The sequence below is a fragment of the Bufo bufo genome, chromosome 1 (genome assembly GCF_905171765.1).
Source record: "Bufo bufo chromosome 1, aBufBuf1.1, whole genome shotgun sequence".
Taxonomy (NCBI): Eukaryota; Metazoa; Chordata; class Amphibia; order Anura; family Bufonidae; genus Bufo; species Bufo bufo.
The window spans coordinates 825,253,851-825,398,029 of NC_053389.1; positions in this window are offsets into that span (position 1 = coordinate 825,253,851).

Here is a 144,179-nt window from a genome sequence, read left to right on the forward strand (position 1 = left end):
TGAATGAAAGGATGTGGCGCGCATTAATTACTGAAGAATTTATTAAATTGTATTCCCTGTCACCTCTGCAGAGCAGGTGTTTATTCACGTCTAAAATTGTATAATGTCAACCCAAGAATGTAACAGAAAAATTATTGAAATTTATTAAGCTGTCTACTAGGTATAGGAGGGGTACATCACACCCAAAAATTGGTGAATTTCACCAAAATATATAACTGACAATTTTTTTTTTTTTTTTTTTTTTTTTTTTTTTACCGTTCCACTAGGTATAGCAGTGGTACTTTACACACCAAAATTGGTGAATTTCACCCTAAAATGTAAATGACAATTATTATTTTTTTAACCTGTCTACTAGGTATAGCAGTGGTACTATACACCAAAAAATTTGTTAATTTCACCATAAAATGTAACTGACAATTTTTTTTTTTATTATTATTATTTTTACCGGTCCACTAGGTATAGCAGTGGTACTTTACACACCAAAATTTGTGAATTTCACCCTAAAATGTAAATAACAATTTATTTATTTTTTAACCGGCCTACTAGGTATAGCAGTGGTACTATACACCCAAAAATTTGTTAATTTCACCCGAAAAAGTAAATGACAATTTTTTTGTTTTCTTTAACCTGTCTACTAGGTATAGCAGTGGTACTATACACCCCAGAATTTGTTAATTTCACCATAAAATGTAACTGACAATTTTTTATTTTTTTTTACCGGTCCACTAGGTTTTTGGTTTTAATTTAATTTTGTAAAATTAAGGTACACTCCAAAAGAGTGTAAAATATCCAAAATACAAACATGAGCAATTGCTCTGCAGTATAACAATGGCTGCTTAGTGCCGGTGTACATGTCTATTCTGCACAAGGTATGGACAAGTCCTGTCGGATCCATGCCTGGTTCATTTTAATGAACGTGAGCTTGTCCACATTAGCTGTGGACAGGCGGCTGCGCTTGTCTGTGATGACGCCCCGTGCCGTGCTAAACACACGTTCAGATAATACACTGGCTGCAGGGCAGGCCAGCACCTCCAAGGCGTAAAGGGCAAGCTCAGGCCATGTGCCAAATTTGGAGACCCAGAAGTTGAAAGGGCAGACCCATCATTCAGTACGTGTAGGCGTGTGCACACATACTGCTCCACTATGCTGGTGAAATGCTGCCTCCTGCTAAGACGTTCCATATCAGCTGGTGGTGCTGGTTGTTGTGGCGTGCTGACAAAGCTTTTCCACATGTCGGCCATGCTAACCCTGCCTTCTGAGGTGCTGGCGGTGCCCCAGCTCGTCCTCTGCCTTCGCCTTGTGCTTCCACTGTGCCCCTGCTGTCATGTGGGAATGCCACCAGCAGCGCGTCTACTAGCGTGCTCTTGTACTCGCACATCTTACGATCACGCTCCAGTGACGGAATTAAGACGGTTCGTTGTCCTTGTAACGGGGATTCAGCAGCGTGGCCACCCAGTAATCATCACAAGTTAGAATGTGGGCAACTCGGTGGTCGTTGCGGAGACACTGCAGCATGTAATCGCTCATGTGTGCCAGACTGCCCAGAGGCAACGAAAAGCTGTCCTCTGTGGGAGGTGTATCGTCTGTGTCCTCTGTATCCCCCCATCCGCGCACCAGTGATGGCCATGAGCTGATCTGGGTGCCACCCTGCTGTGAACATGGTACCTCCTCCTCCATCTCCTCCTCCTCATCCTCCACCTCGTCATCCTCCTGAACTGTGCCCTGGCTGGACAATTGTGTACCTTGGGTTTGTGGGTGCAGGAACCCACCCTCGGAGCCACTTGGGAATGACTGGCCGGAAACCCTACAAAATGATCCCTCTTCCTCCTCCTCCTCCTGTGCCACATCCTCTTCCATCATCGCCAGGAGCGTTTTTTTCAAGGAGGCAAAGAAGTGGGATAGTAACGCTGAGAACGGCATTATCGGCACTGGCCATGTTGGTGGAGTACTCGAAACAGCGCAACAAGGAACACAGGTCTCGCATGGAGGACCAGTCATTGGTGGTGAAGTGGTGCTGTTCCGTCGAGCGACTCACCTGTGCGTGCTGCAGCTGAAACTCCACTATCGCCTGCTGCTGCTCGCACAGTCTGGCCAGCATGTGCAAGGTGGAGTTCCACCTTGTGGGCACGTCGCATATGAGGCGGTGAGCCGGAAGGCCGAAGTTACGCTGCAGCACTGACAGGCGAGCAGCAGCAGGGTGAGAACGCCGAAAGCGCGCACAGACGGCCCACACTTTATGCAGCAGCTCTGACATATCGGGGTAATTTTTAAGGAATCTCTGCACCACCAAATTCAGTGCATGCGCCAGGCAAGGGATGTGCATCAAACTGGCTAGTCCCAGAGCTGCTACAAGATTTCGCCCATTATCGCACACCACCAGGCCGGGCTTGAGGCTGACTGGCACAAACCACTCATCGGTCTGTTGTTCAATGCTCGTCCACAGCTCCTGCGCGGTGTGTGGTTTGTCCCCCAAACAGATACGTTTTTAAACTGCCTGCTGTAGTTTACCCCTGGCTGTGCTGAAGTTGGTGGTGAAGGTGTTACGCTGACCGGATGAGGAGCTGGTAGAGGATGAGGAAGCAGAGTAGGAGGAGGAAGCAACAGGAGGCAAACTGAAGCGCCCTGCAATCCTCGGTGGTAGAAGGACATGCACCAAACTGCTATCCGCCTCAGGCCCAGCCGCCACTGCATTTACCCAGTGTGCTGTTATGGAGATATAACGGCCCTGACCGTGCTTACTGGTCCACGTATCCGTAGTCAGGTGCACCTTGCCACAGATGGCGTTGCGCAGTGCACACCTGATTTTGCCCTCTTCTTGGTTGTAAAGGGAAGGGATGGCTAGCCTTGAAAAATAGTGGCGGCTGGGCACGACGTACTGTGGGACAGCCACCGCCATAAGGCCTTTAAAACTATCCGTCTTATCCAGACGGAATGACAGCATTTCAAAGGCAAGTAATTTAGAAATGCTGGCATTCAGGGCTAGGGATCGCGGGTGGGTAGGGGGGTACTTCCTCTTCCTCTCCAGCGTTTGGGATATAGAGAGCTGAACGCTTCCGTGGGACATTGTGGAGATGCTTGGTGACCCAGGTGTTGGTGTTGCTGGTAGATCCTCTGTTTGTGGGGTGCCAGGTGGCACTGTCACTCCAGAGGCCGATGAAGAGGCCGCGACTGCAGCAGAAGAGGAAGCAGGAGGAGCCAGAGACCTTTCTTGGTTTTTGAGGTGTCTACTCCACTGCAGCTCTTGCTTTGCACTTAAATGCCTGGTAATGCAGGTTGTGCTCAGGTTGAGAACGTTTATGCCTCGCTTGAGGCTCTGATTGCACAGAACTGCCACGCCAGGGAACTCCTTGGAGCTGGCTTTGGTGTGCTCGGTCTCTTGGTGCGGTGGGCAGTAGTAGGCGTACTGTCTAGAGGATGGCCGCTCCGCTTTTGCACCCTGCTCCCTCTTCTGCTGTGCTGGTGGCTCTGTGCGACCACCGCTTCTTCCTCCGAACTACATAGGTCATTCGCATGACCTTGATTCCATGTGGGGTCGAGGACCTCATCGTCCTCCACATCATCTTCCACCCAGTCTTCACCCCTGCCTTCCTTGTCAGTCTGTACACTTTCGAAAGCCCCAGCAGTTGGCACCTGTGTTTCGTCATCATCCGAGACGTGCTGCGATGGTCCTCCCATGTACTCATCTTGACAGATAAGTGGTTGGGCATCGGTGCACTCAATCTCTTCCACTTCTGGGGCAGGGCTAGGTGGATGGCCCTGGGAAACCCTGCTAACAGAGTCATCAAAAAGCAGAAGAGACATTGCATGGACTTGGGGCTCAGACTGCTTGGCTGATTTGCAAGGGGGTGAGGTGAAAGACTGATGGACATCGGCTGCAGGTGCCAACTGTGGTCTTTCAGCAGGAGACTGGGTGGGAGACAATGTAAAGGAACTGGATCCACTGTCAGCAACCCAATCTACTATCGCCTGTACTTGTTCAGGCCTCACCATTCGTAGAGCAGCATTAGGTCCGACCAAATACCGCTGCAGGTTTTATCGCCTACTCGCACCTGAGGAAGGGGTTTCACTTGTGCGTGTAGCTGGCACAGGTCGACCACAACCTCTCCCTGCAACAGGAGCTCCACCAGCAGCACCACGACCTGGGCCACGTCCCTTATTTGACGCTCTCCTCATATTTTTCAAATTTAGTATCTTGCCTTAAATGGGTGTTAAATTAATAGTAGAATAGAAGGACAGTATGTAAAGGGTGTATCTCACACGGTCTGAACCAGTGTAGGCCTAAATTAAATATTTCTTTGACTAAAATGGCTGTATTTCAAATGGCTGTATTTCAAATCCCTGAATCAAACCCCTGTATGTAGAGGGGGTATCTCACACGGTCTGAACCAGTGTAGGCCTGAAGTAAATATATCTTTGCACATAATGGCTGTATTTCAAATGACTGTATTTCAAATCCCTGAATCAAACCCCTGTATGTAGAGGGAGTATCTCACAGGGCCTGAACCAGTGTAGGTCTAAATGTTTTAGTGTAACAGTTTTAAGGTTTCGTTTGTTAGGGAGGGATTATTGTCTGTGTCTTTTGTCTGTGAAAAAAAAAAATGCCTTTGCCTGTGTTTTAGTGTTATTGTTTTAGTTTTTTTTTTTTTCTTATTTTTGCCCCATTGTCCCTAAACCAATAAAGTTTGCCCAATTCCCTCATTATATTCTTTCTATATTTTTTTCTGTTGTTTAAAAACATTGTGGTCATTTACTCCTTTGGTGAAATAATAAGTGGCCGTGGTCGTGCCGGCAGCCGTAGTCGTGGTAGGGGAGTTGGTGCCAGTGCTGGACCGCTGCAAGCACGGGGCCGCTCCTCTACCCACGGAGGGTCAATCGCCGTTGGCAGGGGCGTTCGCCTGCTCCGTGATTTTTTTGGGCGTGGCAACCGCCCCATTTCATTGCAGGACGCCAAGGCAGTGGTGTCATTCCTGACTTAAGCCAGTGGCACGGAGTCCTCTTCCCCGGCTTTGAGCAGCAGCAGCTCTCCACCTCATGCAGGACAAGCCCCCAAGAATCGACCCTGATGCTGTTTGACAGCGACAGTGTAAGGGACATCTTGGGTGTGGTAATGCAGGAAAGTGGGCTAGAGCTTGATCCGGATGGACAGGACCTTTTGGTAGGGATAGAGGAGGAGGGGGTACTTCCCGTCAGTACGCCAGTGACATCCCTTCCAACTGGTGCGGGTGGTTTCAGCCACAGAACCCCCTCACCTAGTCAGACCCAGGGGTCAGCGAGGGGACAGCGGAGCCAGGTCAGGGACTCCACGTCTCCTGTTCCCCTCAGTCAACCACTGGTCAACCTTGGGTCTGACATTACAGGCGATAAAGAGGAGGGTGATTTTTTGAATGGGTGTCACCTCCATTGTCAGGTAACAGCAGCACTGATGAGGAATGTAGGCACCCAAGGCAAGCCAGGTCACCAGGGAGCCCAGTGGCAGGGGCTCAACTGGTAATGGCAGCAGGAGGCGGCAGCAGCAGGTGCCGGCTCCACCTGTGCGCACCGAGCCCGAACAGGCGCAAGCCAGCACCACCCCATCTGACAAGAGGTTGGTGCGTAAGTCGCCTGTTTGGGCTTACTTTACCCTGGCAGCAGACGATGTGACAATTGCCATATGTCAGCTATGCCATGCCAGCGTGAGGAGAGGGAGGTCTGTTGCTCGGCTGGGTACCACTGCCCTTACTCAGCACCTGAGAGTCAACCATTGGCGGGAGTAAGAACAGATTCAGGGTGGTTGTAGCAGCGCCAGCAGAAGTGCGCAGGGGACAGCAGCTCCTGCCACTGTCCTTCAGCCACCCCAACCCCTTCCAACAATGCACTCCCCCACTCCCTCTCCTAGAGGTACTGGTATTGGCAGCCAGACCTCTGCCTCCTCTATCGCCTCCACTGCCGTCTGGCGCCAGCCATCAGTTGCCGACGCATTTGAACGCACTGTGCCCTACGCCCCTGGGGACCGACGCATGCATTCACTCAATGGGCTCCTTGCAAGGGTTATCGCCCAACATCTGCTGCACTTCAAAATTTTGGACAGCAATCCATTCTGGCAGATGTTGGAGCAGGCCCAACCCAGATGGCGTGTCCCCAGCCGCCATTTCTTTGCCAGGACCGGCGTCCCTGCCCTACACCAGCACATTGTGCAGAATGTATCCCTGTTGCTGGATCATGATGTCAGAGACAGGGTGCATCTGATGCATGGACCAGCAGACAAGGGCAGGGACGATACATCAGCTTTACTGCCAATTGGGTGTCCCTGCGAGGCGACGAGGAGGGATCATTACATGTGATGGAATCTGAATTTGTGGTGCCGCCCCGGGGTGTACAGGAGAGAAATGCTGCTCTCACTCAAGCAACTGTCTCCACTGCTGCGGAGCCCCCCAGCAAGTGTCCCCGTAGCTACACAAGTGTGGGGCACGTCTGCTGCCAGGCCATGTTCCAGCTTGTGAGCTTAAGGGAATGGAGACACACTGGACCTGATGTTCTGGCCGCACTATAGGCTCAGGTCCAGAAGTGGCTGACACCCTGAAGGCTAGAGGCAGGTATGGTTGTCTGTGACAACGGCAGCAACCTACTCGCCGCCCTCCATGCTGGCAGTCTCACACACGTGCCCTGCATGGCACATGTCCTCAACCTTGTGGTACAGAAGTTACTACGCACATACCCAAGGTTGAGTGACATTGTGCAAAGGGTACGGAGGATTGCCAGCCACTTCCGACACTCCCCAACTGCCACCGCGTCCCCGTCCAAACTGCAGCTGGACAACAGCCTGCCTCCTCACCGACTGATTGTGGACAGCGTGACGCGGTGGAACTCCACCCTCCACATGCTGGAGAGGTTGTGGGAGCAGTGACGGCAGTAAAGGAATACCTGCTGGACCAAGGCACTTCAGGGCCATCACACCCACTCCCCTACATCACCAATGCGGAATGAGGGCAGATATACCAGGTCTGTCACGTGTTGGCCCCATTCGAGCAGGCAACAAAGATGGTCAGCGGGGAGCATGTCGGCATCAATGACATGCTCCCCATAGTGTTTCTGCTGGACAGGACACTAGATCGCCTGCTCGAGGCTGGGTAGAGTGCCTTGGTGGAGCAAGAAGAGCCAACAATGCTCCACCAAGACCAGGCCCAGGACGAGGAGGAGGAATATTTTTTGGAGGATGATGTGGACGTCCAGGAGTCTGGGCCTGGTCAGGAGGGAGAGCCGTTGCTGGGAGCACTGTTAGTCCGGGGGTGGGGCGACTCCCACAGGGAGCAGCAGCAGGAGGACCAAGAAGTCCTGGTCCCGGGCAGCCAAGAATAGTCACAGCAGGCCGTCCTCTACCCCATGGCTGCCCACATGCTGCAATGCCTCAGGAGGGACCCCCGGATCAAGAAAATGAAGGAGAGGGATGATATTTGGTTGGCCACCCTTTTAGACCCTCGATGCAAGGGGAAACTGGAGCAGTTCATCCCAGCCAGCCAGAGGGATGCCCGTATGAATAACCCGCTGGCCTGTCTGATCCTCCGGCTGGAGCAGGCAGACCCTCAGCCTCACACCAGTTCTCCACACCCATCTCACCCAGCAGGTGGCTGGCATCAGCAGCACCAGCCGAGCAGGTGACCTTATGGGTGACATGAGGTTGTTCTACCAGCAGCAGCAGCAGCAGTCACCACCAGCGGCTGGCCCGCAGGGTAGCTGACTACATGGGGTCCGTCGGTGCTTCCGACAGCATGAGCACCAACGACCCCATGGAGTACTGGGTTGCAGGCTGGACAACTGCTGTGAGCTCGTTCAGTATGCGCTGGAGTTACTGTCTTGCCCCCCCTCCAGCATACTATCTGAGCGGACATTCTGCGCAGCAGGTGGGGTGGTTGCGACAAACGGACCGACTCCGTGGAAAGACCAACGCTCATTAAAATGAATGAGTCCTGGATCGGCCCCTACTTCTTGGTCCCCGCAGTCAGTTCAGGGCGCTGAAGGGTCCCTTGTCCATCCCTCTCCTTTTCTCTCTCTCCAAAACTACGTTGTTTTTTAATCTTTTTATGTATTTAATCATGTACATATTTATTTATTTATTTATTAATTTATTTATTTATTTACTACTTTATTGATATATTTATATGTTGATTACCTTTTTTAACACGTTAAGGACCCAATACGAGAATGCTTGTCCTATAAGGCCTGTACTTAGTGCCCCAGGACGAGCATTCTCGTCATGCGGTCCTTCCCCCCACCAGCGTGCGGTGCCGCGATCAGCGGCACAGATCCGGGTGTTACTGACAGCCGGATCCCTGCTGCATCCACCAGCATCGGTGATGATGCCGGTGCCAGTGGATTAACCCCTCATAGGGCGCGTCAGCGCTGACCACGGCATATGGGAGGTTTGCGCTCCCTCACCTCATCCATCGGATCTCCGCGCTGCTGTGGCGGGGACTCGATGGTTGCCATGGCAGCCCCAAGCCTTTTCAAGACCCTGTAATGTTGAAGTCCCAAAGTGGGACAAATAATAAAGTGAAAAAAAAAAGTTAATAAAATTTTAGTTTTACAAAAAAAATTAAAGTTTCAAGTAAAAAAAATTAAAAAGCGGCCGTTTCCCAAAATAAAGTAAACAAAAATTTTAAAAAATGCACTATAAATATATCTCCTTGTCAAAAGAGAAATACTTGTTGGGTGAGGATGAATTTGGTCAGTTGTAGTACAGACTCTGAGACCATCCCATTCGACTCCAGGTATACTCGGCAAGCAGTTAATCCATCATCGTGTGGGATATTCCAATACAAGGATTCCACATCCATGGTTGCCAAGATTGTGCCTTTAGGGAGGGGAACTATGGTTGACAGTTTGTTCAATAAGTTAGTGGTGTCCTGTAGATAACTTGTGTTCCTAACTAATGGTTTGAGGATGCCCTCTATCCAACCTGAGATTTTTTCAGTGAGGGTTCCATTCATTCCCCCATGTCTCTGTTTATTGTCTTATTGTATATATATTGCTGTTTCTTCATAGATTCTTGTAGTATCCCTGATGAAGGGACTGGTGATGTCTCGAAAGCTCGCTATATAACATCATTACTTCTATTTTTGTTAGCCATTAAAAGGTATCAAACCTGCAATCTAAACTAGTTTTCGATTGGCTAAAAACAGTGCCAGACTTTTACCTTTTATTTTAATAGTCCTTACACTGGGTGCCCTTTTAATTTAATGACTGGACTCATTCAATTTTCTGCTTATTCTGATATCTCATTGCTCCCCTCTTATAATCCACTCAGTTGTTATAGGGCCTGTAGACAGGTTGTGGATTGGATCTGTAATGTAACTTCCTCTAGAAGACTTCTGCACAGCTCTCACTCTACTGAGTGGAGCAGGAAACTTGACACCTGGCTTTCTCCAGCTAGGTTTGTAGACACTGCTACTGCTTCTATTTCCATATCCAGAAATGACATGTGCATTCGGGACCGCAATTTGCACCTTCTTTGTGTGTTGCATGTTACTATGGCACCAAAGACATTTTTTTGTTTTATTATTCTCACCAGTAGACATATTTTGTCATTACCACCTAGTGAGTGCTGGCCTTTCCAGTTCACCCTTGGTGGACCATCACGCTACCCATCTGTCAAGCAAGACTTGGGGTGGAAGAACTGTGCAAACAATTAGTAATTGGAGCTATCCAATCACCAACAGAAGCAGAGGAACACAGGCATGACATTACTTTTTGTTCACATATTGTTTTTTTTCTTGGCCACTGAAGTCTATGGAGTGGCCCAACATAAGCAAGAAAATCTAGCAATCAAAAAATGTTGTTTCTTAAGGAATGGGGTGAATGTTTGTGTTTACTAGGTTTGCAATTGTTGCTTGTCCCACCTTTTAGAGGAATTTGGTTTGATACAGGATAATGGAGTTCTCTGGGGATTTCTATAAAAAGGTAATATCTGGAAAAACACCCTCTGAAACATTATGTTGAAACAGCGCTTCTCATTGTAGTTGTAAAAATATGTTTTCTAAATTGTCTAAATCCTGTCATTAAATGCAAACTTTAAGTAATACTCATTTTATTTTTGGACTGTTACGTATAATTAAATGGCTTTTGTGGCCTTCATTTTTATCTACCAAAGCTAGATACAATCAGAACAGAAGTACCCACTTTTGGAAATTCTTGACCTTAGCCATCTATTCCTCTGGATAGTAAACAGATTTTCAGGATCCATTACCAGCTGGGACTATTTTATACAAAATCAGAACAGGTTACAAATATTTCTGAATAGTTTCCTGTATGGCTTTCTTAATATCTTTATTTCTAAAGCTATATATGATAGGATTGACCAAGGGAGTAAATACAGTATAGAGCAACGACGTGATTTTATTAACATCTGATGTTTGTTCTCTTGTTGGAAGAATATAAACACTGAAGATTGTCCAGTAAAATATGGAGACCACAGTGAGGTGGGAGCTACAGGTGGAGAAGGCTTTCTGTCTACTGATATTTGTTGGGATCCCTAAGATGGCACGGACAATGTTCACATAAGAGACGACAATTATTATGCTGGGAATAATAACAAATGGAATACTTAGTAAATACAATTGCAATTTTAGAGGAAATGTATCAGAGCAGGAAATTTCCTGCAAAGGAACAGGATCGCAAAGCAAATGGTCAATGATATTCGACCCACAGAACTTTAGCCTTGATACCGCTAAGGTGTCAAGAAATGCTGTGCACAAACTGGATAACCAGGAACTGATGGTCAATCTCATACAAAGTCCATTTGTGATCAGAGAATTATAATGAAGAGGATTACAGATGGCCACATATCTGTCATAAGACATCACAGTGAGAAGAAGACATTCAACTATTTCTGCAGTACAGAAAAAATATAACTGAGTGATGCAGCCAATAAAAGTTATTATCCTCCCATTATGCAGTAGGATGTGGAGCATATTGGGGGTAATGCTTGAAGTTAACAAGATGTCACTGATGGACAATTGAGAGATGAACAAGTACATTGGAGTGTGGAGGTTCTTGCTGGTGGACACCAGGGTGATGATCAGAAGATTTCCACACACCGTGACACAAAATACTACAAAAAACAGATAAAAGAGTGAAAGTCTTAGTTGTGGGCTTCCTTGAAAACCCAAGAGAATGAACTCCTTGATCTCAGTCAGATTTTGAACCTGTATTTTGGAAACAATTTTAAAACTTTTCAATGACATAGGCTATGAAATAAAATTTGGAAGATATTTTGGATGACATACAGTTTTTGGACTGGGGTGCCTAGGGGGCTACTTGGGGGTTACTTGGGGGCCCACCGTACGGATACATTCAAATATTTCCTGCTCACACAGCAGCAAGATGCTACCAGATGATTGAATATGGGGGTCCCTGCAGCAACTTTGAGAAGGTAGGTCCTGGGGAAAAGAGGATATTGGCAGCTTTCCTCTATACCTAGAAGTCATCTCAGCTCTGATCGTGTCTATGATAATGAACTGGGGAGCATAGGCTGGTGGAGGTGCTGTACATGGAATATATGCATGTAGTGCAGTAAGTCTACTGTGTTATGTGCCACTTGTGCAGGGGGTGGGAGACTAGGGGCCCACCTTACTCAGGGGCCCACCGGGGGATTCACTGTACCCCTGTGGGCCAGTCTGACCCTGATGACATAGTATGATGATATGTTGTATGCATTGTTCTGCACTTCTAATCAATACAAATTAACTTTTTTATACGTTATTTCTATGTTTGGTTTTGATTTATATTGTATTATTCATTTACTCAGGTGATGTTGCAAGGTTCCTTTTTACAACCTGCATTGCTTATTGTTTTTGAATGTATTTAACCCTTAAGGATGACTACACTGTGCCTGTTCAGTAGATGTCGAAGGTTGAAACATAAAGCCCATCCAGAATTTGATTGCGCACCACGGCCGCAGGGTTTTACTAGTTGGACTAGTCTTCTTACATAAACCCAACTAATCACCTCTCATCACTGGTTTTAATTCTAATTTTAAATACATTTCATAGATTAGTGAACAAATTTTGAAAATGTCAGCGTAATTTTCCTCCCAAATATCATAGAGATGAGAATATTATTTTTCCTCTGGGTCATGGATTTCTGTGGGTACTTACATCAGGTATTTCCATATTATTTTATGTTCAATCCTGAGTTTAGAAGAATTGTATCACCGCCTAGAAAAGTCTTTGTAAGATAAAGTAACATTAACATTTGCCCACAGAACAAAAACTATAACACAACATCCTAGACATGTATATATCCTGTGCTACTTACTCCACGGGGATGTTGTGTCGTTGCCTCATAGGTCCCCGAGGTTCAGTCCAAAGAGAAATTTAGAATTAACTCATAGGTTGTCTCTGAGTTCACACAAACAATGTATCTCATTAAAAAGGAATAAAGAATCTAATAAAATATAGTAAATTCGCTTGTGCTTGTAAATTCTAGATTCTTGACCATCAACCTTTTACAGGACTTAAATCATTATTACAAGATTGGACTCATGTAATCTTATTTCTGCCAAGACTGTGTGTAACATGTCACAACGTTAAGCATTTGCGGTGTCTACGAAGTAAGGGCAATATCTTGATATCATATTAAAGCCTGAGATTAGTTTTGGGCGAATTGAAGTTCAGGAAGTGGAATTCGATCCGAATTTCAGGGAAAATTCGATTTGCTGCGAGGCCGAATTTCCTCGTGCTTCGTTGTAACGAATCAACTTCCCTTAAAATAGTGGTAAAAAAAATTCATACTCAACTCTTTGCGAGCAAAGAGTCTGCTGTGGCCATCTTTATTTAAGATCCCGCCCAAAATCTCGTGTGCGGTGCCGTATGACGTCACCACGCCGGACAGTGTGATGATGTCACCATGCACTGCAAGAGATTTCAAGCAGGATCTACATTCAAGATGGCCATGGCAGACTCTTCACAATCGAATGTATAATGTGAATATTTTTATTATTCGTTTTTTAACAGATTAACTCCTGTAAGCCCTCAATGGTTATCTGAGATGCTGTGATCAGTGATGAGCACGCCATCTGAGGGATTTAATGATAGGGTAGGGGGGGCGGCGCAATCGCCATTCCCCGTCATTGCGTCCACTACTCACAAAGAAATGCTCTTCGTGACGAAGTAATTTGTCACAAAGCAAATTTCTTTGTGAAATTCATGTCCTGGTTCTCTTCTGGCTCTTTGTTTACCTGCAGTAACAACAATCTCTGAGGTTTGCCTCGTGAATATTTGTTCCACTTCTCCTGCTCTGCAAAGGGAGTGAATACAAGTGCTGCCCTGAGTGACATATCTACCTGATGGGAGACTCAGCAGCATGCTGTATGTGTAGAACTACAAGTCCCAGATGTATAATGACACTGCAGATAAGCACAGGATCTTCCCCCTAACTGTTCTTGTGCCATGCTCTGCTGAACTCCTCCAGTCTGTCAGCTCTGTGTCTGCAGGATAAGAAGGGGAAAGCCTGTGTCTCTTTACTGCCTGAAGCTGCTCAGCAAAGCCTCCAGCCCTGAGTCTGTGCTGTTGATGGTAGAAAAGGCTAAACTTTCCTGAAGAATCCAGTGGGGGTGAGACACAGTGCAGACAGGAGCAGCTCCAACCAGTGCAGGGGGCCTGGCCAGCACAGTGACATCTGGTGCACAGATACAGACCTGCACCTGAGGCTTGTGCATGAAACATCATCAGAGCAGGGAGAGAGGCTGATATTTCAGGTCATGTGACCCTCTGTGAAATCTGAGAAGGGAGCCACTACAGATGAAGGAAGTGCGTTGAATACCCCTTACATTTGATTAGTTAGAAACATACAAAGTGCAAAAAAAATAACTCAGACAACCCTTTTAATACAAGGCACTTACTAATGTATTATGATTGCCCATATTGCTTCCTTTACTGGTTGGATTCATTTTTCCATCACATTATGCACTGCTTGTTTCCATGGTTACTACCACCCTGCAATCCATCAGTGATGGTTATACTTGCACACAATAAGAAAAAGCACTGGCCTCTTTGGTGGCCAGGACTGTGGGAGCTCACATAGGATGGAGCATTTTACTATAGTGTGCAAGTACAACCACCACTAATCCATTGCAGGCTGGTCATAACTAGTGTTGAGTGTGAATATTCAATTAGCGAATTTTAATCTCGAATATCAGCACTTTGATAATTTGCGAATATTTAGAATATAGTGCTATATATTCGCTAATTCGAATATTCTTTATTTTTTTTTTTTTTAAGTTGTTCCCACTTCCCAAAAGCAGTTCTTCTTACATGTCCGGGAAACTCTGTGCTCCTTGCCCGCCCCAGTCAATGCCCGTTGGCACGTCTGCCGAGTGCCGACTTCCCGTGCGCATGGAGCGTCTCCATTACCATGGGAACGCCTCCATGCTAGAATGTACTGTCGGATGTGAGAATCACGCATAAGATAAACTATATTGAAATAGTCTAAATGAGTACTGAATGTTTTTTTAGGCGTCATAGATGTGAATTCTCACATTGGCCCACAGACAAAAAGCGGCCCGATTAATGGAACATAACTTGTGGCCTTTGTAACCTCTATCTATCAGACTTCTATCTGCACGGTAGCGTGTGTCTTAGGTTTTTCTGAATGACACTATCAATACCTTCAATGTAAGATATCCTTTTTGGGATAGATTTCAAGTAGGCCTCAAATACCAGAAACTAGTTATTTTGAGAATGGCAAATTTGGGAATAGTTTTTCAACCCAGAAAAAAAAAGGGCTTTTACGGTCGCTACAAATAACTTGACCAGCTAAATCAGTACAGATTTGGTTGAATAGAAATGTCAGGTCTATTTTTTAGGCGCTGGGTGAGAGGCTCAACTTGCCCCTGATGTAGTATATGGCCAAAAAATAACCACACTGTTGATGGTTAAATGCACTTGGGTGACACAGGCTCAGCCTGCAGCTGATGTAGTATATGGCCAAAAAATAATCAGACTGTTGATGGTTAAATGCACTTGGGTGACACAGGCTCAGCCTGTAGCTGATGTAGTATATGGCCAAAAAATAATCAGACTGTTGATGGTTAAATGCACTTCGGTGACACAGGCTCAGCCTGCAGCTGATGTAGTATATGGCCAAAAAATAACCAGACTGTTGATGGTTAAATGCACTTCGGTGACACAGGCTCAGCCTGCAGCTGATGTAGGATATAGCACAAAATAACCACACTATTGATGGTTAAATACACTTGGTGGTAGCTTGTGCTGGCGCACCACAAGTCACAAAATGGCCGCCGATCACCCCAGAAAAAAGTGATCTAAAAACGCTCTGGGCAGCCTCAAAAAAGTGAGCAAGTCAATAATAGCACTTCAATGATCCACAGCTGCAGATTGATCACAGAATGAAGTCTTTTGGAGGAGTTAATCTGCCTAATCTCGCCCTAAAGTCGCAGCTGCAACCTCTCCCTATACTGATCATAGCAGAGTGACGTGCGGCGCTACGTGACTCCAGCTTATATAGAGGCTGGGTCACATGCTGCACTGGCCAATCACAGCCATGCCAATAGTAGGCAAGGCTGTGATGGCCTCTTGGGGCAAGTAGTATGACGCTTGTTGATTGGCTGCTTTGCAGCCTTTCAAAAAGCGCCAAGAAAGCGCCGAACACCGAACCCGAACACAGACTTTTACGAAAATGTTCGGGTCCGTGTCACGGACACCCCAGTTCGGGTTCGCTCATCCCTACTGGCATTACATTGATTGGCTGGCCAGAACATGGCATCAGGTGCTATATAGCACCCGATGACACATGTTTGGCTCATTGTTAGTCAGGGAGAGATGTGCTGTAGAAGGGAAAGATAGTGTAGGGAGTAAAATTTTCTTTTTTTCATTAGAAAAACTTGTCAGAGACCCAAAAGTCCTTTTAAGGACTATTGTTGTGTGTGGCAGCAACAATATATATTTTTAGCGCATCCTGCGCTAAATAGCGTGCAATAGTTAGGCCGCTGCAGACAGCGTCATTATCTGTGCTACATCTCCTGTGTAATGTGTGCGTATCCCTAAATAACAATGTAAAGCCTGGGAAATAGGAGCTATTCTATTACACCTTGCTGCACTAAGGCCTCTTTCACACTGGCGAGTTTTCCACGCGGGTGCAATGCGTGAGGTGAACGCATTGCACCCTCACTGAATCTGGACCTATTCATTTTTTATGGGGCTGTGCACATAAGCGGTAATTTTCACGCATCACTTGTGCGTTGCGTGAAAATCGCAGCATGCTCTAAATTGTGCATTTTTCACGCAACGCAGGCCCCATAGAAGTGAATGGGACTGCGTGAAAATCGCAAGCATCCGCAAGCAAGTACGGATGCGGTGCGATTTTCACGCATTGTTGCTAGGAGATGATCGGGATGGGGAACCGATCTTTATTATCTTCCCTTATAACATGGTTATAAGGGAAAATAATAGCATTCTTAATATAGAATGCTAAGTAAATTAGGGATGGAAAGGGTTAAAAAAAATATATAAATTATCCACTTGTTCGCACTGCCCGGCTTCTCTTCTTTCTTCTTCTTTGATGACCTGGGAGAAAAGGACCTTTGGTGATGTCAATGTGCACATCACATGGTCCATCACATGATCCATCACCATGGTGATGGATTATGTGATGGACCATGTGATGTGCGCAGTGACATCACCAAATGTCCTTTTCTCCCAGGTCATCAAAGAAGAAGAAAGAAGAGAAGCCGGGCTGCGCAAACAAGTGGATAAGGTGAGTTTAATAATTTATTTAAATTTTTTTAACCCCTCCATCCCTAGTTTACTATGCATTCTGTATTAAGAATGCTATTATTTTCCCTTATAACCAGGTTATGAGGGAAAATAGAAAAAATTTACACAACACCTATCTCAAACCTGAACTTCTGTGAAGAAGTCCGGGTTCAGGTCTGGGTACCAAATATGCTGATTTTTCTCACGCGCGTGCAAAACACATTCAAACGCTTTGCACTCGCGTGGAAAAATTGCACATTTTCCTGTGACACACCCGCTTCCTATCCGGCCCTCACACGCGACGCCCGTGTGAAAGAGGCCTAACTAAGGTTCTAATGTGATTTAACATGTGATCTACTGATTTTAGGTTGTTTGCATTCTTTTATACATAAGTATTTCCAGTAATAACAGTAATCTGTTATTGGGGTTAAACTGTGGTCTAATACCACAGAATTTAGGGTGTTCACAGGGTTTTATATATCATTTAATCCATTAAACCTCAATTGTGTATTTGGAGTGAAATTGCGGCCTGATACTACAGATTTTAGGGTGCTCAAGTTCTATCATACATAAGTATAAACGTTAGTCCCTATTTGTGTAATTGGGGTGAAATTGCAGCCTGATACTACAGATTTTAGGGTATTTCCATTGTTTTATACATAAGTATATCTGGTAATCCCTATTTTTGCAATTGGGGTGAAATTGTGGCCTAATACTACAGCTTTTTTACCTTTACAGTTACTGTTACAGTATAGTATGTCTGACAGACAGGTGACATGCCCTTCTAAGGGAACCAGCAGTGTCCAAAATGTTTCTGGAGCTGGAAGAAGTAGTAGCAGAAGAAGGGGGGATTGTAGCAGCAGTCTTAGAGACAGGCCAGAGCTGCCAGTGTCACCAAACGGTCGTGTTTTGACCCACAACCCAGCTGTCCTTGAATGGTTGACTCGGTCCTCAACTTTATCCTAAGTAACATCAGACATCGCAAGCCAGAAGATGGTGGGTTCCTTCTGACTTCATGCTTAGTTGGCATGGCCCAGGAACAAGCTCTAAGACCCCACCTGTCTGGAACCTACTTTCATTTTCTGTTCCTTTTGCTTGAGAAGTTTTGTATGTAGTGATGGATGAACATCGGCCGGGACGGTTCACTTTAAAGGCAAGCTAACCTGGAATACCTTCAGGTCATATTTGCAGCCACCAAATTATTACTAGAAGTTCACAAATAGTCCCACAACATGGACAGTGACATACCAGATGTATTATTCAAATTTGTGATCTCCATTCATTATTCTTTTCAATGCAAAATATCGGCAATGTAATTTTCGCCTATGCGCATGCGCAAAATAGGAGCGGCCTACTACAGCAACTGGGTTTCCACCAGACGGAAGTTAAATGCGATCAGAAAAGATGGTTGGCAACAATTCTCGCGACGTTGAGGAAGAATTTTTGATCACTGTAAGTAATTTGACATTAAAGCAGTGTATTTGATTTCATTTCACATGCATGTTATAACAATCGCTGTATATGCAGATCGAGTGTTTAAAAAAAGCGTCATTGTGAAAATCCCTAATTATGCAATTAAATTTTTGCGGTACACACAACTTCACATTTTATAAGATCTCATGAGATATTAGTGATTGGTGCACTAAGTATTGTTATGAGAACTTGCCAGTACAGGCCCCAGAAATTTGCCAATAGGCATTCAACTGACAGCAAAGAACTTTGTAGGTTTCTGTGGCTGGAGGGACATTAGGCGGTCACAGGATAAATATGTAACTGTAGGCCAGTACCGGCTCCAAAAATTAGCCAATAGGTGTTCACCTGACAGCAAAGAACTTTGGATTCTGTGGCTGGAGGTACATTAGGCGGTAACAGGATAAATATGTAACTGTAGGTCAGTGCAGGCTCCAAAAATTAGCCAATAGGCATTCACCATTCACGGTAGTACGGGGAAGGAAAGACAACCAAAGGGAACAACAACAAAAGAACTACAGACTAGGCCCCAAGCCTAGGGAATAAAGAGGTCACCTCCTAGCAAACCCTGACTCTCTCCCTAAGCTGCTAACCACATGTGCAAGTCTCAAAGGTATAAATACACATGCACGGGAACCTAAGACTGCAGACACACTGCACCAAACCCTCAGCTTAGGGAACAGGGAAAGAGGCAACCAGCTCCTTCCAACCTGAAGGAGCCAGTGTCTCCCTGAGGCCTAGTCAGGACAGACACAACAAGAAAAGGTAAAGGACTTAGCTTGAGAAGCAACTGGAACAGGAGAATCACCACACAAGCAGAGCGCTCCTCAGAAGAACTGTTAGCCGCAGGGAAACCAGTGAAATGCGGAACATATAAAGGGGCCACCAAACTGATAATGAGCAACACCTGCGAAGGGGTGGAAATCTGTCAGCAACAATGAAAACAATAGAGATCTGTCAGATCAACTCCTGAGTCTTCTGTCTATCTGAACTTCTAAGATCTCTCCCAGAGTCGGCGGTGATAGTACCCCCCCTTCTACGGGTGACCCCCGGGCACCCAGGACCAACTTTATCAGGGTGGGCTCTGTGAAAAGCCCTCAGCAGCCGACTGGCATTCACATTAGTCGCCGTGACCCACATTCTCTCCTCCGGACCGTAACCCTTCCAATGAACGAGTTATTGAAGGGAACTCCGAAGGACACAAGAGTCAATAATTTTGGAAATTTGAAAACTCCAGATTCCCCTCAACCATGACAGGTGGAGGTGGCAAGGAAGATGGTACAGCAGGTTCCACATAACTCTTTAACAAAGATTTATGGAAGACATTATGGATCTTCCAAGCCTGCGGAAGTTCAAGGCAAAAAGAAACCAGATTAATAATGGCAGAGATCTTGTATGGACCAATAAATCTTGGACCTAACTTCCAGGATGGCACCTTCAACTTAATGTTCTTAGTGGACAACCACACCAAATCACCCACATTCCGGTCCAGACCAGACACAGGTTTCTTGTCAGCCGTACGTTTATACCTATCGCCCATCTTTTTTTAATTGATTTGAATTTTCCGCCAGATAGATGACAAGGAAGAAGCAAATCTCCCCTCATCAGGAATACCAGAGGAATTATTCTCAGAGAACATACCAAACTGAGGGTGAAACCCATATGCACCAAAACATGGTGACTTCTCAGTGGACTCCTGACGACGGTTATTCAAAACAAATTCAGCCAACGACAAAAACGAGGACCACTCCTCCTGGTTCTCAAAACACCTCAAATATGTCCTCCTGGAGCGACAAAACACCTCAAATATGTCTCCAGATTCTGGTTAGTGCATTCAGTTTGTCCGTTCGACTGAGGGTGAAAAGCCGAAGAGAAGGACAAACGAATCCCCAGGCGAGTACAGAAAGCCTTCCAGAATCTGGAAACAAATTGAGTCCCTCTATAAGACACCACATCAGAGGGAATGCCGTGTAATTTCACAATGTTATCAACAAATGTCCGAGACAAAGTTTTGGGTAAACCAGAAAATGGAATAAAGTGTGCCACCACCAAAATCAGCGTCATCCCAGAAGAACTGGGCAAATCGGTGATAAAGTCAATGGACAAGTGCGTCCAGGGACGGGATGGGATGGACAAAGGAAGAAGAGATCCTGAGGGCCGAGTATGAGTCACCTTGGCACGTGCAAAGGTCTCACAAGCTGCCACATAGCCCTCAACACTCTTAAAGTTAAAGGTAAACCCAGCCACCAGAATATCTGAGAAATAAGATCAACAGTGGATCTGCTCCCAGGGTGTCCAGCAAGGACAATACCATGATGTTCCTTAAACACCTTTTGACAAAGCTCAGAAGGAACAAACAACTTCCCTGGGGGACAGGAATCAGGTGCCTCTCCTTGAACTTCTAACACCTCCCTCTCCAGTTCAGGATATAGGGTGGATACAACCACCCCATCAGCCAAAATCGGACCAGGATCCTCAGTATTACCCCTCCCAGAGAATCTACATGACAAGGCATCCGCCTTGACATTCTTGACCCCAGGGCGAAAAGTGACAATGAAATTAAATCTAGTAAAAAAAAAAGACCATCTGGCCTGCCTTGGGTTCAAACGTTTAGCCGACTCCAGGTAGGCCAGATTTTTAGGATCAGTAAATACAGTAATGGAATGAATCGCTCCTTCTAACCAATGATGCCATTATTCAAAGGCCAACATAATGGCCAGCAGATCTCTATAGCCAACATCATAATTTCTCTCGGCAGAAGAGAGTTCTTTTTTAGAAAAATAAAGCACATGGGCGCCATTTGCCAGGAGAAGGACCCTGCGACATCTATCTGAACTTCTAAGATCTCTCCCAGAGTCGGCAGTGACAACCTGAAAGCAAAGAATTTGGGATTCTGTGGCTGGAGGTACATTAGGCGGTCACAGGATAAATATGTAACTGTCGGCCAGTACAGGCCCCAAAAATTAGCCAATAGGCGTTCACCTGACAGCAAAGAACTTTGGATTCTCTGGCTGGAGGTACATTAGGCGGTCACAGGATAAATATGCACTTGTAAAGGAACCACAGCACTCTCCAGTCTTCAATTTCCAAAGGTTTATTCACCAACACAATGCGACGTTTCGACCTGTGTGGTCTTTTTCAAGCAACTGACAATGTGAACAAAGCCAAATACAGGTCCTTCTCAAAAAATTAGCATATTGTGATAAAGTTCATTATTTTCTGTAATGTACTGATAAACATTAGACTTTCATATATTTTAGATTCATTACACACAACTGAAGTAGTTCAAGCCTTTTCTTGTTTTAATATTGATGATTTTGGCATACAGTTCATAAAAACCCAAAATTCCTATCTCAAAAAATTAGCATATCATGAAAAGGTTTTCTAAACGAGCTATTAACCTAATCATCTGAATCAACTAATTAACTCTAAACACCTGCAAAAGATTCCTGAGGCTTTTAAAAACTCCCAGCCTGGTTCATTACTCAAAACCGCAATCATGGGTAAGACTGCCGACCTGACTGCTGTCCAGAAGGCCATAATTGACACCCTCAAGCAAGAGGGTAAGACACAGAAAGAAATTTCTGAACGAATAGGCTGTTCCCAGAGTGCTGTATCAAGGCACCTCAGTGGGAAGTCTGTGGGAAGGAAAAAGTGTGGCAGAAAACGCTGCACAACGAGAAGAGGTGACCGGACCCTGAGGAAGATTGTGGAGAAGGACCGATTCCAGACCTTGGGGGACCTGCGGAAGCAGTGGACTGAGTCTGGAGTAGAAACATCCAGAGCCACCGTGTACAGGCGTGTGCAGGAAATGGGCTACAGGTGCCGCATTCCCCAGGTCAAGCCACTTTTGAACCAGAAACAGCGGCAGAAGCGCCTGACCTGGGCTACAGAGAAGCAGCACTGGACTGTTGCTCAGTGGTCCAAAGTACTTTTTTCGGATGAAAGATCAGAGTCTGGAGGAAGACTGGGGAGAGGGAAATGCCAAAATGCCTGAAGTCCAGTGTCAAGTACCCACAGTCAGTGATGGTCTGGGGTGCCATGTCAGCTGCTGGTGTTGGTCCACTGTGTTTTATCAAGGGCAGGGTCAATGCAGCTAGCTATCAGGAGATTTTGGAGCACTTCATGCCTCCATCTGCTGAAAAGCTTTATGGAGATGAAGATTTCATTTTTCAGCACGACCTGGCACCTGCTCACAGTGCCAAAACCACTGGTAAATGGTTTACTGATCATGGTATTACTGTGCTCAATTGGCCTGCCAACTCTCCTGACCTGAACCCCATAGAGAATCTGTGGGATATTGGGAAGAGAAAGTTGAGAGACGCAAGACCCAACACTCTGGATGAGCTTAAGGCCGCTATCGAAGCATCCTGGGCCTCCATAACACCTCAGCAGTGCCACAGGCTGATTGCCTCCATGCCACGCCGCATTGAAGCAGTCATTTCTGCAAAAGGATTCCCGACCAAGTATTGAGTGCATAACTGAACTTAATTATTTGAAGGTTGACTTTTTTTGTATTAAAAACACTTTTCTTTTATTGGTCGGATGAAATATGCTAATTTTTTGAGATAGGAATTTGGGGTTTTCATGAGCTGTATGCCAAAATCATCAATATTAAAACAAGAAAAGGCTTGAACTACTTCAGTTGTGTGTAATGAATCTAAAATATATGAAAGTCTAATGTTTATCAGTACATTACAGAAAATAATGAACTTTATCACAATATGCAAATTTTTTGAGAAGGACCTGTACATATACCCTCTCAGATAGGTCACATGACCCAATTAAGTATGTTAATTAACAATTACATATTCAAAATTCGCGCCACCTCTTTCTGTGTTTCTCACCTATGGGAACTATTAATCACCTAGTGCCAAACATAATACTATACAGGGAGTGCAGAATTATTAGGCAAGTTGTATTTTTGAGGATTAATTTTATTATTGAACAACAACCATGTTCTCAATGAACCCAAAAAACTCATTAATATCAAAGCTGAATATTTTTGGAAGTAGTTTTTAGTTTGTTTTTAGTTTTAGCTATTTTAGGGGGATTTCTGTGTGTGCAGGTAACTATTACTGTGCATAATTATTAGGCAACTTAACAAAAAACAAATATATACCCATTTCAATTATTTATTTTTACCAGTGAAACCAATATAACATCTTAACATTCACAAATATACATTTCTGACATTCAAAAACAAAACAAAAACAAATCAGTGACCAATATAGCCACCTTTCTTTGCAAGGACACTCAAAAGCCTGCCATCCATGGATTCTGTCAGTGTTTTTATCTATTCACCATCAACATTGCGTGCAGCAGCAACCACAGCCTCCCAGACACTGTTCAGAGAGGTGTACTGTTTTCCCTCCTTGTAAATCTCACATTTGATGATGGACCACAGGTTCTCAATGGGGTTCAGATCAGGTGAACAAGGAGGCCATGTCATTAGATTTTCTTCTTTTATACCCTTTCTTGCCAATCGCTGTGGAGTACTTGGACGCGTGTGATGGAGCATTGTCCTGCATGAAAATCATGTTTTTCTTGAAGGATGTAGACTTCTTCCTGTACCACTGCTTGAAGAAGGTGTCTTCCAGAAACTGGCAGTAGGACTGGGAGTTGAGCTTGACTCCATCCTCAACCCGAAAAGGCCCCACAAGCTCATCTTTGATGATACCAGCCCAAACCAGTACTCCACCTCCAGTCGGACTGGAGCTCTCTGCCCTTTACAAATCCAGCCACGGGCCCATCCATCTGGCCCATCAAGACTCACTCTCATTTCATCAGTCCATAAAACCTTAGAAAAATCAGTCTTGAGATATTTCTTGGCCCAGTCTTGACGTTTCAGCTTGTGTGTCTTGTTCAGTGGTGGTCGTCTTTCAGCCTTTCTTACCTTGGCCATGTCTCTGAGTATTGCCCACCTTGTGCTTTTGGGCACTCCAGTGATGTTGCAGCTCTGAAATATGGCCAAACTGGTGGCAAGTGGCATCTTGGCAGCTGCACGCTTGACTTTTCTCAGTTCATGGGCAGTTATTTTGCGCCTTGGTTTTTCCACACGCTTCTTGCGACCCTGTTGACTATTTTGAATGAAACGCTTGATTGTTCGATGATCACGCTTCAGAAGCTTTGCAATTTTAAGAGTGCTGCATCCCTCTGCAAGATATCTCACTATTTTTGACTTTTCTGAGCCTGTCAAGTCCTTCTTTTGACCCATTTTGCCAAAGGAAAGGAAGTTGCCTAATAATTATGCACACCTAATATAGGGTGTTGATGTCATTAGACCACACCCCTTCTCATTACAGAGATGCACATCACCAAATATGCTTAATTGGTAGTAGGCTTTCGAGCCTATACAGCTTGGAGTAAGACAACATGCATAAAGAGGATGATGTGGTCAAAATACTCATTTGCGTAATAATTCTGCACGCAGTGTATAATACATTAAGAATGTACTTACTGCAATACTTGACGAGGACCTGGGGAACACATCGCTAAGGAGACCATTCACTTAGTGTATTTCCAACGGAGGTACATGCTCCGCTTGGCGTTTCTCTATACCTAGTGCGCATGCGTGCCATTGTCCATAGGGTGTGATGCTATCTCATGGCGCCTGCATAGGGCACACCCAGCAGGTGTCATGGGAACCGGACGCCATGCAACCCTGTGTCTCCATGCGTACTCTGCGCCTGCGCGCCTGACACACGAAACCACCGGATCTGACGTCAGGCTCCCTGTTCCTGCACAGTGCGCCCCCAGCCGGCGCCATGGCAACGCAATAAACAGCCCTGATATCGCTCTCCTTATAGTGTATCGCTGCAACATTTCTTTTGGTCTAATCAGTGCGGCATTCATATTTTTTTTTTAAATAGCACGTTCTATTATGTTTTATGTAAAACCCTCAGTTGGTTATATCATTGTTAGTGGCCATTCCAATTTATCACCCACATTGACAAGGGCAACCCCGCCTATCGCCCACAGGATCCATGGGGGCCAATTGGAAAAATCCCAAAATTAGGAGTCCGCTACTTATCCATGATACAAGGGTAGAGTACCTAGTCCCATTTTAATAAGATTAGCTTCATGGTTAGACAGTAGTAGAGGGCTCATATGTTCATTCTATAGGGGGGAGTGTCCCACCAAGTATGGGTCATTAACCACCCTTAATCAAGAGTGGGTCATTACCCTCCCTCATAGAAACACTCCAAATGGGTGGCACATCTCCCCACATCAGACATATGGGGTGGACGTACCCACCACGGGCACATAATAAACAGTTCCATTTGGTAAGAGATACGCACCTCTCTAATCCAACCACAGCTGACCTGCCTAGTCGGGTGGTAGGGTTACCCATCCCCGGGTTACCCCCTTAACCCCAGCCAGGCTGTCCCATTCAAACCAGCCCTTTTTAAAAACCATATAGGTAATGGGCTAAAATAGTGTAACTCAAATTCCCAATCATGGCACAAACTGCAGAATCCATATAATAAGAAACATTTGATTCTTAATTATCTCTAGGCCCCAATAGAACCAAAATGTCGCCAGACCATATGTTTGCCCTTCCAATGGGGTGAATGGATAAAACAAACCGAGGTATTTTAGATCTCTTTCACCGTATAGACTTCCTGTGTCCGGGTCTCTTCTCAGTATATGTCCCCAGGTTCCATCAGTAACGCAGATTTCTGTAAAAGATAAAAGTATTATTAATACTAAATCATTAATAATCAATCACAGCCTTTAGGTTAGGTACAAAACTTAATTAAAAAAATAAATCCAATCAATGGATGGGGTACAGTATTCATAAACCAGTGAGGTAAGGACAAGAGCCCGTATGGCTCAGTAGAGTGGACCGAACTTGAACTCCCTGTTGAGGCCTCTGGGTTCGAAGATCCACCTCAACTCCAACCTCTTTAATAATTTTTCCTTGTCACCTCCTCTCCTTTGGGGAGGGACTCCATCAATCACACGGAACCGGAGTTGTGAGATATTATGTTTGTGTTTCAAGAAATGCTCGGGTACAGGTAGTTCAGTCCTTGAAGTGTCAGTCTCTCTTTCTCCTGAGAGTAATTTCCGTATGTGATAACGGTGCTGATTTAGTCTGTTTCTGAATTCCTGGGTTGTTTCTCCCACATAAAAAGTCCACATGGACATTGAAGCACATAAATCACAAATTCTGATCTACATGTGTAGTAATTCCGAATTTGGTATCTCTTCCCTGTCCTCCCCTTTAATATTCCATTACAATTACAACAGCCCAGGCAGGGAAAGCAGCCCTTCCTCTGGACCTTAGGCATAGTAAGATGTTTAGTGTTTGTATGTATTAGCCTATCTCCCAAATTACGTGGCCTTCTATAAAACATGAGGGGAGTGGTATGAAATGCCTCAATGTCTGGAAATGATTGTGCAAGAATGTGCCCGTTACATTTGAGGATATGTGCTATTTGCTTGCTACATGCTGTGTAAGTTGAGACAAATGGGACCCTCTGGTTCTCCTCTCACAGTTTTTTACTTTTTAATAGTTCTTCTCTTCTCAGCTCATTAACCCTCTGCTCATGCCTCTGTACCATGGCTCTTGGGTAACCTCTATCATATAATCTATTACACATCTCCCTCAATCTAATGTCAAATCTCTCTGTGTCCGTTACTATCCGTTTCACCCTGAGTAATTAACTATAGGATAATGATTCTTTCATGAATTTGGTGTGGTCACTCTTAAACAGTAGCATGTTGTTTCTATCAGTGGGTTTTACAAACAGATCTGTCCGCAACATCCCCTCAACACACTGCACTGTCGTATCCAAAAACTGCAGACTTGTCTGTGAGCACACCGCCGTGAACTGTAGTTCTGCATGGATTGAATTAATGTGTTTTTGGAACTCAAGTAGATCTTCCAAAGATCCTGTCCAGATAAAGAATATGTTGTCTATATACCTCATCCAGCCCCTCACAAAGGTAAAGAGGCTGGATGGGTATATAAAGGACTCCTCAAATCTACTTATGTAAATATTTGCGTACGTTGGGGCCACATTGGACCCCATTGCAGTCCCACACTGCTGTATATAGTAAGTATCCTCAAATAGAAAATAATTACAGGTGAGTACTATCTCTAGTAGGGAGAGGATAAATCTTGTAATGTCTGGTTTGATCCTATTCGTAGAGAGGGCCCATTCAACTGAATCTAGTCCCTTGGTGTGGTCAATACTCGTATAGAGACTGAACACATCAAAAGAGACCAGATATTGTCCCTCTTCAATATGTAATGTTTGTAATTTCTTCAATAAGACCTTGCGGACATGGCGTAATTTCTAAAATATTTATCAAGAAAAGTGGCTGCGGGTGAAAAAATGGAATCAATCCCAGAGACTATGGGACGCCCTGGTGGATTAATCAAACTTTTGTGTATTTTTGGCAGTATATACAGTAGTGGTGTTACCAGTCTTTCTACAAGCAGATATTCATTTAACTTATCGTCTATCAAGTCGGAGGCATAGGCATCATCAATTAACAGTTTCAACCTCCTCTTAATAGTTTCAGGTGCTGCACATCTCGTATCTTCACAGCATAGACAATTGCCTTCAGATGACCCCAAAGATAAAAGTCTAAGGGGGTCAGATCGGGAGAACTTGGGGGCCATTCAACTGTCCCACGATGACCAATCCACTTTCCAGGAAACTGTTCATCTAGGAATGCTCGGACCTGACACCCATAATGTGGTGGTGGGTGCACCATCTTGCTGGAAAAACTGAGGGAACGTGCCAGCTTCAGTGCATAAAGAGGGAAACACATCATCATGTAGCAATTTCGCATATCCAGTGACCCCCTTAGACTTTTATCTTTGGGGTCATCTGAAGGCAATTGTCTATGCTGTGAAGATACGAGATGTGCAGCACCTGAAACTACGGATACTGGAAGCCTGTGCTAGCATTTCTCCTGCGGTGTTGCTATCAGTGTGTGAAGAGTGGGAGAAGAGGGTTGCATTGACAATCCAACACAATGGGCAGCACATTGAACACATTTTATAAGTGGTCAGAAACTTGTAAATAACTCATGAAAGAATAAAGTTACGTTAAAACCAAGCACACCATTGTTTTTCTTGTGAAATTCCCAATAAGTTTGATGTGTCACATGACCCTCTTCCTATTGAAAAAACAAAAGTTGGATTCAAAATGGCCGACTTCAAAATGGCCACCATGGTCACCACCCATCTTGAAAAGTTTCCCCCCTCACATATACTAATGTGCCACAAACAGGAAGCTAATATCACCAACTATTCCCATTTTATTAAGGTGTATCCATATAAATGGCCCACCCTGTATATCAGATGTCGGACAAAAAGACAGCCCTTTTCTAATAAAGATATTTCATCATTAGATAAGTCAATGGATGATATATTTACCACTAGATTGTTTTCTTCCTTTTCTAGTTCTATTGTCCTTATTTCGCTAGTTGTTTCAGGGTAGTCTGTCCATGTCTGTAGTCCAGTGGCGGCTTTCTTGAGCGAGTCATCTTTGTCATGTCGCTTCCTCCGCCTGTGGTGTTTACGTCCCCCTCTTCTTGTTGGTTTTTGCCGGTTTGTGTCGTTTTCTGCTCTAAAAAACGCTGGTCCTCACTTATTTCCCCAGAAGATTCTGTGTCCGTGTTATGGATCTTCCTTGTCTGTCGTCTCATAAATCTTTGTCTCCCCTGAGTTTTCTTTCTTTGTCCACCTTCAGTGGGATTTTTTTTTTATATATATATCACCCTACAGATAATCTTCCTGGTCTCAGAACCACTTTTGTCTTTTTGAGGTCTCAATATTAGCCCTGTATGCCTGGAGGTCTTTATCTGATTGTTCTTTCATTATTGTATAGTCCTGAATTGTCATCATAGATTTTAATTGCAATTCCAATCCCTTTATCCTTTTCTTATTTTCTATCAATTCTTTTTGTAGGTACTCCATATTTAATAGCATTTTGTCCATGGAATAGCGGTTTGAAATCTGCATGAACTTAGTGCAAAAATCTGTATTTTTTGGTAACAGGATTGGCCTCAGGTGCGTTCTCAATCCTCGTGGAATCCGCTCCGCAACATAATATTCTTTCAAAGTGGAAAGATGCAGTTAATAATTAATATATTGTTTATATCTCCGACTCCCATTTCCTTTTGATCAGGTCATTGGTTGGTTTATTCAAAATAGAGCCATCTCCCACCGTGCCATCCAAAATTCGTGTCACCTCATCACTGGAAAAAACTGATTTGCTTGGTGAATCTATTGTAGACTACCACATAAAACCACAAATGTAAAATATTGTTGATATGTGGTACCGTGTGCACGCTACCAGACTGCTGCTACACTTTGTTTTTTCATGTCACGGGATAAATATGTAACTGTCGGCCAGTACAGGCCCCAAAAAGTAGCCAATAGGCATTCACCTTACAGCAAACAACTTTGTAGGATTCTGTGGCTGGAGGTACATTAGGCGGTCACAGGATAAAAATGTAACTGTCGGCCAGTACAGGCCCCAAAAATTTGCCAATAGGCGTTCACCTGACAGCAAAGAACTTTGGATTCTGTGGCTGGAGGTACATTAGGCGGTCACAGGATAAATATGTAACTGTCGGCCAGTACAGGTCCCAAAAATTAGACATTCAACGGACATAAAAGGCCTTTTATGCCGCTGTATTTATCTAAGACGGACCATGATTTGTTCTGGGTGGTGGCGGATATTTGTGGGCGGAAATTTTATCAAACATGGTCGACTTGTCACATGTGTTGAATTCCTCCGAGATCCATGCCTCATTAATTTTTAGAATTGTGAGGTAGTCCACACTGTCATGAGCTAGGCGAGTGCGCTTATCGGTCACAATCCCCCCTGCTGCGCTGAACGTCCTTTCGAACAGGACACTGGACGAGGGGCAAGCCAAGAGTTCCATGGCAAATTGTGCCAGCTCTGGCCACAGGTCAAGCCTGCACACCCAGTAGTTCAGTGGTTCATCGCGTCTCAGAGCGTCCACATCGGCCGTTAACCCGATGTAGTCGGACATAGTGATGGACGAACATCTGCCGCAAGTTCGCGGCGGGTCCCATTCATTTTAATGGCAGGCGAACCTGAAAAATCTTCAGCTCATATTTGTAGCCAAGAAAAAATTACTAGAAGTGCACAAATAGTCCCACAACATGGACAGTGACATACCAGATGGATTATTCGAATTTGCGATCTCCATTCATTATTTTTTCAATGCAAAATATCGGCAATATAATTTTCACGTACCCACATGCGCAAATGCACTATACAGTACCCAAATGCACTATAAAGAAAGTATATTGGTATATAACACCCCGCTTCAATCAGTTTTTTTTGTGGACGACTGGTATATCACACCAGTAGAAATGATTTGTTCCAATAACGCTTGTCCCTCTATATACCTGCAGTATAGCAGCAGAACCGCACACGACTGCCGCACAATACAAATGCACTATAATATACTGTCTGACATAGAAAGTATATTATAACATTGTACAAGGAAGGCAATCCATTAGAATATACATATGCAAAAAAAGGGGGTTAGTCAGCACCTCCCAGTCCGCAGGTGCACGCTGCCATGGCAAAGACCTAGAGGGAAAAAAGAGACAATGCAGCAGCACTCTGCAAATCAGACAAAGTACAACAATGCTTACACAAATTATGGTGCTAATACTACGCTTATTTATAAAAGCGAGATGCTTGGACAATGCATTTTGTACAAAACCATCTAAAAGGCAGAGTGGATCCAACACTCCCTGAATTTTATTTCAGTCATTATGGCGCATAACAGGTAGTATTTAGTGTTATGACCCGTCTAACAGAGATCGCCTTGACGTTCGTACAAAATGCATTGTCCAAGCATCTCGCTTTTATAAATAAGCGTAGTATTAGCACTATAATTTGTGTAAGCATTGTTGTACTTTGTCTGATTTGCAGAGTGCTGCTGCATTGTCTCTTTTTTTCCTTTAGAATATACCTAAAGATAAAACGTAACCTTTAATAATGTTACTATGAGGGTCCATTCACACGTCCATAAGTTCGCAATGTGCATTCCGCAATTTGCGGACCGCACATCGCCGGCACTATAATAGAAAATGCCTTATCTTGTCTGCAATTGCGGACAAAAATAGGACATGTTCTATATTTTTGCGGAAACGGAAGCACAGATGCGGAAGTGTGGATCCGCGGATGCGGACAGCATATTCCGGCCCCATTGAAAATGAATGGGTCTGCACCTGTTCCGCAAAATTGCGGAACGGATGCAGACCCATTTTGCGGACGTGTGAATGGAAAAGATATCCCTCAAAATGAAAATAAATGAAATTATTAAAGTTAACCAAAAAGCATAGATGTGGTCGGCAATAACAAGTACTCGGCGGCACTAAATCAGAAACCATATGTCCTACCACAATCCGGGGGGTTCCAGTGCACATCCATGAATCCCGGAGGGAAAGCAAAAAACATCTATCCTTGGGCTAGATGATGATGTGGTATTGAAGGACAGGGTGGGCAAAGAACTGTCCCTGATATTGCCCTACAGGGGGTGCTATTCTGGCCCTGATAGCCTAACCAGAGACCACCCGCCCTGATAAGAGCGACCCCGTCTGAAACCTCACCCTATATAAAAATGGCCCTAGTAAGCCCCTAGCCCCTAGGCCCCTGACTTCCAGGTGATCACTATATAGATCTATGTGTTTTTGACTCATTATAAAAGTATATTATAGGTATATCGCACCCCTCTGTGTATCACACCTATCAATAGCACACCTATACTGGTCCTTAAAATGACTTTTGTGGCCCTATTAGCTAGCGTTTGGTGTCCTATACAGTCTGTCCCTGCTCCACACAGCAACCTCTCCTTACACTGGCAAAACACTGAATGTAAAATGGCGGCCAGATCAGGTTTATTTATAAGGTAGGGGGTATGTTCATGTGCTGAAATGTCTCAATTGGCTGTCCTGTACCACCTGATGGATGTGTCATGGGTCAAAGTTCTTCACAATGTAAAAGAATATGGCGGGCGCGAATATCTCCATAAGTTTGCATGTTCGGCGGATCGCGAACAAGCAAAGTTTGCCGCGAAACGACCGCCGGGTGAACCGCAAAGCCATCTCTAGTCGGACACCTGTCGGTCTAAACGTTCCCTGAGGCTGGGTCCGGAGGACGGCTGTCGATGGGTTGCCTGCAAGAATGATCTCATATTCGAAGTGACCAACACATCTTCTTCCATGCGCTGTTGGATTGGTACCCGCAACCTTTCTCGAAGAAAGGCCTGGAATTGCTGCATTCTGACAGCCCTCTGTGATGGTGTTAACATTTCCGCTATTTTGTGTTTGTATCGGGGGTTTAACTACGTTGCCAACCAGTACTGGTCCTTGCCCTTTATGCTTTTTATACGGGCAGTCCCTCTTCAAACACCTTCCATTGCGGTGTTCCAATGGCCACAAATTTTCTAAAGGCCTCCGAGTCCACCAGTTTATATAGCAGTAGCTGGCGGGCTAGCAGTTCTGACAAGCCAGCAAAATAGCCGTTGGGCAAGAGGGTTATCCGGCGTCATCATCTTTTTTCGCTGGAACATTTGAGGCAAGGAAGCCTGCCTTTTGCCAGATGAACGCGACCACGGCACAGTGGAAGGTGGAGTGGAGGATAACTGGGAGGAGAGAGGAGAAGGAGAAGAGACAGGACGTGGAATGCCGGGAGTGTGGCTTTTTGAGTTCTGACGGTGTTGCTCCCACTGGGCTCAGTGATGGGAGGCCAGGTGCCTTCTTAAGGCGGTCGTCCCTAGGTGAGTGATGGGCTTATCGTGACTTATGCGTTGGCAGCACAGACTGCAAATGGCAACACTATTGTCAGCAACGGACACATTAAAAAAAGCCCACACTGCGGAGCCATGTGCCGGCATCCTGGGAGCGCCAGATGTGACCGTGCATGGTGGATGTTTCGTTCCAGATACACTAGCAGTCTGCTTTTTGCCTCCTGTGCACTGTAAGTTCTGCCTGCTTCTCCTTCTTCTCCTCCCTATCTGCTGCTCCATCTCTCCCTCTGAACTCCCCTCCTCTTCCTCTCTTGTGGGCACCCACGTGACGTCCATCGACACATTATCATCGGATTCGTCACCTTCACCACCACTGACATTAGAGATCTCGGAGTAGGCAGCAACAGTGGGGACCAACCTCCTTGGGCTGATCTGGGTACTATCGTCAGACTGCTGGGTGGCGACTATTGATACCTCCTCTTCCTGATCCAATGCCAATAATGGCTGCGCATCGGTATGGTCTTGTAATTGATAGGAAAATAATTCCTCTGACTCGAGCAGAGGGGATATGGTGGTGGTGGTGGTGGTGTCTTTGGGGGTGGACACAGCAGAGAGTGAAGAGGGTGCAGATAGAGACGATTGTCAGTATGGGATCTGCATCTCCACTGCAGGGTGGCAGATCGCTGTCTACACATTGCAGCACTATGGGTCCCAGTACTGGCTTACCTTATAGGAGACGCAGGTGCCCGCCAGCATACCGCCGCATCCGTCCTCTTTGCCAGGTGTCATCAGATGCGCTATAGCACGCGCACGTGCACCTCTCCCTTTCTTATAGGAGTAGGCTGCTGGTTCCTGATTACCATCCCCACCCGGAGGCGGGACTATTTTGTATTTAAGGCAGCTTCACTCATCATGAAGTGCCCAAGCGTGGTTGTTGTACCTCTTGACTCCCGCTGAAGCATTCCACTGTGTCTGTTTATTGGATTTCCTGGATTCTGACCTCTGCTTCGTTTGACTACGCATCTGCCTGCTGTCTGTTTATTGGATCACCTGGATTATAGACCTCTGCACTGTCTGACTACGCATCTGCCCATCTCCTCCTGTAAGTCTGCCTGGATCCAGACCCTGCACTGCCTATGAGACTGCTTATATCTGCACTGCCTGACTACGCATCTGCCCATCTCCTCCTGTAAGTCTGCCTGGATCCAGACCCTGCACTGCCTGACAACGAGACCGCTTATATCTGAACTGCCTGACTACACGTCTGCCCATCTCCTCCTGTAAGTCTGCCTGGATCTGCACTGCCTGACAACGAGACCGCTTATATCTGCACTGCCTGACTACGCGTCTGCCCATCTCCTCCTGTAAGTCTGCCTGGATCTAGACCCTGTGCTGCCTATGAGACTGCTTATATCTGCATGCTATATTGCTCTGAACTTTGTGTTGCCTGTATCTGTCAAGTGACTTTTGAATACTGTCTGCCAGTAAAGACCATCTGTTCCTTTATTCTGCCTTTGTTGGACTCTGTTCACACTACTGCAGGTAGCTGCATTCAAGGTAACAAGTGCAGACACCAGGGTCCTGTCTCTGAGAGTCAGCAGTCAGCAGTATTGGACTAATTCCCAGTCCTCTATCAGCTGACACAGAGGATCCACATCCTCTGGTCGTAACAACGATAAGGAGGGTGCAGAAGCGGAAGGCTGAGTGAGCCACTCAACCAAGTCTGTTGCGTCCTTTGACGTAATCGCACGCACCTTCTCCAACTTCCAGCTTAGGCTCTGGCCTGGAGCACCTGCCCGACCCCTACCACCCCTGCGGAATTGCCTGCCTCTTCCTCTGCCTGTCATTTTCAAAATGACCCTGTGACAAAAGTCCTTATAGAAGAGCAGTATTTGTGGAAGAAGGCATATCACACCCCTGCCTCAATCAGCTTTTTTTGGGGGGCAACAAGTATATCACACCAGTAGAAATTATTTTTTCAAATAGTGTTGGTCACTCTGTGTAGATGCAGTAACACAGCAAAACCGCAAACAAATGCTGCACTACCTAAATGCACTATATAGAAAGTATATTATTGGTATATAACACCCCTGCCTCAATCAGGTTTTTTTGGGGGAAACTGGTAAATCACACCAGTAGAAATGATTAGTTTCAATAGCGTTTGGCACTCTGTGTAGCTGCGGTATCGCAGCAAAACCGCACACAACTGCTGCACAATACAATTGCACTATAACATGCTTTCTATGTTATAAAGTATATTATAAGTATATTACACCCCTCAGTATGTCACACCTATCGATAGCACATCTATACCAGTCCTTAACCACCTCAGCCCCCAGTGCTTAAACACCCTGAAAGACCAGGCCACTTTTTACACTTCTGACCTACACTACTTTCACCGTTTATTGCTCGGTCATGCAACTTACCACCCAAATGAATTTTACCTCCTTTTCTTCTCACTAATAGAGCTTTCATTTGGTGGTATTTCATTGCTGCTGACATTTTTACTTTTTTTGTTATTAATCGAAATTTAACGATTTTTTTGCAAAAAAATGACATTTTTCACTTTCAGTTGTAAAATTTTGCAAAAAAAAACGACATCCATATAGAAATTTTGCTCTAAATTTATAGTTCTACATGTCTTTGATAAAAAAAAAATGTTTGGGTAGAAAAAAAATGGTTTGGGTAAAAGTTATAGCGTTTACAAACTATGGTACAAAAATGTGAATTTCCGCTTTTTGAAGCAGCTCTGACTTTCTGAGCACCTGTCATGTTTCCTGAGGTTCTACAATGCCCAGACAGTACAAACACCCCACAAATGACCCCATTTCTGAAAGTACACACCCTAAGGTATTCGCTGATGGGCATAGTGAGTTCATAGAACTTTTTATTTTTTGTCACAAGTTAGCGGAAAATGATGATTTTTTTTTTTTTTTTTTTTTTTTCTTACAAAGTCTCATATTCCACTAACTTGTGACAAAAAATAAAAAGTTCTATGAACTCACTATGCCCATCACGAAATACCTTGGGGTCTCTTCTTTCCAAAATGGGGTCACTTGTGGGGTAGTTATACTGCCCTGGCATTCTAGGGGCCCAAATGTGTGGTAAGGAGTTTGAAATCAAATTCAGTAAAAAATGACCTGTGAAATCCGAAAGGTGCTCTTTGGAATATGGGCCCCTTTGCCCACCTAGGCTGCAAAAAAGTGTCACACATCTGGTATTGCCGTACTCAGGAGAAGTTGAGGAATGTGTTTTGGGGTGTCTTTTTACATATACCCATGCTGGGTGAGATAAATATCTTGGTCAAATGACAACTTTGTATAAAAAAATGGGAAAAGTTGTCTTTTGCCAAGATATTTCTCTCACCCAGCATGGGTATATATAAAATGACACCCCAAAACACATTCCCCACCTTCTCCTGAGTACGGAGATACCAGATGTGTGACACTTTTTTGCAGCCTAGGTGGGCAAAGGGGCCCATATTCCAAAGAGCACCTTTCGGATTTCACTCGTCATTTTTTACTGAATTTGATTTCAAACTCCTTACCACACATTTGGGCCCCTAGAATGCCAGGGCAGTATAACTACCCCACAAGTGACCCCATTTTGGAAAGAAGACCCCCCAAGGTATTCCGTAAGGGGCATGGCGAGTTCCTAGAATTTTTTATTTTTTGTCACAAGTTAGTGGAAAATGATGATTTTTTTTTTTTTTTTTTTTTTTCATACAAAGTCTCATATTCCACTAACTTGTGACAAAAAATAAAAACTTCCATGAACTCACTATGCCCATCAGCGAATACCTTGGGGTCTCTTCTTTCCAAAATGGGGTCACTTGTGGGGTAGTTATACTGCCCTGGCATTCTAGGGGCCCAAATGTGTGGTAAGGAGTTTGAAATCAAATTCTGTAAAAATTGACCTGTGAAATCCGAAAGGTGCTCTTTGGAATATGGGCCCCTTTGCCCACCTAGGCTGCAAAAAAGTGTCACACATCTGGTATCTCCGTATTCAGTAGAAGTTGGGGAATGTGTTTTGGGGTGTCTTTTTACATATACCCATGCTGGGTGAGAGAAATATCTTGGTCAAATGCCAACTTTGTATAAAAAAATGGGGAAAAGTTGTCTTTTGCCAAGATATTTCTCTCACCCAGCATGGGTATATGTAAAATGACACCCCAAAACACATTCCCCACCTTCTCCTGAGTACGGAGATACCAGATGTGTGACACTTTTTTGCAGCCTAGGTGGGCAAAGGGGCCCATATTCCAAAGAGCACCTTTCGGATTTCACAGGTCATTTATTACAGAATTTGATTTCAAACTCCTTACCACACATTTGGGCCACTAGAATGCCAGGGCAGTATAACTACCCCACAAGTGACCCCATTTTGGAAAGAAGACACCCCAAGGTATTCGCTGATGGACATAGTGAGTTCATGGAAGTTTTTATTTTTTGTCACAAGTTAGTGGAATATGAGACTTTGTATAAAAAAAAAAAAAAAAAAAAAAAAATCAGCATTTTCCACTAACTTGTGACAAAAAATAAAAAATTCTAGGAACTCGCCATGCCCCTCACGGAATACCTTGGGGTGTCTTCTTTCCAAAATGGGGTCACTTGTGGGGTAGTTATACTGCCCTGGCATTTTCCAGGGGCCCTAATGTGTGGTAAGTAGGTAAATGACCTGTGAAATCCTAAAGGTGCTCTTTGGAATATGGGCCCCTTTGCCCACCTAGGCTGCAAAAAAGTGTCACACATGTGGTATCGCCGTATTCAGGAGAAGTTGGGGAATGTGTTTTGGGGTGTCATTTTACATATACCCTTGCTGGGTGAGAGAAATATCTTGGCAAAAGACAACTTTTCCCATTTTTTTATACAAAGTTGGCATTTGACCAAGATATTTCTCTCACCCAGCATGGGTATATGTAAAATGACACCCCAAAACACATTCCCCAACTTCTCCTGAGTACGGCGATACCAGATGTGTGACACTTTTTTGCAGCCTAGATGCGCAAAGGTGCCCAAATTCCTTTTAGGAGGGCATTTTTAGACATTTGGATACCAGACTTCTTCTCACGCTTTGGGGCCCCTAGAATGCCAGGGCAGTATAAATACCCCACATGTGACCCCATTTTGGAAAGAAGACACCCCAAGGTATTCAATGAGGGGCATGGCGAGTTCATAGAAAAAAAAAATTTTTGGCACAAGTTAGCGGAAATTGATATTTTTAATTTTTTTCTCACAAAGTCTCCCGTTCCGCTAACTTGGGACAAAAATTTCAATCTTTCATGGACTCAATATGCCCCTCACGGAATACCTGGGGGTGTCTTCTTTCCGAAATGGGGTCACATGTGGGGTATTTATACTGCCCTGGCATTCTAGGGGCCCTAAAGCGTGAGAAGAAGTCTGGAATATAAATGTCTAAAAAATTTTACGCATTTGGATTCCGTGAGGGGTATGATGAGTTCATGTGAGATTTTATTTTTTGACACAAGTTAGTGGAATATGAGACTTTGTAAGAAAAAAAAAAAATAATTCCGCTAACTTGGGCCAAAAAAATGTCTGAATGGAGCCTTACAGAGGGGTGATCAATGACAGGGGGGTGATCAATGACAGGGGGGGTGATCAATGACAGGGGGGGTGATCAATGACAGGGGGGGTGATCAATGACAGGGGGGGTGATCAATGACAGGGGGGGTGATCAATGACAGGGGGGTGATCAATGACAGGGGGGGTGATCAATGACAGGGGGGGTGATCAATGACAGGGGGGGTGATCAATGACAGGGGGGGTGATCAATGACAGGGGGGGTGATCAATGACAGGGGGGTGATCAGGGAGTCTATATGGGGTGATCACCACAGTCATTGATCATGCCCCTGTAAGGCTTCATTCAGACGTCCGGATGCGTTTTGCGGATCCGATCCATCTATCAGTGGATCCGTAAAAATCATGCGGACGTCTGAATGGAGCTTTACAGGGGTGTAATCAATGACAGGGGGGTGATCAGGGAGTCTATATGGGGTGATCACCACAGTCATTGATCACGCCCCTGTAAGGCTTCATTCAGACGTCCGGATGCGTTTTGCGGATCGGATCCATCTATTAGTGCATCCGTAAAAATCATGCGGACATCTGAATGGAGCTTTACAGGGGGGTGATCAGGGAGTCTATATGGGGTGATCACCACAGTCATTGATCATGCCCCTGTAAGGCTTCATTCAGACGTCCGGATGCGTTTTGCGGATCGGATCCATCTATCAGTGCATCCGTAAAAATCATGCGGACATCTGAATGGAGCTTTACAGGGGGGTGATCAGGGAGTCTATATGGGGTGATCACCACAGTCATTGATCATGCCCCTGTAAGGCTTCATTCAGACGTCCGGATGCGTTTTGCGGATCCGATCCATCTATCAGTGCATCCGTAAAAATCATGCGGACGTCTGAATGGAGCTTTACAGGGGGGTGATCAATGACAGGGGTGTGATCAATGACAGGGGGGTGATCAGGGAGTCTATATGGGGTGATAACCACAGTCATTGATCACGCCCCTGTAAGGCTTCATTCAGACGTCCGGATGCGTTTTGCGGATCCGATCCATCTATCAGTGGATCCGTAAAAATCATGCGGACGTCTGAATGGAGCTTTACAGGGGGGAAATCAATGACAGGGGTGTAATCAATGACAGGGGGGTGATCAGGGAGTCTATATGGGGTGATAACCACAGTCATTGATCACGCCCCTGTAAGGCTTCATTCAGACGTCCGGATGCGTTTTGCGGATCCGATCCATCTATCAGTGGATCCGTAAAAATCATGCGGACGTCTGAATGGAGCTTTACAGGGGGTTGATCAATGACAGGGGGGTAATCAATGACAGGGGGGTGATCAGGGAGTCTATATGGGGTGATCAGGTGCTAATAAGGGGTTAATAAGTGACGGGGGGGGGTGTAGTGTAGTGTAGTGGTGCTTGGTGCTACTTTACTGAGCTACCTGTGTCCTCTGGTGGTCGATCCAAACAAAGGGGACCACCAGAGGACCAGGTAGCAGGTATATTAGACGCTGTTATCAAAACAGCGTCTAATATACCTGTTAGGGGTTAAAAAAATCACATCTCCAGCCTGCCAGCGAACGATCGCCGCTGGCAGGCTGGAGATCAACTCTCTTACCTTCCGTTCCTGTGAGCGCGCGCGCCTGTGTGCGCGCGTTCACAGGAAATCTCGCGTCTCGCGAGATGACGCACGGATGCGTCCAGGAGGAATGAATCAACCACCTTCCGGACGCATCCGTGCGTTAGGCGGTCGGGAGGTGGTTAAAGGGACTTTTGTTGCCCTAATAGCTAGCGATTTGTGTCCCTAACAGTTTGTCCCTGCTCCACACAGCAACCTCTCCCTACACTGACAAAAGATTGAATGTAAAATGGCGGCCAGATCAGGTTTATTTGTAAGGTAGGGGGTATGTCCATGTGCTGAAACGTCTCAATTGGCTGTCCTGTACCACCGGATGGATGTGTCATGGGTCAAAGTTCTTCACAATGTAAAAGAATATGGCGGGCGCGAATATCGCCATATGTTCGCATGTTCAAAACAACCGCCAGGCGAACCGCAAGACCATCTCTAATTGTATGCCATCGGCTCGGCTCCACTTTTCAGAGAGGTTGAGCTTCTTGAGAACAGTCAGCATCCACTGCCCAGCCAAGATGTGGAGGAGAGATCTGCTGTTTCTTCCGGTAGGCAGGCAAGTAGCGATGATTAGAGTCACTACGGAGCTGGTATTGCAAGCAGAATTTTTCATCAAACCACCAGTGGAAGCCAGTGTGGCCTTTTTTTTAAAACTGTGGGCAGTAGGCGAACCGTAGCCTGGGTGCCAATGTTGGCACCACGTTTCTGCATCAACACATGCAGCGTCACCATAGGGTGGCCTGTGAAAACCGTGGTGTTAATGCTCCAGCAGTCAATGCTCTACCACCTCAGCAGAAGGAAGCTGAATTTCCTTCCCATCATCTACTGGTCCTGATGCTCCTGATCCTCCTCCTCCTTCAACTCTTTGTCACTTGTTTTGTCAGCAATCACCGAGGCGATTGCAAAAATAAAATTGTATGCGTGAACTCATCCAATGGCGCAGAAGCTGAACGTGCTCCTGGCCAGGTTGCTGGTACTACAGTGCCTCCCTTTCCATTTGGTGCACTCTGCACCTTTCAGAGAACTGATGGCTTCTGCTTAGCCAAGGTGGAGAATACCAAGCCAACATGTCTTCTCCAAAAAGGCTGTACCAGCCCAGCACATGTATGTTGAACAGAAGGTGGGCCAGTCCTTGAACCTGTTGGTGTCTGCTAAAGTTCACGGCAGCGCCGATGTGTGGAGCTATAACTACAGTCAAGGATAAGATATGTCCTTTACGGCTCAATGGGTAAATGTGGTTCCTGCCCAGCCACATCAGCAACTTTGCCACGTGACGGCACTGCCGCCTCCACGTTCTCAAGCTTTGGGTCCTGCACCAATGTCATCCTCCACCTTTTCCTCAGCCTTCACTGAAGTAACAATTCGGAGTGCTACTCCAGCAAACCACCTGTGCAGAGCACGGCGGTATCACAGTGTTCTGCAGCAGGAAGAAACTGCTCCATGTCCTTCAAGAGGAAATCAAATCCTGGCTCTCTACTCGCCAACTAATAACCATAACCATGGTCACCAACAATGGGAAAAACATTGTGTCGGCGATGCGTCAAGGAGGGCTGAGCCATGTGCGCTGCATGGCGCATGTCTTTAATCTGGTTGTAAAGAAGTTCCTGAAGATTTCCACCCAACTGCAAGACATTTTAAAAATGGCCAGAATACTGTGCATGCATTTCAACCACTCTTATCCTGCAAAACATGCCCTCTTTGAGCTGCAAAGGCAGAATAGTGTTCCCTAACATCGCCTGATATGCAACGTATACACCCATTGGAAATTCACCCTCCACATGTTGGACCAACTATATGAGGAAGGCCGTAAATGATCTCTTGATTATGCAGGAGGACAGGAGTACTCTCCTGTATGACTTAGACATTAGCCAGTAGCAGCTTATGCGTGACACCTGCCATTTGCTCAGGCCCTTTAAGGAGGCCACTTTATTTGTCAGTCGCCAGGACTATGGGATGAACAGCATCATTCCACTCCTTCACGTCCTGGAGCAGATGCTGCTAAATCTGTTTGGCCAGGAGACATTCACGCACAAGCAATGTATACAGAAATGGGTGTTTTTTCTGAAAAAGTGAGGAGCAGGAGGAGCTAGATGGAAATAAAAAAGATGATGCAGATGACCCCGAAAACACAGTGGCAGTATGCAGTGGAGATGGAGGCAGGTATTCCCTCAGAGTCCCTTGTGCAAATGGCACAATGCATGCTCGTTTGCTTGTGTAGTGACAGCAGAATTGTCAGAATTTCACAGAGGGATGACTACTAGTTCTTCACCATGTTAGACCCTCGCTACTGCTCCAAAATCGGGGCCTTTTTACACCCACTACCTATGACATTGCCCATTCTCATAAAGTTCTGACCAGGGGGCCCACTGCATTCACATTCCACTGTCATGGCTGCTGGGGGTGGGGGGGTGCAGGAGCAGTACCATATCCATGAGAAGCAACCTAAGTCTAGAGTCTCTGATGAGCAGTTTTCTTCACCCGCCTAGTCTAGAAACCACCCACCAGCAGCAGCAGCTAGACCTGGAGCAGGACCTGAATCAGCAGGTGGTGGCATACTTGGACTGCACCCTGCCATCCCACATGAAAGATCTCCTGGACTACTGGGCAGCCAAACTTGATTTGTCGCCGCAACTGGCCGAGTTTGACCTGGACAAGCTTTACTGCCCGGCCAGTAGTGTGGCATCAGAGCGGGTGTTTAGTGCGGCTGTGGGCATAGTTACCACAAGGAAAACTCTTCTTTCCACCCAAAATGTGGAGAGAATGACCTTTGTGAAGATGAATCAGGCGTGGATCAGCAGGATTTCCACACACCAGTGCCTGGTGCATCAGACTAGATAATCCATGGTGCCACACTAACACTTTGTTAAAAGAGATCTGTTTCTTCTGGCCACCTGCTTCAGTCACTATTCGGATGTTGCCACCTGCCTGATGCTACATACTTGCTGCCATGTTCTCCTACTGACACCAGCCATCTTGTGCTGTTACTGCCACTGTATTTTCCCCCCATCTCACCACTCTGTGACAGGGCCACTGTGTCGAGTCCTCATGCTGTTGCCACCTCACCACTCTGGGCACTGGGTACTATGTTGACTCCTCGTGCTGTTTCAACCCTCACCACTATGTGACTGACCACTATTTTAACTCTTCATGCGGTTGCCATTCTCAATACTTTGTCTTCTTGGCAAATACATTTTGTACAAGATTATTTGGGCCCGTCTGCCAAACGTCAAGGTGATCTCTATAAGACGGAATTTAACACTAAATACTACCTGTTATGTGCCATAATGGCCACTATAAAATTCAGGGAGTGCAGGATCCACATGCATGCTGGATCCACTCTGTCTTTTACTATTTTTGGTGCCATAATGGCCTCCATCAAATCCAGGGAATTCAGGTACCAACATGCATGCCGAGCCCACTCTATACCTCTCCTGGTGGGCTCAGCATGCATGTTAGTACCTGCATTAGCTGTTGCATTGAGTGTTTTTTTTTTTTTTTATGTTTCTAGCCATGGCGGCGTGCACCTGCACATTGGGATCTGCTGACTGACCCCCTTTTTTTCAGTTACCCTCACCACTCTGTGATTGAACACTGTGTTAACTCCTCATGCTGTTGCCACCTCACCGTTTTTTTGTAACTGCTCAAATAAGTGATTCTAAGAGCGACTCCTGTAATCTGCATGTCATACAGCAGACTCCCTGTGCATGTTACTGCAAGGCACAGTGTTCTACACCACTATACAGGCTCTCTGCAACCTGGAAATAGCCTTTTTTAAACACAAATCATCTGAATACAATTTTTGAAAAATTCACCCATCTCTAATTGTGAGCCAAAACCAGGTGTGGGTCAAAAATTCTGAAGAGGTGCAAATCATTCCGTTATACCTTATCTATGTGGAGACTTCACTATTGTTTTTGGCTCACAATAACTGATGGAAATAACTGACCAAATAACTGAAGTGTAAACTGGGCCTAACTTTTTTTCCACCTGGCTCATGTTACACATAGCTATGTCAACCAAACTTTGCCATGCACAGCCTTCTATGGCTCGTTGCAGCTTTTAGTACGTGTTGGAAATGGAAAAATATGTAATACTGTCTTTTTTGGGTCTCACTTTTAGGGCTCGTTCACACGAACGTTTTTTGCGTTCCGTATACATGCCATTTATTGCGTTCCGTATACGGGCCATATACAGAACCAGTCATTTCAATGGGTCCGCAAAATAAAACGGAATGTACTCCGTGAGCATTCCGTTTCCGTATGTCCGCAATTCCGTTCTGCTAGATTTTGAGTCTTGTCCTCATTCTTGTCCGCAAATCACGGTCCGTGGCTCCATTCAAGTCAATGGATCCGCAAAAAAAAAAGAAATGCATCCGTATGTCTTCCGTATCCGTTCCGTTTTTTGCGGAACCATCTATTGAAAATGTTATGCCCAGCCCAATTTTTTCTATGTAATTACTGTATACTGTATAGGCCATACGGAGAAACATAATGGAAAAACGGAATCGAAACGGAAACACAACGGAAACGAAAAACGGAACAACGCTTCTGGAAAAAACGGCCCGCAAATCACTGAAAAAGCCATACGGTCGTGTAAAAGAGGCCTTACTTTGTTCGCTGTGCAATAAAATGACGTGTGAATTTTATTCAGTAAATCATTATGATTACAGACATATCACATTTATATTGTTCTTTGTTATGTTCAATATAATAATTCAACTTAAAAAAACAACAAAAAACAAAACATAAAACATATCTTTCTACTGACAGCCGTGGGACGTTTGAGAAAGCTGTAGTTTTGTTTATACCATTTTGGTTCGCAGGTGATTTTTCGATAACTTTATATTAATATTTTGCAGGAGGCGAGGTGACCAAAAAAAACCCAAAGAATTCTGCAATAGTTTTAATATTTGGGATATTTTTGGATGCAGTGATTCCAATTTTTTTTTTTAAGTTATTTTTTATTTCCTGTGTGAGAAATGGGAACAAGTTTTATTTTTGTTTTTTCATTTTTATTTTCTAACTCTTTTAAAAACTTTATTCAGCTGATTTTATTGTCATTTGACCACACGTTTTATTCACAGCAACACTTCTGTAATGGTATGAGCAGCAACTTAATCAGCATCCTGTTAAACCCTTCATAGGCTACCCGGCTGCTATAGCATCTGAGCATGTTGTGGCGATGCCGAGGGGAGGGCAGAGAGAATGCATTCTCTGGGGAAGACTTATCAAAACTGGTGTAAAGTAGAACCGGCTTAGTTGCCCATATCAACCAATTAGATTCCTCCTTTGATTTTCCAAAATGTAAGTTGGAATCGGATTAGTTGCTATGGGCCACCAAGCCAGTTTTCCCTTGCCACAGTTTTGATAAATCTCCCCCTCTGTCGTACTGCACTATAGTGACCTGCCGGATCTGAGGGTTTAAAGTGTCAGAATTGAATCGGGATGAGTTTGTGAGCTGGTTTCAACGCACTTTTCCCCATCTTGATTGGTGGTCTTGATTGCAGGGATCAGTGCATGAACAGTACCGTCCTGAAGCTTGTTGGACGGCAGAAATCTTTTCTGCACATGTGTCGATGACGTCGCTGTGCACTCACAGGAATTGAACTTCATCTGCAGTACTGTCACGAGGGTATCAAGAGCCACGTCTGACTCCGTTATACCCGGGGTCAGGAAGTCGCAGCGGGTGGCTGCGCGCTCTATATCTAAAGATCACGGTGTTTCTTTATGATTGCTTTCTGTGTTTGCCTTGCTATCCTTTTTGTCTCTCTCAGGGATCCGTAGCTTCTCCTCCTCAGCTGTTTCTTGTCTGCCACTCCCTACCTCCTTATATTCTCCCCTCACACTTCTCTAGTTGCCAGTTATAGAGCTTCCTGCCTGGACATCTATACTGACCCACTGGAGTGGTTAATCCTGGTTGTCGTTCCTGTGTGCTACCCTCCGGATCCCTGTTTGGCTTATTGTTGTCTCCTGTTGTCACCCACCTGGGAATATATGTTGAGTCTGTGTTGTCTGTCCTCCCCTTGGTGTTTTCCCTTAGAGTTAGTGGTGCGGACTAGTGTTCCCATCGCCCTGTTCACTACCTAGGGCTCAGCTCAGGGAAAGCCAGGGCTTTAGGCACGTGATCGGCGTACGGGTGAGGAACCCGTCTAGGGACATCAGGGCAGCCAGGTGCCAGCCGCCAGGTGAGTCAGGGGTCACCATCTTCCCTCTCACTTGGGCAGGGCCTTCCTCGTTCCCTCCCTCTGTGTCACGTATGTGATAGCCGCGCCGACCGTGATATTATAACTGGCCCTTACTTTTTGATTTCTCTCTCTCTACTTAGAATCCAATATGGATCCTATTGATGCCTTGGCAGAACAGCTTCAAAGCCTGTCTTTGGAGGTGGCAGGATTGAAGGCGTCTGTTCTCCAACAACAGCAGCAAATGCAGCAGACCGCACCCCCAGCGGTTGCTATGGGTAACCAGGTTGTCACTGAACCCAAGGTTGCTCTTCCCGACAGATTTTCTGGGGGAAGGGACAAATTTGCGACGTTCCGTGAGGCCTGCAAATTATATTTTAAGTTGCGCCCTTACTCCTCAGGTCATGAAGAACAGCGGGTAGGGATTGTCATTTCCCTGCTTCAGTTACCCCCTGGTTCTCAGGCTCTTCGGTCAGTGGAGGGATTTTTTGGGGCTTTGGGTCTCATATATGATGACCCTGACCGAGTCGCCCTGGCTGAGTCGAAGTTACGGAGACTCCTACAGGGAGATCGGTCAGCAGAGGAATATTGCTCAGAGTTCCGTAGGTGGGCTACGGATACTCAGTGGAACGACCCGGCTCTCAGGAGTCAGTTCTGCTCTGGGTTATCTGAAAGGGTTAAGGATGCACTGGCGCTGTATGAGACCCCCCTTTCCCTTGATGCTGTTATGTCCCTCTCTATCAGAATAGATAGACGTCTTAGGGAGAGATCGAAAATTCCGGAGCAATTGGTTACCTCTCCCAAGCAACAGTCAGCCTGTACTGACTTAGATGAGCCTATGCAGCTAGGCAGAACTTCTCGTCAGGTCCGTCCTCCCAAGGTTCGCCGTAGGGGGGGGGCTTGTTTTTTCTGTGGGGGGAGGGGTCATTTCATTAATGTCTGTCCCTCCTTTCTCAAAAACAAAAGACCGTCAGAAAACTACTAACCCCGGGCTGTGCGGAGGATGTCAGCCGGGGGGTATACGTTTCCTCCATACGAACATCTCAATTTGTGTTACCAGCGGTCATTGTTTTTGGTGTTAAGACGGAGTCTATTTCTGTTTTTCTAGACAGTGGAGCAGGGGTAAACTTGATTGATGCCCATTTTGCCCGCACTATGGGTTTGTCTCTCTGTACGCTGCAGAGACCTATTCCCGTATTCGCTATAGATTCTGCTCCTCTGTCTCAGAGAAACCTCACCCACATTGTTCGTAATTTACACCTTCGGGTAGGGGACCACCATAATGAGTGTCTTTCATGTTACGTTCTGGAGGGCCTTCCCTCTCCGGTGGTATTGGGTCTTCCCTGGTTGGTTGCGCACAATCCAGTGGTGGATTGGCAGGCCAGGGAGATATTGGAGTGGAGTGAGCATTGCAGAGAGAATTGCTTAAATAACAATTGCTTAATCGCCTCCATAGCTTCCCTACCTACATTTATTTCAGACTTTGAGGACGTTTTTTCTGAAAAGGGTTGTCAGAAACTACCACCTCATCGTCCTTATGATTGCCCGGTTAACCTGATTCCCGGGGCAAAATTACCCAAGTCCAGGTTGTATAATCTTTCGGGTCCCGAGAGACAAGCCATGAAAGATTATATCTCCGAGAGTCTGGCTAAGGGACACATCAGACACTCTTCTTCACCCGTGGATGCAGGGTTTTTCTTTGTTAAAAAGAAAGATGGGGGCCTGCGTCCTTGCTTAGATTTCCGTGAGTTAAACCAGATAACCATCCGTGACTCATACCCTCTTCCTCTTATTCCTGACCTTTTTAATCAGATTGCGGGTGCTAAGTGGTTCTCCAAACTTGATCTTAGGGGGGCCTACAATCTGATTCGTATCAGGGAAGGGGATGAGTGGAAGACAGCTTTTAACACCCCTGAGGGGCATTATGAAAATCTAGTTATGCCTTTCGGTCTGACCAATGCCCCTGCTGTCTTCCAACATTTCGTTAATGATATTTTTAGTCATCTCATCGGCAGGTTTGTAGTCATATACCTAGATGATATCTTAATTTATTCGGCTGATCTGAAAACACATGAGGTGCATGTCAGGCAAGTACTGCAAGTCCTACGGACGAATAAATTATATGCGAAAATTGAAAAATGTGTCTTCGCTGTTCAGGAATTACAGTTCCTGGGATATCTATTATCTGCTTCAGGTTTCCGCATGGATCCTGGGAAGGTCCAGGCAATTTTAGATTGGGATCTTCCTGAGAACCTTAAAGCCCTACAACGGTTTTTGGGTTTCGCTAATTTCTATAGAAAGTTCATTAAAAATTATTCAGTGATCGTTAAACCCCTTACCGACATGACTAGGAAGGGGACGGATTTTTCCAAATGGTCTGACGCCGCTAAAGATGCATTTTCCTCTCTAAAGGAGAGGTTTACCTCGGCACCTGTTCTAATTCAACCTGATGTCTCCCAGCCTTTTATTGTCGAGGTAGATGCGTCAGAGGTGGGAGTGGGAGCTGTATTGTCTCAGGGTCCGTCTCCTGGCAAATGGCGCCCTTGCACTTTCTTTTCCAAAAAATTATCTTCTGCAGAGAAGAACTATGATGTTGGAAATAGGGAACTGTTGGCGATTAAACTGGCGCTTGAAGAGTGGCGTCACTTCTTAGAGGGAGCAATCCACCCCGTCACGGTGATTACGGATCACAAGAACCTTCTGTACCTAGAATCGGCTAAGCGTCTCACCCCTAGACAAGCTAGGTGGTCGCTATTCTTTACCAGATTTAACTTTGTAATCACCTATCGTCCTGGGGCAAAAAATACCAAGGCAGACGCATTATCTCGTAGTTTCCCTGGAGGGGGTAATGTTTGTGATCCGGTATCTATTTTACAAAGAGGAGTGGTTGTCTCTGCTGTACACTCTGTTCTAGAGGGAAAGGTGTTAGAGGCTCAGGGGGACGCCCCGGCCTCTTGCCCCTCAGAGAAATTGTTTGTACCGTTAAACCTGCGTCTTGAATTATTAAAAGAACATCATAATTCGGCACTTGCTGGACACCCGGGTAGTAAAGCAACCTTGGAGCTTTTATCTCGTCATTTTTGGTGGCCAAGGTTGCGTCAGGATGTAATGGATTTCGTGTCTACTTGTTCTACTTGTGCACGCGCGAAAGTCTCTCATACACGTCCAGCAGGGTCTTTATTGCCACTTTTCATCCCCAATAGGCCATGGACACATCTGTCAATGGATTTCATCACTGACTTACCGTTGTCGGCGGGTAAAACAGTTATCTTGGTAGTAGTAGACAGGTTTAGCAAAATGGTACACTTTATTGCGCTACCCGCACTTCCTAATGCTAAAACTCTCGCTCAGGTGTTTATCAGTGAAATCGTGAAGCTTCACGGGGTCCCTTCCGATGTGGTTTCGGATCGGGGAACCCAGTTTATTTCTAAGTTTTGGAAAGCTTTTTGTTCCCGTTTGGGGGTTCACTTGTCCTTTTCCTCAGCTTTCCATCCTCAGTCGAATGGACAGACTGAGCGTACCAACCAAAACCTAGAAACATATTTAAGGTGTTTTGTGTCTGAAAACCAAGAGTTGTGGTCGTCATATTTACCGTTAGCTGAGTTTGCCATAAATAATCATTATCAGGAGTCCACTGGCAAGTCACCATTCCTTGGTGCATACGGTTTTCATCCCCAATTTTGTACTTTCAAAGAGGGGGGGTCTTCTGGGGTTCCCGAAGAGGAAAGTTTTTCTTCATCTCTTTCATCGGTATGGCAGAAGGTGCAAGTTAACTTGAAAAAGATGAGTGGTAAATATAAATGCATGGCCGATAAGAAACGGTCGCCAGGTCCGGACCTAGGAGTGAATGACTATGTGTGGTTTTCTACTAGGAATATTAAGTTGAAGGTTCCTTCTTGGAAACTGGGTCCTAGGTTCATTGGTCCCTATAAAATAGTAGCCGTCATTAACCCTGTGGCTTTTCGCCTGAAGCTACCTCAGACTTTTAAGATCCATAACGTCTTCCATAAATCGTTACTCAAGAAGTATGTTCCACCTCTAGAACCATCGCCGCTGCCACCTCCTCCGGTTATTGTGGATGGTAATCTGGAGTTTCAAATAGCCAGAATTGTTGATTCTCGTCGGGTCCGCCGCTCTCTTCAGTATCTGGTGCATTGGAGGGGTTACGGTCCCGAGGAAAGAATGTGGGTTCCAGCGTCAGAGGTAAACGCCAACAGGCTAATTCAGACTTTCCATGCCTCTCATCCGGAGAGACCTGGTCCTGAGTGTCCGGAGGCCCCTCGTGAAAGGGGGGGTACTGTCACGAGGGTATCAAGAGCCACGTCTAACTCTGTTATACCCGGGGTCAGGAAGTCGCAGCGGGTGGCTGCGCACTCTATATCTAAAGATCACGGTGTTTCTTTATGATTGTTTTCTGTGTTTGCCTTGCTATCCTTTTTGTCTCTCTCAGGGATCCGTAGCTTCTCCTCCTCAGCTGTTTCTTGTCTGCCACTCCCTACCTCCTTATATTCTCCCCTCACACTTCTCTAGTTGCCAGTTATAGAGCTTCCTGCCTGGACATCTATACTGACCCACTGGAGTGGTTAATCCTGGTTGTCGTTCCAGTGTGCTACCCTCCGGATCCCTGTTTGGCTTATTGTTGTCTCCTGTTGTCGCCCACCTGGGAATATATGTTGAGTCCGTGTTGTCTGTCCTCCCCTTGGTGTTTTCCCTTAGAGTTAGTGGTGCGGACTAGTGTTCCCATCGCCCTGTTCACTACCTAGGGCTCAGCTCAGGGAAAGCCAGGGCTTTAGGCACGTGATCGGCGTACGGGTGAGGAACCCGTCTAGGGACGTCAGGGCAGCCAGGTGCCAGCCGCCAGGTGAGTCAGGGGTCACCATCTTCCCTCTCACTTGGGCAGGGCCTTCCTCGTTCCCTCCCTCTGTGTCACGTATGTGATAGCCGCGCCGACCGTGATAAGTACATATTCCTTCTGCCTGGCCAGGTTCAGGCTTGTACTGTGTGTGCAATGATCCCGAAGGTGAATGGACAGGCTTCAGAGTTCATGGCAAGGTGTGATTAAAGGGTATTCTGGTTGCTTAACCTTTTGACGTCATGGCATTAGGCTCCTATCAATAACCCGACATATAAAGATGCCCGTGCCACTGCAAATAGCAGTGACCGTGCTGTGATTAGACAACTGCGGTCACAGGGAGAACTCCCGAAGTCAGCAGGAGTAGTCAGGCTGTGATAGATCCTTGCAGCGCCCTGCTACAAGGATCTATCACAGAGTTAGGGTGGGTTCACACTAGCGTTATGGATTCTGTTACGGCTTTCCGTTATAACATGGTTATAACGGAATCCATAGGTCGGACGTCAAAACGGAAGCATTTAAGAGACATTCCTTTTTGATCCGTCATAATACAAGTCTATGGGAATCATAACGGATCCGTCTGGTTCCCGTTATGCAAGTCAACAGGACTTTGTTTTCTGTCTTGCATAATGGGAACCAGACGCATCCGTTATGATTCCCATAGACTTCTATTATGACGGAAAGCAAAACGGAATGCCTTATAAAGGCTTCCGTTTTGCATTTCGTCATAATGCAAGTCTATGGGCAGCAGAACGGATCCGTCCTGGTTTCTGTTATGCAGGACTGGACTCCTGCATAATGGAAACCAGGACGGATCCGTTCTGCTGCCCATAGACTTGCAGTATGAAGGATGAAAAAGGAATGCCTCTTAACGGCTTCCATTTTCACGTCCGTCTTATGGATTCTGTTATTTATAACGGAAAGTCATAACGGAATCCATAACGCAGATGTGAACCCACCCTTAAATGTAAAAACCGGCAGGGAGCACTTATCCTTATGTACGAGCGCTGCCTGCTGGCTGAAAATTAACTGTCAGCCTGCAGGCTGTGAATTAACCACTTCCAGCCCTGACTGTAGCAGGAAGGGGTTAATTCACTTAAAATAAATAAATAAAAAGTAAAAATAAATAATTAATAAAAAAGAATAAAAAGAGAAATACAGAAAAAAAAATATATATATATATATATTTTTAGCAATAGTTTCTAGTATTAGCAGTAGTATAGCAGACTATGTGCATACCCATAAAAACTCCCCCGCCCTTTTTCGTTCATAAAAATAAAATAAAAAAATTATTAATTTTAGCAATAGCATAGTGGAATTTATGTGTGTATAATATACAAACACACATTTTTTTTTTACTTTAAAAATCTAGGCATTTGTTTTAGCTATATTTTGTATAGCAGGGCTTTTTTTTCTACGTAAAATATACAAGCGGACGCATATTTTTTTCATTTATAAAAGTAAAAAAAAAAAATAATAATTACCTTCAAATGTCCAAATTTCCCTAGGAGTAATACTAGTGATGAGCGAGCATGCTCGGCCGAGTACCACATGTGCTTGAGCACCATGCTCGAGTCTCCTCCCCACACGTTTGGCGCCAGGGAGTTACATAGAATATTATTCAAATGAACCACGCAGGCGCCAAATATATCTTTAAGCGCCTGCGCATATATTTGCGTTCCGCCTGCGTTTCACCGCTGTAAATCTGCATACGCATTTCCGCTGGACGCACTTCCAGACGCAGATCTCTGACATCAGTGCGTTCCACGGTGGATACCAACGGATGTGCCGGGTGACAAGTTTCCGGCTCCGCTTCATGGAGGTGGAACGCACGCTATGGACGAATGTAATTCGGTAAGCAGGCTTGATTTGTACTGTAATTAAAAAGATGTGCGCACCATAGGGTAATTCTGCAAGAACCAGAGGGTAGGAATATAAATTGCAAGGCTCACCTTGTAGGGATGTTCTAATATTAGGCACAACTCTAATGTATGCTCATCAGAAGGAACCTGAAAACCTGGAAAATGGCGGTCTGCAGCCACGGGATCAGAGAGAGTCTTCTTATAGGAGATGCCTGGCATCCCCAAGAAGGTAAGTAGTTAGCAGAAACAAAACGTCCCACGGCGCAAAAACCGTCCACAGGTCACCAGGATCAGGAGTACAGTATTTTATTGCAGCAATACAACGTGTTTCGGGGGAATCACTCCCCTTCATCAGGTACAAGAGGCTGCACATATATTGTATATGTGCAGCCTCTTGTACCTGATGAAGGGGAGTGATTCCCGAAACGTGTTGTATTGCTGCAATAAAATACTGTACTCCTGATCCTGTTGACCTGTGGACGGTTTTTGCGCCGTGGGATGTTTTGTTTCTGCTATGGACGAATGTAAGTTACACACATGTATTAACTTTATTTGATTATAATGGGTATATTAGGGAGCAGGTTCCAGACATCGCCCTGGACTGCACTCCACCAGTCGGAGCATCAGCTAGAGCTATCCAGCTAACAGCCATCAAGCTGTATTTTCATCTTTTTATCCCCTGATGAATTTGCCAATGCAAATTGACAGAGGAAACGCGTCGGGACTATACTAGACAAAGTATCTGGAATACAGGCACTGGGAGTTATCATTATAGGGCAAGAATTACCAGGGTCAGCCACCGATAAGTGGGGTCGCTCTCTAGGGGGTGATTCTTCCGCATTTAGGCGGGAGACCTCTCCGCTTTCAGGCAGGGCCTAAAAGAACTAATAGGCACATATCTCCCATCCCCCTCTTCCTATTTTCTTCTTAGAAAAGGGGTAAAAATATTGCTTAAACCTTTGGATCCTATTTACAGCAGACAAATCTATAACTAAGGTCCACGGATCCAAAAGGAATCTTCATCAAACACGGCCTAAGACCCAGATCCACCACATCAGCCTGAAGGAAACGTACAGTCCTGATAAAAAGTTTAAGACCACTTGAAAAATGGAAAAAAATCATATTTTACATTGCTGGATCTTAACAAGGTTCCAAGTAGAGCATTAACATGCAACAAGAAGAAATGAGGGTGAGACAAAACATTTTTTGAGCATTCAATCTAATGAAAACAACAAATAAACTGAAACAGGCTGTTTTTCAGCTGATCAAAAGTTTTGGACCACATGCTTTTAAAAGGCCAAATCTGTGCAAAGATGTGGATTCATTGTCATTTTCTGTCAGGTAGTCACACATTGTGATGGCAAAGGCAAAAAACTCTCCGTTTTTGAACGTGGTCGGGTTGTTGAACTGCATAAGCAGGGTCTCTCACAGCGCGCCATCGCTGCTGAGGTGGGACGCAGTAAGAATTTCTTAAATTCTTAAATGATCCTGAGGGTTATGGAACAAAAAAGTCAAGAGGAAGACCCAAAAAAAATTTCATCAGCACTGAGCCGGAGGATCCAATTGGCTGTCCGTCAAGACACTGGACGATCCTCGATCCAAATTAAGGCCCTTACTGGTGCTGACTGCAGCCCCATAACCATCAAACGGCATCTGAGACTGAAGGGCTTCAAAAACAAAAAATGTCTTCAAAGACCTTGTCTCCTTGAATGCCACAAAACTGCTCATTTGGACTTTGCAAGAGAGCACCAAACATGGGACATTCAAAGGTGGAAGAAAGTTTTATTCTCTGATGAGAAAAAATTTAACCTTGATGGTCCTGATGGTTTCCCACATTACTGGCATGACAAGCAGATCCCACCTGAGATGTTTTCTACGCGCCACAATGGAGGGGGCGCCATAATGGTCTGGGGTGCTTTTTCCTTCAGTGGAACAATAGAGCTTCAGGAAGTGCAGGGGCGTCAAACGGCCGCTGGCTATGTCCAGATGTTGCAGAGAGCATTCCTCATGACGGATGGCCCTCGTCTGTGTGGTAACGACTGGTAACAGTACACAATGCCCGCTGGACAAGGGACTTCTGCAAGGAGAATAACATCACTCTTTTGGCCCATCCAGCGTGTTCGCCTGATCTAAATCAAATTGGAAACCTTTGGCGATGGATGGCAAGGGAAGTTTACAAAAATGGACAACAGTTCCAGACAGTAGATGGCCTTCGTGAGGCCGTCTTCACCACTTGGAGAAATGTTCCTACTCACCTCATGGAAACGCTTGTATCAAGCATGCCGAAATTTTTTTTTGAAGTGATAAACAATAACTGCGGAGCTACTCATTACTGAGTTCATGTTTGGAAGTTGGATTTCTGTTTTGGGGGAGTTTAGAGGTTTTTTGGAGGTGTGGTCCTAAACTTTTGATCAGCTGAAAAACAGCCTGTTTCAGTTTATTCGTTGTTTTCATTAAATTGAATGCTCAAAAAATGTTTTGTCTCCCTTCCATTTCTTCTTGTTGCATGTAGAAGCTCTACTTGGAACCTTGTTAAGATCCAGCCATGCTAAATATGTTTTTTTGCCATTTTTCAAGTGGTCTTAAAATTTTGATCAGGACTGTACATCAAACCGTGAGTGGTTACAAAAATTCTGTATTGAAAGATACATTATTATATGGTGAATGTGGTGCTATGTACCTATAAATGCCTGTTTATTTGCCAGATAATTAATTGCAGTCATCTACAACATTTATCTATTTGTAGGACGTATTTTAGAAAATACCAAATTTTCCAGTGATAATAAGTATTGCCATCACTGTAATGCCATTAGCCATGTTTTCTACTGGCATTACAGTTATTGGCTGGCCGGAACACATCATCAGGTGCTATATAGCACCCGGTCACGCGGATTCGGCTCATTGCGAGTCAGGGAGAGCTGTTGTTAGGAAGGGACAGAGAGTGTAGGGAGATTGCGATCACAAATTACTACTTTTAAAGACGTTTCAAAGACCCAAAAGTCCTTTTAAGGACTACTGTGTGTGTTGGCAGCAATTTAAAGTGCAGATTTGCACTTTTTTTTTATTTTATTGCTGTTTAACCCATTAATCTCAGTGCTCTGCATTAGAATATCGTCTGTGCACTTCAGGGCCAAATATTGTGATATAGTGAAAATCAATATACTGTATATACAAATTTCGCTGAATCTGCACACAGTTTTGTTGTCTGCGGTAGAAACCGTTTATCGCAGAGCATTGCATTTCTATATCGTCTGAGTGTTCAATCCCATATATTGGGAATAATATAGTCATAAATAAAAACAACATCATAAAACAGTGTCTGTACTGCAGATTACAATAATCTGTGGCTAAAATACTGTCCAAAATCTGTGCTTTTCTGTGTACTGTCCTCTACCTGAAAACTGTATTTTGTGGACAGTAAAAAAAACAGCGTCACAACCAGTAAAAAATCCATAAATATGAAGAAGGCCAGCACTAAGGGACGGGGAAGTGGGCGTTATGCTGATGGTTCAGGCAGAGGTCGTGGCACTGGGCGCAATGAAACTGTGCCTGCTGCCAGTGCACCAAAAAAAAAAGTAATAAAACCGAACCCAGCTTCATGTCCAATTTAGCTAGGCGGCGCACAACAACACTGTCCAAGTCAGACCAGTGCAAACAGTTGGTCAGTTGGCTTGCTGACGATAATGCTTCTAGTCGGCTAAGCACCACCCTCTCTTCCACCAAGTCCAGTCTCTGTAGCCAAGAGTCTAGTTAACCAACTCCTCGCTCAGATCATCCTTTCTCCCACCATGGAGAGGCCTGCCAAACGAGTGATCCCACACTCGAATATTCCCAGGAGCTCTTTTCAGCTCCACTATTAGATTTGGCCCTCGCGGCCAGCATGCTTGAAGAGGGACCTGAGATATTGTGCCCTGATTCCCAACCTCTTGAGCCTTCACAGTCTCAAGAAGATGATGGTGGTGAACGTCAATCATCAGCTCACGAGGTGGATAACGATGAGACACAGTTGTCAATCACTGATGTTGTGGTTAGGTCAAGACAGGAGGATGATCATAGTGAGGAAGTGGAAGAGGAGGTGGTGGACGATGAGGTCATTGACCCAACATGGGAAGGTGAAAAGCCGAGCGAGGATAGCAGTACAGAGGAGGAGGGATCCGCAGCACCACAACAGGCTGGAAGAGGCAGTGGGGTTGCAAAAAGGGAGAAGTCGGCCCACACCAAACAGGCCCGCAACCATTACACCGATCACCCCCATGCGTAAATCAACCTTAGCAAGGAGTAGGTGTTCTGCAGTATGGCGCTTTTTTGAGGAAAGTGCAGAGGACAAAAGAGTGGTAGTTTGCAATCTGTGCGGTACCAAAATGAGCCAAGGCATGAACACTAGCAACCTCACCACCACCAGCATGATCCGCCACATGGCATCCAAACACCCTACTAAGTGGGCCGATTGCCTGGGTCCACACTCTGGGTCTGCGAGTCACACCACTGCCTCCTCTTCCCTTGTGTTACGTGCTGTCCAATCCTCTGTCCAAGACGCACGCCTGAATGCCTCTCTCCCTGCACCTGGACCTTCGAATGAACCAGCAGCAACAACATCCAATTCCCTGTCCCAGTGAAGCATCCAAATGTCCATACCACAGTCATTTGAACGCAAGCGCAAATACCCACCCACAGGCCATAGCACTTAATTGCCAACTTTCAAAATTACTGACCCTTGAAATGTTGCCATATAGGCTTGTGGACACTGAGGCCTTCCGCAGCCTGATGTCGGCCGCAGTCCCTCGGTACACAGTCCCCAGCCGCCACTAATTTTCACGGTGTGCCGTGCCCGCCTTACACTAACGCAGTTACTGGGAAGGTCCACTTAACCACGGACACATGGACACATGGACAAGTGCTGGTGGCCAGGGATGCTACATTTATCACACCGCACACTGGGTGGAGGCCGGGAGTGAGTCATACCCTGGGATGGCACAGGTGCTATCCACGCCCAGGATTGCGGGCCCTACATCCATCAGGGTCTCCACAAGCAGCTATGTTACTGGCTCCAACCCCCACTTCTCCTCCTCTTCTCCCTAATCCTCCTCCACTTCCACCTCCAGCAGCCATCAGCCATCAGTCGCTAGCTGGAAGCAGTGTAGCACTGCTGTGGGTAAGCGTTAACAGGCTGTGCTGAAGCTGATCTGCTTAGGGGACAAACAGCACACCGCCGCAGAGCTTTGGCAGGGTATAAGGGACCATACCGAGCTGTGGCTCTCTCTACTCAACCTACAACCAGGCATAGTTGTGTCTGACAATGGCCGTAACTTGGTGGCGGCTTTGGAGCTCGGCAACCTGACACACATCCCATGCCTAGCCCACGTCTTAAACTTAGTGGTTCAGCGGTTTATCAAAACATACCCCAATTTGCCAGAGCTACTAGTGAAGGCGTGCCGCGTGTGTGCCCATTTCCGCAAGTCATCCACAGCTTCAGCCAGCCTGTCAACGCTGCAGCAGCGCTTGCGGCTTCCAGCTCACCGACTGTTGTGCGACGTGAGCACGCGCAGGAACTCTACGTTTCTATATGTTGGCAAGGCTTTGTGAGCAGCAGAGGGCAGTTGTGGAATAACAGCTGCAACATGGTCATTGCCTTTCAAGTCATCTGCCACTATTCACAAGCGAGGAGTGGGCATTGATGTCAAAGCATGTGTGAGGTTTTAAAAAACTTTGAAGAATCCACACGGATGGTTAGTGGCGATAACGCTATTATCAGCGTAACCATTCCACTGCTGTGTCTACTCAAACGATCGCTGTTCACAATTAAGGACGACGCTATGAATGTGGCAGACGAGATACTGGGGGAGGACATCTCACAGGGTGACAGCCAGCCCACCCTCAGTTCATCTTCTCAGCACGAATTGGACCGTGAAGAGAAGGAGGAGGAGATGGAGACTGTTGCCTCTGCTACTGAGGCTAGTACCCATGGAACTTTAATTCCATCTGTTCAACGTGGATGGGCCGAAAAGGAGGAGGAGGAGGAGGAAGAGGAGATGGAGAGTCATCATGATGTCGACCTCTTGCCTGTTGGTACTCTGGCACACATGGCTGAATTCATGTTAGGCTGCCTTACCCGCGACCCTTGCGTTATACGCATTTTAGATAACACGGATTACTGGTTGTTCACCCTTCTCTACCCCCGCTACAAAGAAAACCTCTCATCTCTCATTCCTGTGGTGGAGAGGACGAGTAAAATGGTGCAATAACAGAAGGTACTTGTTGAGAGATTGCTCCCGAATTTTCCATCTGACAAAGCTGGCGGCAGAGTCCGTACTTCCTTAGGCAATCGGGGAAGGGAGACAATGGGAACATACAGCAGTTCCAACAAAGGCAGGGCAACACTCTCCAAGGCATGGGACACTTTCATGACACCCCGCCAGCAACCTCACCCTGAAGCACGGCCTAGTGGTACAAGGAGGGAAAGGTTTTGGAAAATGGTGAAGGAATACATAGCAGACCGTGTCAGCGTCCTAAATGATCCCTCAGTGCCTTACAACAACTGGGTGTCCAAGCACGAACTTGCGCTCTACGCCTTGGAGGTGTTGGCCTGCCCTGCCGCCAGCGTTTTGTCTGAGCGTGTATTTAGTGCTGCTGATGACATCATAACAGATAAGCGTATCTGCTTGTCCACTGGCAATGCTGACAGGTTGACTCAGATAAAAATGAACAAGGCCTGGATTGCCCCTGACTACTCCACTTCACCAGAGGAATGCTGATCTAATGACGAACAAACACGCAATTTAAATGTATGCTTTACAATGTACTCAAACCACAAGATTCAGATGCACCCTTTTCACCTCCAAAAAAGGGTATATGTTTGAATCTTGTTTACTCATCCTCATCCTCCTCCTGTTCCATACAGTATATATGCCTCAGTACAATGTTTCATACGGTCTGCTCAGCTGTAGCCCTCACTACAATGTTTTATGGGGTTTGCTCACCATAAGGCCCTCACTACAATGTTTTATGGGGTTCGCTCACCTGTAGGCCCTCACCTCCAATGTTTCATATGGTCTGCTCAGCTGTAGGCCCTAACTACAATGTTTTATGGGGTTTGCTCACTATAAGGCCCTCACTACAATGTTTTATGGGGTTTGCTCAACTGTAGGCCCTCGCTACAATGTTTCATACTGTCTGCTCAGCTGTAGGCCCTCACTACAATGTTTTATGGGTGTTTCTCACCATAAGGCCCTCACTACAATGTTTTATGGGGTTATCTCACCTGTAGGTCCTCACCTCCAATGTTTCATACGGTTTGCTCAGCTGTAGCCCTCACTACAATGTTTTATGGTGTTTGCTCACCATAAGGCCCTCACTACAATGTTTTATGGGGTTCGCTCACCTTCAGGCCCTCACCTTCAATGTTTCATACGGTCTGCTCAGCTGTAGGCCCTCACTACAATGTTTTATGGGGTTTGCTCACCTTCAGGCCCTCACCACCAATGTTTCATCATGACACAAAGATTTGTAACAGGGTTGATGTTCCTGGAGGGATACACCAAATGGAAAAGGATTTAGGAAAACTAGAGGAATGGTCAAAAATCTGGCAACTAAAATTTTATGTTGATCAGTACAAGATAATGCACCTGAAGCGTAAAAACCCAAGAGCAGAATATTAAATCAGTGACACAGTCCTAACCTCAGTATCTGAGGAAAGGGATTTAGGGGTCATTATTTCAGAAGACTTAAAGGTAGGCAGACAATGTCATAGAGCAGCAGGAAATGCTAGCAGAATGCTTGGGTGTATAGGGAGAGGCATTACCAGTAGAAAGAGGGAGGTGCTCATACCGCTCTACAGAGCACTAGTGAGACCTCATTTGGAGTATTGTGCTCAGTACTGGAGACTATATCTCCAGAAGGATATTGATACTTTGGAGAGAGTTCAGAGAAGAGCTACTAAACTAGTACATGGATTGCAGGATAAAACTTACCAGGAAAGATTAAAGGACCTTAACATGTATAGCTTGGAAGAAAGACGAGACAGAGGGGATATGATAGAAACTTTTAAATACATAAAGGGAATCAACAAGGTAAAAGAGGAGAGAATATTTAAAAGAAGAAAAACTGCTACAAGAGGACATAGTTTTAAATTAGAGGGGCAAAGGTTTAAAAGTAATATCAGGAAGTATTACTTTACTGAGAGAGTAGTGGATGCATGGAATAGCCTTCCTGCAGAAGTGGTAGCTGCAAATACAGTGGAGGAGTTTAAGCATGCATGGGATAGGTATAAGGCCATCCTTCATATAAGATAGGGCCAGGGGCTATCCATAGTATTCAGTATATTGGGCAGACTAGATGGGCCAAATGGTTCTTATCTGCCGACACATTCTATGTTTCTATGTTTCTATCACTAATGAATACCTTAGGGGAACAACTTAAAAACGCTTGTAGCATTTTGGTCCTGTACAAGATTTTTCTGGCAGCAACTGGTGCCATAGAACCAGCAATAGAAAAATATGCCGCCAAAAACCAAAATACGCTCCAGTCTTTTAAAGTCTTGCGGCGAGCCCAGCCAGTAGATAAATTACATAAATACCCTCCATCTTCAAGGTACAAGCGTACGGTAATGGTTTTAGAAATGTTTTGTCTTTCGTAACAGTTAGAAAAAAATGTGTATCCATCATCTAATAGCAAAAGAGAAAGGTCTAAGGTGTCCAGTGAAAATTAATATCAAATACATGTAGGTGACTCAGAAGTTAATCAGTTATTTGCAGTTAGATAGACCCATTGCTACAACTGAAAAATGGCCTGGAAAGGAAGGGGGATAAACACTCTGGTAATGAAGTGGTTAAAGTTATCCTCTATCCACAGGATAAGGATAACTATCAGATCCGTGGAAGTCCTGCTGCTGGAACCCCAAAGGTCACAAGAACGGGGACCTGCAGCCCGTACCCCCTGCAGCTCCCCTGAAATGACCAGAGTGGCCGGTCGAACATGCGCGTGGCTGCTCCATTAATTTCTATGGGACTCCAGGAGAGAGCCGAGCGCTGTACTCACATGTGCAACCGATCACTCCTTTATTTTCAGCAGAGCTGAAGGGTGTATGGGGCCCCCGTTCTCTTGATCAGTGAAGGTCCCTGCAGTAGGACCCCCAAAACCAGAATACCATTTTAATCACACCTGAACTCTCAAGACTGGGGGGAAAGGTGCGTCTAGCATAAGTGAGCTCGAAGTGCAACAGCGATGCCCTCATTGCACCAAGGAACTAATTTGCATAATATAAAAGAATTTATATCTTTGCAATAGAGCCACAGGTCAAGATGGGGCAACATATGTTGAAATCAGCTGGTAAGTGCATACCTAAAAACTAAAGTTATTTGGATTGATACGCTTTAATTTGGTAATCAAAGGGCAAAAAGAGGACCTGTTAACAGTCATGTCTCATTTTATTAATTCTTGATAATTGGAGTTATTTATCACACCTTCTACATTTTGAATGTTTAACTTAATAAAGAGGCTTCTGTGGCCTTTATTTTCAGCTAGAAAACCTACGGTCAATCGGACCAGATGTACACAGCTTTGGAAATGTTGAAGTGATGGATACTAAACCAATTTTCATGGTTCACTTATAGATGAGCAGCACAGGTTATAGATATCTCTGGATAGTCCCCTGTAGGGCCTTCTTAATTTCCTTATTTCTCAAACTGTATATTATGGGATTGACCAATGGGGTAAACACAGTATATAGTAAAGATTCAATCTTATTAACATCTGATGATTGTCCTCTTGTTGGAAGAATATAAACAATGAACAGAGTTGAGTAGAATATGGAGACCACAATGAGGTGGGAGCTACAGGTGGAAAAAGCTTTCTGTCTACTGATATTAGCTGGAATACGTAAGATGGCACGGACAATGTTCACATAAGAAGTAAAAATTATTATGCTGGGAATAATCAGTAAAGGAATGCTTAGTAAAGACATATAGAGTTTTATAGTAAATGTATCTGAGCAGGCAATATCTTCTAAGGGGACAAGATCACAGAACAAATGGTCGATGATATTTGCTCCACAGAACTTTAGGTTTAATATTGATAAGCTGTCAGTGAACACTACACAAAAACTGAGCAACCAAGAGCTGACGGACAATACCAAACAATGTCCATTTGTCATTAGAGAAGCATAATGGAGGGGATTACAGATGGCCACATATCTGTCATAAGACATCACTGTGAGAAGAAGACATTCAAATGATTCTGCAAAACAGAAGAAACAAAACTGTGTCATGCAGCCAATAAAAGTTAATTTCCCTCCATCATTTAGTATAATGTTGAGCATGTTGGGGGTAACATCTGTGGACAACAAAATGTCACTCATGGACAATTGTAAGATAAAGAAGTACATTGGAGTGTGGAGGTTCTTGCTGGTGGACACCAGAGTGATGATCAGGAGGTTCCCACAAATTGTCCCAAAGTAAACCACAAGGAAAAGATAGAAGAGGAACATTCTTAGCTGTGGGCTGAATTTAAAACCCAAAAGAATTAACTCCTTGATCTCAGTCAGATTTTGAAACTTCTTTTCGTAAAAGAATTAAAAAAATACAATTAATTTGATTAATTTAGTATAGTACATGTCCCAAAAACCAAATGAATAGCATTTGTTTATAATAGGAAGCAGATTGGTGTTATCCCAGTGTCTGGAAGCATACTGCTCGAATAATACATGCTACCGTTCACTAACATACTATTTCCACGTATGCACTTTAAGTAAAGGTGTAGTTTTCCTAAGGACTTGTAACGTAACGTGAATTCAAAAGTTTTGATAATGAATAAGGCTAAGTGTAAATTAACATTTGATTAAATATAAAATAAAACTGAGAAATCACATGCAGAATAGTAATAAGTAAATAATCATCACTGGCCATGCAATACGGGGTGGCATTCTGGTCTCCCTGTTGTAGCACATGGATGACACCCCAGAGTGCACAAGAGATAGAGCAAATCAATACTTACATCCTACCTAGATTGAAGTCTTCATTGGAGTGCCCTGAACATATGTGTATCACAGAGCTTAAACCTGCTAGCCCCAGTTTGCAGCACGCATGTCTCTGAGATCACTCAAGAATGTGGTATTATCAGCGCAATGGTGCATAAGGCACATCATAACACAGAATGGATATAATAAATGAGAACAGAATTAAAAGGACCAAACTAATCAGTCCTTAAAAAATACCCTTAGGACTAATATGTTATGCATCATGATATACAGTACAGACCAAAAGTTTGGACACACCTTCTCATTCAAAGAGTTTTCTTTATTTTCATGACTATGAAAATTGTAGATTCACACTGAAGGCATCAAAACTATGAATTAACACATGTGGAGTTATATACATAACAAACAAGTGTGAAACAACTGAAAATATGTCATATTCTAGGTTCTTCAAAGTAGCCACCTTTTGCTTTGATTACTGCTTTGCACACTCTTGGCATTCTCTTGATGAGCTTCAAGAGGTAGTCCCCTGAAATGGTTTTCACTTCACAGGTGTGCCCTGTCAGGTTTAATAAGTGGGATTTCTTGCCTTATAAATGGGGTTGGGACCATCTGTTGCGTTGAGGAGAAGTCAGGTGGATACACAGCTGATAGTCCTACTGAATAGACTGTTAGAATTTGTATTATTACAATAAAAAAGCAGCTAAGTAAATAAAAACGAGTGGCCATCATTACTTTAAGAAATAAAGGTCAGTCAGTCAGCCAAAAAATTGGGAAAACTTTGAAAGTAAGGGCTATTTGACCATGAAGGAGAGTGATGGGGTGCTGCGCCAGATGACCTGGCCTCCACAGTCACCGGACCTGAACCCAATCGAGATGGTTTGGGGTGAGCTGGACTGCAGAGTGAAGGCAAAAGGGCCAACAAGTGCTAAGCATCTCTGGGAACTCCTTCAAGACTGTTGGAAGACCATTTCAGGGGACTACCTCTTGAAGCTCATCAAGAGAATGCCAAGAGTGTGCAAAGCAGTAATCAAAGCAAAAGGTGGCTACTTTGAAGAACCTAGAATATTACATATTTTCAGTTGTTTCACACTTGTTTGTTATGTATATAATTCCACATGTGTTAATTCATAGTTTTGATGCCTTCATAGTCATGAAAATAAAGAAAACTCTTTGAATGAGAAGGTGTGTCCAAACTTTTGGTCTGTATTGTACAATTCCTAGTATTAATAGTGACAGTATACATAAATGGTGAACTGAAGTGCCCTGCACTGTATATATTTGTCAGGCGAATATTATTGTTGATTAGTCTCTATATGTGTAAAATATGACTTTATGGAAGCTCTTTGAACTACTGAATTTCTATTGCAGGACATGGAGCTTGAGCTGGAGCCGAAGGACAAGGAGGGGCGTGAATTTTGACAAATGGGTCTGGTTTGTACAGCTAAAAAAATATGGCAAAATGGAAATATATCTACACTAGCACCCCTCACCCAATGCAGGTAGATGAACTAATACAAAATTAATCTTATTAAAATTTTCCCCTTATTTATTTGCTGCCTGGTCACTGACAAGGGATCTGAATAATAATCCAGAAGGGAAGCCCTGAAACCTGAGACAAGAGCTGAAAGTATAAAACATGGGCTTCACTATATGAACACTTTTACACATGTGAGGGTCACCCAAGATCTGAGTGTGTGCCCTTAATTTCCTCCTACCCCCAAGGGATCAGAAGGACTATGGGGCACATTTATTAATATCAACATTTTAGACACCGGTCTTAATAATACCCAAAGCTGGAGATGTACCTGCCAGAGTTATGAAGAGACGCAGGCCTCTCCATAACTTCGGCATATCCAGCACCGGTTCTAAATATAAGACAGCTTCCTAGCTGTCTTACATTTAGACCATTTTCTACGCCTAAAACAGGTGTAGAAAAATGATGAATGAGACAGACCTGCCGCCCAATCCCCTTCCCCACCCACAGCACGCCTACATTTTTAGACCTGGCGTGAGCTGAGAAAACTCACAGATAGTTCAGCCGCCATCTGCGCCTGAAATACGCCTCATTTAGGTGTATTTCAGATTAATAAATTACCACCTATAACTGTACGTTATTATCTTTTTGGTATTTTATCACATTCATTTTTTGTATGTGAGTGTATGTTTTGGGGTACCCGTTAGCCTGGAATTCAGTAGGTGGTGGAAGCGTGTATCTGGGGTATATGGACTGTATTGTGGTTTATTTTTTGCTCAGTTTTTTGTCTGTATAAAAGGTGAGTCAAGTAAATTAACCCCTTGCAGTCACATCCACGTAAAGTGCTCGAACGGTACATACGTGAAAAATTATCTCCCTGCTCCAAGGGCTACAGCTCATATTCCCCATTCAGCTATTAAAAATCCCCTGAGCAGTTCAAAGAGTTTTTATGATGCACATTTTACAAATAGAGACAAATCAACAATAAAAATTTCCCTGACAAATACATAGTTATCGTTGGGTCCTTCTTCCTTGCAGTCATATTCAGGTCACATGCTAGAACAGTACATATTGTATGAGACATATGGGTACTGAAATGTAACAAATTAAAGGCTATGTACACCTTCGGAGGCAATTTTTGTTTATGGTTGCATTTTACTCATTTTTTTGATAAAAATCATATATTCAATGGGCCTTTATTAAAAATATTGAGCCGTTCTGTCAAAAATGGTTAACTGTTTTTCTAGCTGTGTGACTGGTACTTTCACTATGCGCTGTAAATCTAATAAACCTTATCTCTAAACTATGAAGAGGTCATAAATAGGGTTGGGCGAACTCAAACTGTAAAGGTCGGGTTCGTACCCAACTTTAGGATTTTTGGTCCCCGGACCCGAAACTGAACATTTCAGTAAAAGTTTGGGTTTGGGTTTAATGTTCGGCGATATCTTAGAGCTTTTAACTGAGTGACCTTAGAAGCCATCACAGCCATGCCTACTAATGGCATGGCTGTGATTGGCCAGTGCAGCATGTGACCCAGCCTCTATATAAGCTGGAGTCCACATAGCGCTGCACGTCACTCTGCTGTTACTAGTGTAGGGAGAGGATGCTGCTGGTAATTTGATACTGTGGTTCTATTCAGTTATTAAACAAACACCCATTTTGGGCAAAAAACTTTAATTGTGGCCTAGTCTGGATCAGGGTGTGTGAGATACACCCTTTACATACTGTGGTTCTATTCAGTTATTAAACAAACACCCATTTTGGGCACAAATCTTTAATTGCGGCCTAGTCTGGATCAGAGCGTGTGAGATACACCCTTTACATACTGTGGTTCTTTTCAGTTATTAAACAAACACCCATTTTAGGCAAAATTTTTTAATTGCGGCCTAGTCTGGATGAGGGCGTGTGAGATACACTCTTTACATACTGTGGTTCTATTCAGTTATTAAACAAACACCCATTTTGGGCAAAAAACTTTAATTGCGGACTATTCTGCATCTTTACTTGTGAGATCCAACCATTATATACAGTCGTTCTATTCTGCTATTAATTAAACACCCATTTAGGGCAAGATCCTAAATTTGAAAAATATGAGTTAAGCGTCAAATAAGGGACGTGGCCCAGGTCGTGTTGCTGCTGGTGGAGCTCCTGTTGCAGGGAGAGGACGTGGTCGATCTGTGCCAGCTACACGCACAAGTGAAACCCCTTCCTCAGGTGCGAGTAGGCGACAGAACCTGCAGCGGTATTTGGTCGGGCCTAATGCGGCTCTACAAATGGTGAGGCCTGAACAAGTACAGGCAATAGTAGATTGGGTTGCTGACAGTGGATCCAGTTCCTTCACATTGTCTCCCACCCAGTCTCCTGCTGTAAGATCAGAGTTGGCAGCTGCAGCCGATGTCCATCAGTCTTTCACCTCACCCCCTAGCAAATCAGCCAAGCAGTCTGAGCCCCAAGTCATGCAGCAGTCTCTTCTGCTTTTTTAAGACTCTGTTAGCAGAGTTTCCCAGGGCCATCCACCTATCCCAGCCCCAGAAGTGGAAGAGATTGAGTGCACCGATGCCTAACCACTTATCTTTCAAGATGAGTACATGGGAGGACCATCACAGCACATCTCAGATGATGATGAAACACAGGTGCCAACTGCTGGGGCTTTCGAAAGTGTGCAGGCAGACAAGGAGGGCAGGGGTGAAGACTGGGTGGAAGATGATGTGGAGGACGATGAGGTCCTCGACCCCACATGGAATCAAGGTTATGCAAGTGACCTATGTAGTTCAGAGGAAGAGGCGGTGGTCGCAGAGAGCCACCAGCACAGCAGAAGAGGAATAGGGTGCAAAAGTGGAGCGGCCGTCCCCTAGACAGTACGCCTGCTACTGCCCACCGCAGCAAGAGACCGAGCACACCAAAGCCAGCTCCAAGGAGTTCCCTGGCGTGGCAGTTCTTCAGACAATGTGCTTACGACAAGACAAGAGTGGTTTGCACGCTGTGCAATCAGAGCGTGAAGCGAGGCATAAACGTTCTCAACCTGAGCACAACCTGCTTGACCAGGCATTTAAGTGCTAAGCACGGGCTGCAGTGGAGTAGACACCTCAAAAACCAAGAAAGGTCTCTGGCTCCTCCTGCTTCCTCTTCTGCTGCAGTCCCGGACTCTTCATCCACCTCTGGAGTGACAGTGCCACCTGCAACCTCTCAAACAGAGGATCTGCCAGCAACACCACCACCTGGGTCACCAAGCATCTCCACAATGTCCCACAGAAGCGTTCAGCTCTCAATCTCCCAAACACTGGAGAGGAAGAGGAAGTACCCCCCTAACCACCCGCGATCCCTAGACCTGAATGCCAGCATTTCTAAATTACTGGCCTTTGAAATGCTGTCATTCCGTCTGGTGGAGACGGATAGTTTTAAAGGCCTTATGGCGGTGACTGTCCCACAGTACGTCATGCCAGCTCTGGGACTAGCCGGTTTGACGCACATCCCTTGCCTGGCGCATGTGCTGAATTTGGAGGTGCAGAGATTCCTTAAAAATTACCCCGATATGTCAGAGCTGCTGCATAAAGTGCGGGCCGTCTCTGCGCGCTTTCGGCGTTCTCACCCTGCTGCTGCTCGCCTGTCAGCGCTGCAGCGTAACTTCGGCCTTCCCGCTCACCGCCTCATATGTGACGTGCCCACAAGGTGGAACTCCACCTTGCACATGCTGGCCAGACTGTACGAGCAGCAGCAGGCGATAGTGGAGTTTCAGCTGCAGCATGCATGGGTGAGTCGCTCTGCAGAACAGCACCACTTCACCACCAATGACTGGGCCTCCATGAGAGACCTGTGTTCCTTGTTGCGCTGTTTTGAGTTCTCCACCAACATGGCCAATGCCAATAACGCCGTTCTCAGCGTAACTATCTGACTTCTATGCCTCCCTGAAAAAACGCTGCTGGCGATGATGGAAGAGAATGTGGCACAGGAGGAGAAGTCATTCACAAGTGGCTCCAGGGTGGGTTCCTGCACCCACAAACGCCAGGTACACAATTGTCCAGCCAGGGCACAAGTCTGGAGGATGAGGAGGTGGAGGATGAGGAGGAGGAGATGGAGGAAGAGGAACCATGTTCACAGCAGGGTGGCACCCAAACCAGCTCATGGCCATCACTGGAGCGTGGCTTGGGGGATATAGAAGACACAGACGATACACCTATCACAGAGGACAGATTTTCGTTGCCTCTGGGCAGCCTTGCACACATGAGCGATTACATGCTGCAGTGTCTCCGCAACGACCGCCGAGTTGCCCACATTCTAACTTGTGCTGATTACTGGGTGGCCACGCTGCTGGATCCCCGTTACAAGGACAACGTGCCGTCCTTAACTCCCTCACTGGAGCGTGATCGTAAGATGCGCGAGTACAAGCGCACGCTGGTAGACGCGCTGCTGGTGGCATTCCCACCTGACAGTGGGGGCACAGTGGAAGCACAAGGTGAAGGCACAGGAAGAGGAAGAGGAGGCCAACGCAGCTGGGGCGCCCACAGCACCTCAGAAGGCAGGGTTAGCATGGCCGAAATGTGGAAAAGCTTTGTCAGCACGCCACAACAACCAGCACCACCAGCTGATATGGAACGTCTTAGTAGGAGGCAGCATTTCACCAACATGGTGGAGCAGTATGTGTGCACACACCTACACGTACTGAATGACGGGTCTGCCCCCTTCAACTTCTGGGTCTCCAAATTGGGCACATGGCCTGAGCTTGCCCTTAACGCCTTGGAGGTGCTGGCCTGCCCTGCAGCCAGTGTATTATCTAACGTGTGTTTAGCATGGCAGGGGGCGTCATCACAGACAAGCACAGCCTCCTGTCCACAGCCAATGTGGACAAGCTCACGTTCATTAAAATGAACCAGGCATGGATCCCATAGGACTTCCACCTACACCGCTACGTCCACCGCCTCCTCAAACTCTTACTCCATATGGAACTCCACCTCATAAATCAAATTTTTTTTTTATTTGTACAAAGTTTATTTTATTTTATGTCATTTCACTACTTTTTCTGTTACATTTTTGGGTGAAATTCACCAATTTTTGGGTGTGATGTACCACTGCTATACCTAGTAGACAGGTTAAAAAATATATAAATTTGTCTGTTACATTTTTGGGTAAAATTCACCAATTTGTGGGTGTGATGTACCACTGCTATTCCTAGTAGACAGGTAAAAAAAATAATAATAATTGGTCTGTTATATTTTCGGGTGAAATTCACCAATTTTTGGGTGTGATGTACCACTGCTATACCTAGTAGACAGGTTTAAAAATAAATAAAAAAATTGTCTGTTACATTTTCGGGTGAAATTCACCATTTTTTGGGTGTGATGTACCACTGCTATACCTAGTAGACAAATAAAAAAAATAACAAATTTGTCTGTTACATTTTCAGGTGAAGTTCACAAATTTTTGGGTGTAATATACTACTCCTCTACCTAGTTGACAGCTTAATAAATTTCAATAATTTTTCTTTTACATTTTCGGGTGACAATAAACAATTGTTTTCTGTCATAGACCCCTTCTCTACCAAGTCGACAGGTTAATAAATTTCTGTAATTTTTCTGTTACATTCTTGCCGATGACACCCAACTTTACCTACGCATTACCAACAAAAAAAAACAATACCATGCCCTGGAAATCTGTCTCTCATTGATCGACGACTGAATGACTGAGAGCTCTCTCAAACTCAATGGTTCCAAAACAGATCTCCTCTTCCTCCATGCAAACCGAAACAAAAACCCTAGCATGACATGCACGTCACTCACCATCCTTGGACAAACCATCACTCCCAGCACCAAAGCCAAAAGTCTTGGAGTCATCTTTGACTCAGACATGACAATGGATGCACAAATAGGATCAGTAGTCAGTGGATCCCACCATCTCCTTCGCCTGCTGCGTAGACTTATCCCCTTCATCCCTGAAGGAGATGCAGCAGCAGTAGTTGGAACAACCATCAATTCCCGACTTGACTACGCAAACTCCCTCTATCTAGGACTTCCCAAATACCAAATTTCACGTTTACAAGTTGTCCAGAACACAGCCGCCAGACTGATAACTGGAAAAAAAAAACTGGGAATCTATTACCCCATCCCTGAGGACCTTCCATTGAATACCCGTGAAGGATCGGATCACATTCAAGACCCTCTGCCTCACACACAAATGTACACAAGGGAAAGCACCCCAATACCTCTGTGACAAAATAAAGCACTACACCCCAGGTCGCCTCCTTCGGTCAGCTAACCAGAATCTCCTCCATATCCCCAAGACACGCTACAAATCAAAAGGCGAACGAAGGTTCGCTGTCCTAGGACCCCGGCTATGGAACACTCTACCAGCGGAGATCCGCTCAGAAGAAAACCATCTGGCCTTCAGGAAGAAGCTCAAGACCCACCTCTTCTGAAGGCATAGGCGGTCAATGGCTGCAAAAAAGCGCCTTGAGGCGATTTAGTTCGCAATTGTTGCGCTATACAAGTTATTCATTCATTCACATTATACAATTTTAGATGTGAATAAACCCCTGCTCTGCATAGGTGACAGGGAATAAAATTTCAGAAATTCTTCTTTAATTGATGCGCGCCACCTCCTTTCATTCAATGCTTAAACTTTAACAAGTTGTACCTCATTTGCGCTTCAATAATTTGTCCCACATTTGCGCTTTAATAATTTGTCCCACATTTGCGATTAAATAATTTGTTCAACATTTGCGCTTTAACAGCTTTTTCCACATTTCCACTTGATCCCAATTTTTTTTTATCCATTTATCTCCCTTGGATGTGGTCTCTCTTTCTTACGCTCCCTCTCCGGCATGGAACCCTGATTCGCCGCTAACCGTGATCAACATGGTAGGCTCAGAAAATAACATCGAAAGTTGATAGAGAAGATATCCAAATGGATGGTGGAAGTCACGGGGGCACCTGTGGATTGGTGACAGGAACATAAATTAAAAAATATCGTCTGTTACATTTTTAGGTGACATTTTTCAAATTTTGACGGATAGACATCCCTGCTCTGCATAGGTGACAGGGAATAAAATTTCAGAAATTCTTCTTTAATTGATGCATGCCACCTCCTTTCATTCAATGCTTAAACTTTAACAAGTTGTCCCACATTTGCGCTTCAATAACTTTTCCCACATTTGCGCTTCAGTAATTTGTCCCACATTTGCGCCCCAATAACTTTTCCCATATTTCCGCTCGATCCCAAAAAAATTTAATCCATTTATCTCCCTTGGATGTGGTCTCTCTTTCTCATGCTCCCTCTCCGGCGTGGAACCCTGATTCGCCGCTAACCGTGATCAACATGGTAGGCTCAGAAAAGAACATCGAAAGTTGATAGAGAAGATATCCAAATGGATGGTGTACGTCACCGGGGCACCTGCGGATTGGTGACAGGAACATAAATTTAAAAAAATCGTCTGTTACATTGTCAGGTGACATTTTTCAAATTTTGCCGGATAGAAACCCCTGCTCTGCATAGTTGACAGGGAATAAAATTTAAGAAATTCTTCATTAATTGATGCGCGCCACATCCTTTCATTCAATGCTTAAACTTTAAAAAGTTGTCCTACATTTACGCTTTAATACTTTGTCCCATATTTCCACTCTATCATTTTTAATTTGAAACAATTAACCTCCCTTGGATGTGGTCTCTCTTTCTCACGCTCCTACTCCGGCGTGGAACCCTGATTCGCCGATAACCGTGATCAACATGGTAGGCTCAGAAAAGAACATCGAAAGTTGATAGAGAAGATATCCAAATGGAAGGTGGACGTCACAGGGACGTGCGATCAGGCAGAAGTTAGCTAGCGTCAACAAAGCGGCAGCAGGGCTTCTCCTGGCTAACGTTTACAAATCAAAAATCCCACAGTGACATTCCCTATAATTTTTTATTAATCATTCCAATAACAGGGCATCTTAAGAGTCCTGTATTGTTATTTATCATCACTACCTCCCCGAGTTGGGAGTGGGAAATTGCTGCGCGCCCCCTCCTTAACTTGGAAGCTTATGTTTCAATAATTTGTCCCACATTTCCACTCGATTACATTTCATTTCATCTATTGACCTCCCTTGCATGTGGTATCCTTTTCTCAGTCTCCCTCTCAGCCCTGGAACCCCGATTCCCCGCCACCCGTGATCCCAATGGTAGGCGCATAAAAGAACATCGAAAGTTGATAGAGCAGATATCAAATTGGATCGTGAACATCACGGGGACGTGCGACATGGTGGGGCAGTAAGTGTGCACACGCCTACACGAACTGACTGACAGGGGTCAGCCCCTGCAACTTCTGGGTCTCCAAATTTTGCACATGGCCTGAGCTTGCTCTTTACCCCTTGGAGGTGCTGGCCTGCCCTGCAGCCAGTGTATTGTCTGAACGTGTGTTTAGCACGACTGGAGAGGGTTATCATAGGTTATATTTCCCAATGTTTTGGGGTGTACCCTAATTTAAAAAATAAAATTAAAATTAAAACCAAAAAGCAGTGTAGGCTACCTCCTCCTCCTCCTCCACCGCCGCTTCCAAATCCACCGCCACATCCACCGCCTCCTCAACCTTCTACTCTATATGGACCTTGTCCTCCTAGATCAAGATTATTATTTTTTAATTTTAAGTATTTTATGTTATTTAAAGTCATTTCCCTATTCACATTTGTTTGAAGAGCACTTGCCATACTCTTAACCACATTTTAATTCCATTTGCAGCCCTCTAGCCCTTTCCATGACATTTTTACAGACATTTTAGTGCTCAAACGTTCGGGTCCCCATTGACTTCAATCGGGTTCGCGGTCAAGTTCGGGTCCCGAACTCAAACTTTTTTGTGAAGTTCGACCGAACCCGTCGATTCCGAACATCCAGGTGTCCGCTCAACTCTAGTCATAAACACTTATTTAAGCCACATTCTTATCAGTAAAATAAGAACTGAGCTATAATGTTTATAAGGTCAGAGAGCAGAGATAAGGAGCCCGTCAGCTCCTGGTCTGATGGAAAAAACAGAAAATCCAAATGGTGCTTCTAGAGCATGTAGGCTCTGTACAGAAAAAGGAATCTATATTTTTAGTAAAGACCAATTAAAAAAATAATTTTAGCTCAAAATGAGTACAATGCAATAATTTTTAAAAGAAAAATTGCCTTAAAGGTGTACATAACCTTTAAAAAGGGTGCCTATTCAGCTACCATAACTATTGAAATGTTTGAAGTGCTAAGATACATCGAATAATAATGTAAATCATAGGAGCAATTCCTCAGTAAAACATAAAACAGTGAAGTTTTATATCTAGCTCCACCATTACCACATTTTCCAAAATGAGACATGGAGAGGAAATGTATTATTTCATAACATTTTCTAACATATGCTAAATTATTGTCAATGGCCGGCTAAATATGAATTTTAAATTAAATAAAACATGATTGCCATTTTCATAATATACATTTATCTGAATCTGAGTGAGATGAGAATTATCCTGTTTCTCTGCCTCAGGGATTGCTGCCCGTACTTACATCAGATATTTCCATTTTCTTGTTATCCTCAAGGCTGAGTAAATCTTTAGTTTTCACAGTTTCTATAAAATGATATGACAGCATTTACTCACAGAATAGAAACTGAATGGCAAAGTCTTATATACATTTATATTGTCGAGCTTCCAGACTATGGAGATGTGGTTGTTTTCATGTCCCATGTCTCCTAAGGTTTAATCCAAAAGGGAACATGAAATGAGCTCATAGCTTTTCCCTGAGCTCTCAGAAGATGTACAGTATTCCATTATCAAAATTAAAATAAAAAACATGAAAAAAAATTCAACTTTTATTAATGTATTGGCTTTACAGATGGTAAAGTAACCCAACTCTGCCATCACCACTGTCTTAAATTTGAATCCTGACAAGGTTTAGTCCATTTTCCTAAATTTCTAATATCACAAGTCTGGGAAGCAGCATCACAAAATCATCAGTGTTTTTATTGCCCCAAATTAGCAAGACTCAGAGACTATAAGGCAGAGTAAATGCTTTAAAAATACCCACCCCCCAAAAAATAAAAATAAAATAAAAATAACTTTGCATAGTTGCAGTTTTTTTCAACACCCTCTACAAATAATAAATGTTTTACATAATGTATATCCAATAATGAACCAGTTAAAAAAACTGGGCTGCCGAAAGAAAAGCTTTTATATGTTAAATAATTTATTTACTTTTTCATGAGAATACATTTTCTTACACAATAAAAAAGAAGAATGAAAAAGAGTAAAAAGCGCACAAAGACAAATAAGAAGTACAAAAAAGGTCGCCAGGGACTCAAGCACAAATTAAAGGTAAGTCAGCTAGGAAAAGTCGTCTTCCTTTACAAGATATTACATGGAGCAAAAATGAGGTAATATGAACTGATAGGGGATTACACAATATGAGAAGAAACCTGGCTAATGGCTTGACAAGATAATATCTCTCAAAGGAGTGGCAAACTCGGTAGAAAGCCATGGCAGCCACTGACTATGGGACCTTATCCTGGACTCCAAGCAAAGTGCGAAGGTGAGTTCACAATGCATGTGATAATTTAATAACTGGCTCACCTCTGAAATGGGGGACATATGAGACAGCTTCTAATTTCTAGCAATCACCTAAGACGTAGCAGTAAGAATATGGGCAACCACAAACCTAACATCATGAGGATTATCACACAAGCCTGTACCTAGAATGGTTAACTCTGGGGTTAAGGGGATCATCAGCTAAGTTGCTTCCTTGATTAGATCTAGTGATGAGCGGCATAGGCAATATTCGTTTTCGTGATATTTCGCAATTTTTTCGCATAATATTCGCAATAAATTAGCGAATCCTTGATGCGCATATTTTTTGCACAATATATGCAACTTCACATTTTATCAGGTCTGAGTAGATATTACTAATTGTATTGTTGTGACATCACAGTACTATGTCTGTAGCATGTGTGTATGGACAGCAGAGAAACAGTAATTCCTATCACACTACCTAACACCCTGCACTGGAACCTATCACCTACATTATATCACTATCTAACCTACATTATCTCCCACTATCTGTATTATACAGTCAGGTCCATAAATATTGGGACATCGACACAATTCTAACATTTTTGGCTCTATACACCACCACAATGGATTTGAAATGAAATGAACAAGATGTACTTTAACTGCAGACTGTCAGCTTTAATTTAAGGGTATTTACATCCAAATCAGGTGAACAGTGCAGGAATTACAACAGTTTGCATATGTGCCTCCCACTTGTTAAGGGACCAAAAGTAATGGGACAGAATAATAATCATAAATCAAACTTTCACTTTTTAATACTTGGTTGCAAATCCTTTGCAGTCAATTACAGCCTGAAGTCTGGAACGCATAGAAATCACCAGACGCTGGGTTTCATCCCTGGTGATGCTCTGCCAGGCCTCTACTGCAACTGTCTTCAGTTCCTGTTTGTTCTTGGGGCATTTTCCTTTCAGTTTTGTCTTCAGCAAGTGAAATGCATGCTCAATCGGATTCAGGTCAGGTGATTGACTCGGCCATTGCAGAACATTCCACTTCTTTCCCTTAAAAAACTCTTTGGTTGCTTTTGCAGTATGCTTTGGGTCATTGTCCATCTGCACTGTGAAGCGCCGTCCAATGAGTTCTGAAGCATTCGGCTGAATATGAGCAGATAATATTGCCCGAAACACTTCAGAATTCATCCTGCTGCTTTTGTCAGCAGTCACATCATCAATAAATACAAGGGAACCAGTTCCATTGGCAGCCATACATGCCCACACCATGACACTACCACCACCATGCTTCACTGATGAGGTGGTATGCTTAGGATCATGAGGGGTTCCTTTCCTTCTCCATACACTTCTCTTCCCATCACTCTGGTACAAGCTGATCTTGGTCTCATCTGTCCATAGGATGAATGTTCCAGAACTGTGAAGGCTTTTTTAGATGTTGTTTGGCAAACTCTAATCTGGCCTTCCTGTTTTTGAGGTTCACCAATGGTTTACATCTTGTGGTGAACCCTCTGTATTCACTATGGTGAAGTCTTCTCTTGATTGTTGACTTTGACACACATACACCTACCTCCTGGAGAGTGTTCTTGATCTGGCCAACTGTTGTGAAGGGTGTTTTCTTCACCAGGGAAAGAATTCTTCGGTCATCCACCACAGTTGTTTTCCGTGGTCTTCCAGGTCTTTTGGTGTTGCTGAGCTCACCGGTGCGTTCCTTCTTTTTAAGACTGTTCCAAACAGTTGTTTTGGCCATGCCTAATGTTTTTGCTATCTCTCTGATGGGTTTGTTTTGTTTTTTCAGCCTAATGATGGATTGCTTCACTGATAGTGACAGCTCTTTTGGAGTTGACAAAAACAGATTCCAAATCCAAATAGCACACTTGAAATGAACTCTGGACCTTTTATCTGCTCATTGTAATTGGGATAATTAGGGAATAACACTCACCTGGCCATGGAACAGCTGAGAAGCCAATTGTCCCATTACTTTTGGTCCCTTAACAAGATGGAGGCACATATGCAAACTGTTGTAATTCCTACACCGTTCACCTGATTTGGATGTAAATACCCTCAAATTAAAGATGACAGTCTGCAGGTAAAGCACATCTTGTTCGTTTCATTTCAAATGTATTGTGGTGGTGTATAGAGCCAAAAATGTTACAATTGTGTCGATGTCCCAATATTTATGGACCTGACTGTGTATGTGAGCTAACTAACTATCTAATGTAGTTGGATAAGGAATAGGATCCAGATTAAAGCACAGAGCACAGAACATACACTGCTCTCTCTCTCTCAGAACTGCAAAAAAACTGCAGGAAATGGCTGCTGGGGAGTTTCTTATATAGTAAGGGGTCGGCAACTTTCCTATTGGTTGCTAGGGATGTTGATAAGCTCTGACAAAGATATTGCAGCCTTGTCATTGGCCCACAAGCAAGAAGGAGGATACTGATGAAAAAATAAATCTAGAATATTCCCGATTGCGAATATATATCACTATATTCTACATCTTCGTGAATTCTCGAAGTGCCGATATTCGCGATAAAAATTTGCGATTAGAATATCCGCAATCAACACTAATTAGATCTGAAGCAGCCCTCCACAAAGGCACTACAGAGGGACAAAACCACCACATATGAGAAGGAGATCACTTGAGATCACAGTGACACCAGCAAAAGGGAGAGTAAGTGGGCATCATATGAACTGTGAACGAATCGAAGTTGATGAAGTAAAATTTGATCGGAATTTCAGGAACAATTTGATTCGAATTTTAATTTCCTTGCGCTTCGTGGCAACAAATCATATTTTTTTTCTAAAGTGGCTGCTGCACATGTTAGAAAGAGGAAGTAAGAAGCCTGGGAATAAAGGATCACCCATAATTCCATGCAGATTGCCAATCAGCAGATTCAGTGATGTCACAGCCCTATAAAAAGTCTCCTCATGCCCGGTCTCCGCCATTTTACAGTTAACTTAGTGCAGGGAGAGATGTTACAGGTGCTAGGGACAGTGTTTAGGAAAGACTTTAATCACCAACAATTACTATTGATCAGTTCAGGGACAGATTATTCACACAGGTTACAAAGTGTTATAATACTACAGATTTTAGGTTGTTTGCATTCTTTTATACATAAGTATTTCCAGTAACCCTTGATTCTGTTATTGGGGTGAAACTGTGGTCTGATACTACAGAATTTAGGGCATTCACAGTGTTTTATATATGATTCAATCCGTTAATCCTTGATTGTGTAATTGTGGTGAAAGAGTGGCCTGATACTACAGATTTTAGGGTTCTCAATTTCTATCATACATAAATATATACTGTACGTTGTCCCTATTTGTGTAATTGGGGTGAAATTGCAGCCTGATACTACAGATTTTAGGATGTTTGCGTTCTTTTATACATAAATATGTCCGGTTATCCCTATTTGTGAAATTGAGGTGAAATTGCGGCCTGATACTGCACATTTTAGGATGTTTGCGTTCTTTAATCCATAAGTAAATCTGTTAATCCTCAATTGTGTAATTGGGATAAATTGCGGCCGGACACTACTGCTATTTTACAGTTACTGTTACAGTACAATATGTCTAACAGACAGGTGACAGGCCCTTTCAAGGGAACCACCAGTGACCACATTTTTCTAGGGCTGGCAGAAGTAGCAGAACAAGGGTTGATTGTACAGCAGTCGCAGAGCTGCCAGTGTCACCTAATGGTCGTGTTTTGACCCGCAACCCAGCTGTCCTTGAATGGTTGACTCGGTTTTCAACTTCATCTCAAGTAACATCGGACAGCCCTAGCCAGGTTCCTTCTGCTTGAGAAGTATTGTATGCCTTCGGCTCGACTCCACTCTTCAGCGAGGTCAAGCTTCTTGAAAACAGTCAGCAGCCACTGCCCAGCCAAGATGAGGAGGATAGATCTGCTGTTTCTTCCAGTAGGCGGGCAAGTAGCGATGATTAGAGTTGCGTGAAAGCTGGTATTGTGAGCGAAATTTATCATCACGCCGCCGGAGGACATCAGTGTGGCCATTTGTAGAATCTGTAGGCAGAAAGTGAAGTGTGGCCAGGGTGCCAATGTTGTCAACACAACCCTGTATCAACACATGCAGCATCACCATAAACTGGCCTGGGAAAACCGTGGTATCAATGTAGTGATACTGCCTGACTGCATCACCCAGAAGCTGTGAGTTCAAATCCTGTCACAAACTTTTTCAGAAATAGAGGCTAAACCTAATTTAAACGTATTAAGTTTACCTGTTCACTCAGTCTTAGCGCATTTAGTGGTGTGCTGCTACTTTATTTGTTTGCTGTATTATTGCCGGGTAGCTTGTACCTGCGATTTGTCTCAGGAGGTGCTGTTCCGTTTTTTGCTTATATGTATATTATAGAGGACTAGGCATCCTCTTTGGAACTTAGCACTCCCCGCCCATCCCCCACCCCTTGGTGTTTTTAATCAGAGTAACAATGGAGCTGGACCCTCCATGTTAGAGTAGGTCCCACCTGATAAGAAGCTACCTTGTTGTCTGGTAGGTGGGCCCGACATATTTTTGATCAATAATATGCGCTAAGAGCTTCTTCACTGCTTATCAGTAAGTATTGGCGTCATGTATTTGACCCTGTTCACATATTCACCTGTTCACACAGTCTTATCTCATTTAGTGGTGTGCTGCTACTTTATTTGTTTGATATATATATATATATATAGTAGAAGAAAAATGGCGGCACTGGCTAAAAGGGGAAAGATACGGGTGCACGTCCCAAGGGGAATGGACTTCCTACCCCGATAAATGGATCCAGAAAAAAGAGCGGCACTCCGATGGATAAAAGCAAGTGAACCGTTTATTCACCCAGGTGGTGCAATGTTTCGGCTCCAAACATGAGCCTTCTTCAAGCAAAGATACAACTCAAATGATGGCAATTATATAAGAAAATCAATCTACATGCAAATCATGTGATCACACCCCACCCAGTGGGTGTGTTAAAAATTGTGACAATAATATAATGAAAAAAATGCAGTGACACATGGTGACAATGATAAAAATACATATCATAAGGTAAGAGACATGACCATGCATGTCATGTGCATCGCAAACATAGTGCAAAGTGTACATCGATCGAATACAAAAAAGCTTGATCGGATGATATATCAAAATAATTGTGTATCATGTAGGGGGAGGAGCAGAGAAGTGATATCGCAGACATACCCGATCAGCAGGGAGGCTCATTCAATGCCACTGTTTCGGCGTTGTAAACATCTTATTGCGCAGGCATGGCGCAGCACCAGTCAGAGACTGAGGACGAACGGCGAGCACTGGGGGCGTCATCAGAACGAGCCGACGCTCGTACGTCACCCAGTCGTCGCTCTGTTCAGCCTGGCGCATGCCCAGTGAGAAACCTCACTCAGAGCACCATTTTGGTGACTGGAAAACTGCCCATGAGTCATAACTCCGTGTACCACATCCAACCTAATACTAAATCGGGTGTTGGCAACTTGAAAAGGCAGAGAGCTCCCTTAGGATCAGGGTGTCCACATACCCAACCCAGGCAGAAACCCACCGCAACCAGGGAATCCGCGGTGTCTGCAGGGGTGTCGCCAAGGGTGCCAAGACGCCGTCTTACCCGAGAGGGATCTCCTCTTGTAGGTACATCCTGAACGGATTACTCTGGTACCTACCCTGGTGAAGAAAACACCCTTCACAACAGTTGGCCAGATCAAGAACACTTTCCAGGAGGTAGGTGTATGTGTGTCAAATGTATGAAAAAGGGGCAGTAACGTGTTAAAATCTGTATTTTATTAAAACGATTAATAACTAAGGATGGTGAGCCCCTACCAGACAAACCACATAAACATTGACAAACAAATACAAGGAACCCAAGTGTTAGGTCACTTGTAGGTCAGGTCCATTTAGGCCCATAGATTGGTGCAAAAGTGGAAGTGACCAAAAACATATGCACTATTTTGAGACCCTGGCGGAATGCCCAAAGTCTAATGATATGCCACTAGGCAAAAAATAACAGGGTAGGTCTTACCGGTAAAGGATGCCCGGACCGTGTAGTCCACTGTTCCACTGTTCAAAAGAAGAAAATCTTTGAACCTGGTTGCGACCGTCAATGGGTTAGGTCTTGATGGCTGAGGGCCACAGGGAAAAATCTAACCCTGTTATTGCCCTACTTGGCCTGTTATGCCCTAACCTCCTAACACGGGGTCCTGTCCCCGCAAGGGGTGGCCCCGTCCGGAACCTGACCCTGAAGAATGCACCCTAGATGACTACACGGTCCAGGCATCCTTTACCGGTAAGACCTACCCTGTTATTTTTTGCCTAGTGGCATATCATTAGACCTTGGGCATTCCGCCAGGGTTTCAAAATAGTGCATATGTTTTTGGTCACTTCCACTTTTGCACCAATCTATGGGCCTAAATGGACCTGACCTACAAGTGACCTAACACTTGGGTTCCTTGTATTTGTTTGTCAATGTTTATGTGGTTTGTCTGGTAGGGGCTCACCATCCTTAGTTATTAATCGTTTTAATAAAATACAGATTTTAACACGTTACTGCCCCTTTTTCATACATATTTCGCTTCACAAAGCAGTACACCCAAGAGAGGTGTTTGTGCACCTTCTCATTCTAGGGACCACCCCCTTATTCTTCTAACGTATGTGTGTCAAAGTCAACAATCAAGAGAAGACTTCACCAGAGTGAATACAGAGGGTTCACCACAAGATGTAAACCATTGTTGAGCCTCAAAAACAGGAAGGCCAGATTAGAGTTTGCCAAACGATATCTAAAAAAGCCTTCACAGTTCTGGAACAACATCCTATGGACAGATAAGACCAAGATCAACTTGTACCAGAGTGATGGTAAGAGAAGAGTATGGAGAAGGAAAGGAACTGCTCATGATCCTAAGCATACCACCTCATCAGTGAAGCATGGTGGTGGTAGTGTCATGGTGTGGGCATATATGGCTGCCAATGGAACTTGTTCTCTTGTATTTATTGATGATATGACTGCTGACAAAAGCAGCAGGATGAATTCTGAAGTGTTTCGGGCAATATTATCTGCTCATATTCAGCCAAATGCTTCAGACCTCATTGGACGACGCTTCACAGTGCAGATGGACAATGACCCAAAGCATACTGCAAAAGCAACCAAAGAGTTTTTTAAGGGAAAGAAGTGGAATGTTATGCAATGGCCAAGTCAATCACCTGACCTGAATCCGATTGGGCATGCATTTCACTTGCTGAACACAAAACTGAAAGGAAAATGCTCCAAGAACAAGAAGGAACTGAAGACAGTTGCACTAGAGGCCTGGCAGAGCATCACCAGGGATGAAACCCAGCGTCTGGTGATGTCTATGCATTCCAGACTTCAGGCTGTAATTGACTGCAAAGGATTTGCAACAAAGTATTAAAAAGTGAAAGTTTGATTTATGATTATTATTCTGTCCCATTACTTTTGGTCCCGTAACAAGTGGGAGGCACATATGCAAACTGTTGTAATTCCTGCACCGTTCACCTGATTTGGATGTAAATCCCCTCAAATTAAAGCTGACAGTCTGCAGTTAAAGCACATCTTGTTTGTTTCATTTCAAATCCATTGTAGTCGTGTATAGAGCCAAAAATGTTAGAATTGTGTTAATGTCCCAATATTTATGGACCTGACTGTATATATATATATATTTTTTTTAAGTAACTGGCTAAGCATCTATTATAGCTTAGTAGTTAAGTGCCTTGCCTCTAATACAGAATGTCGTGAGTTTGAATCCTTTAAATACACTGGCTCAGGCACACGCAGCATAGCTCAACACTATGGGCCAGTCCTTGAGCCTTTTGGTGTCTGCTAAAATTCACGGCAGTGCCAACCTGTGGAGCTGTCATTACGGTCAAGGACAATTTATGTCCTTTACTGCTCACTGGGTAAATGTGGTTCCTGCCCAGCCACATCAGCAACTTTGCCACGTGATGGCACTGCGCCATCACATTCTCAAGCTGTGGGTCCTGCGCCAATGTCCTCCTCTGACTCCTCATCCTCAACCTTGTCCTCAGCCTCCACTGTGGGCAAAATTCGGAGTGCTACTCCAGCATACCACTTGTGCAGAGCACAGTGTTGTAACGGTGTGCTGCACCTGGTCTGCCTGGGCGAACGGAGTCACACCGGGAAGGGACTGCTCTCTCTCCTCGCCAAGTTAAAACTAGAACCATGGTCACCAACAACAGGAAAAACATTATGTTGGTGCTGTGTCAAGGAGTACTGAGACATGTTTAATCTGGTTGTAAAGCGTTTACTAAAGTCTTCCACCCAACTGCAAGACATCATAAAAATGGCCAGAAAACTGTGCATGCCACTCTTGTCCTGCAAAACATGCCCTCCTTGAGCTGCAAAGTCAGAATAGTGTTACCTAACATCGCCCGTTTCCACCCGTTAGAACCCTCCACATGTTGGACCAAATAAAAGAGCAGAGGAAGGCCGTAAATGATTTCTTGACGATGCAGACGGACAGGAGTACTCCCCTGTGTGAATTAGACATTAGCCAGTGGCAGCTCATGCGTGACATCTGCCATTTGCTCAGGCCCTTTGTTGAGGCCACTTTATTTGTCAGTCGCAAGTACTACGAGATGAACAATGTCATTTCACTGCTTTATGTCCTAGAACAGATGCTGCTAAACCTGTCTGGCCAGGGGACAGGACATATGGTGCCTGCATCTTACGGCCACCTGAGCCCTGTGGGGGCTCAACTGTTCCTCTGAGTCCCTTGTGCAAATGGCCCGATGCATGCTTGGTTGCTTGTGTAGTGACAGCCGAATTGTTACATTTCGGCAGAGGGATGTCTACTGGCTCTCTACCATGTTAGACCCTCGCTACCAGTCCAAAATAGGAGCCTTTTTTCCACCCGCTGAGAGGGAGGATAAACTAAACTACTATTAAAGGTTGAGAGACTGACTTTTGTGAAGATGAATCAGGCTTCAATCAGCCAGGATTTCCACATGCCAGTGCCTGGTGCACCAGACTAGATTATTCTGGGTGCCACACCCAAACTTTGTTAAAAGAGACCCCTTTCTTCTGGCCACCTGCTTCACCCACTAATTTGATGCTGCCACCAACCTGATGACACACCTGCTGCCATGTTCACCTATTGCCACCTACCATATTGTACTGTTATTGCCACTGCTGTTGCAACCCACCCTGTGACTGGTCCACTGTGTTGACTTCTCATGTGTTTGCAGCCCTCACGACTCTTTGACTGAGCCACTGTGTTGACTCCTCATGTTGTTGACACCCTCACCACTCTGTAACTAGTTCACTATGTTGACTCCGCACGCGTTTGCCACACTCACCACTCTGTGACTAGACCACTGTGTTGACTACTCATGCATTTGCCACCCACACCACTCTGTGACAGGGCCACTATGTTGAATTCTCATGTGGTTGCCCCTTACCCCGCTCTGTGACAAAGCCACTGTGATGACTCCTCATTCGGTTGTCACCCTCCTGACTCCGTGGCAGGGCCACTATGTTCAATCCTCATGCAGTTGCCACTTCACTACTCTGTGACTGGGCCACTGTGTTGACTCTTCATGTAGTTGCCACACTCCCAATAATGTAACTGGGCCACTATGGTGACTCGTCAGGCAGTTGCCACCTCACTATTCTATGACTGGGCCACTATTGTCCCTGTTTGGCATTGCTGACATCACTATTTATTTTGCCCTTCTTCTGATCTGTCAGAAGGAATGGAAAAATAATAAACACAATGTATCCTATCTTTGAAGCATCCGTAAGGCCTATATCACACGGTCCCTATTTTGCATCAGGATATGCTCATGATTTGGAAGCCAAAAGCAGGAGCAGGTACAAAACACAGAAGACATGAATACTTTCCAATGACGTGTCATCTCTGTTTTGGGTCCACTCCTGTTTTTTTTTTTGGCCTTAGCAATACTGATGGATTACTGAGCAAATGCTGACCGTGTGAAGGCAGATGCTTAAAAGACAGGATCTGTTGTTATGACAGATGAGAAGAAGGGCAAAATGAACAGTCACATGAACACAAAATGCTGAAACACTGTCCACTCGGTCACGGGGGCACTACTTGTTTCAGCGTATAACAGAACAGGTTCTGTAGAAATCTATGTGGAATCAGCTGATGACGGTGTAAAAGGAGTGTGCTCTTTCACTCTATAGTAAAATCTTGGGCCACTGCGCGGTTCTTCATACCTGACAATAACATTGAGTTCACACTTGAGTTATTTGGTCAGTTTTGGCCCCATAACTGGCTAAATAAGTGAAGTATGAATCGATTCTAAGAGTGACACCTGTCAACTGCTGGTCATAAGAATGCAAAGTAACTTTAGGCTCTGATTCCACAGTGTGCAAACCACCTGTGTCTTAATGTCAGCACATTGCCTGAAGAACTGCAACACCAAGGAACTCCTTTGAGCTGGCTTTGGTGTGCCCTGTCCCTCAGCAGTAGCAGGCATACTGTCAAGGGGCCAGTCACTGTGGTTTTGCACCCTGCTCCCTCTTGTGCAGTGAGGCTGGCGCTGCATAACCACCACCTCTTCCTCCGAACTCCACACGTCACTCGGATGACCTTGATTCCATGTGGATTCTAGGACCTCATCATCCTTCACATCTTCCACCCACTCCTCACTCCTGGCATCCTTGCCGGTCTGCACACTGCAGAAAGCCTCAGCAGTTGACACCTATGTTTCATCATCATCAGAGACATGCTGCGGTGGTCTTTCCATATCCTCCTCCTCAAACATAAGTGGTTGGGCATCAGTGCACTCAATATCTGCCACTTCTGGGGCAGGGCTATGTGGATGGCCCACGAAAACCCTGCCTGCAGAGTCATCAAAAAGCATAAGAGACTGCTGCATGACATGGGGCTCAGACTGCTTGGCTGTGCACGGGCCTGAGGTGGAAGACAGATGCCTATGGGCCACCGGTGCCAAATCTGCACTTTCAGCGGGGGACTGGGTAGAAGACATTGTGCAGGAACTGGAGGCACTGTCAGCCATCTAATCTAATACCGCCTCTAATTGTTTTGGCATCACCATTCGTACAGCGGTATTCGGGCCTGCAAAATAACGAAGAATGTCCTTTTGCCTGCGTGCACCAGAGGAAGGTGTCTCATTCGGGCTCATAGCTGGCACAGATCGACAGTGTCCTCTCCCTGCAGCAGGAATTCTACTACCATCAGCAGCACCGCAACCAAGGCCAAATCCCTTATTTGATGCTCTCCTCATTCTTTGAGGTTGCCCACAAAATTAACCGACTGATTAACTATTCTATTACAGTGTTACGGATGCAAAAGGCGTTGTTTTGCACCCCAAAAAATGGGTTTATGTCACTGACAGAAATAACATACAGATTAACTATTCTATTACAATGTGATGGATGCAAAGTAGGTGTTTTGCAACCCCAAAATGGGTTTATGTCAGCCACAGAATTAACACACAGATTAAATATGTGTGACAGATGCAAAGGAGGTGTTTTTCGCCTCAAAAGTATGGGTTTATGTCACCGACAGAATTAACAGACTGATTAACTATCCCATTGCAGTGTGGCGGATGCAAATTAGGTGTTTTGCACCCCAAAGAAAGGGTTTATGTCACTGACAGAATTAACACACAGATTAAATATTCTATTTTGGTGTCACAGATGTAAAGGAGGTGTTTTGCACCAAAAAATAAGTTTCTTATCCACAAAGGGGCTTGGAATTTGGAGTTTTGTGAAGTTTTGCAGCCGAGCTGCGTGCTGAGCTCCGCTGCAGGCCGACATTTCCTGGGGCTAAACATTAGCTGCTTACCTTCCAACTATTGGCAAATCATCGCGAGAGAGATCCAGGGGCTCTCAGAACATTGGCAAGTCGGGCGCAGGGCACGGTCCTAAAGAAGACGCCGGCGGTAGCTAAACCAAGCTCAGGCAAGATGGCGCTGCAGCACACGCCGACGATTTAGAGTCTGAGGGGAGCAGTTAAACAGAGGAACCTGCAGCAGAAGCAGCAGAAGGAAAGGACCAGAAGATCTCCAAGTCCTTTCTTAGAGAGCTAATGGCGCAGTCCCTGGAACCACTGGTATGTGAGCTTAAAGATATTAGACAGGAACTAAAGCAAATGTATTCCAGGCTGGAGACGCTTGAAACAACACAAGCCTCCATGCTAGACTTTAATACTAGAATGGCTCACAACCTAGACCACTTTCAAGCTTATGTAAACTACATATATTCCTTGATTGAGGACCAAGAAAACCGGGGCCGTAGGAACAATCTGAGGTTTAGGGGAATTCCTGAATCGGTAGGCCCAGACCCGCTGACAACCTCACTTATCTCCATTTTTTCTGACCTATTGGGAAAAGAGTGTAGCGACCTTGAAATAGAATGTACCCATAGAGCGCTGCAACCTCCACCTAAACAAGATGAGGCCCCAAGAGACGTTATATGTCGACTGGCTCATTACCAGATTAAAGAAAAAATCTTAGCGGCCTGCAGAGCAAAGTCCCCTATTATATACAAAGGCTCTACCATTACTATATTCCACAACTTATCACCTATGACACTTTGTAAAATAAATCATCTGAGACCCTTACTTGAAACCCTCAGAACAAAAAAAGTTACATATCGCTGGCTATACCCCTTTGGCTTGCTCATTAACTCACCAGACCGTAAATTGGTCGTGCGCTCACTAAACAACCTGCAAAAGGTGTATGAAACACTAGGAATAGAAGCCTTGGACATTACAGATTGGAACTCTGCCCAAAATATAGCTTCTCTACCTCCACTTCCAACGAAAACCCTGTGGACTCCGGTGGTATCTGCAAGTCCAAGAAGCTTAAAACCACAGCTCTCAGGTTGTCTTCCATGAAATTGCTATCTATTCAGGAAGAAACATCAGAAGAAATATGAATCATATCAACGTCCTTTTATAAAAGCTTTGCCCATAAGAGGTCTTATATCTGTTTAACTACCCGCATAGCCCGGAAAGGTGGCTATAGGCCGGGTAGAAGGAAAATGCCCCCCTCCACAACAAACCGGCTGGGTTTCCAGTACGGTTTCATTCTTATGTCAACAGTTTAATATGTTTTTTTTCTTTCTTTCTGCACGTATAATGTCATGACTGTGACTGATCCAGACAGGTCTGGGAGGAGAAGGTCGCAGCGACTTGCTACTCGCGATAGCTTGTGAGTTTGCTCCGTGGTTCAGGGTATGTCATCCGGGTTTTGCCTTGTGAACCTTTTTGTCCTGACTGGGAGTTTGAAGGCATCCTTCTCAGGTGAGTCCTGTCTGCCACTCCCAGCTACTATATTAGTTTCGGTTTCACTTGCAGTCATTGCCAGATATAGTCCTTACTTCCAGTGCTATTCTGACCTTTGAAGGAGATCGTTTGATGGTATTGCTGTGGAGCTCTTGTCTGGCGTGGACTGTCGTGATTGGGATCGCCTTCTCTGCTCGTGACTGGATAAGTCTATCTCTGCTGTAGATTGTTTGTTTGTTTGTTGCTGTCTTCCCCTGTTGTTCTCCTAGACATGAGTGATGGAGACTAGTGCTCCCATCTGCCTTTCCCCAGTCTAGTCTTGCTAGGGTGACTGAGGGTTTAGGCATCCTGCTCGCTGCACGGGTTCACACCCCGTCTAGGGTATCACGGCAGACAGATGCCAGCTTAGGGTTAGTCAGGGGTGGCCATTCTATTTCCCATCCGTAGATAAGGGTCCCCCTTCCCCTCCGTCTGGTGCGACACGACTGCTGCTGGGATAGCGGTCGTGACATATAAGCCGTATCTCTTGGTGAAACGGGACACGGTTAAGCTCAGCTGTTATACATATTGCTTTACTCTCTTTGTTTTTTCCTCTCTTTTCCCTCCCTTTCCCAAACCCTGTCACCTTAATGGAAAAAAAAAATATTAAATAGTGCTAATTATGGCGCCCAAGGTATACATGTGACCCTTTTTTGCGGACCAGCTTTGTGTAAAGACGTAAATCTAACTGAATATTCAAATATACAGCTAGTTCTTTCTCTTTCTTTTGTTTTCACATTTTTTTATGTTTTAGCTATGATCGTCACTAAAATATGTACTTTCAACGTTAAAGGGATGAACACACCTGCAAAGAGGAGTCAGATATGCAACTTTCTAGGCAAAGGCAACAAAAAGGTAGGGATAGCATTTTTACAGGAAATAGATTTTAGAAACAAACATGTTCCTACCTTTCACAGTTACAGTATAATCAATGGTTTCATAGCACATCACCGCAAACCGCCTCTAAGGGAGTCAGTATCGCAATGCATAGGTCACTCCCCTTTGCAATGCGTTTATCTCAAATAGATCCCGACGGGAGAAACGTTTTTCTTAAAGGAGTTATTGGCATGCAGATGTTGACTTTGGGAAATATTTACACCCCAAACAAGTCCCAAATTGAATTAATGTGTAAGGGACTTTTGCAATTTAGAGAATTAGCAGAAGGCTGTATAATTCTAGGCTGAGATATGAATGTTGCCCTAGATATGTCAGTGGATTCCTCCAGCTCCTCCACATCCGCTTCAAAAGCGGCTCTGGGGAAGCTACGGGCATCCCTGGCGATTGCGGGTTTAGTTGATACCTGGCGAACATTGCATCCAGGAGAGAGAGATTACTCTTTCTTTTCCCATGTGCATCAGACCTACCATAGGATTGATTATTTACTCGTTCCTCTACAACAGTTGCATCTATGCCAACACTTGGAAATTGGCAGCATTTTACTATCAGATCATTCCCCAATCTTCCTGAGCTATAATCGGTGTACAGATGGAGACTGAACTGTACCATCCTTGATAAAGACTTAAATGTAAAAGGTATAAAGCTCTTCAAGAGTATTTTAAACTTAACGATTCTTCAGGAATATCTAGAGGCCTTCTATGGGAGGCTCATAAATCTGTAATTAGAGGACATATTATAACTATAGCGGCACACACAAATAAACTTAGAAAGAAGACTATACTAGATTACAGGAAAGGATTAAAGACTTAGAAAGGTCCCATAAAACACTGGCCTCACCGGACGTACTTGAACAACTCATTTATACATATACAGAATTGAAAAACATCTTAAATGTTAAAACAGCTAAACTATTCTTTTCCACCAAGTATAAATACTATGCACACGGTAATAAGGCGACTAAACTATTAATGGCACAAATAAAGAAAAGAAAGACCAGCTCACATATTTCATGAGTTAAAAATCCCTCGGGACGAGACCTGTACACGACTGATTTGATAGCTCAGCAGTTTAGTAATCATTATAGCAACCTGTACAACCTTAAACCTCAAGAGACACAAACTGAGAGGAAATTACGTAAAATTAAGATTGATTCTTGGCTTTCTTCTCTCATATTGCCCTCCATCTCAGCCAACCAATCTGCCCTCTTAGGCTACTTTCACACTTGCGGCAGAGAGATCCGGCAAGCAGTTCCGTCGCCGGAACTGCCTGCCGGATCAGGCAAAATGTATGCTAACTGATGGCATTAGTAAGACTGATCAGGATCCTGATCAGTCTTAAAAATGCCTGATCAGTCGAAAAAATGCATTGAAATGCCGGATCCGTCTTTCCGGTGTCATCCGGCAAAAACGGATCCGGCATTTATTTTTTCACCTTTTTTTCAGTCTGCGCATGCGCATACCGGAACGACGGATCCGGCATTCCGGTATTCTGAATGCCGGATCCGGCACTAATACATTCCTATGGGAAAAAATGCCTGATCCGGCGTTCAGGCAAGTCTTCAGTTTTTTTAGCCGGAGATAAAACCGTAGCATGCTACGGTTTTATCTTTTGCCTGATCAGTCAAAACGACTGAACTGAAGACATACTGATGCGAACTGAACGGATTACTCTCCATTCAGAATGCATGGGGACATACCTGATCAGTTCTTTTCCGGTATAGAGCCCCTGTGACGGAACTCTATGCCGGAAAAGAACAACGCAAGTGTGAAAGTAGCCTTAGTTAAACGCTTTACCATGATACAACTGGAAAAAGCATTGAAGGAATCACCTATAAATAAATCACCTGGCCCAGATGGGTTACAGATCCCATATTATAAGGCTTTTAGGTCGGTTTTACTGCCTAGAATGCTGGAGGTATTTATAGATACTTGCGATTTACACCAAGGGAACCAGCCTAACATACAGTCAAGAGATTGAGACAGGTGTAAGAACTATGCGGAATGTAAACACTGTACTATAGATTGAAATTAGTGAAAATAGTGTAGTGCAGAAGTGTAAAAAGTGGTCTGGTCTTTAAGGGTGTTTAAGGTAGGGGAGCAGAGGTGGTTAAACACACAAACACGTGTGTAACTGACTGCTATTTATTCAGTCAAAATTGTTGTTTTTCTTTAAATGTTTTCGAATGTGACACCAGATATGAGTTGCGCTGGTGACACTGTGCACTTGCTGCAGGGCTTTGACTGACACACACGCTGGCAGGCAACTGCAATTAGATTACACAGGAAAAAAAAAAAAAAGCAGACTGATGTTCTAGCCCTAATAAGGGCTCTTTGGGGTGCTGTCCTTACAGCAGAGATCAGATGAGTCTTTCAGGACTGTAGTGGACACTGAATACACTGGCCTAGCTATCGATTTCCCTATTAAATCAGCAGCAGCTACACTGTCCCTCCTCTCACTAAGAATGCAGCTTCCGAATGAATCTAAAATGGATGCTGTCCAGGAGGTGGGAGGGTCTGGGAGGGAGGGTCTGCTGCTGATTGGCTGGAATGTGTCTGCTGACTGTGAGGTACAGGGTCAAAGTTTACTCAATGATGACAAATAGGGGGCAGACCGAACATCGCATATGTTCGTCCGCGCGGCGAACATGAACAAGATATGTTTGCCGGGAACTATTCGCCGGCGAACTATTTGGGACATCTCTAGTGGACTACAGGCCCCAAAAATTATGCATTTAGCGTACATAAAATAATTTTTTTGTTCCAATAGCGTTTGTCATTCTGTGTAGATGCGGTAATGCTGCAAAACCGCAAACCAATGCTGCACTACCCAAATGCACTATATAGAAAGTATATTATTGGTATATAACACCCCTGCTTCAATCAGTATTTTTGGGGGGCAACTAGTAACTCACACCAGTAGAAATTATTTGTTCCGATAGCGTTTGTCACTCTGTGTAGCTGCAGTATCGCAGCAGAACCACACACCACTGCTGTACAATACAAATGCACTATAATATACTTTCTATGTTAGAAAGTATATTATAAGTATATCGCACCCCTCAGTAAGTCACACCTATTGATAGCACACCTATACCAGTCCTTAAAAGGACTTTTGTGGCCCTATTAGCTAGCGTTTGGTGTCCCTAACAGTCTGTCCCTGCTCCACACAGCAACCTCTCTCTACACTGGCAAAACACGGAATGTAAAATGGCGGCCAGATCGGGTTTATTTATAAGGTAGGGGGTATGTCCATGTGCTGAAATGTCTCAATTGGCTGTCCTGTCCCACATGATGGATGTGTCATGGGTCAAAGTTCTTCACAATGTAAAAGAATATAGCGCCGGCGGACATCGCCATATATTCGCCTGTTCGGAGAACCGCGTACGAGCAAAGTTTGCTGCGAAATAATCACCGGGAGAACTGCAAGGCCATCTATAGCAGCAGGCACTCGCCCCTAATGTTTTAGAGAGTCAGCTCATTAGCAGACCCTCACCCCCTAATGCTTTAGATGCTCATCTCAGCAGCAGGCCCTCACCCCTAATGTTTTAGAAGGTCAAATCAGCAGCAGACCCTCACCCCTAATTTTTCAGATGGTCAGCTCAGCAGCAGACCCTCACCCCTAATGTTTTAGAGGGTCACCAGCAGGCCCTTGCTCCTAATGTTTTAGAGAACGCTAGCAGGCCATCAGTCATCATTTTTCAAGGGTGTGTATGATGCCCTCCTTTATGTGTAACAAAGGGTGTATTGGAGCGCTGGTTCCTTGTAATTTTTGGCAGCCCTTTCACTTAGTGCATAGGCTTTATGAGTGTAAGAGTCCCACTACCTGAACAATTGTACCACAATGTGAATGAGGCCCTACTTTATGTGATATATAGAGATGTCCTGAACTATTCGCCGGCGAACATCGCTTGTTCGCGTTCGCCGTGGCGGGCGAACATATGCGATGTTCGGTCCGCCCCCTATATGCCATCATTGAGCAAACTTTGACCCTGTACCTCACAGTCAGCAGACACATTTCAGCCAATCAGCAGCAGACCCTCCCTCCCAGACCCTCCCACCTCCTGGACAGCATCTATTTTAGATACATTCGGAAGCTGCAGTCTTAGTGAGAGGAGGGACAGTGCTGCTGCTGCTGATTTAATAGGGAAATCGTTAGCTAGGCCAGTGTTCTGTGTCCACTCCAGTCCTCAAAGACTCATCTGATCTGCTGTAAGGACAGCGTCCTGACAGCACCCCAAAAAGCCCTTTTTAGGGCTGGTACATCAGTCTGCTTTTATTTTTCTTTTTTTTCTCTGTAATCTAATTGCAGTTGCCTGCCAGCATGTGTGTCAGGCCAACAGCGTGTACTGTGCCCACTACTGCCAGTGCCCAAGTGCCACCACTCATATCTGGTGTCACAGTAGCTTGCATTTAAAAAAAAAAAAAAAAAAAATTTCACTGTAATATAATTGCAGTTGCCTGCAAGCGTGTGTGTCAGGCCTACAGCGTGTACTGTGCCCACTACTGCCAGTGCCCAGTTGCACCACTCATATCTGTTGTCACAGTAGCTTGCATTTAAAAATAAAAAACAATTTTTTCACTGTAATATAATTACAGTTGCCTGCAAGCTTGTGCGTCAGGCCTACAGCGTGTACTGTGCCCACTACTGCCAGTGCCCACCACTCATATCTGGTGTCACAGTAGCATGCATTTAAAAAAATATATATATTTTTTTCAATGTAAGATAATTGCAGTTGCCTGCAAGCGTGTGTGTCACGTCCACAACGTGGACTGTGGCTACTACTGCCAGTGCCCAGTGCAACCACTCATATCTGGTGTCACAGTAGTATGCATTTAAAAAAATAAAACAATTTTTTCACTGTAATATAATTGCAGTTGCCTGGAAGGGTGTGTGTCAGGCCCACAGCACATGTGTTGAATCTGATCGTACGACGCTTTGTGCATAAGTACCCAGGCTTACAGGACGTCCTCAAGCAGGCCAGGAAGGTGTGTCGCCATTTCAGGCGTTCCTACACGGCCATGGCGCACTTTTCAGATATTCAGTGGCGAAACAACATGCCAGTGAGGCGCCTGATTTGCGACAGCCCGACACGTTGGAATTCAACACTCCTAATGTTCGACCGCCTGCTCCAACAAGAAAAAGCGTCAACGAGTATTTGTATGACCGGGGTGCTAGGACAGCGTCTGCGGAGCTGGGAATTTTTTTGCCACGTTACTGGACGCTCATGTGCAATGCCTGTAGGCTTATGCATCCTTTTGAGGAGGTGACAAACCTAGTCAGTCGCACCGAAGGGACCATCAGCGACATCATCTCATTTGTTTTCTTCCTGGAGAGTGCCCTGCAAAGAGTGCTGGATCAGGCCGTAGATGAGCATGAAGAGGAAGAGGAAGAGTTGTGGTCACCATCACCACCAGAAACAGCCTTATCAGCATCGCTTGCTGGACCTGCGGCAACGCTGGAAGAGGAGTCTGAGGAAGAGGAGTCAGAGGAGGAATGTGGCTTTGATGAGGAGGAAGACCAACCACAGCAGGCATCCCAGGGTGCTTGTTGTTACCTATCTGATACCCGTAGTGTTGTACGAGGCTGGGGGGAAGAACAGACCTTCAATGAGATCAGCGAGGACGAGGAAAGGGACATGAGTAGCTCGGCATCCAACCTTGTGCAAATGGGGTCTTTCATGCTGTCATGCTGTTGAGGGACCCTCGTATAAAAACGCTGAAGGAGAACGACCTGTACTGGGTGGCCACGCTACTAGATCCCCGGTATAAGCAGAAAGTGCCTGATATGTTACCGAATTACCGGAAGTCGGAAAGGATGCAGCAGTTCCAAAATAAATTAAAAAGTATGCTTTACACAGCGTATAAGGGTGATGTCACAGCACAACGGGAATCTAACAGGGGAAGAGGTGAAAGTAATCCTCCTCCTACCATGGAGGACATGCAGAGCTTTTTAAGTCCTACGCATCGCCACAGCCCTTCGGGGTCCACCCTCAGAGAACGACTCGACTGACAGGTAGCAGACTACCTCGCCTTAACTGCAGATATCGACACTCTGAGGAGCGATGAACCCCTTGACTACTGGGTGTGCAGGCTTGACCTGTGGCCTGAGCTATCCCAATTTGCGATAGAACTTCTGGCCTGCCCCGCTTTAAGTGTCCTGTCAGAAAGGAGCTTCAGCGCAGCAGGAGGTATTGTCACTGAGAAGAGAAGTCGCCTAGGTCAAAAAAGTCTAGATTACCTCACCTTTATTAAGATGAATGAGGCATGGATCCCGAAGGGACTGACAGTGGGGGATGCATTTGACTAAAAAAGGCCTGATGAGATGCCTTAGGCTATAAAATGGTCCACACGCTGCTGTATTTTATCTCTGCATGCCGGATGACTTGCGTGACTTCTCCGCCACCAACTAGGGTTCAAGCCGCAATGTTTTAGTGCACTTTCTGCCTGGAAAACATCATTTTTTCCGGCCGCTGCTACAGCAGCGGCTGCAACAGTACCTGGTTTTTCAGGCATGTGTACATCCAAAATTTTTACTTAACATACCACTCATATCGGGTAGCACAGTACATTGCACGGCGCACGCGCAGTTTCCCAAATTGGAAGTAAGAGGACCAACCAAGCATCTTTTTCCATCTCCCGGTTCCTAAAATCTATTCCACACACCGGCCCCTGATAGGGGACGTAACAGGGATTAAACTGATAGGAATAGCACTACTTAACATACCACTCATATCGGGTAGCACAGTACATTGCACGGCGCGCGCAGTGCCCCAAATTGGAAGTAAGAGGACCGACCAAGCATCTTTTTCCATCTCCCGGTTCCTAAAATCTATTCCATACACCACACCGGCCCCTGATAGGGGACAAAACAGGTAAGAACAGATTTTTTTAATAAAAAAAAAAGAGGACAGCCTCTGCGGAGCTGGCTATTTTTTGCCCGCGTTACTGAACGCTCATGCACAATGGCTGTAGGCTCATGCGTCCTTTTGCGGAGGTGACAACCTGGTCAGTCAAACCCAAGGCAACATCATCGACCTCATCCCATATGCGTTTTTTCTGGAGCGTGCCCTGCGAAGAGTGCTGGATCAGTCCGTAGATGAGCATGAAGAGGAAGAGTTGTGGTCACCATCACCACCAAAAGCAGCCTTGTCGTCGTCGATTGCTGGACCTGCGGCAACGCAGAGAGAGGAGTCTGAAGAAGAGGAGTCAGAGGAGGAAGGTGGCTTTGAGGAGGTGACAGACCAACCACAGCAGGCGTCCCAGGGGGCTTGTTGTCACCTTTCGGGGTCCCTTGGTGTTGTACGTGGCTGGGTGGAGGAAGAGACCTTCATTGACATCAGTGAGGACAAGGAACGGGACATGGCTAGCTTGGTATCCAACCTTGTGCAAATGGAGAGTTTGCGGTTGTGCAAATGGACTGTTTACGGTTGTTTGCGGTGCCTTAAACGGGGAGTTTGGTCTGTCATAGTTTGGTCTGTCACTGTGAAGCCGGCGTAACCCTTACACTACCTGATCGATACAACATCATACCTGATGTTTTAAAGCACGTTATTCCAAACAATTTAAGAATGTTAGGTTATTTATGCCCTTTATGGATTAAAACCCGACTCTGCGTCAACTACGTAATTTTCCATGGGAGTTTTGCCATGGATCCCCCTCCGGCATGCCACAGTCCAGGTGTTAGTCCCCTTGAAACAACTTTTCCATCACTATTGTGGCCAGAAAGAGTCCCTGTGGGTTTTAAAATTCGCCTGCCTATTGAAGTCTATGGCGGTTCGCCCGGTTCGCCCGTTCGCAAACATTTGCGGAAATTTGCGTTCGCCGTTCGCAAACGGAAAATTTTATGTTCGCGACATCTCTAGTATTATACAGGTTGCATCGGAGTGCCTCTTACTTGTAATTTTTGGCAGCACTTGCACTTTATATACAAGTAAATATACAGGAAAGAATGTTTCCTAACAATTTTTCCTCTAAAATCGATTTTATCTTCGGTTTGGTGCGTATTATTGTCAGTCTGTAAAAGTGGCGTACTACTCGGACAACATCGTTCCCAGCAGCGACCTGGGAGTCCAAGATGCATCCAGACATCCTCCCCATGTTGTTCCCGAACCATTTCATGTGAACCAGACACCCTCCCCTCAGGGGGTGTCTGGTTTAATGCTCGGGTTCTCCCATTGACTTTCATTGTGCTCGGGTGCTCGGCCGAGCACCCAAGCGTCCCGAGGTGTTCTACTGGAGCACCCGAGCACTTTGGTGCTCGATCAACACTACTTATTATCTGAATGAGGCATTCAGACATCCATGTATTTACTATTGCCCTTAAGTCAGCATTAATAATTAAAAATTCTAGCCCTATTATATATAGGACTCATATAATATACCCACTAATAACACCTTCAGACATTGGCATGAAAAATGAATAAAAATAATACTAATATCAAACCCTTTAAACCTCTCTAGAGTCTCAGATGCTCTTCTCGACTCCCCGCAGATCTTTAGGGATACCAGTGGCGTACCGCCCATAGAGGCAGACCACGCCACTGCTATGGGGCCCGCGGCACTGGGGGGCCCGTAGCGCAGAGAAGGCCCTGCCCACACTATTTGGCCCCGCCCACTCATGACCTGCTGCAGCCGGCTATGCGGCTGCTTTTCTCCCCAGGGTCCAGCCCCAACATCAACTCATCTTCCGCAATCGCCTCAACACCCCCCCTCCCCCTCCCCCTCTGACCTGACCTCCTCCTGACCATCTGCCGGAATCAGGATCAAACACCAGCCTGCATGTGGCGCTGGTGCCGCTGGCCAATCAGCACAAGGCAACTCTGTTGAGGCAGCTGCTGATTGGCCAGTGGCGCAAGGGGGCGGGCGGGAGAATCGGCTCGAACTTCGCCGTCGGCCCTTCACCAGAGACGAGTCAGTGTGCCTGCCCTGAGCTGAGGAGAGAGAGGGAGTCCGGAGGAAGATTCTGAACTCTGAAGCAGTGAGTAGTACTGTGAGTGAGCACTGAGCAGTGCACCGGTTGTGTCCCTGGCTGGCTGGCCTGAACTTGAGTCTTGAAGTAAGTCACTCGTCTCAGACTCAGTCAAGTGAAGTACCGTTCGTTCGTCCCTGCCGTGTCACTGCCGGCTGCACTCCCTGCAGCAGTGCCTGGCCCTGCCGACTAGTCCGAATTCGAAATATATTATAGCACAATGTACACAGAGATATTTACCACTACTGACTTATGGAACCCCAGAAATAGTGCCCCGGCCCCCAACCATCATGGCTGATGTCCCATGTGACAGGTCCCAAAAATCTAGCATATGTCCCAATTAACAGGGCACCCCAAATAAGGAGACCTGCAGGCTGCAGCAGATATCCCATGTGACAGGTCACCCTCAGGAAACCCCTAAGGCTCCATTCACACGTCCGCAATGTGTTTTGCGGATACACGGAGCCACGGATCCGCAAAACACGGAAAGCGACAATGTGCGTTCCGCATTTTGCGGACCGTACATTGCCGGCACTAATAGAATATGCCTGTTCTTGTCCGCAATTGCGGACAAGAATAGGACATGTTCTATTTTTTTGCGGAAACGGAAGCACGGATGCGGAAGTGCGGATCCGCAAATGTGGATGCGGACAGCACATTCCGGCCCCATTGAAAATGAATGGGTCTGCACCCATTCCGCAAAATTTCGGAACGGATGCGGATCCATTTTGCGGACGTGTGAATGGACCCTAACAGTTTCTGTAGGTCATGTATAAATTTATTTAATGGGGGTGTGGCACGGGAGGAGCCAGGTCAGGAAGTGGGAGGGGCCATGGTGAGTAGTGGGCGGGATTAAGGGGCCCAATTCAGATTTTTGCTATGGGGCCCAGTGATTTCTATGTACGCCTCTGAGGGATACCCTTCCACGTGAAGCATACACACTATCGTTTCCAATAACAAATCTATGTAGCCAAGGATCCCTTCCTACCTCTCAGGAGCTTGCATCTCATATGCATTTGAAGAGCTTCTCTCCCTTCCACAACCGGTATTTGGCCCAATATCTAAGATCTTCCCCCTCGATTCCAATGGCCTCTACTGAACTTCATCAGTTTGAAAAGATGGCTCTACAGCTTAAAGAACCGAAGGGGAAGATATATTCTCTCTATTACATATTGCTACCAAAGATTTATCATAATGAATATTGGTTCATTTCCAAATGGGAAAGAGACTTGGGAGTAAAGCTATCAGAGGAGGAGAAGCTACACGTTATGTCTTCCACTTTTAAAACCTTTATATGTGTAAAGCTGCAAGAAAACTATTTTAAAGTATTAACAAGATGGTACTATACACAAGCCAAATTAAAAGCTCTCTACCTGGACCGTGACCCTATGTGCTGGAGATGTGGAAGGGACAGAGGTACCTACTATCATATATGGTGACAATGCCCTAAAATTCTGAATATCTGGAAACTGGTATGTGAACAACTAGCAAAAATACAAGGGACTAACTTCCCGTTATCCCCTCGGATCTGCTTATTAGGTCTTATGACAGAAATACATAGCAAGACAGTGCATGAACAGCTAATTAAATTGCTTCTAGGAGCAGGTAGGCTACTTGTAGCCAGTTTTTGGAAACAGTCATAGATCCCCACCTTAGACCATTGGTTAAATAAGAGGACCAACTTTATCCCTTTGAACAATTTGCCCACTGAGAACCACCTACCACAAAAGTTTGCAAAAGTGTGGAGACACTTGCTGAGATATAGAGGCCTAGAGATAACAAATTCAAATTCTATATAGCCAAGGGGAAATACCCAAAAGGATAACTTAATATTGCCTTTAGGCCTTAAGGGAAATTACAAATCGTGACAGGATATTCCCTCCCTCACCTTCCCTTTTCCCTCTTTTTATTTATTTTCTTTTAGTACGATGACTGGACAATACATTGATCAATGGAACTAACCTTTATTGGCTAAGTTTTGAGGGGACTTCTCCCCTAATACGATATTGACGATAATTGTTAAAGTTATGAGGACCATCATATGTCTTTGGATATGTATTTTTGTTCATGATTTCACTACCTTTATTAAAATATCTTTATTGAAAATAAAATATATAAAATTAGCAAAAAAAAAACGAAAAAAATAAATAAAATTCTGACAGATCAGAAGAAGGGTAAAATAAATGGTGATGTCAACAAGGACAAACAGGGACTTTAGTAGCGCCATCACTAATGAGGAGTCAACATAGTGGCCCAGTCACAGAGTGAGGAAAGTTGAAACAACATGATGAGTCAACATAGTGCCCCAGTCACAGAGTGCGGAGAGTGGCAACCGTATGTGGAGTCAAAATAGTGCCCTAGTCACAGAGTGGAGAGGTGGGGGAAAACAACAGTGGCAGTAACAGCACAAGACAGTAGGTAGAAGATGGCAGCAGAGGTAGAAGGTGTGTGGTAGCATCAGAAAAGTGACTGAAGCATGTGGCCTGAAGTAATGGGCCTTTTTTTCGCAATGTTTTGGTGTGGCACCCAGAATGATTTAGTCTGATGCGTCAGGCACTGCCGTGGGGAAATCCAGGCTGATCCAAGCCAGATTCATCTTTAGAAAGGTTAATCACTCAATATTTTGTGTTGAAAGACAAGTTCTCATTTCGGTAGCTATTCCCCTCGTAGCACTAAACACCCGCTCTGATGTCACACTATTTCTCACGCTTCGGTGTGGGAGGGAAACACCACACCGAGCATAAGAGGGAAGGGGGGAACAGGGAATCAGGCCTGAGAACTTGGGTTGGAAGATGGACACCTCCTAGTAAAACACTAACCTAAATTCTGACTAACTACCAGTATGAACAGACCCCAAGCCCTATTGGACCCTGGTACTAATGGCAGGGACAAGACTACCTGATCCTCCAAAAGGAAGGACGAACAGGAGTCTCGTTCAGGCCTAATACAAACAATAGGGAAAAGACACACAGAACCCAAACAAAATACAAAAAGGGAAAGGTAAGACTAAACTTCAAACGGGCTATGGAAGCACCAGGAACTCAGCAGAGATCCACACACCAGTAATCCACAACTGAAACTGAAGCAATAAACCACACAGCATTGTGGGACAAGCAACTATAAATAAGGAAGGTTAAATGACCACATTAGCAACACCTGAGGCAAGGGGTGAGGCCATCACCAGAAACAACACAGGTGCCTATTGATCCACAGGGAAAACCTGTCAGATCAAACCACGTGTTGCCAGTCTCACCGATCTCCTGCCACCTGTCGCGGAAACGTCTGTGACACTATTGGCCGGGCAGGAAAGCTTGTCCAAGGCAAACTCAGCCAGTTGTGACCACAAATCAAGACTGGATGCCCAGTAGTCCAGGGTATCTTGAATTTGTGGTGGCAGGGTGCACTCCAAGTATGCCATCACCTACTAGTGCAGATTTTGCCCTATGTTCTGCTGCTGCTGGGATGTTTCTTCAAAGACTCCAGACTTAATTAGCTGCTGATGGAGTTGGTGCTGCTCCTGCTTCCACTCTCCAGGAGTCATCACAGCGGCGTGTCCGTGCCGAGGGCCCCCTCCGGTCAGACCTTTGTGAGGATGTGCGATGGCGCACATAGGCAGCGCCCAACTAAACACCTAGGATGTCTTGATAGTAGTTGACTTTATCCTCCCTCTCAGCAAGTGGAAAAGAGGTCCTCATTTTGGAGCAGTAGCGAGGGTCTAACATGGAGGAGAGCCAGTAGTCATCCCTCGGCTGAATGGTGATAACACAGCTGTCACTACGCAAGCAACTCAGCATGCATCTAGGCATTTGCACGAGGGACTCCCTGTCTTCATCTCCACTGCCACGGCGTATCTGGGTCATCTGCCTGGTCTTCCACATCACCATCCAGCTCCTTTTGCTCCTCCTGCTCATCCTGCTCCTATCCTGTCATTTGTGCAGGTAAACCACCCATTTTTGTATACATTGCTTGTGTGTGAATGTCCTCCTCCTCCTTTTCCTCCTCCACCAGTTCAGCCCCCACAGGGATCAGGTGGCAAGGAGATGTAGGCGCCATGTCTCTTGTCCACTGACCAGCTATTTTTATCAGCATCTGTTCCAGGACATGAAGGAGTGGAATGACATCTTTAATCCCATAGTCCTGGTGACTGTAATGAAAGTGGCCTGCTCAAAGAGCCTGAGCAAACGGTAGGTTTCACGCATGAGCTCCCACTGGCTAATGTCTAAGTCACACAAAGGAGTACTCCTGTCTGCCTGCATCATCAAGAAGTCATTCATGGCCTTCCTTTGCTAATATAGTCGGACCAACATGTGGAGGGTGGAGTTCCAATGGGTAGAAACTGTCACATATGAGGAAATTAGTGTTGAACGAATCAAAGTTCATGAAGTGGACTTCAATCCAAATGGGTGAAAACATTGCATATAGATGTTTTGCAGCGTGAGTGGAAAAAGTGCATACGCAGTTTCCTGGCCATTTTCAAGATGTCTTGCAGTTGGGCGAAAGACTTGAAGAACCTCTTTACAACCAGATAAAATACATGCACCATGCAGTACACATGTGTCAGCCCTCCTTGACAAGGGTCGACACAATGTTATTTCCGTTATCGGTGGCCATTGTTCGGATCTTCAGTTGGTGAGGAGATAGCCAGCAGCTAATTTCGTTTTGAAGGACTTGGAGCAGTTCCTACCAGGTGTGACTCCGTTCACCCTAGCAAACCAGGTGCAGAATAGCGTGACACTGCCATGCTCTGCATAGGTGGTATACTGGAGTAGCACTCAGAACTGTGCCTACAGTGAAGGATGAGGACCAGGCTGAGGATGAGGAGGCAGAGGAGGACATTGGCACATGACTCATAGCTTGAGAAAGCGGAGGTGGCATCACCTGGCTGTTGTGGTGTGGCTGGGCAGGAACCACATTTTCCGAGTGAGCCATAAATGACATTTATTGTCCTTGACCATAGTTACAACTCCACACGTCGGCATTGCCATGAACTTTACCAGACACCGACAGGATCAAGGACTGGCCCACTTTCTGCTCAACATACGTGGCCAGGGCTGGTACAGCCTTTTTGAAAAAGTAATGACGTCTTGGGACTCTCCACCTTGGCTCGGCATAAGCCATCAGTTCTTTGAAAGGCGCAGAGTCAACCACATGGAAAGAGAAAGACTGTAGTACCAATAACATTGCCGGGAACATGTTCAGCTTCTGTACCATTTGATAAATGCATGCGCAGTTGCAAGAAAAAGTATGTGAACCGTTTATGAACCGAATGATATGGATTTCTGCACAAATTGGTCATAAAATGTGATCTGATCTTCATCTAAGTCAAAACAATAGACAATCTCAGTCTGCTTAAACTAATAACACACAAAGAATTAAATGTTACCATATTTTTATTGAACACACCAGGTAAACATTAACAGTGCAGGTGGGAAAAGTATGTGAACCCCTAGACTAATGACATCTCCAAGAGCTAATTGGAGTGAGGTGTCAGCCAACTGGAGTCCAATCAATGAGATTAGATTGGAGGTGTTGGTTACAGCTGCCCTGCCCTATAAAAAACACACACCAGTTCTGGGTTTGCTTTTCACAAGAAGCATTGCCTGATGTGAATGATGCCTCACACACAAAAGAGCTCTCAGAAGACCTACGATTAAGAATTGTTAACTTGCATAAAGCTGGAAAGGGTTATAAAAGTATCTCCAAAAGCCTTGCTGTTCATCAGTCCACGATAGGACAAATTGTCTATCCCTAGGAGTAGCCGTCCTGTAAATATGACTGCAAGAGCACAGTGGTGCAGGTGAAGAAGAATCCTAGAGCGTCAGATAAAGACTTACAAAAGTCTCGGGCATATGCTAACATCACTGTAAGCGAATCTACGATACGTTAAACACTAAACAAGAATGGATTTCATGGGAGGATACCACAGAGGAAGCCACTTCTGTCCAAAAAAAAAACATTGCTGCACGTTTACAGTTTGCACAAGAGCACCTGGATGTTCCACAACAGTACTGGCAAAATATTCTGTGGACAGATGAAACCAAAGTTGAGTTGTTTGGAATAAACACTATGTGTGGAGAAAAAGAGGCACAGCACACCAACATCAAAACCTCATCCCAACTGTGAAGTATGGTGGTGGGAGCATCATGGTTTGGGGCTTCTTTGCTGCGTCAGGGCCTAAACGGATTGCTATCATCGAAGGAAAAATGAATTCCCAAGTTTATCAAGATATTTTGCAGGAGAACTTAAGGCCATCTGTCCACCAGCTGAAGCTCAACAGAAGATGGGTGTTACAACAGGACAATGACCCAAAGCATAAAAGTAAATCAACAACAGGATGGCTTAAACAGAAGAAAATACGCCTTCTGGAATGGCCCAGTCAGTCCTGACCTCAACCTGATAGAGATGCTGCGGCATGACCTCAAGAAAGCTATTCACACCAGACATCCCAAGAATATTGCTGACCTGAAACAGTTCTGTAAAGAGAAATGGTCAAGAATTACTCCTGACTAGGGATGAGCGAACCCGAACTGTATAGTTTTGGGGTGTCCGTGACAAGGACCCGAACCCGAACATTTTCGTAAAAGTCCGGGTTCGGGTTCGGTGTTCGGTGCTTTCTTGGTGCTTTTTGAAAGGCTGCAAAGCTGCCAATCAACAAGCGTCATACTACTTGCCCCAAGAGGCAATCACAGCCTTCCCTTCTATTGCCATGGCTGTGATTGGCCAGTACAGCATGTGACCCAGCCTCTATATAAGCTTGGGTCACATAGCGCTGCACGTCACTCTGCTATGATCAGTATAGGGAGAGGTTGCAGCTGCGACGTTAGGGCGAGATTAGGCAGATTAACTCCTCCAAAAGACTTCATTCTGTGATCGATCTGCAGCTGTGGATCATTGAAGTGCTAATATTGACTTGCTCACTTTTTTGAGGCTGCCCAGAGCGTTTTTAGATCACTTTTTTTCTGGGGTGATCGGCTGCCATTTTGTGACTTGTGGTGCGCCAGCACAAGCTATCACCAAGTGTATTTAACCATCGATAGTGTGGTTATTTTGTGCTATATCCTACATCAGCTGCAGGCTGAGCCTGTGTCACCGAAGTGCATTTAACCATCAACAGTCTGGTTATTTTTTGGCCATATACTACATCAGCTGCAGGCTGAGCCTGTGTCACCGAAGTGCATTTAACCATCGACAGTCTGATTATTTTTTGGCCATATACTACATCTGGTGCAGGCTGAGCCTGAGTCACCCAAGTGCATTTAACCATCAAGAGTGTGGTTATTTTTTGGCCATATATTACATCGGTGGCAAGTTGAGCCTGTCACCCAGCGCCTAAAAAATAGACCTGACATTTCTATTCAACCAAATCTGTACTGTTTTAGCTGGTCAAGTTATTTGTAGTGACCGTAAAAGCACACTTTTTTTTCTGGGTTGAAAAACCATTCCCAAATTTGCCATTCTCAAAATAACTAGTTTCTGGTATTTGAGGCCTACTTGAAATCTATCCCAAAAAGAATATCTTACATTGAAGCTAGTGATAGTGTCATTCAGAGAAACCTAAGACACACGCTAGCGTGCTGATAGAAATCTGATTGTGTGATTAAACCTATACCTGTCACACAGCGCAAAAAAAAACCAGGCCTCACATCTCTATTTAACCAAATCTCTACTGTTTTAGCTGGTCAAGTTATTTGTAGTGACCGTAAAAGCACACTTGTTTTTCTGGGTTGAAAAAACATTCCCAAATTTGCCATTCTAAAAATAACTAGTTTCTGGTATTTGAGGCCTACTTGAAATCTATCCCAAAAAGAATATCTTACATTAAAGCTAGTGATAGTGTCATTCAGAAAAACCTAAGACACACGCTAGCGTGCTGATAGAAATCTGATTGTGTGATTAAACCTATACCTGTCACACAGCGCAAAAATAAACAGGCCTCACATCTCTATTTAAACAAATCTCTACTGTTTTAGCTGGTCAAGTTATTTCTAGTGACCGTAAAAGCACACTTGTTTTTCTGGGTTGAAAAACTATTCCCAAATTTGCCATTCTCAAAATTGTGGTGAACGGTAACAATGAGGAAAACATCTAATAAGGGACGCGGACGTGGACATGGTCGTGGTGGTGTTAGTGGACCCTCTGGTGCTGGGAGAGGACGTGGCCGTTCTGCCACAGCCACACGTCCTAGTGTACCAACTACCTCAGGTCCCAGTAACCGCCAGAATTTACAGCCATATTTGGTGGGGCCCAATGCCGTTCTAAGGATGGTAAGGCCTGAGCAGGTACAGGCATTAGTCAATTGGGTGGACGACAGTGCATCCAGCACGTTCACATTATCTCCCACCCAGTCTTCTGCAGAAAGCGCACAGATGGCGCATGAAAACCAAGCCCATCGGTCTGTCACATCACCCCCATGCATATCAGGGAAACTGTCTGAGCCTCAAGTTATGCAGCAGTCTCTTATGCTGTTTGAAGACTCTGCTGCCAGGGTTTCCCAAGGGCATCCACCTAGCCCTTCCCCAGGGGTGGAAGAGATAGAATGCACTAACGCACAACCACTTATGTTTCCTGATGATGAGGACATGGGAATACCACCTCAGCACGTCTCTGATGATGACGAAACACAGGTGCCAACTGCTGCGTCTTTCTGCAGTGTGCAGACTGAACAGGAGGTCAGGGATCAAGACTGGGTGGAAGACGATGCAGGGGACGATGAGGTCCTAGACCCCACATGGAATGAAGGTCGTGCCACTGACTTTCACAGTTCGGAGGAAGAGGCAGTGGTGAGACCGAGCCAACAGCGTAGCAAAAGAGGGAGCAGTGGGCAAAATCAGAACACCCGCCGCCAAGAGACTCCACCTGCTTCTGACCGCCGCCATCTGGGACCGAGCACCCCAAAGGCAGCTTCAAGGAGTTCCCTGGCATGGCACTTCTTCAAACAATGTGCTGACGACAAGACCCGAGTGGTTTGCACGCTGTGCCATCAGAGCCTGAAGCGAGGCATTAACGTTCTGAACCTTAGCACAACCTGCATGACCAGGCACCTGCATGCAAAGCATGAACTGCAGTGGAGTAAACACCTTAAAAACAAAGAAGTCACTCAGGCTCCCCATGCTACCTCTTCTGCTGCTGCTGCCTCGGCCTCTTCTGCTGCTGCCGCCGCCTCGGCCTCTTCCTCTGCCTCTGGAGGAACGTTGGCACCTGCCGCCCAGCAAACATGGGATGTACCACCAACACCACCACCTGCGTCACCAAGCATCTCAACCATGTCACACGGCAGCGTTCAGCTCTCCATCTCACAAACATTTGAGAGAAAGCGTAAATTCCCACCTAGCCACCCTCGATCCATGGCCCTGAATACCAGCATTTCTAAACTACTGGCCTATGAAATGCTGTCATTTAGGCTGGTGGACACACACAGCTTCAAACAGCTCATGTCACTTGCTGTCCCACAGTATGTTGTTCCCAGCCGCCACTACTTCTCCAACAGAGCCGTGCCTTCCCTGCACAAACAAGAGTCCGATAAAATCAAGTGTGCACTGCGCAACGCCATCTGTGGCAAGGTCCACCTAACCACAGATTCATGGACCAGTAAGCACGGCCAGGGACGCTATATCTCCCTAACTGCACACTGGGTAAATGTAGTGGCAGCTGGGCCCCAGGCGGAGAGCTGTTTGGCGCACGTCCTTCCGCCGCCAAGGATCGCAGGGCAACATTCTTTGCCTCCTGTCTCCTCCTCCTCCTACTCAGCTTCCTCCTCCTCTTCTTCCACCTGCTTATCCAGTCAGCCACACACCTTCACCACCAACGTAAGCACAGCCCGGGGTAAACGTCAGCAGGCCATTCTGAAACTCATATGTTTGGGGGACAGGCCCCACACCGCACAGGAGTTGTGGCGGGGTATAGAACAACAGACCGACGAGTGGTTGCTGCCGGTGAGCCTCAAACCCGGCCTGGTGGTGTGCGATAATGGGCGAAATCTCGTTGCAGCTCTGGGACTAGCCGGTTTGACGCACATCCCTTGCCTGGCGCATGTGCTGAATTTGGTGGTGCAGAAGTTCATTCGCAACTACCCCGACATGTCAGAGCTGCTGCATAAAGTGCGGGCCGTCTGTTCGCGCTTCCGGCGTTCACACCCTGCCGCTGCTCGCCTGTATGCGCTAAAGCGTAACTTCGGCCTTCCCGCTCACCGCCTCATATGCGACGTACCCACCAGGTGGAACTCCACCTTGCATATGCTGGACAGACTGTGCGAGCAGCAGCAGGCCATAGTGGAGTTTCAGCTGCAGAACGCACGGGTCAGTCGCACTGCGGATCAGACACACTTCACCACCAATGACTGGGCCTCCATGCGAGACCTGTGTGCCCTGTTGCGTTGTTTCGAGTACTCCACCAACATGGCCAGTGGCGATGACGCCGTTATCAGCGTTACAATACCACTTCTATGTCTCCTTGAGAAAACACTTAGGGCGATGATGGAAGAGGAGGTGGCACAGGAGGAAGAGGATGAAGAGGGGTAATTTTTAGCACTTTCAGGCCAGTCTCTTCGAAGTGACTCAGAGGGAGGTTTTTTGCAACAGCAGAGGCCAGTTACAAATGTGCCAGACAGGGCCCACTACTGAAGGACGAGGAGGACGAGGATGAGGAGGAGGTGGAGGAGGATGAGGATGAAGCATGTTCACAGCGGGGTGGCACCCAAAGCAGCTCGGGCCCATCACTGGTGCGTGGCTGGGGGGAAACACAGGACGATGACGATACGCCTCCCACAGAGGACAGCTTGTCCTTACCTCTGAGCAGCCTGGCACACATGAGCGACTACATGCTGCAGTGCCTGCGCAACGACAGCAGAGTTGCCCACATTTTAACGTGTGCGGACTACTGGGTTGCCACCCTGCTGGATCCCCGGTACAAAGACAATGTGCCCACCTTACTTCCTACACTGGAGCGTGATAGGAAGATGCGCGAGTACAAGCGCACGTTGGTAGACGCGCTACTGAGAGCATTCCCAAATGTCACAGGGGAACGAGTGGAAGCCCAAGGCGAAGGCAGAGGAGGAGCAAGAGGTCGCCAACGCAGCTGTGTCATGGCCAGCTCCTCTGAGGGCAGGGTTAGCATGGCAGAGATGTGGAAAAGTTTTGTCACCACGCCACAGCTAACTGCAACACCACCTGATACGGAACGTGTTAGCAGGAGGCAACATTTCACTAACATGGTGGAACAGTACCTGTGCACACCCCTCCACGTACTGACTGATGGTTCAGCCCCATTCAACTTCTGGGTCTCCAAATTGTCCACCTGGCCAGAGCTAGCCTTTTATGCCTTGGAGGTGCTGGCCTGCCCGGCGGCCAGCGTTTTGTCTGAACGTGTATTCAGCACGGCAGGGGGCGTCATTACAGACAAACGCAGCCGCCTGTCTACAGCCAATGTGGACAAGCTGACGTTCATAAAAATGAACCAGGCATGGATCCCACAGGACCTATCCATCCCTTGTGCAGATTAGATATTAACTACCTCCCCTTAACAATATATTATTCTACTCCAGGGCACTTCCTCATTCAATACTATTTTTATTTTCATTTTACCATTATATTGCGGGGCAACCCAAAGTTGAATGAACCTCTCCTCTGTCTGGGTGCCGGGGCCTAAATGTGTGACAGTGGCCTGTTCCAGTGGTGGGTGACGTGAAGCCTGATTCTCTGCTATAACATGAAGACAGATTCTGCGCTGACATAAGGCCAGATTCTCTGTTACGGGACCTCTCTCCTCTGCCTGGGTGCCGGGGCCTAAATGTGTGACAGTGGCCTGTTCCAGTGGTGGGTGACGTGAAGTCTGATTCTCTGCTATGACATGAAGACTGATTCTGCGCTGACATAAGGCCAGATTCTCTGTTACGGGACCTCTCTCCTCTGTCTGGGTGCCGGGGCCTAAATGTGTGACAGTGGCCTGTTCCAGTGGTGGGTGACGTGAAGCCTGATTCTCTGCTATGACATGAAGACTGATTCTGCGCTGACATAAGGCCAGATTCTCTGTTACGGGACCTCTCTCCTCTGTCTGGGTGCCGGGGCCTAAATATGTGACAGTGGCCTGTTCCAGTGGTGGGTGACGTGAAGCCTGATTCTCTGCTATGACATGAAGACTGATTCTGCGCTGACATAAGGCCAGATTCTCTGTTACGGGACCTCTCTCCTCTGTCTGGGTGCCGGGGCCTAAATGTGTGACAGTGGCCTGTTCCAGTGGTGGGTGACGTGAAGCCTGATTCTCTGCTATGACATGAAGACTGATTCTGCGCTGACATAAGGCCAGATTCTCTGTTACGGGACCTCTCTCCTCTGTCTGGGTGCCTGGGCCTAAATATGTGACAGTGGCCTGTTCCAGTGGTGGGTGACGTGAAGCCTGATTCTCTGCTATGACATGAAGACTGATTCTGCGCTGACATAAGGCCAGATTCTCTGTTACGGGACCTCTCTCCTCTGCCTGGGTGCCGGGGCCTAAATGTGTGACAGTGGCCTGTTCCAGTGGTGGGTGATGTGAAGCCTGATTCTCTGCTATGACATGAAGACGGATTCTGCGCTGACATAAGGCCAGATTCTCTGTTACGGGACCGCTCTCCTCTGTCTGGGTGCCGGGGCCTAAATATGTGACAGTGGCCTGTTCCAGTGGTGGGTGACGTGAAGCCTGATTCTCTGCTATGACATGAAGACTGATTCTCTGCTGACGTGAAGCTAGATTCTCTGCTATGGGACCTCTGTCCAATTGATATTGGTTCATTTTTATTTTTTTAATTTTTATTTTAATTCATTTCCCTATCCACATTTGTTTGCAGGGGATTTACTTACATGTTGCTGCCTTTTGCAGCCCTCTAGCTCTTTCCTGGGCTGTTTTACAGCCTTTTTAGTGCCCAAAAGTTCAGGTCCCCATTGACTTCAATGGGGTTCGGGTTCGGGACGAAATTCGGGTCGGGTTCGGATCCCGAACCCGAACATTTCCGGGAAGTTCGGCCGAACTTCTCGAACCCGAAGATCCAGGTGTTCGCTCAACTCTACTCCTGACCGCTGTGCACGTCTGATCTGCAACTACAGGAAACGTTTGATTGAATTTATTGCAGCCAAAGGAGGTTCAACCAGTTATTAAATCCAAGGGTTTACATACTTTTTCCACCTGCACTGTGAATGTTTACATGGTGTGTTCAATAAAAACATGGTAACATTTAATTATTTGTGTGTTATTAGTTTAAGCAGACTGTGATTGTCTATTGTTGTGACTTATATGAAGATCAGATCACATTTTATGACCAATTTGTGCAGAAATCCATATCATTCCAAAGGGTTCACATACTTTTTCTTGAAATTGTATACGGTTGTCTTTTTACAATCGCCTCGATAATCAATTGCTGGTGAAATGAGTGACGAGGAGTAGAAGGAGGTGGGGGAGCATCAGGACCAGTAGATCATGGGAAGGAAACATAGCTCCCTTCTGCTGAGGTGGTTGAGCCTTGACTGCTGGAAAAGGGTTTTGGGCCACTTGGAAATGCCTCAGGCTGTACCGCAACATTAGCGCCACAGTTTTACCAGGTTACTTTATGGTGATGCTGCATGTGTTGACGTAGGGCGGTGGTGCCAACATTGGCACCATGGCCACACTTCACCTTCTGCCCACAGATTGTGCAAATGGCCACACTGATGTCCTCTGTTGAATTAAAAATTTAAAATCCCCACACTGGCGATGATTGCATTTTACCCCCACCACTGTGTGCTGACTTCCTGCCGCTGCCTCTATGATCCCGTGCACCGCTAGTTACAGACAGGCAGGCTCCTGTGTAGCAGACGGTCTGCCCCGTGCACATTTGACTCCAGATCTCACACTTCTGCCACCCTGCTTACTCAGCCACACACTGCCACCCTGCTCCTGTCTCACAGGCAAGCTTTCACACTCACCCTCTAATGATGATGATTAAGCCCCCTCTTGACCTGTCTTCCGCGTGTGATCAGCTATATCTTTATCCACTACTGATGTCACCCTCACCAGTCCCAGGGCCGCGTGCCTGATTGCTCTCAACACATGCTCCCATGCTACTCTCATCGTTGCTACTTGCCCTCCTACAGTAGGAAACATCAGGTCTATCCTCTAAATCTTGGCTAGGCAGTTGCTGCTGACTCTCCTCAATAAGCTCGTACTCACTGAAAAGTGGAGCAGAGCCGGCAGCATACAATACTTCCCGAGCAGAAGGAGCAGAAAATGAAAGAGGCGGGTTTAGGACAGGTGGGGGCACAGAGCTTGTTACCTAGGCCATGCCAACTAAGTGTGGTGTCAAAGGAACCCACCTTCTTCTGGCTGGGGGTGTCTGATGTCAGTTGAGATAATGTTGAATACCGAGTCAACCATTCAAGGACAGCTGGGTTGCTGTACAAATCCCTTCTTCTTCTGCTGCTACTTCTGCTAGCTCAAGAAACATTTTTGCCACTGCCCATTCCCTTGGAAGGCCCTGGCTCCTGTTTGTCGGACATACAGTACAGTAACACTAACTAAGTGTAAAATAGCAGTAGTATTAGAACACAATTTGACCCCAGTTACAAAATGAAGGATTAACAGAATTACTTATGTATAAAAGAATGTTATCCCCACAAAATCAGTAGTATCAGACCACTATTTTACACCAATTACAAAATCTAAGATTAATTGATTTACTTATATATAATCGAATGTGAAGCCCACAAAATCAGTAGTATCAGACCGTTATTTCACCCCAATTAAAGAATAAAGAATTAACAGATTTACTTATGTATAAAAGAATGTGAACCCCCCAAAAAAATCAATAGTATCAGGTCACCATTTTACCCCAACTAATAAGTCTAGATTTCATGGATTTACTTATGTTTAAAAGAACATGAACCCCACAAAATCAGAAGTATCAGAGCGCTATTTGACCCCAATTATAAAATCAAGGATTAACGGAATTGCTTTTACAATATGTATAAAAGAACAAAATAACCTAAAATCTGTAGTATTAGAACACTTTTTAACCCCAGGTAGTGCAGCAAGGTGTAATACAATAGATCCTATTAGCCAAGCTTTGCACTGTTCATTTGGCCCCTGCTCTCTCCCTATAGTGTGTATAAAGCCTCCCTATTATATCCGTACAGTATCACTAAGCTGTCCCTGAACTGTTTAAAAGGAATATTTTGTAAATAAAAAAAATTCTAATCACTATCCCTAGCGGCTTTCACGTATCTCTCTGCACTAAGTTCATAGTAAAATGGAGGATACTGGGCAGGATGATGCTTTTTATAGTACTGTTACATCACAGGGGCTGGCTATCTGCAGATTGGCTGGCTGCACAACATTATGGATGATCCCTCCTTCCCGGGCTTCTTACTTTCACTTTGTAACATATGCAGCGGCCATTTTAGAACAAATTTGATTCGATACTGCGAATTGCCAGGAGATTTGGATTTTTCCTGAAATTCGGATGGAATTCCACGGATGCTTTAATTAGTTGAACACTAACCACTACCATTGTTTGGAGGGAATACGGTGGCTCTCCTGTGTGGGCAATATGCAAGGTGCATGTGTCTAAGCTGACTACCACTGATGAAGAAGGCTGCAATAATTTGAAATGCGTATTGTTATCCAAGCCCTGGGAAGCGCTTCCAAACTCCCCTGCACCATCAGGTTGCCTCCATCCATTGACAACACCGGGAATTAAAGCGCGCGCTAAACGCCAGACACAGTCAGCAGCCCTCTGACCAGAGGAAAAGACAGCAACATACGCATCGACAGACTGATCCACAAACAGCAGCCCTTCGCTGTCATCGCATCCATCTGCAACCGCGCTGCCGGCCCTGTCTATCCATAACCGCACTAAGCATCCACAGCACACAGAGGATCCTGCGCGGAGACACCCATATAGAAGAACCAACGATCCTCCAGAAAGGTAACAGCGACCAGATAGCCAATTTTAGGTGGGACGCCACCAGGCACTGGTTCTCTGAAAATAACTTTTGCATAGCTGTGTATACACATACATCGGATCTGGAATGCTGCTGATATATTCTTTTAAACCTGTCACAATTTAGATCTTTGTACTAACTTTTTACTTATTTTAATCAACTGAATCCATCTCAGACTATTGACTATATTTGTCTAATATTTAAAGTTCTACATACCATGATTCTGAACTTATAGCCCAATACAGGGTGTTTTATCATCACATTTTCACATTATTTTTCTTTATTCATTTATCCATTCATCTATTTTACACCACCCACTCCTCTCCCTGTACATTGGGAGTGACCTATATTGATAACGTTTTTATTACTACCCAAATAAATATAGTTTTTATCATATACACACTATCCCTTGTCCTTTGTTGATATCTGCTGGTGACCTCATATAGAGTGCCTGTCTTCCTATGTTCCTATAACCACTACCATTACCGCTACACAGTTACTACTAATACTTCTACACACATCTTTTACTACACACATTGACTGCCTTGTCTGTTTTATGCTATGCTGATATTGCTGCCAGTACTATTGCCACCACATGCCAGGATTACCCTAACCTTTCCACATCCACACTGTACTGCTTTGGTTCCCAGATAAAAGGAAGAACTGTTCAGAACAAGCCACTCTTTCTTCTGACAAATAACACATGTGCTTGTATAAATATGTGCAGGCATTATGGCCCTGTTGAAGCAAAGTTATTAGATGCTTGTCTAGAATGAGCCACTATTTCTTCTGACATTAACATATGTGTGTTTATAAACAGGAACAGGGATCTGTCCCCATTGAGACCAAATTTTTGGAATCTTGGACTGAACAAGCCACTGTCTTTTACTCATAACACCATTTGTGTTTAAACACCATCTGCCTCCGATAAGGGACAATTTTTGACAGTTTTGGAATATGAAAAAGCGTAACACATGCTATTGCTGTCATTACGTTCAAGGGCTAAATGAGTGCTGAGAGAACTTCAGAAAAATAAAAATAAAAAAAAGAGATAAAATATTTTCCTAAGAAACTAGAGGGTGTTATATAACCTTTTCCAGGGGAGTTGGAACAACTTTGATTGAGGATGAAATATTCAGGTACAAAACATTTATTTATTTATTTTCAATTTGGCATTTCGGACACAAAACAAATTTCAAGAAATTTACACTTTTTTCAAATTATAATGTTGCAAGTTCAAATACCCTATAAAAAGTTTTTATTTCTATAATAACATCATGTGTAGCTATATTATACAATATATTCTTATAACTGAAACTTATTTGCTTAGAATTTACAGATTTATTTTTATATTTCTCTATTGACAGGAACACTGGGGACCCACTAGATTGCGGAGGTATCTCCTGGGAGCTCTTCTATAAGGTAACGTGTATTCATTGTGTATATAAATATCAACAGGTAATGCTGTACTTGGCCTCATTCGTCCTTGATAACTGATAACGGTGCCGTCTAACGTTATCATCAATCCCTCCAGAGAACTGGGAGCAACAAGCAGAAATATTCATCTGAGCATGAATGTCAAGAACAAAGAATTATCTGATGTGAGTAACATTTGTACAGCTATAATAAAAGACTTCCGAAGATAGGAGCACTGGAGAGCCATATTAACCTTATATTTTTATAGCTGTCCAACTATATGCATATACAATATCTATTATTATATGACTAACATTTACCTACGACTCCAACATTAAATAATCAATATAATTTTAGGTTTGAAGACAGTAATGGAATATAAATAATAATAATAATAATAACAATAATAATAATATTTTTTTCACAGTTTGGTGAGACAGGGGTGATATAAAGATATGGTCACATGTGGTAGACTTTTTTGGAGAATTTTCTGCGACTGGATATTCATTCTTTAGATCTAAATGCTGTTGTTTCTGCAACATGTGCATGGATTGCTATAACCCTATTCAAACCAATGGGTTCATTGTAGAAATTTCTGAAGCAGATTTGCCCCATAGGAACACCCTGTACAGTAAATGAGAGGTTCTGCAAAAAGCTGTAGTATAGCCGATAATATCAAGATCGTGACTCTTTTCATTTACAGTGTAGTAATGTGGGTTTTACATGTTCTCTTACCTTTCCTGGTCTGATTACAAGCTGTATTAGTAAAAAAAAACGGAGTGTTTTTGTGAAGCATGTATAGGGTGCACTTTTACTGACATTTAAAAAAAAATAATGATCTATTCTTGTGCAATCTTCAAGGGCGTATGGATATTCTCATGGATTTATGCTTAAAGAGACTCTGTCACCAGGATCGGCCCTATTAAACCAGACATACTGGCTGGAAGGGCTCATGATGCTGATTAAAACTGTACCTTTCTTTTGTCTGTATTTTAACCCCTTCAGGACCTTGCCATTTTTCACCTTTAGGACCAGGCCATTTTTTGCAAATCTGACATATGTCACTTTATGTGGTGATAACTTTAAAACGCTTTTACTTATCAAGGCCATTCTGACATTATTTTCTCATCACATATTGTACTTCATGACAGTGGTAAAATTGAGTCAAAAAATTATTTTATTTCCAAATTTAAATTTCTCTACTTTTATAATAGATAGTAATACCTCCAAAAATAGTTATTACTTTACATTCTCCATATGTCTAATTCATGTTTGGATCATTTTGTGAATGCCATTTTATTTTTAGGGGACGTTACAAGTCTTAGAAGTTTAGAAGCAAATCTTGAAATTTTTCAAAAAGATTCTAAAACACACTTTTTCAGGACCAGTTCAGGTCTGAAGTCACTTTGTGAGGCTTACATAATAGAAACCACCCAAAAATGACCACATTTTACAATTTACACCCCTCAAGGTATTCAAAACTGATTTTACAAACTTTATTAACCATTTAAGTGTTCCACAAGAATTTTAATCCATTTTTCCAGTTACAAAGCAAGGGTTAACAGCCAAACAAAACTCAATATTTATGGCCCTGATTCTGTAGTTTACAGAAACACCCCATATGTGGTCGTAAACTGCTGTACGGGTACACGGCAGGGCGCAGAAGGAAAGGAATGCCATATGGTTTTTAGAAGACAGATATTGCTGGACTGGGTTTTTGACACCATGTCCCATTTGAAGCCCCCCTGATGCACCCCTAGAGAAGAAACTCCCAAAAAGTTACCCCATTTTAGAAACTACACCCCTCAATGTATACAAAGCTGATTTTACAAACGTTGTTAACCCTTTAGGTGTTCCACAAGAATTAATGGAAAATAGAGATGAAATTTCCGAATTTCACTTTTTGGGCAGATTTTCCATTTTAATCTATTTTTTCCAGTTACAAAGCAAGGGTTAACAGCCAAACAAAACTCAATATTTATGGCCCTGATTCTGTAGTTTACAGAAACACCCCATATGCGGTCGTAAACTGCTGTACGGGCACACAGAATTGCACAGAAGGAAAGGAACGCCATACGGTTTTTGGAAGGCAGAATTTGCTGGACTGGTTTTTCGACACCATATCCCATTTGAAGCCCCCCTGAAGCACCCCTAGAGTATAAACTCCAAAAAATTTACCACATTTTGGAAACTACGAGATAAGGTGGCAGTTTTGTTGGTACTATTTTAGGGTACATATGATTTTTGGTTGCTCTATATTACACTTTTTGTGAGGCAAGGAAACAAGAAATAGCTGTTTTGGCACCGTTTTTATTTTTTGTTATTTACAACATTCATCTGAAAGGTTAGATCATGTGTGATTTTTATAGAGCAGGTTGTTACGGACGTGACAATACCAAATATTTTTTTTGGTTGTTTGTTTCAGTTTTACATAACAAAGCATTTTTGAAAAAAAAATGATTTTTTAGTGTCTCCACATTCTGAAAGCAGTAGATTTATTTATTTTTTGGGTGACTGTCTTGTGTAGGGGCTCATTTTTTCGGGATAAGATGACGGTTTGATTGGTACTATTATAGGATGCATATGACTTTTTGATCGCTTGCTATTACACTTTTTGTGATGTAAGGTGACAAAAAATTGCTTTTTTTACACCGTTTTTATTTTTTTTACGTCATTCATCTGAGGGGTTAGGTCATGTTATTTTTTTATAGAGCAGGATATTACGGACTCGGCGATACCTAATATGTCTACTTTTTTATTTATGTAAGTTTTACACAATGATTATTTAAACAAATAAAATCATGTTTTAGCGTCTCCATAGTCTGAGAGCCATCGTTTTTTCAGTTTTTGGGCAATTATCTTAGGTAGAGTACTATCTTTGCGGTATGAGATGATGGTTTGATTGGCACTATTTTGGGGTGCGTACGACTTTTTGATTGCTTGCTATTACACTTTTTGTGATGTAAGGTGACAAAAAATGGCTTTTTTTACACTTTTTATTACGGTATTCACCTGAGGGGTTAGGTCATGTGATATTTTTATAGAGCAGGTTATTACGGACTTGGCGATACCTAATATGTCAACTTTTTTTATTTACTTAGGTTTTACACAATAACAGCATTTTTTTAAACAAAAAAAAAAAATATGTTTTAGTGTATCCATATTCTGAGCCTTATTTTTTTTTATTTTTTGGGCGATTGTCTTAGGTAGAGGCTCATGTTTTGCAGGGTGAGATGATGGTTAGACTGGTACTATTTTGGCGGGCATACGTCTTTTTGATCGCTTGGTGTTGCACTTTTAGTGATGTAAGGTGACAAAAAATTTTTTATTTAGCACAGTTTTTATTTTTTATTTTTTACGGTGTTCATCTGAGGGGTTAGATCATGTGATATGTTTATAGAGCCGGTCAACACAGATGTAGTGATACCTAATATGTCTACTTTTCTTTTTTCCCTATTTAATTTTTTTTTTTTTTACTTTATTTGGGGAAAATGAAGTTTTTTTGAAACTTTTTTTCACTTTATTTTTTGTCCCACTTTGGGATTTGAACTTTTGGGGGTCTGATCTCCTTTACAATGCATTCCAATACTTCTGTATTGGAATACAGTGTGTATTACTCATACAGCTTCCTGCCTGTGAGATCCAGGAAGCTGGATCTCAGAGGCTCTCCCGGAAGGCAGCGCGATGCCTAAGGAAGGCATCGGGCTGCCTTCCATGCCATCGGGTCCGCATCACAGCAGCACTGGGACCAGATGGCAGCTCAGATCCCTGCCCGACATCGCACGTGCAGCAGTCAGCGCTGACCGCGACACATGAAAGGTTAATGTGCCGGCATCGGTGATTTCACCGTTGCCTACACATGCAGCAGGGGTCCGGCTATCATTGACTGCCGGACCCCTGCCGCTGATTGGGCGGGCGCAGCTCTTGCACCCGCCCGATCCCCATGAAGTACATGTACATCATGAGTCTTTAAGTCCCGCAAAGAAATGACGTACATACACGTCATGGGTCCTTAAGTGGTTAAACGTCTGCAGAGAAATCTGCATTTTTATTCATATGCAAATGAGTCGTCAGGGCACTGCCATGTAACACCCCCTGTGCGCTGCACACGCCCCCCTCCCCTTGACTGAAAGGGCTAGACATCAGGCTGAGCTATGTCCTGGCTTATACATATCTGCTGTATTTATGTGTAATATACACACTCAGAAAGCTAATCTACATATCACTGCTTTATTCACAGGCAGAATGTATGATTAGAAAGACACTAGTAATCTGTGTTAGCTAATAAGTATAGAAAAAAACTAACATGTTTATGTGGCAATGCTATAGCTTAGAGGTTAAGCAACTGGTTTTGTATGTGAAGATCTCAGGTTTGAATCTTAGTAGAGTCTTTGAAGTTTATTTTTTTCGTCCACATTTATCCCATAATAAAAATCTATGTCCTTATTATATTGAGAATAATGTTTTTTTAGAAAGCTAATAAATATTACTGGTTTCTTCCTAATCATGTATTGTCTCTATGAATAAAGCAGTAGCAGGTTTTAGAAACAAAAACACTATTCTTAATATAGTAAGGCCTTATTTATTATTATATGATTTATGATAGTATAAAGTATAATATAGTATAATATGATATATTATACAGTCCTGATCAAAAGTTTAAGACCACTGGAAAAATGGCAAAAAATCATATTTTGTATGGCTGGATCTTAACAAGGTTCCAAGTAGAGCTTCAACATGCAACAAGAAGAGATGAGAGTGAGACAAAACATTTTTGGAGCATTCAATTTAATGAAAACAACGAGTAAACTGAAACAGGCTGTTTTTCAGCTGATCAAAAGTTTAGGACCACACCTCCAAAAAAAAACTAAACCCCCCCAAAACAGAAATCCAACTTCCAAACATGAACTCAGTAATAAGTAGCTCCGCCGTTATTGTTGATCACTTCAAAAATGTGTTTCGGCATGCTTGATGCAAGCGTTTCCATGAGGTGAGTGGGAACATTTCTCCAAGTGGTGAAGACGGCCGCACGAAGGCCATCTACTGTCTGGAAATGTTGTCCATTTTTGTAAACTTCCCTTGCCATCTATCCCCAAAGGTTCTCAATTGGATTTAGATCAGGGGAACACGCAGGATGGGCCAAAAGAGTGATGTTATTCTCCTGGAAGAAGTCCTGAGGGCATTGTGTACTGTAGCGTTGTCCTGTTGAAAAACGCAGTCGTTACCACACAGAAAAGGGCCCTCAGTCATGAGGAATGCTCTCTGCAACATCTAGACATAGCCAGCGGCCGTTTGACGCCCCTGCACTTCCTGAAGCTCCATTGTTCCACTGAAGGAAAAAGCACCCCAGACCATTATGGCGCCCCCTCCACTGTGGCGCGTAGAAAACATCTCAGGTGGGATCTGCTTGTCATGCCAGTAAAGTTGGAAACCATCAGGACCATCAAGGTTACATTTTTTCTCATCAGAGAATAAAACTTTCTTCCACCTTTGAATGTCCCATGTTTGGTGCTCTCTTGCAAAGTGCAAACGAGCAGTTTTGTGGCGTTCAAGGAGACGAGGTCTTTGAAGACGTTTTTTGTTTTTGAAGCCCTTCAGTCTCAGATGTCGTCTGATGGTTATGTGGCTGCAGTCAGCACCAGTAAGGGCCTTAATTTGGGTCGAGGATCGTCCAGTGTCTTGATGGACAGCCAATTGGATCCTCCGGCTCAGTGCTGGTGAAATTGTTTGGGGTCTTCCACTTGACTTTTTTGTTCCAAAACCCTCAGGATCATTTAAGAAATTCCAAATCACTGTCTTACTGCGTCCCACCTCAGCAGCGATGGCGCGCTGTGAGAGACCCTGTTTATGCAGTTCAACAACAGACCACGTTCAAAAAGGAAGAGTTTTTTTGCCTTTGCCATCACAACGTGTGACTACCTGACAGAAAATGACAATGAATCCACATCTTTGCACAAATTTTGCCTTTTAAAGGCATGTGGTCCTAAACTTTTGATCAGCTGAATAACAGCCTGTTTCAGTTTATTCGTTGTTTTCATTAAATTGAATGCTCAAAAAATGTTTTGTCTCACTCTCATCTCTTCTTGTTGCATGTTGAAGCTCTACTTGGAACCTTGTTTAGATCCAGCCATGCTAAATAGGATTTTTTGACATTTTTCAAGTGGTCTTAAACTTTTAATCAGGACTGTAGTATAACCTTTTAATATAGTTTTAGAGAAAAAAGAAAAAAAAAAAAAGAAGGAAAAAAAAACATACCTCTCCCGGGACGTCTGTATTCAAGGCAGATAACTATACCACTAAGCTATAGCATTACCACATAGAGATGCATGGTTTTCTATGCTTATAAACTTATAGCACAGGTGTCTTCATAATCATCCATTTTTGCCTGTGAATACAGCAGTGATATGTATATCAGCTTTCTGAGCAGATCTCAGTGTGGCAAAGCTGTAGTACATAGTGTGTATAATACACATACATACATACAGTTGATATGTATAAGCCAGGACACAGCTCTGCCCTCAGCATGATGTATAGCCCTGTCAGTCAAGGAAGGGGGGCGTGTACACAGGGGGTGTTACATAGCAGTGCACAGATGATTCAGCTCCGCCTCTGAGTGCTCGAATTGCTCATTTGCATAAAAATAAAAACGCTAATTCCTCTGCAGGCATTTAACGTACAGACAAAAGAAAGGTACAGTTTTAATCAGCATGATTAGCTCTACCAGCCTGGTTTAATAGGGTTGATCCTGGTGACAGAGCCTCTTTAATGTATCAATTAACTAGTGTTTTGTTTGTTTTTGATTGTCATTTTTCCATAAAAAAGTTAGTATTTTATTTATTGCATAATTACCTGGTTTTTATGCATTGTGCAAAGTTTCTATATAATATATTTATCCTTTATTTTTATATTTAATATTTATATTGACTCAAGTCTATGTGATTACGTTGTGGATTCTGATATGTCAAATACTGTACAAGCTTTAGATTGGCCTAGGAGTACTGGTCTTATTTGTGTGCACAACCACAATTTTTTTTTCCGCATAAGTGTTTGATCCTACCTAAGCATTTGCTCTTCTTGACATGAATAAAGAGGAGACACAAGGAAGGACACGTCAATAAAATAGTAATGGTAAGGATGCAAGCATGGCAACAAAAGAGGAAAGGTACGGAAGAACATGTTAAGGAAAGAGGAAAGGTACGGAAGAACATGTTAAGTAAAGAGAAAAGGTAAGGAAGGAAATGGCAAGAAAAGAGATAAGGTAAAGAAGGACATGTTAAGAAAAGAAGAGTGGAAAGAAAGGACACATGACAAGAAATGAGGAAAGGTTAGAAAGTATATGCTAAGAAATGAAGAAAGGTAAGGAAGGATATGTTAAGAAAAGAGGAAAGGTAAGGAAGGACATGGCAAGAAAAGAGATAAGGTAAGGAAGGATATGTTAAGAAAAGAGGAAAGGTAAAGAAAGTCACATGACAAGAGGAAAGGTAAAGAAGGACATGACAAGAAAGGTGAAAAGGTAAGGAAGGACACACGACAGGAAAAGAAGAGCGGTACAGAAGCACACATCAAGAAAAGAGGATAGGAAGGACATATGTTAGGTAAAGAGAAAATATTGTGCAAGGAAGCACACAAATTAAAAAAAGAAGAAAGGTAAGGGAGGACACAAATTAAAAAAAGAAGAAAGGTAAGGGAGGACACACATTAAGAAAAGAGGAAAGGTAAGGGAAAACACAGTCGGAGAATTGTTATATATTTTTTCTATTCTGTGAAACAAGACTCCATTACATGATCTGTTATTTACCAGATATTTTTCTATACCTGGAAGGCCAAGTCCTGTGCGTTTTTTTCTGTTCAATCTAGGAATTGTTTGCTGAGGTCATTATACAATCTCTTGAAAAATATCCAAACATTAGCAAGGGATTTGATTGGTGGAATCCTCATTGCTGAATAACATGTCTGTAAAGACATATTGTCTGTAAATGAACTATAAGAGGGGGGCAGCAACCAGCAGACGTCTTTTTAAGATGAACCATGGTGCAGCTTTTGATGTCTTCCATCACTCCCCTGCCAAGGAGGAGCTAGGCAAATTGTTATTTCACAAGTATATTTTATCTTGTAAACCTTTACAATATGTATTTCTTGTATTACAGTATAATAAATATTTCATCGTCCTTAAGGGTCTTTGATGTATTGATTTGTCCTTCAGTATCATTAACAATAACTCAGAGGCAGAGTGGTTGAAACCACTGGCATCTGCTGTAAACCTTGGGGGAGGTGGGTGTAAAGCAGGCATACAGCCCCTCAATCTCCATATTATAAATTATGATATGATGTTAACCCTTTCAAGACCAATCCATTTTTCACCTTCGTGACCACGTCTAATTTTGCAAATCTGGCATGTGTCACTTTATATGCTATTAACTTTGGAATGCTTTTATTTATCCAAACCATACCTTTATATTATAAAAAATCCCAAATTTACTGAAAATTTTGAAAAAAAAATAATTTTCTAAATTTGAATTTCTACATCTTAAAGGCAGATAATAATATCTCATAAATAGTTTTTACTTAAGATTCCCTATATGTCTACTTTATGTTGGCATTATTTTGAAAATTAAATTGTATTTTTTTAGGACGTTAGAAGGCTTAGAATTTAACCACTACAGGACTGCCGTACGCAGGATTGCGTCATTGCGGCGGCCCTGTTATTCCGAGTGGACGCGCCGGCGCGTCATCTCGCCAGACGCGAGATTTCATGTGAACGCGCGAACACAGGCGCGCGCGTTCACAGGAACTGCAGGTAATCGAGTGGATCTGCAGCCTGCCAGCGGCGATCATTCGCTGGCAGGCGGTCGATCCGATTTTGTTAACCCCTTAAAGGTATATTAGACGCTGTTTTGATAACAGCGTCTAATATACCTGCTACCTGGTCCTCTGGTGGTCCCTTTTGCTTGGATCGACCACCAGAGGACACAGGCAGCTCTGTAAAGTAGCACTAAACACCACTACACTACACCCCCCTGTCACTTATTAACCCCTTATTAACCCCGGATCACCCCATATAGACTCCCTGATCATTCCCCTGTCACTGATCCCCCCCCCTGTCATTGATCACCCCCCTGTAAGACTCCATTCAGACGTCCGTATGTGTTTAGCAGATCCATGGATCCGCGGATCCACGGATCCGCGGATCCACAAAACACATACGGACGTCTGAATGGAGCCTGACAGGGAGGTGATCAATGACAGGGGGGTGATCACCCCATATTAGACTCCCTGATCACCCCCCTGTCATTGATCACCCCCCTGTAAGGCTCCATTCAGACGTCCGTATGTGTTTTGCGGATCCACGGATCCGCAAAACACATACGGACGTCTGAATGGAGCCTTACAGCGGGGTGATCACCCCATATAGACTCCCTGATCACCCCCCTGTAAGGCTCCATTCAGACGTCCGTATGTGTTTTGAGGATCCGCGGATCCGCAAAACGCATACGGACATCTGAATGGAGCCTTACAGGGAGGTGATCACCCCATATAGACTCCCTGATCACCCCCCTGTCATTGATCACCCTCCTGTAAGGCTCCATTCAGACGTCCGTATGTGTTTTGCGGATCCGCGGACCCACTTTTTTACTCGAGCATCGCGACGCTTGGCACATCGAGCTGTTCGCCTGAACCCCGCGTGTGCTCGAGCGCAATGCTTCAGTTTCCTCCCGGCACGTTTGTTGGCTGCAATAAACATATATTTTAGGGGGAGAGGATGGCACATTAGGGGGCAGGGGGAGAGGATGGCACTATGATACTGGCACATGGAGGGGGGAGGAGAGAGGCACTTGATACTGACACATTAGGGGGCAGGGGAGAGGATGGCACTATGATATTGGCACATGGAGGGGGGGAGGAGAGGGGCACTTGATACTGGCACATTAGGGCGCAGGGGGAGAGGATGGCACATTAGGGGGCAGGGGGAGAGGATGGCACTATGATACTGGCACATGGAGGGGGGAGGAGAGAGGCACTTGATACTGACACATTAGGGGGCAGGGGAGAGGATGGCACTATGATATTGGCACATGGAGGGGGGGAGGAGAGGGGCACTTGATACTGGCACATTAGGGCGCAGGGGGAGAGGATGGCACTATGATATTGGCACATGGGTGGGGGGGAGGAGAGAGGCACTTGATACTGGCACATTAGGGGGCAGGGGGAGAGGATGGCACTATGATACTGGCACATGGAGGGGGGAGGAGAGTGGCACTTGATACTGGCACATTAGCGGGCAGGGGGAGAGGATGGCACTATGATACTGGCACATGGAGGGGGGAGGAGAGAGGCACTTGATACTGGCACATTAGGGGGCAGGGGGAGAGGATGGCACATTAGGGGGCAGGGGGAGAGGATGGCTCTATGATACTGGCACATGGAGGGGGGAGGAGAGAGGCACTTGATACTGACACATTAGGGGGCAGGGGAGAGGATGGCACTATGATATTGGCACATGGAAGGGGGTGGAGAGGGGCACTTGATACTGGCACATTAGGGGGCAGGGGGAGAGGATGGCACATTAGGGGGCAGGGGGAGAGGATGGCTCTATGATACTGGCACATGGAGGGTGGAGGAGAGGGGCACTTGATACTGGCACATTAGGGGGCAGGGGGAGAGGATGGCTCTATGATACTGGCACATGGAGGGGGGAGGAGAGAGGCACTTGATACTGGCACATTAGGAGGCAGGGGGAGAGGATGGCACTATGATACTGGCACATGGAGGGGGGAGGAGAGAGGCACTTGATACTGGCACATTAGGGGGCAGGGGGAGAGGATGGCACATTAGGGGGCAGGGGGAGAGGATGGCTCTATGATACTGGCACATGGAGGGGGGAGGAGAGAGGCACTTGATACTGACACATTAGGGGGCAGGGGAGAGGATGGCACTATGATATTGGCACATGGAGGGGGGTGGAGAGGGGCACTTGATACTGGCACATTAGGGGGCAGGGGGAGAGGATGGCACATTAGGGGGCAGGGGGAGAGGATGGCTCTATGATACTGGCACATGGAGGGTGGAGGAGAGGGGCACTTGATACTGGCACATTAGGGGGCAGGGGGAGAGGATGGCTCTATGATACTGGCACATGGAGGGGGGAGGAGAGAGGCACTTGATACTGGCACATTAGGAGGCAGGGGGAGAGGATGGCACTATGATACTGGCACATGGAGGGGGGAGGAGAGAGGCACTTGATACTGACACATTAGGGGGCAGGGGAGAGGATGGCACTATGATATTGGCACATGGAGGGGGGGAGGAGAGGGGCACTTGATACTGGCACATTAGGGCGCAGGGGGAGAGGATGGCACATTAGGGGGCAGGGGGAGAGGATGGCACTATGATACTGGCACATGGAGGGGGGAGGAGAGAGGCACTTGATACTGACACATTAGGGGGCAGGGGAGAGGATGGCACTATGATACTGGCACATGGAGGGGGGAGGAGAGAGGCACTTGATACTGGCACATTAGGGGGCAGGGGGAGAGGATGGCACATTAGGGGGCAGGGGGAGAGGATGGCTCTATGATACTGGCACATGGAGGGTGGAGGAGAGGGGCACTTGATACTGGCACATTAGGGGGCAGGGGGAGAGGATGGCTCTATGATACTGGCACATGGAGGGGGGAGGAGAGAGGCACTTGATACTGGCACATTAGGAGGCAGGGGGAGAGGATGGCACTATGATACTGGCACATGGAGGGGGGAGGAGAGAGGCACTTGATACTGACACATTAGGAGGCAGGGGAGAGGATGGCACTATGATATTGGCACATGGAGGGGGGGAGGAGAGGGGCACTTGATACTGGCACATTAGGGCGCAGGGGGAGAGGATGGCACATTAGGGGGCAGGGGGAGAGGATGGCACTATGATACTGGCACATGGAGGGGGGAGGAGAGAGGCACTTGATACTGACACATTAGGGGGCAGGGGAGAGGATGGCACTATGATATTGGCACATGGAGGGGGGAGGAGAGGGGCACTTGATACTGGCACATTAGGGCGCAGGGGGAGAGGATGGCACTATGATATTGGCACATGGGTGGGGGGGAGGAGAGAGGCACTTGATACTGGCACATTAGGGGGCAGGGGGAGAGGATGGCACTATGATACTGGCACATGGAGGGGGGAGGAGAGTGGCACTTGATACTGGCACATTAGCGGGCAGGGGGAGAGGATGGCACTATGATACTGGCACATGGAGGGGGGAGGAGAGAGGCACTTGATACTGGCACATTAGGGGCAGGGGGAGAGGATGGCACATTAGGGGGCAGGGGGAGAGGATGGCTCTATGATACTGGCACATGGAGGGGGGAGGAGAGAGGCACTTGATACTGACACATTAGGGGGCAGGGGAGAGGATGGCACATTAGGGGGCAGGGGGAGAGGATGGCTCTATGATACTGGCACATGGAGGGTGGAGGAGAGGGGCACTTGATACTGGCACATTAGGGGGCAGGGGGAGAGGATGGCTCTATGATACTGGCACATGGAGGGGGGAGGAGAGTGGCACTTGATACTGGCACATTAGCGGGCAGGGGGAGAGGATGGCACTATGATACTGGCACATGGAGGGGGGAGGAGAGAGGCACTTGATACTGGCACATTAGGGGGCAGGGGGAGAGGATGGCACATTAGGGGGCAGGGGGAGAGGATGGCTCTATGATACTGGCACATGGAGGGGGGAGGAGAGAGGCACTTGATACTGACACATTAGGGGGCAGGGGAGAGGATGGCACATTAGGGGGCAGGGGGAGAGGATGGCACTATGATACTGGCACATGGAGGGGGGAGGAGAGGGGCACTTGATACTGGCACATTAGGGGGCAGGGGGAGAGGATGGCACATTAGGGGGCAGGGGGAGAGGATGGCTCTATGATACTGGCACATGGAGGGTGGAGGAGAGGGGCACTTGATACTGGCACATTAGGGGGCAGGGGGAGAGGATGGCTCTATGATACTGGCACATGGAGGGGGGAGGAGAGAGGCACTTGATACTGGCACATTAGGAGGCAGGGGGAGAGGATGGCACTATGATATTGGCACATGGGGGGGGGCAAGAAATGGACATGAATCATGAGGGGCAGAAATGTGAAATTTGGAGGGGGGGGGGGGGGCGGGCGCCAAAATGTAGATTCGCTACCGGCCCTGGATAGGTGTATAGTGTGAATCCAGCACAGTAGTGTGTGTGGTGTATGTAGCAGAGCTGTATGCGACACAGGGATGTATAATGTGCACAGTACAGCTGTGTATGTAAAATGTGTAACACAGTGATATATAATGTGCCACTCAGAGCTGTGTGTGTAGTAGAGCTGTGTATGTAAAATGTGCAAAAACCCTGATTCTCTCAAAAAGAGCAAGCAATATAAAACATTGTAGTTTGATACCTTTTACCCCTTAAAGACCGGGCCCATTTTCATTTTTACATTAGCCATAACCTTTTTATTTTTCCATTCACATAGTCGTATGAGGGCTTTTTTTGTGTGGGACAAGATGCATTTTTTAAATGTCGCCACTTAATTTACCATGTCTTGTATCAGAAAGCAGGAAAAAAATAAATTCTTTGTGGGTTAAAAAAATTTAAAAAAAACACACACAATTCCGCCAAGGTTATTGAGGTTTTGACATCACGGCGTTCACTAAAAATGACGTCTTTATTCTGCGGCTCAATACGATACAAAACTTGTATAGTTTTTATTTGGTTTAATTACTTTAAAAAATGACTTTTCTATATTTCGGTCTATGTGAGGGCTTGTTTTTGTGTAACGATCAGTAGTTTTCTTGGGGGGGAGGGGGCCTCATACAAAAATTTGCTGTGGGGCCCAGTCACTTCTAGTTACGCCCCTGGCTGGGGGCATAACAACTGATAAGCGCATCCGCCTGTCAACTGAAAAGGTTGACTCTTATCAAAATGAACACGGCCTGGATTGCCCCTGACTTCTCTACTCCACCAGAGGAAAGCGGCTGAACATAAAGGCACTTTAAAGGGAACCTGTCATGTGGATATTTGATTATAATCTAACTAATTATATACAATCATTAACTACTAAAAAGTGCCTTAGATGTATTCACTTACTGGTGTGACAGATGGTTACCTCATAATATACACACAAAGATGCTGCATGCTAATGAGCTGATTTGAGTCCAGCGTGATGTCATGGAGTCCAGCGTATATTTAATTCAGAGCTATAGCCACTCCCCTGCCCACCTGCTGCTGATTTCTATGGAAACAAACTGTCATTCAGCAGCAGGTGGGCGGGGAGAGTCAGGAGCTCATGAATATTCAGGACACATCATTATCAGCTGGAGCTTCTCAATACAAGATGTTGGCAGATTGACTGGGACAATTAAAGAAAGTGACCCAGCATTTTGCTAAGAGAATCAGTCACTTATTTATGTTGCCCTTAGTTAGGACACCATAAAACTGGTGACAGGTTCCCAATAAATATGGCTTTTTATGGTGTATTGAATGCATTGTATTCCCATGTACCCCTTCCACCACAAATAATGGGTATATGGTTCAATCTTCCTTTTCTCCTCCTCCTCCTCCATCATATCAACATACTTATTAGGCTGCCCTCGCCCCTAATGTTTTTGACTGTCACCAGCAGGCCCTCGCCCCAAATGTTTTTGAGGGTCACCAGCAGGCCATCAATCATAATTTTCCAAGGCTGTATGATGCCCTCCTTTATGTGTAATAAAGGGTGTATTGGAGTGCCGGTTCCTTGTGATTTTTGGCAGCCCTTTCCCTTAGTGCATAGTCTTTATGAGTGTTGGAGTCCCTCTACCTGAACAATTGTACCACAATGTGAATGAGGCCCTCCTTTATGTGATATACAGGTTGTATCGGAGTGCCTCTTCCGTGTAATTTTTGCCAGCACTCGCACTTTACATACAAGTAAATCTACAGGAAATAATGTTTCCTAACAATTTTTCCTCTAAAATCGATTTTATCTTCGGTTTTGTCCGTATTATTGTCAGTCTCTAAAAGTGGCGTACTACTCGGACAACATCGTTCCCGGCAGTGACCTGCGAGTCCAAGATGCTTCCAGACATCCTCCCCATGCTGTTCCCGAACCATTTCTGTGGTGTTTCCATCAATTTCTGACCCTTTGCTGTGAACCAGATGTCCTCCCCTCTTCAGAGCAGGGGGTGCCTGGTTTAATGCTCGGGTTCTCCCGTTGACTTCTATTATACTCGGGTGCTCTGCCAAGCACCCAAGGTTTCCGATGAGTTCTACTCGAGCACCCGAGCACTTTGGTGCTCGATCAACACTACTTATTATCTGAATGAGGCATGCAGACATCCATGTATTTACTTTCAAAACATCCTCATTCACATGAACTGACTTTCAGTTACAGAAGTTTCTGTAACAAATCTGTTATATGTGAATGTGGTCGTATCCTTTCAAGCTTATACAGTATGCTGTGTTTACTCACATTGCTAGATTGTTTGAGCAGTTTTAGTACTATACTGTAGATAACCCTTGTAATCCGTTCATTTTTGTTGTACTGTACTTTCATATTTTGATCTTTTTTTACTTGTTTATGTATTTGTTACACAATTATTCCACTGCATTGGACAGGTTATAAGGGAAAATAATAGCATTCTTGATACAGAATGCTTAGTAAAATAGGGCTGAAGGGGTTAAAACTAAATAAAAATAAATTTAACTCACCTTAATCCACTTGCTCGCTCAGCCCGGCTTCTCTTCTGTCTTCTTCTTTGAGGAAAAGGACCTGTGGTGACGTCACTGCGCTCCTCACATGGTCCGTCACATGATCCATCACCATGGTGGTGAACATAATGTACTATGGGCTGTAAAAAGCATAGTTGTTCCAACATATGAATTGAGGTCTATGCTAGGCGCTATAGCAGACACAACCACACCCGTATGTGCATTACAGACTGGTGAACACAATATATCAGGGGCTGTAGAAAACATAGCTGTTCCAATATGTAAACTGAATCCCGTGCTAGAGGTTGCATAAAATACAGCAACATGTGAATTGAGGTCTATGCTAGGAGCCATAGTAAATACAACCACATGGGATTTAGTCCTAGGCTAGACCCTGCAGATAATCCTGTGAGATCAAAATGTCTATTTGATTTTTCAGAATTGGTGCAGATAGCATCGTTCCAAGAAAATTGTCAACTATCAGACTCTGAACGAACACAAAATTCCTTGTGGAAATTTAAGGTTATGAATAAGGATTTTTATGCACTTTGCATAAAAAAAAACACACACGATCATCTCCTAGCTCACACTGGCAGAAGATCTTGTCATGTGGATGGACGGATCCCTCTGGCAGTCTTTTTCACAGTTTTCCCGGTCTGTGCATGCACAATGCCGGATCCGGAAGGCAGTTCCGTCGTCGGAGATGCCTGCTGGATCCGCTGATCAGTATGACAACTGACAGCATTTGTAGACGGATCCGGGTGCGGATTGAACTGGCCAAACAGTAAAAGATAGGTTATGAAAGTGATTAGAAGAAACTTTCAATGTACTATAATAAGAGTAATTAGAATGAATTTATTTAAGTCGGATAACCCCTTTAAGGATTTATGTGTCTTGAAAGAAAAAGTAAAGCACATGAAATATACCCACAATTTAACAAAGGATGAATATATAGCATTGAGGGAATTGTCTGAGATGAAAGAAATCATTATCAAACAGGCAGACAAAGGGGGGGCGATTGTGTTGTTGGACAACAATGTCTACAAAAAACTGATTATGAAAAGTCTATGGTCGTGCTGAGGTAGTTCAGTGACAGTTAAGTGACCCAGAAAACAATGATTCTGCAGTGTGGGCCCATTGTTGGCCTAGTAGGCTTTAATGATCACCTTAGATGATCACAAAGAAAATGTATGTTTTTTCTATGCAAAATTATCCAGCCGATCGCTTTTGGTCTGTTCACAATGAAGCAACGACCTTCTCATCTGGGGTGTGCCAACATTGCCATTGCCAACACACTCATAGAGGTGGTCGCTTCATTGTGATACGCAAGCCCCTTCACCACAACAAGGTAACGATCCTGAAGGGGAATTGACACATGTATGTGCCTTTTGTTTTGTTTTGTTTTTGCAGCCACAGTGCAGCACCAGAGGCCAGAAAAATTAAGCATGTACACAGGCCTGAAAAATTTGATATTGTTGCAGCCGCCGGAAAAATTGAGGTTTTCCAGGCAGAAAGTGCACTAAAACATTGCGGCTTGAACACTAGTTGGTGGCGAAGAAGTCACGCAAGTCATCCGGCATGCAGAGATTAAATACAGCAGCGTGTGGACCATTTTTAGCCCAAGGCATCTCATCAGGCCTTTTTTAGTCAAATGTATCGCCCACTGTCAATCTCTTCAGGATCGATGCCTCATTCATCTTAATAAAGGTACAAAAATTGAAGACGTCGGCACTCCTCTGGCAGAGTCGTGGTGCCCGTGTCCAGGGTATGAAAGCCCACTCACAATATAGAACAAAGGAACAAATGCTTGACAAAGGCTCACACCTGAGCCGAAACACGTGTCGCATCAGCGCTGTTTCCTCCATGCTTCAATAAAGCCACAGATTTGTTCATCAGTGAAGTGCCGGTCCTTTGTTCTATATCTTAATAAAGGTGAGGTAATCTAAACTTTTTGGACCTAGGCGACTTCTCTTCTCAGTGACAATACCTCCTGCTGCACTGAAGGTCCTTTCTGACAGGACACTTGAAGCGGGGCAGGCCAGAAGTTCTATCGCAAAGTGGGATAGCTCAGGCCACAGGTCAAGCCTGCACACCCAGTAGTCAAGGGGTTCATCGCTCCTCAGAGTGTCGATATCTGCAGTTAAGGCGAGGTAGTCTGCTACCTGTCGGTCGAGTCGTTCTCTGAGGGTGGACCCCGAAGGGCTGTGGCGATGCGTAGGACTTAAAAAGCTATGCATGTCCTCCATCAACAACACGTCTATAAAGCGTCCTGTCCTTGCCGGCGTGGTTGTGGTAGGAGGAGGATTACTTTCACCTCTTCCCTGTTAGATTCCCGTTGTGCCGTGACATCACCCTTATACGCTGTGTAAAGCATACTTTTTAACTTGTTTTGGAACTGCTGCATCCTTTCCGACTTCTGGTAATTCGGTAACATTTTAGCCACTTTCTGCTTATACCGGGGGTCTAGTAGTGTGGTCACCCAGTACAGGTCGTTCTCCTTCAGCCTTTTTATACGAGGGTCCCTCAACAGGCATGACAGCATGAAAGACCACATTTGCACAAGGTTAGATGCCGAGCTACTCATGTCCCGTTCCTCGTCCTCACTGATCTCATTGAAGGTCTGTTCTTCCCCCCAGCCACGTACAACACCACGGGTACCAGATAGGTGACAACGAGCACCCTGGGATGCCTGCTGTGGTTGGTCTTCCTCCTCCTCAAAGCCACATTCCTCCTCTGATTTCTCTTCCTCAGACTCCTCTTCCAGGGTTGCCGCAGGTCCAGCAAGCGATGCTGATAAGGCTGTTTATGGTGGTGATGTTGACCACAACTCTTCCTCTTCACGCTCATCTACGGCCTGATCCAGCACTCTTCGCAAGGCACGCTCCAGGAACAAAACAAATGGGATGATGTCGCTGATGGTGCCTTCGGTGCGACTGACTAGGTTTGTCACCTCCTCAAAAGGTTGCATGAGCCTACAGGCATTGCGCATGAGCGTCCAGTAACGTGGCGAAAAAATACCAAGATCTGCAGAGGCTGTCCTAGCACTCCGGTCATACAAATACTTGTTAATGGCTTTTTCTTGTTGGAGCAGGCGGTCGAACATTAGGAGTGTTGAATTCCAATGTGTCAGGCTGTCGCAAATAAAGCGCCTCACTGGCATGTTGTTTTGCCGCTTAATATCTGAAAAGTGCGCCATGGCCGTGTAGGAACGCCTGAAATGGCCACACACTTTCCTGGCCTGCTTGAGGACGTCCTGTAAGCCTGGGTACTTATACACAAAGCGTTGTACGATCTGATTCAACACATGTGCCATGCACGGCACATGTGTCAACTTGCCCAAATTCAATGCCGCCAAAAAATTGCTTCCGCTGTCACACACCACTTTGCCGATCTCCAGTTGGTGCGGGGTCAGCCACTGATCCACCTGTGCGTTCAGGGCGGACAGGAGTGCTGGTTCGGTGTGACTCTCTGCTTCCAGGCAAGTCAACCACAAGACGGCGTGACATTGTCGTATCCGGGATGTGGAATAGCCCCTGGGGAGCTGGGGGGGTGCAGTTGATGTGGAGCAAGACGCAGCAGCAGAAGAGGACTCAGCCGAGGAGGTTAGTGAAGAGGATGGAGTAGGAGGAGTAGAGGAGGTGGCAGCAGGCCTGCCTGCAAGTCATGGCGGTGTCACCAACTCCTCTGCAGAGCCACGCATTCCATGCTTTTTCAGCCGTCAGCAGGTTTACCCAATGCGCAGTGTACGTGATATACCTGCCCTGACCGTGCTTTGCAGACCAGGTATCAGTGGTCAGATGGACCCTTGCCCCAACACTGTGTGCCAGACATGCCATGACTTCATTTTCCACAATAGTGTACAGGTTGGGGATTGCCTTTTTTGAAAATAAAATTCGGCCGGGTACCTTCCACTGCGGTGTCCCAATAGCTACAAATTTTTTGAAGGCCTCAGACTCCACCAGCTTGTATGGTAAAAGCTGGCGGGCTAAGAGTTCCGACAAGCCAGCTGTCAGACGGCGGGCAAGGGGGTGACTCTGTGGCATTGGCTTCTTACGCTCAAACATTTCCTTGACAGACACCTGACTGTGGGCAGATGAGCAGGAACTGCTGAAGGTGAGAGGCGGAGTGGCGGGTGGTTGAGAGGGGTCAAGGAGGACAGCAGTGGTTGACGTGGCTGAAGATGCTGGACCAGGAGGAGGATGGTGGCTTTGAGTTTGTGTGCTGCTTGTACTCATCATGTGTTGATCCCATAGGCGTTTTGTCACGGCTGAGGGTAGGGGAAACCCTCATCCGTACAATGTCAAGGAATAAGGAGGCTGCTTGACCAGGACAACAGAATTAGGGAGCAGGTCACCTCCTAACGCATCCCTAAATCTGACCCTGACTCCTAGCTGTATGAGCCAACCCTGAAGGTAGGAGGACTCATACTCAGGAACCTCGGGTCCCTACTAGCCCTCAAGGGATCCCTGAACTAGGAGCTGGGTAAGACAACCTGTTCCTCCTTGACACGGACGAACAGGAGTCTAAACTGGCCAAAGTGCAAGGAAGGGGAAACATAAACAGCCTATGGATATGGCAGGTGAGTAAAACCACTTCCACCCCTACCTGCCACAGACACACTGACTGGATCCCGTGCTCAAACGCTGACGTCCACACCAAACATAGAAAGGACACAGCACACACACAAAAACACACAGGAACCCAGATCCATAGCTGCAGTAAGAATAGACACCACACACACATAAAGTAACATTGTGACATAATATTTATGACCACAAGGGTGGCCCTCACTGGCAGATGGTATAAGAGACCAGGAGGATGACTCCAGCATACTGCAAGGCTGGAGTACCCCTCAGCTACAGGTCTCAGCAGAGGCTAAATAGCCCAAGTGGCAAAACCCACACAAACACACACTGGAAAGGGAATTAACCCTTCCAAGGCCAGACAGGGTAGTGAAGCCACTAAAAGGGAAAAGCACAAACAAGCATTCCACTGCACCTGTTACCACCGGCAATGGCATGGGTGGCAACCATGTCCTGGGGAACAGCCAGCATGCCGAGACACTGCCACCACATGCACACAACACCATACGTTGCCACGGACAACCGCAAGTGAAGAGAAGTGTCACAGTGCACACATACAGTAGGTGAACCCGATTTTGTGTCAATCTCGCTGTATTTCTCGGCGAGATTGAGCACATACGAGCCCCATCGCGGGAGCCAGCGCCGCGATGGAGACAGAGCCGTCATAGAAGCGACGGGAGATCCGACTTGGATTCCCGCCAATTCTACACGTGTGCGGCGTTTGTTATGAATCCTGAGGGGGAAGTCCCCGCCGGATTTTAAATAAAAATCCGGCCTGGGTCCCGCCCTCAGGAGCATACCGGGCCCTTAGGTCTGTTATGGGTTGTAAGGAGAGCCCCCCCTACGCCGAAAAAAACGGCGTAGGGGGTCCCCCTACAATCCATACCAGACCCGTATCCAAAGCACGCTACCCGGCCAGCCAGGAAGGGAGTGGGGACGAGCGAGCACCCCCCCCCCCCTCCTGAGCCGTACCAGGCTGCATGCCCTCAACATGGGGGGTTGGGTGCTCTGGGGCAGGGGGCGCACTGCGGCCCCCCCACCTCAGAGCACCCTGTCCCCATGTTGATGAGGACAGGGCCCCTTCCCGACAACCCTGGCCGTTGGTTGTCGGGGTATGCGGGCGGGAGGCTTATCGGAATCTGGGAGCCCCCTTTAATAAGGGGGCCCCCAGATACCGGCCCCCCACCCTAAGTGAATGAGTATGGGGTACATCGTACCCCTACCCATTCACCTGCAAGAAAAGTGGTAAAAACACAAATAAACCACACAGTGTATTAAAATATTTTATTTTTCTGCTCCGGAGGCCGCCCCCTGTCTTCTTTATTAGCTCTTTTACCAGGGGGGGCTCTTCTTCTTCCGATATCCCAACGGGTCTTCTCCGCTATCCGGGGGGTCTTCTCAACTCTCCGGGGTTCTCCTTCTGTCTTCTCCTTCTGTCTTCTCCTTCTGTCTTGTTGTCTCCTTCTGTCTTCTGTCTCCGGGGTTCTCCTTCTGTCTTCTCCGCTATCCGGGGGGGTCTTCTCAACTCTCCCGGGTTCTCCTTCTGTCTTCTCCTTCTGTCTTGTTGTCTCCTTCTGTCTTCTCCTTCTGTCTTGTTGTCTCCTTCTGTCTTCTGTCTTCGGGGTTCTCCTTCTGTTTTCGCCTCTCTCTGTTGTTGACTCGGCGCACCCCGGTTCTTCGTCTCGCGAGACTCGGCGCACCCCGATTCTTCGTCTCGCGAGACGTCTCGCGAGACGAAGAATCGGGGTGCGCCGAGTCTCGCGAGACGAAGAACCGGGGTGCGCCGAGTCAACAACAGAGAGAGGCGAAAACAGAAGGAGAACCCCGAAGACAGAAGACAGAAGGAGACAACAAGACAGAAGGAGAAGACAGAAGGAGACAACAAGACAGAAGGAGAAGACAGAAGGAGAACCTAAAAACACAATGTCAGAAACACCTACTGTACATAAACCTTGTGCACCACAAACAGGGAAAGTGCACACATACAAAGACAGATTGTCAGGTGTAACCGCCTGCCCTTGACAGCAAGTTGCCTAGCAACAGCTCAGGCTGCTATACTGCCAATACTATTATGTTGCCAGCGGCAACCACACGTGAGGCAACATACTGCAGCCCTCACCTGTGATTGAGAATGAAAGCAGACCACAGGCGACTGCACGCGGTGCCAGGAGTCACGACCATGACCATGGTCGTGACACGTTTGTGATGTGAGAACATGTGCCTTCGCAAAGCAGTTGTACCTAGGTGGGTGTTGGACTTCCCACGACTCAGTTTTTTTTTGGCACAGGTTGCAAATGGCATCCCTGTTGTCAGAGGCAGACACACAAAAAAAATGCCACACTGCTGAGCTTTGCAATGACGGCATTCTGGTGGTGGCAACAGCATGCGTTGATTGGCGTGCTGTCTGGCTGACCCCGGGTGCCGATACATGCTGTCTGACTGTGCCACTAGCTCCTTGCGACGACCTCCCCCTGCTTCCAACTCGTCTCCTCCTCCTCTCTGTCTCCCCATCTGAACTTTCCCCCTGTTCTTCTTCTCTTCGAGCGGGCACCCACGTGACATCCACGGACACATCGTCATCATCAACCGCTTCACTTGTATCTGATAACTCAGCAAAGGAAGCAGCAGCGGGTACAACATCATCATCATCACACCGTACGTCCATGTGTGTAATGCTGCCTGACTGAGACATATCCCTGTTATCTACATCCTCTGGCAATAATGGTTTCGCATCACTCATTGCTACAAACTGATGTGTAAATAACTCCTCTGACAGATCAAGTGAAGCGGCTGTGGTGGTAGTGTTGGTGGTGGCGGCGGGCGGGCGAGTGGTAACTTGAGAGGTTCCCAAAGCTGAGCTGGAGGAGGATGGTGCGTCAAGGTTCTGAGCGGAAGCTGTAGAAGATTGGGCGTCCTGTGTTAGCCAGTCAACTATGTCCTCAGAATTTTTCGAGTTCAGGGTACGTGGCCTCTGAACACTGGGCATTATTCTAGGGCCAAAGGAAATCACAGCACCACGACCACGACGACCCCTGCGGGGTGGCCTGCCTCTGCCTGTCATTTTTTTTTTAGATTAGTGGTACTATGCGTGCAAGGTACTGTTCCACCCTATATGAGTGGTGAGCAGTGGGTACAGTACAGTCTGTGGGCCTGACACTCACTGGCAGGCAACTGCAATTATATTACAGAGGAAAAATGTAATGACTTTTTTATCTGCAAGGTGCTGTGCCACCCGATATGAGTGGTGGGCAGTGGGCACAGTACAGTCTGTGGGCCTGACACTCACTGGCAGGCAACTGTAATTATTTTACAGAGAAAAAATTCAATGACATTTTTTTCTACAAGGTGCTTTGCCACCCGATATGAGTGGTGGGCAGTGGGCACAGTACAGTCTGTGGGCCTGACACACACTGGCAAGCAACTGCAATTATATTACAGAGGAAAAATAAATGACTTTTTTATCTGCAAGGTGCTGTGCCACCCGATATGAGTGGTGGGCAGTGGGCACAGTACAGTCTGTGGGCCTGACACTCACTGGCAAGCAACTGCAATTATATTACAGAGGAAAAATAAATGACTTTTTTATCTGCAAGGTGCTGTGCCACCCGATATGAGTGGTGGGCAGTGGGCACAGTACAGTCTGTGGGATTGACACACACTGGCAGGCAACTGCAATTATATTAGAGAGGAAAAATTAAATGAATTTTTTTATCTGCAAGGTGCTGTGCCACCCGATATGAGTGGTGGGCACTGGCAGTGGGCACAGTACAGTCTGTGGGCCTGACACTCACTGGCAGGCAACTGCAATTATATTAAAGGGTAAAAATTAAATGACTTTTTTATCTGCAAGGTACTGTGCCACCCTATATGAGTGGTGGGCAGTGGGCACAGTACAGTCTGTGGGCCTGACACTCACTGGCAGGCAACTGCAATTATATTAAAGGGTAAAAATTTAATGACTTTTTTATCTGCAAGCTACTGTGCCACCCGATATGAGTGGTGGGCACACAGTACAGTCTGTGGGTCTGTGGGCCTGTGGCCTCTCACACACGGGCAGGCAACTGCAATATATATATAGAAATAAATAAATAAAAGCAGACTGATGTACCAAGGGCTTTTTGGGGTGCTGTCAGGACGCTGTCCTTACAGCAGATGAGTCTTTCAGGACTGAAGTGGACACTGAATACACTGGCCTAGCTAACGATTTCCCTATTAAATCATCAGCAGTTGCACTGTCCCTGCTCTCACTAACACTGCAGCTTCAGAATGAATCTAAGAGGGCTGCCGTCCTTGCTTTTTTTTAGGAGGTGGGAGGGTCTGGGAGGGAGGGTATGCTGATTGGCTGGAATGTGTCTGCTGACTGTGAGGTACAGGGTCAAAGTTTGCTCAATGATGACGTATAGGGGGCGGACCGAACATCGCATATGTTCGCCCTCCGCGGCGAACACGAACAAGCAATTTTCGCCGGGAACTGTTCACCGGCGAATAGTTCGGGACATCTCTACTAGCGGGATGTCAAAATTGTCAACGGATATTACTTTCAAAGGGTCTGATGTGGACAATGAAGGAGTTCGTAAAAATGTGTCAGCTACAAGTGTTGTTTGAGGAGGGGACACCTCATGGCGTGACTTAGGGCAAGGAAGTGGTATCGGATGGTTCGAATGCGCTAGTGGAGTGATTTGATTGGGTTCGGAATTAATTCTTGTAGTTTGGTGGTCCATTTTTATAAACTTCGCGTGTCCAAAGGTTCGCGTCTTTGGGACCCTTATAGTGTTTCTATTAAAGAAAGTGAGTCCCTTTGGAGGTATTTTAAGGGCATCAGAATATAATAGGGGATCGTGACGAGTACAATCGTGGTTCTTATTGTAGGTTTGAGGGGAGCGGAGTTTGATCCGTTCCCAACTCCTAATTTTGTTAGTAGAGTAATCTGTTAAATCTCTTAGGAGCTTCTTACACTTGTCCCTGACAACATCATATTCGAAGCGTCTAAGTTCTTCCCTCTTTCCTTTTAGTGGGTAGTTTATATACTGTTTATTGGATTCTAAAAACAATAGCTTTTTAAGAAGTGTAACCAGATCGGAACATAGTAATTTCCGTTTAGTGATTAATAATTTGATGATTTTAGTGGAAAGTTCATCACTAATTTTCAGCCAGTTCATCGTGAATGATAGATCATCAGGGAAGGATGGTTTCATTGATGACCTTAGGCCTCTAGGTATAATGCCCAAGGAGAGATAGATTGTCAGAAAGTAACCATCTATCTCATTCCGGATGAAATCTTTCATTAGTCTTAAGATATTGAGTTCTGTTTGCATCGTAATTGTAGGATCCTTGGTACAATTCTTACTTTGATCTACTATCGTTGCCCCATCGTATGCTAACCTATTTATGGGTCACTTTGAAGAAAAGATGGGCCTTCTCTCACATCCCAATATCCGACTTTATAAACGATATATAGACGACATTATTTTTATTTGGGACGGTAATGCAGAAGATCTGTGCACTTTCGTGGAAACATTAAAGAAAAACAGCTGGAATCTTTCATTTTCAGCTGAACACAGCCCGAGAGAAATAACTTTTATGGATCTTCACTTGAGTGCAAAAGATAACTGTATTACAACCAACACACATTTCAAGCAGGTTGACACTAACAGTTATCTCGATTATAAGAGCTGTCATCATTACCGCTGGAAAAACAACATTCCATACGGTCAAATGCGCAGAATACAGAGGAACTGCTCAGACAAAAAAATACTGCAGGGACAACTGGAGACGATAGGAAAGAGATTTATTGAAAAGGGCTATCCTAAAGGCCTTAGTGCAGATTCAAAAAGGACCCTTGAGATTAAACAAGACACTGTTCCTATAACCAATATAGATACAGGAAAGAAGTCAAAACTATTTCCCTTGAATTTTATTACCCGATATAATACACAACATCTTGCCATCAAGAATACCTTTATAAAACATTGGCCAATCCTGCTAAAAGATCCGATCATTGGACAGAGTATCCCTCGGGTTCCTATCCTTACATTTCGGAGAGCCAAAACACTCCATCATGGCCCAAAATTGGCGTTATAGAAAAGAAAACTGAAATAGAGGGCATTTTGGGAAACAGCACCAACTCAACTAGGGTAGGGTCTTTTAGATGTGGGAAGGCACGGTGCAAATGTTGCGCTATGATTTCCCACAACACCAAAGCGTTATCTCTTACTAAGCTGAAGGGTACCATCTCCTTACGGCAAGAGATGAATTGTAGTACATCCTTTGTTATATACTTATTGTATAGCTCCTGCAACATTTATTATGTAGGGGGCACCACACAACCTTTACATGAGCGGATAAACGAACACCGTTCGAATATCCATCGCAAAGTGGTCACCCACAGCGTCTCCCGACATTTTTCCACCCAACACGACGGAGACTCTTCTTCACTCCGCGTCACGCCTTTAGAGTGGGTCCCCTATTCTTACCAAACCCTCTGCCGCAAGGAGATGTACTGGATCTTTAAACTGAACACTCTGACCCCTTTTGGACTAAACGAGTCCTTAGAGCACTCTAATTATTAAAGTTCCACAGTTAAAATTGCATGCGCTGTCACCCACACAAGTAATACCCCTAAATTAATAATTAATAATAAATCAATAATAAAATGCAGGAATACAATTGGTCGGAGTTAGGGCTATACTATATCTTTGTATTTTTTGGCGCCAATACATTTTGCCCGTTATCCGGACCTATTACCTATAGTAGGTGCTAGTACTAATGTGGATTGCCGTTTTGTTGCACGGAAATTGTTATGTGACTTACATTTATTTATTTATTTATTCATTCATTCATTTTCATTATTCATTTATGTATGCATTTTTATATATAGATGCAATATTATTCATTTATTCATTGGCATTTGCACAATATGAATGGAGTATATGTATTTTATTTATTTATATATATATATATATATATATATATATGTTGGTAAGGCTGAGGTTCAGCCTGCATTTGTGGGAGGGGCTTGAGCCTATTTAAACCCCCACTTACCTCATCACAGTGGGCGTTCCGGTTCTTGGTCCCACCCACCCATTCCCTTCATTTCAAGGGTCCTCCTTAGGGTAGCCCCCTTTTAGGCTACTCTCATACCCGGCTCCAGGCACACCTCAGCCGGTTAGGTTCCAGGCAGGCACGCTGCCCAAGTTTCGTATTTAGCCTTGACCACAAATATATATATGTACATTTTTTTATATTAATAATTTTTTAGAATTTTTTTTACATTTCTTAATTTATTTATTTATATATATATATATATATATATATAGAGAGAGAGAGAGAGAGAGAGAGATGATAGTTCAGGGCAGCACTCCTGGTAGTAAGTATTTTGGG